General features: G+C 48.2%; 1 protein-coding gene across 1 annotated transcript; it reads right to left on the reverse strand.

Annotated features, from left to right (window-relative positions):
• Positions 1–15,390: 15,390 nt before the first annotated feature.
• On the reverse strand, positions 15,391–86,531 carry SLC34A2 (solute carrier family 34 member 2). The gene is made up of 13 exons (XM_060247293.1): positions 86,458–86,531; positions 68,193–68,298; positions 67,050–67,190; positions 61,241–61,369; positions 51,191–51,334; positions 49,389–49,500; positions 36,896–37,091; positions 33,002–33,097; positions 28,974–29,094; positions 26,965–27,132; positions 25,740–25,856; positions 24,424–24,548; positions 15,391–15,979 (listed from the first exon to the last, which is right to left on the reverse strand). The coding sequence occupies exons 2-13, from the start codon at positions 68,293–68,295 to the stop codon at positions 15,419–15,421; spliced, it is 2,013 nt and encodes a 670-aa protein (XP_060103276.1). The 5' UTR covers positions 68,296–68,298; positions 86,458–86,531; the 3' UTR covers positions 15,391–15,418.
• Positions 86,532–123,001: the final 36,470 nt, after the last annotated feature.

The following is a 123,001-nucleotide window of genomic DNA, read 5'->3' on the forward strand; positions in this document are numbered from 1 at the left end:
ATCCCCAGGTCCCAGTGGGGGATCTAGGGTTGCCAATCCACAGGTGGGGGCAGGGGATCCCCTGGTTTGGAGGCCCTCCCCCTGCTTCAGGGTCGTCAGAAAGCGGGGGGAGGGGAGGGAAATGTCTGCTGGGAACTCTGTTATTCCCTATGGAGATTTATTCCCATAGAAAATCATAGAGAATTGATCCGCGGGTATCTGGGGCTCTGGGGGGGGCTGTTCTTTGGGGTAGAGGCACCAATTTTTCAGTATAGCATCTAGTGCCTCTCCCCAAAATACCCACCAAGTTTCAAAAAGATTGGACCAGGGGGTCAAATTCTATGAGCCCCAAAAGAAGGTGCCCTTATCCTTCATTATTTCCTAGTGAAGGAAGGAATTGAAAAGGTGTGCCGTCCCTTTAAATGTGATGGCCAGAACTCCCTTTGGAGTTCAATTATGCTTGTCACAGCCTTGATCTTGGCTCCACCCCTAATGTCTCCTGGCTCCACCCCCAAAGTCTCCTGGCTCCACCCCCAAAGTCCCCAGATATTTCTTGAATTGGACTTGGCAACCCTAGGGGGATCCCTCGTTTTTACAGGCTTCTCCTGGCCCCCCACAATCACCATGTAGTTTTAGAGCTCCTGCAGGTCCCTTTTTAAAATATGTGCCTTAAAGGCTGAGCAGGAAGCAGGAAACAGGAAGGGCTTCGAAGAACGGCCCCTCCCTTTGTTTTGCTTTCGTTTTCAGATCAAGTCAAGTTCTGCAGGAACAAGACCCAGTAAGTATGTGTGTGTGTGAGAGAGGGAGGGGCCAAGGGATTCCCTGGTATGGAGGCCCTCCCCCCACTTTAGAAAGCGTGGGTGGGGGAGGGATATGTCTACTGGGCACTCTATTATTCCCTATGGAGAACGATTCCCATAGGGAATAATGGGGAATTGATCCGCGGGTATTGGGGGCTCTGTGGGGGGCTGTGTTTTGAGGTAGAGCACCAAATATTTTAGTATAGCATCTAGTGCCTCTCCCCAAAATACCTCCGAAGTTTCAAAACGATTGGACCAGGACCAATTCTATGAGCCCAAAAAGATGGTGCCCCTATCCTTCATTATTTCCTATGGAAGAAAGGAATTTTAAAAGGTGTGCTGACCCTTTAAATGTGATGGCCAGAACTCCCTTGTTGTTCAATTATGCTTGTCACACCCTTGTTCCTGTCTCCACCCCCAAAGTCTCCTGGCTCCGCCCCCAAAGTCCCCAGACATTTCTTGAATTGGACTTGGCAACCCTAGTAGGAGCTCACAGGAGTGCAGCTCCTGAACCTTTCTGAGGGTTCCCCCTCCTCCTCCCCACCAACCGTGTCCACTGAATAGTAGGTGCAGCTGCATAACAATCCGTGGATTAGGAGAGCGGGCAGCCAGCCACCAGGGGCTTTGCCACGCCCCCAGCAGCCCTCAACCCCTGGAGAAGCCCGTGTCCCTTTCCCCCACTTTTTATGTGATTTTGGGTGGCGGGTGGCTTGCTGGCCTTTTGACTGGGGGGGGGCATCCAAGGAGAGCCCCAGGTGAGCGAGGTCTGCTTTGGCTGGCTGGATCTCTAGCCAGCCCAAGCAGGCCTCGCTCACCCGGGGCTCTCCTTTCTTGCGTTGGGTTGCTTTTGGCTGGTGGGGGGGCAGGGTTGGCATCTGCTAACGAGTTATGCTAATGAGCTCCACCACCTGTTTTTCTACAAAACGACCCCTGCCCCTGAATAACAAACTAATCCCAACTGAGGTGGAGTTGAAGGGAAGAGATCAATTTATGCCTACTTTGGAGTAGTAGGTACCAATCCTATATAAATGCTCCTCTGCTCCTGGGAGATCTGGTGTGGATGGATGAGGTCATGCGCCACCATGCTGCTGGTGATGCCTTGTATTAGGCAAAAGGAATTTTTCATGAAATGTACTTCTCTCGCTTTGCTTTGTACACAATAGTAAATTATTTTCTATGGGTATAAATTGTTATTTTTCCCTGCCAGTTTCTTGTAATAAGTCAACTTTTCACCCCAAAGCTTGCTGGGGGGACAAATAATGGAGCCAGCACAAAAAGTCCAATAGAAAGAGAAGGAGAAACCAAACATAAGAGCGTCAATCCTATTGAGCAATTTAAATGCTGTGGGGGCACACAAACACCCAAGACGGAGAGAGACCCAGATTGTGGGGTGCGGGGAAATGCCATAAATGTGCCAACTTGAACAACTTTGCACCCAGATGTCTCTCCAGATCAAGCCCAAATCCAGACTGCACATGGTGAATATGGGGAATGATAGTGAATGTGAACATGATGTTTTGGATAGCAGATCATGTGATAAATGCATTACAGGAAAACCCAGCAAAGCACCAAAAATGTTAGTATGTGGTAGGCTTGCCAATTCCCAGGTCCCAGTGGGGGATCCCCGGTTTTGCAGGCTCCTTCCCTCCCCCAATCAGCTGGCCGGTGGGCGAAGTCCCACCCTGACAGCCGCCATGTGCCTTTCCACTTCAGAACACTAGAAGAAGCTTGGAAAGGCTTGCTTTTCAGACGGTGTGTGTGCCTTTAAATCTGTAGGGGCCAGGCTGAATGTGGGCGGGGTGATCTGGCAGAACAACATGGCTGCTCCCAGTGAGCTGTAAAGCTGTAGCAGTCCAGACTCTCCGTATGTTTTACAGTCTTTTCAGAAGTCTTTTGCACAGTAAAGGATAAACTAGAACCTTTGGCTCCCTGTGTTAGTCTGAAGAACTTGGAACCTCAGGAACTCGTGAGTAAATTGCCCCAGTGAAACCACACAAGCGTGGGATTGCAGATTGTTTATTTTGGCCTCTCTCTCTCTCTCTCTCTCTCTCTCTCCCCCCCCCCCCCTCTCTCTGAGAGAGAGAGTACATGGGATGTGCAACTGCTTGGGGGTGAGGAAATGAAGACTGTGCTCCGGGGAACTGCACTGCTGTATTTTTACTTAATTTATTTTAGGGAACGTGAAAGTCTCCTGGCTCCACCCCCCAAAGTCCCCAGATATTTTCTAAGATAGACTTGGCAACCCAAGGATGTGGCCATGAGTCTGGGGGATAAAATGACACATTCTGGGGGATAAGATTCTGGTCCAAGTGGCAAAATGATCCCAAGGCACCTAAAGAATCCCAGAATTCCCCTGGAAGAAGCCAACTAGTTGATAACTATGTATAATCACACTACACTGAAGCCAGTTGGAAAATGTAAACTCAAAATTACCAACCCAAGAACAGGCAGTTTGTGGTTGTACAAGATCAGACAGCGATTCCACTGTTAAGCAGTACAGCAGAACAAGCCATGAATCTGATAAAAGTACAATCCCACGACATATTAAAAGTGGACAATGGACTGACAGCAGATTCAAGAGGACAAAGAACAAGCAGATTCAAGAGGACAAGGCATCTAGAAAGAATACAAAGGGAATTCAGTGATGCGTACAAGAGAAAAAGACAACTTGGGGGCCGTTGTAAATAGAGATTGACAGTAACGTGAAGCCCGTTAAGTTTTCAAAGAGAAAAGTACCGGCTGTTCTTGTACAAACTCAGGAGGATAAACTGCATTGTTTATAGAGGCAGAGAATAACCCAACTAGTAGAAAGAAGAACAGATTAGGTAAGCGGTATGGGGGTGATGAGGAAGCCATCTGGTAAATTAAGGATATGCAGCATATATACAAAGCAGTTTGAACAAAGCACTTTAAAAGAAGCCATGTCCCCCTATCCACTACGGAGGACATCTTGCCAGATTGGTCAAACGCATGACCAAGCCTCATTTTGGGCAGGAACTCACAGGAGTGGGGCTCCAGAAGTTGTAATTTTTATTATGCTCTTTCTTTCTTAAGCCCCTCCCCCCCAAAAATTTCTTGCGTCTGGCCTCCATTGTCCAAATCCCTGTGAGAATTTTGCTGAACGCTAAAATTTGACAAACTTCCTCATATTTTTTCCCCTCACAAAAAATGGGAAAAGAACCAAAACATCTCAAGCAGACAGATGAAAATCTCGCTCATGCCCCCGTGGCCACATAGGAGAAAGTAATTTTAAAAGTATGATGGGAGTAAGGTTTTATTATTTATTTGTTTGTTTGTTTTATTACATTTGTATCCCGCCCTCCCCCTGACAGGCTCAGGGCGCTAACAACATGGTGCCAATTAAAATCATTAAACATCTCATATAATGTGTACAATTTAAAACAATCCTTCCAGTTTCCGTTTCATTCCCTAGAGTCCAAGATGGCATGGTTAGTTCTTATTGAGCTCTACATGTAATGATGTTAGGTGTTGTTTAGCACTCTATATTTATGGTGGGATGGGTTCAAATGCCAATGCTGTGGGATGGTGGAACAGTGATCACCTCCTCATTAGATGTTAAATGCCAGCCTAAACAATTCTGTCTTGCAGGCCCTGTGGAATTGTGGCAAGTCCTGCAAGACCCTGATGTTTTCGGGGAGGGCGTTCCACAGGGCAGGGGCTGCCACCGAAAAGGCTCTAGATCTAGTGGTAGACAGCTGAGATTCTTTTGGCCCAGGGATCATGAGGAGTTTTTGTGAACTTGATCTAAGTGCTCTGGCTCATATGGGGAAAGGGGGTCTCGGAGGTAGGCAGGTCCCAGGCTGTATAGGGCTTTAAAGGTCATCACCAGCACCTTGAAGCGAACCCAGAACGCCACAGGCAACCGGTGCAACGATTCCAGTGCAGGTTGAATGTGCTCCCATAAATTATGTAAATGATGACAATTATAATTCAAGAAGCATTTGCAGGTAGGTGCTGAGCTGATATAATTTAGCACACCTTCCGGTGACGTCAGGGGTGTGTGGCATATGCAAACGAGTTATGCTAATGAGCTCCGGCCCCTCCTTTTCTACAAAACGACCCCTGGGCGTGACTCTTTTCGGTTTGTGATGTCAAAAACCGGCTTCTGAAGGACTGAGTACCATCTTGGGGAAGGTGCCATTGCCTGAGAATGCTGAGGGGTATTTCAGAACAGACTGGTCCATAGGCTTCCCAATCCCCAGGTCCCAGCAAGGGATCCCCTAGTTTTACAGGCTTCTCCCCGCCCCCAGCCAGCTGCCCGGTGGGGGCAAGCCCCGCCCCCACAGTCACCTTGTATCTCTAGAGCTCCGGCAGGTTTAGAAACCTGCAAACAGGTCCGTTTTAAAAATGTGTGCCTTTAAAGTTGAGCAGGAAACAGGAAGTGCTTCACGGGGAAGGGTCAGCAGCAGTTCCATCAGAGCACAGACCCTTCGTTTGTTTTGCTTTCGTTTTCAGAGCAAATAAAGTTGTGGAGGAACTAGATTCAGTAAGTGTGTGTGTGAGAGAGGGGGAGGGGGCGGGGGCAGGGGATTTCCCGGTTGGGAGGTCCTTCCCCCGCTTTAGAAAGCGGTGGGGGGGGAGGGAAATGTCTACTGGGCACTTTATTATTCCCTATGGAGAACGATTCCTATAGGGAATAATGGGGAATTGATCTGTGGGTATCTGGGGCTCAGGGTGGGGGATGTTCTTTGAGGTAGAGGCACCAAATTTGTAGCATAGCATCTGATGCCTTTCCTCAAAACACCCTCCAAGTTTCAAAAGGATTGGACCAAGGGGGCCAATTCTATGAGCCCCCAAAGAAGGTGCCCCTGTCCTTTGTTATTTCTAATTTTATTTATTTATTTAGTGGACTTATATCCCGCCCTTCTCACCGAAGTGTCTCAGGGCGGCTCACAGCATAGTGATTCATACAATTCGATTTAAAACATTTACAAATAATGGAGGGAAGGCATTGAAAGGTGTACGAATCCTTTAAATGTGATGGCCAGAACTCCCTTCTTTCTCTACCTCCTCTGTCCCATGCATCATCTTGTAAACCTCTATCATGTCACCCCTCGGTCAGTGTTTCTCCAAGCTAAAGAGCCCCAAGCATTTTTACCTTTCTTCATACATCAGGTGGCAGCTCTATTTGACTGTAAACTCAGATGGATGACCAATCCTTGAACTGTGGAGATTTCATAAACTGCTCTTGTTCCTGTGGCAGAATGCCAGATTCGTGTCTGTTTACCATAGTAATTATCTCAGAGCACCTGAGACACTCCGTGGTTAGAAACACTAGCCAAATCACTCGTTATGGGAAATAGTTCTTTCATCCTTTGTAATAAAGATCATTTTCAGATGGAAACTGGGTACAGAGTACTCGTGTTTTCTACTAGTTCAATGCCTGACAGGGCAAGGACGGCTCTTGAATGCCCAGACCGCAGCTGAAATAAATAACCTGGGTTCAGTTTTCTCCCTTATGATCGCAAGAGAAGCCATGGTGGATCAGACCAATGGCCCATCCAGTCCAACACTCTGTGTCCCATAAGAACATAAGAGAAGCCATGTTGGATCAGGCCAGTGGCCCCTCCAGTCCAACACTCTGTGTCACATAAGAACATAAGAGAAGCCATGTTGGATCAGGTCAATGGCCCATCCAGTCCAACACTCTGTGTCACATAAGAGAAGCCATGTTGGATCAGGCCAGTGGCCCATCCAGTCCAACACTGTGTCACATAAGAACATAAGAGAAGCCATGTTGGATCAGGTCAATGGCCCATCCAGTCCAACACTCTGTGTACGAAAGAGTGTTCAAAATTTCCTCCCCACTTCACCTAGTGCAAGGGTGGCTAAACTTGCTTAAGACAAGAGCCACATAGAATAAACATCAGATGTGTGAGAGTCGCAAGACATGAATGTCAGATGCTTGAGAGCAGCAGTCATTTTGTAGAAAAACAGGTGGTGGAGCTCATCCAGGGATTGTTATGCAGCTGCACCTACTATTCAATGGACAAGGAGGTGGAACTCTCAGAAGGAGGTGGAACTCTCAGAAAGGCTCAGGAGCTGTGCTCCTGTGAGCTCCCGCTGAATCTGAGGCCTGCTTGAGAGGAAGGAAGGAAGGAAAATAGATGGGGAGGGAGGAAGAGGTGGAAAGAAAGCAACTTTAACTTCAAATGCATTCTCCAAGCTGCCGTTTGGCTTGGAGAAGTGCTTTAAAGAGACGAATGCTTTCTCCAAGCTGGCCAATGAGGCAGTGGGGCTTCAGGAGCCACACTATGTGTGTGAAAGAGCCACATGTGGCCCTAGGGTTGCCAAGTCCAATTCAAGAAATATCTGGGGACTTTGAGGGTGGAGCCAGGAGACATTAGGGGTGGAGCCAAGATCAAGGCTGTGACAAGCATAATTGAACTCCAAAGGGAGTTGCGGCCCTCACATTTAAAGGGACGGCACACCTTTTCAATGCCTTCCTTCCATAGGAAATAATGAAGGATAGGGGCACCTTCTTTTGGGGCTTATAGAATTGGACCCCCTGGTTCAATCGTTTTGAAGCTTGGGGGGTATTTTGGGGAGAGGCACTAGATGCTATACTGAAAATTTGGTGCCTCTACCCCCCAAAAACAGCCCCTCCCAGAGCCCCAGATACCCGTGGATCAATTCTCCCTGATTTTCTATGGGAATAAATCTCCATAGGGAATAACAGAGTTCCCAGCAGACATTTCCCTCCCCTCCCCCCGCTTTCTGACGACCCTGAAGCGGGGGGAGGGTCTCCAAACCAGGGGATCCCCTGCCCCCACCTGGGGATTGGCAACCCTATGTGGCTCCCAAGCTACAGTCTGACCTAGTGAAACCCAGACTTCATTGACAAAGATTTCACATTTTATTAACGATTCATTTTCTTCCTTTATTCCCTGCATGGGGAGTCTAGGGAAATGATCTGATTCATCATTAGCGAGTAGATTGTGGGTTTCCTTCCATGCTGTCCTATGGAATGTCAGGCCTGCTTAATCCAGCAGGTCACCCGGAAGGCCACTGTATGTAATGTGTGAGCCAGTTCCATTTGCAAGAAATGCAGACAAAATGCAGATAGGAATGCTAGAGCAAATTAGGGTTGCCATTCTGGTGATCTCCCAGAATTACAACCGCTCTCTGGAGTGCAGAGATCACTTCCTCTGAAGAAAACGACTTCTTTGGCAGGTGGACTGTATGCCATTCCAGCCCTCTGAGGCCCCTCCCCTCCCCAGACCCCACCCTCCCCAGGTTCCAGTTTGGTGGAGGAGAGCAAGTTCGGCGTAGTGGTTAAGTGTGTGGAGTGGACTCCTATCTGGGAAAACTGGGTTTAATTCCCCACTCCTCCACTTGCAGCTGCTGGAATGGCCTTAGGTTAGCCATGGTTCTCACAGAGCTGTCCTTGAAAGGGCAGCTTCTGGGAGAGCTCTCTCTCAGCCCCACCCACCTCACAGGGTGTCTGTTGTGGGGGGAGAAGACATTGGAGATTGTAAGCCGCTCCGAGTCTCGGATTCAGAGAGAACGGCAGGGTATAAATCTGCAATGCTTCTTCTTCTCCACCCCCAAATCTCCAGGAATTTCACAACCTTACTGTAACATAGGGTTGCCAAGTCCAATTCAAGAAATATCTGGGGACTTTGGGGATGGAGCCAGGAGACATTAGGGGTGGAGCCAAGATCAAGGCTGTGACAAGCATAATTGAACTCCAAAGGGAGTTCTCGCCCTCACATTTAAAGGGACGGCACACCTTTTCAATTCCTTCCTTCCATAGGAAATCATGAAGGATAGGGGCACCTTCTTTTGGGGCTCATAGAATTGGACCCCCTGGTCCAATCTGTTTGAAACTTGGAGGGTATTTTGAGGAGAGGCATTAGATGCTATACTGAAAATTTGGTGCCTCTACCACAAAAACAGCCCCCCCAGAGCCCCAGATACCTGCGGATCAATTCTCCATGATTTTCTATGGGAATAAATCTCCATAGGAAATAATAGAGTTCCCAGCAGACATTTCCCTCCCCCTCCCCGCTTTCTGATGACCCTGAAGTGGGGGGAGGGCCTCCAAACCGGGGGATCCCCTGCCCCCACCTGGGGATTGGCAACCCTACTGTAACATGTGCACTAGTGCCAGGAGACTGGGAATGTCCATAAATGAACTGCGGTCACCCTTTGTGAGAACGCAGAAGTGATCCTCACAATCAAATCAGCCATCTAATCTTTCCTTTTTATGGGGCCTATAGACACCCCACATAACCTCTGCTGTGTTATCAAATACTATTTCCCACTGAAAATTCTCAAAACACAATTGCGTGACTCTTGGCCTTCTGAGGGCAAATTTACACTCATAAGAAATAGGCCGTCGATGATATATTCTAGAAATTGCCATAATAAACACAGGCTGTTGGACCCCGTCAGTGACGTCAAATTGTAGATATTAAATCTGGGAAACAGCTTTGCCAGCGGTTTCTTAATTACTTCTTAATTGAAGTAATAAAAAGAAGACAAAAAGATAAACACATACAGCCTATAGTTTCAGTCCCCCTCTCTGGTGATGATTACTAGAGGGCACTGCTCAGGCCCGAGCCCACCTGAAGTTCTGAAGCAGGGGTGGCCAAACTGTGGCTCGGGAACCACATGTGGCTCTTTCACACATATTATGTGGCTCTCGAAGCCCCCGCCACCCAGCTTGGAGAAGGCATGACTCTTGTGACGTTACTTCTCCGAGCTGAACCAGCCAGTGGCTTGGAGAATGCATGTAAAGTTGCTTTCTTTGCACCTCTCCCTCCCTCCTCCCCTCCATCTGTTTTCCTTCCTTCCAGTTTGGTGTAGTGGTGAAGTGTGCAGACTCTTATTTGGGAGAACCAGGTTTGATTCCCCACTCCTGCACCTGCTGGAATGACCTTGAGTCAGCCACAGCTCTTGTAGGAGTTGTCCTTGAAAGGGAAGCGTCTGTGAAAGTTCTCTCAGCCTCACCTACCTCACAGGGTGTCTGTTGTGGGGGCGGGGGGGGGGGGGTAAGGTAAAGGAGATTGTGAGCCACTCTGAGATTTTGAATGAAAAGGAAAGGTCCCCTGTGCAAGCACCAGTCATTTCCAACTCTGGGGTGACGTTGCTTTCACAACGTTTTCACGGAAGACTTTTTATGGGATGGTTTGCCATTGCCTTCCCCAGTCATCTACGCTTTCCCTCCAGCAAGCTGGGTACTCATTTTAGCGACCTCGGAAGGATGGAAGGATGAGTCAACCTCGAGTCGGCTCGAGGTTGAAAACCCAACTTCTACCGGGGATCGAACTCAGGTCGTGAGCAGAGCTTAGGACTGCCGTACCGCAGCTTTAACACTCTGCGCCGCGGGCTCTTTTTGAGTGGAGGGCAGGATATAAATCCAATGTCTTATTATTATTATTACTACATTGTAATATATAATGAAATAATGATACAACTCATGGCCCGGTTGCTAACAGGCCACGAACCAGTACCGGTCCATGGGCCTGGGGTTGAGGACCCTAGGGTGGCCAGACCGTCCCGGTCTCCCGGGACTTTCCCGGTTCTGGCCCCCACTTCCCGGCTCCCGGGCTGGCTATACCGGGACCATTAGAAGTCCCGGTATAGCCAGCGGGGAGCCGGTGGGCCGCGCGCGCGGGCGGGGAAGGCGGGGAGTGAGGGAGCCAGCGTCCCTGCGCGTGCGCATGGCGGTGTGCGCACGCGCAGGGACGCTGGCTCCCTCACTCGCCGCCTTCCCCGCCCGCGCGCGGGGCCCGGCGGCGGTGGCGGAGGCCGGGGAGGCCGCGGAGAGGCTGGCGCTGGTCCCTGGAGGGCCTCCAGAGGCCAGCGGAGGCCGCGGAGAGGCCGGCGCTGGTCCCTGGAGGCCCTCCAGAGACCAGCGCCGGCCTCTCCGCCGCCTCCCCGTCCTCCGCAGCCACCGCCAGCCCCGCCAGCAGCACCAGCCGCCCGGAGGAGAGGCCGCCACCCGCCCTGGAACAAGGTAAGCAGGGGGGGGGCGAAAGCGGGGGGGCGGCTGGCAGGAGGAGGCCCTCCAGAGACCAGCGCCGGCCTCTCCGCCGCCTCCCCGTCCTCCGCAGCCGCCACCAGCCCCGCCAGCAGCACCAGCCGCCCGGAGGAGAGGCCGCCACCCGCCCTGGAACAAGGTAAGCAGGGGGGGCCGAAAGCGGGTGGGGCGGCTGGCGGGAGGGGGCGGCCGGCCTTCCTTCCTTCCCTCCCTCCTTCCCTCCTTCCTCCCTCCCTCCTCCCTTCGTTTCTTCCTTCCCTCCTTCCCTCCCTCCCTTCCTTCCCTCCCTCCTTCCCTCCCTCCTTCCTTCCTTCCCTCCCTCCTCCCTTCCTTCCTTTCCTCCCTTCCCTCCTCCCTTCCCTCCTCCCTTCCCTCCTTCCTTCCCTCCCTCCTCCCTTCCTTTCTTCCTTCCCTCCCTCCTTCCTTTCTTCCTTCCTTCCCTCCTCCCTTCCTTCCTTCCCTCCTTCCTCCCTCCTTCCTTTCTTCCTTCCTTCCTTCCCTCCCTTCCCTCCCTCCTTCCTTTCTTCCTCCCTTCCCTCCCTCCTCCCTTTCTTCCTTCCCTCCCTCCTTCCTTCCTTCCCTCCTTCCTTCCCTCCCTCCTTCCCTCCCTCCTCCCTTCCTTCCTTTCTTCCTTCCCTCCTTCCCTCCCTCCCTTCCCTCCTTCCTTCCTTCCCTCCTTCCTCCCTCCCTCCTTCCTTCCTTCCTTTCTTCCTTCCTTCCCTCCCTCCTCCCTTCCTTCCCTCCCTCCCTCCTTCCTTCCTTCCTTCCTTCCCTCCCTCCCTCTGGCCACCCCTGGAGTAGAGAATACTGACTTTGGTGGACCCAAGCACTGATTCAGTGTAAGGGAGCTTTGTGTTTGTGACTGGACTAGACAATACTGACTTTGGTGGACCCAAGCACTGATTCAGTGTAAGGGAGCTTTGTGTTTGTGTCTTCTGGTGCAATTTTGTTCTCAGATCCTGTATTTACTTCATCAGTATATGGGATAAGGCACTTTCTCAACTGTGCTGCATAATGCAGCCTATTTATTTTGTCCTGTTTGCTCTGTTGGCTCTATCTGCGCCACCTTCATCACTTTCGGGGTGTGGATCCCCCAGTGGGGTGGTCTCCCGACTCCCTCCGCCGGCTGTTTCTGATAGCCCTGCGCCCCCGGCGCAGCGGCACGCTGAAGCAGCCTGTCGGTCACTTCCGGGTTCCTGTCCTGCATCTCGACCTGTGTTATTAGTGACAGGCTGCTTCGGCGTGCTGCTGCGCCGGCCCCCTGGGTCTCACAACGATGGGACCGATGCCACAGGGACGGGCTCGAAACACTCTATAACCCCTCAAAAGAACAGCAGTCTAGCTCGCTTCCCCCGAGCCCTGCCGCCATAAGCCTCAAGGGGGCTCATTTTGCGGCATCTCCCGGCGGGAGGGTGGCACCCGCACGGGACACATATCAAATGAAAGAGAGGGCGCAGGGCTATCAGAAACAGCCGGCGGAGGGAGGCGGGAGACCACCCCACTGGGGGATCCACACCCCGAAAGTGATGAAGGTGGCGCAGATAGAGCCAACAGAGCAAACAGGACAAAATAAATAGGCTGCATTATGCAGCACAGTCTCACTGGAATCTCACTGGAATCTGACTGGCTTCTCAGCGTGGAACCCGTTCTCTCTAGTCTTCTCACTTTGAAAAAAGTAAAAAAAAGAGTTTTATTTAACTTTATTTCCCCCTTTCCCTCTCTATAAATAATCTTGGTGTTTCCGGCGGTGATATTTGGGGGATTTTTGGGGACATCACAGGAAGTGCTGTGAAGTCACTTCCTGTTTCCGGCAGTGACATTTGGGGAAAATGATGTCATTTTGGGGAAATGATGTCACAGGAAGTGATGTCACTTCCTGCTTCCGGCAGGTGGCGCAGGGGAAATGATGTCACAGGAAGTGATGTCACTTCCTGTTTCCGGCGGGTGGTGCGGGGGAAATGATGTCACAGGAAGTGATGTCACTTCCTGTTTCCAGTGGTGGCATGACATCACCGGAAGTGCCATCACCGGAAGCGATGTCACTTCCTGTTTCCGCGCGCGCACCACCCCTACCTCCCCCCCCCCAAGGTGTCCCTGGCTGGCCTTCAGACATTATGGCCACCCTAGGACCCTTGCCTCTCAGACAGTGTCGTCCATACAGTGAGGAAACCATTGTAACGTTTTCTGGTAAGTCTCAAGGACAGAAACCAAATATCGCTCAAAACATATTTTATGGACACGATGAACACATGATGTAAATACAAACACAATCATCCATTGAAAGTTTTCCCTCAGAACTAACAAGAACACACAATAGGTTAGTTGCAAATCTATATACAAACACTCATTACATCTTCCGGGGCCCGGTTTGCTTTAAGCTACTTCCAAAGCTGTACAGGAGGCAGCATACGGTAAGGCCCTTTGATTTCTTTCTTTTTGGCTTGAATTTATTATCAAACTAAACAAGACAGAAAACTGCTGTGCGTTTTTTAAAAGTTTGTCTGGAAAAGCTGCATATTTCACCTGTAGATTCTTACTATTGCTTGCATGCATTTTTACTATTTAGTAAATATCTACTCTATTTAGTAAAAAAACTTTTTTTTTTTTACTATTTAGTAAAAATCCAGAATTCATATAGTGGTGCTTGAAGTTCAATGAATTCACCCCCTCACAATGGAGAGAAAAGGAAGAATCGGGGTGCCATTTTAGGAATCTTCCCCACCCCATCTTTCAAACCAAATCACTACCTATAGCTGTACTTGTTATGATGAGGTATTCAAAAGTGTTAACCAACTTTTAAAAATCGCCTTTTGGGAGGATCTATAACTTTTCTACATGAATCTTCCCTGCCCCCGAAATTCTTCCTTTCCAACAAGCTGGCACCTAAGGTTGCCAACTTCCAGGTAATACCTGGAAACCTCCCAATATTACAGTTGATCTCCAGAGAAGCAAGGTCAGTTCCCCTGGAGAAAATGGCTGCTTTAGAGGGTGGAGTCCCCAGATATTTCTTGCATTGGACTTGGCAACCCTATTCCGAACCCAGAGCTGGCCCCCCTATCAGCAGCCTGTCCGCTGTGATATGCAACAACCCAGTTACTTAACAGCCGGGTCTTGGGTTCACTCTTTCTAACATCAGCTCTTGAACAATTTAGGCTTTGGAAAGCCAAGTGCTCTAGAAAAATAAATACAACTTTTATCTTTAAGACACAAATTACAGCGACCGGGATGCTAAATATATATACAATAGAAATAAAAATTAATTTTTGTCTCTCTTTTTTTTGATATTACAAAAATTGTTTCAGTAGATTCCTTCCTGCAATATTGCACCCTCAAAAGTATGGGCATGTTCACTGGGCCTGACGGGCCGGATTTGATGTTCTGATGAGTGCAATCAGAGCATTTTGCAGAAAGCACCTTTGGTCATCTTTGGCCTTGACATTCGTTTCCACGATATACTGAAGCTTGCCCCCTCTTCCCACTGCATTTTTATATTCTGTCCACATTGGGTCTAGAAAGAAGTTTGGTGTAGTGGTTAAGGGTGAGGACTCTTATCTGCGAGAACCGGGTTTGATTCCTCACTCCTCCACTTGCAGCTGCTGGCATGGCCTTGAGTCAGCCATAGCTTTCCCAGAGTTGTCCTTAAAAGGGCAGCTGCTGGGAGAGCCCTCTCAGTCCCACCCACTTCACAGGGTGTCTGTTGTGGGGGGAGAAGATACAGGAGATTGTAAGCCGCTCTGAGTCTCTGATGCAGAGAGAAGGGCAGGGTATAAATCTGCAGTCTTCTTCAAATAAAAATAGGGGATTGGGGAGGGGGGGAGTTTCAGTAAAGATTCTTGTTACAGAAAAATGTGCTATAAGGTCACTTCAGAATTTGGTTAGGACACAGGCCCTACCTCTTGGAAAATCTCTGATCTGAGGGGCTGCCATTTCCATAGGTCTTGTTATAGCCTTCCTGCACTAATCTTATAGGAAATCCAAGTTCCCTTTGAGCGGCTGCATACCACTAGCAGACCGTGGTCGTGTACATTCATAGTAAACGTGGCACCTGGCAGAAGCAGCTGAGTTTTGTGGCACTCCTAATCAAGAGCAGGAAAACCTGTAAGCCTGGCTATCTCACAGAGGCAGGCCTACCCTCCAGTTAGGGATACCAGCCTTCAGGGGGGACCTGGGGATCCCCCGGAATTACATTTCACCTCCAGACTACAGAGATCAGTTCCCCTGGAGAAAATGGCTGCTTTGGAGGGTGGACTCTGCGGCACTGTACCCCACTGAGCTCCTTGTGCTCCCCAGGCTCCACCCCCAAACCTCCACTTTTCTAACCTACCTCAACCTCCATACCCTGCCCACGGTTGGGGGTGGGTGGGGAACTGGCAACACTACTTCTAGTATTAGCCTGCTCCTTGGTTAGGCAGATCAGAGGAAACTACAGAAGGCATCTGGGACTGCATGGATACTAACCTGGGCTTGCACTCTTGCCAAAAAGGTTGGCTGTCGCCCGCCGGTGTCGAATATTCTGTTCACCGAATGCAAAAACCTGCCGTACCTTTTGTACATTTTCTCCCCACCTCTTACGTTTCCCCCCCTCCTGTGTTTGTCCTTAGGTTCTCAGCCCTTAAGATGCAACCTCCTGCTACAAAGCTGTGATACTAAAGTCCATCTGCTTAGTTTTATCTGCCGAAAGGTTGTTCTCTTCATCGGCTAACGAAACTGGGTTGTCGTGTCCTTCCAGGGCTTTGGCCGGCTTTTCTTCCGTCGCTGGGTCGGCGTCCTGGCCTTGACAACGCGTGCAGCGGCAGCAGTGCCTCCTGAAAGCAGACGCCACGGAAGTGAGGACGTTATCCCAAGGCCTCAAGGAGTGCATCCATTCGGGGAGGAAGTCCCAGCTCCGGAGCACCTGAGGCAGCAAGCGTGGCTGTTTGGCTTGCAAAACGTTGATAATGACGACCACGACCAAAAGAGCCAAGAGTGGGACGCAGACGCCCACCAGGTAGGGCCAGCCGGCCATTGAGAGGCCGAAGACAAGTAATGGGATGAGGAGGAAGCAGAGGAGAAGGTAAAAAATGGCAAACCATCTGTACTTGGCTGTTACGTCCCCCAGGCCTTTGGCCAAGCAGATGGGGAGGCGCATGAAAGGGATCGGGTACCAAAGGACAATCCCCGAGATGTTGAAGAAGAAGTGGCAGAGAGCAATCTGGAAGCAAAGCAGAATACAAAAGAAAGACCGCCGTCAATTTTTTTTTTTCTCAATCCACACGAGACTTTCAATACGATGACCTGTGATTTTAAATGTTCAGATACCCTTTTTCCCTCGTTGGACCGTCACCTATAGATCCCTACCTCTTACGTTCCCCCCCCCTCCTCTGTTTGTCCTTAGGTTCTCAGCCCTTAAGATGCAACCTCCTGCTACAAAGCTGTGATACCAAAGTCCATCTGCTTAGTTTTATCTGCCGAAAGGTTGTTCTCTTCATCAGCTAATGAAACTGGATTGTCGTACCCTTCCAGGTATTGATCTACTTCTACGACTGGGTTACCCTGGCCTGGGTGGTGGGGGGCAGGCTAGTCTGATCTCGTCAGATCTCAAAGAACCAGTCTGGTGTAGTGGTTAAGTGCATGGATTCTTTGGGGGGTGTGGCCTAATAGGCAAAGGAGCTCCTGCTAGAATCCCACCCCTGTGTATGTGTATGTGTGTGTGTGGGGGGGGGGTGCCACGCATTGCAGGGGTTTGGGCATGCCCCCCTCACAGGAGCACAAAAACTGACCGGTATCCCCTCCTGAGCCCCCGTTACCGCCAGCTGGGTCCAACTCCCAAAGCAGTGTTACAAGAGCAGCACTTGGGCTTAAATGGTGATTCCGGGAGGGGATGGGTGTACTCGGGCAACAAAATACCCTGAACTGCCCCTGGATCCCAGCATTTTACCGTGTTTGACCTTTAGCATGAGAGCTATTCAATCAGTACCAAGTGCAGGTCAGCGATCCAGATTATCTCACCATTATTTCCTCTATCAGCAATTGTTGAGATACGTTTATGATTCTCTACCGGGCAGCTACTGCAAATATTGCAGTGGTCTGGTAACGAAGAGATCTGTCTTAGTCAACATTATGCAGCTTTTATTCTGATCATATTGCCTTCTCGTTGTATCGGCCGCTTGAACTTAGCCTGTCTGAATCTGATCCTAGGATAATGGCAGAGATGTGTAGTTATAGGTTTTTGTCTCGGGGAGGGGATTTAAAGGGTTAAGCAGTTTGTGAATATTTGACTGCACTTGGTGTATATTGTTTTTTTTTTTTTAAAAATAATTATAAAAAGGAAATGCAAAAAAAGAAGAAGAAGGCACCATCGATCTAAGCAGTGATTCTAATGCTTTTGAGTTCTTTCCATCTTATTTGAACACAAATACCTCTACTATTATTCCTGGCATAAACATCACGCCATCTTTAGCACAACTGAGATAGTAGCACCACTAAATTATACTGCTTTGGAGTGTTTTTAGTTTATTTAATGTTTAATTGTGAATTGTATGTAACTGCCTTATCCTGTTTTATTGTTACATCGTGGCTTACGCCGTGTCCTGTAAGCCGCCCTGAGCCTGCCTTGGCGGGGAGGGCGGGGTGTAAATAAAAATTTATTATCATTAATTTGTTATTAAATGTCATTTTGTTTTATTTTAACAGGAATAAAATGTTTTTATCTGTGGAATGCAAAAAAAAAAAAAAGACTAGCAAAGCTGTATTATAGATTCAGAGGAGTAGCCATGTTAGTGTGAAGTCCTAGAACAAAGGGCGTTTTCCCACTCACCTTACTCCGGAGCGACGTCCCTCTTCACCACGCAGCGTCTGCGCGGATTTTGCACCAACTGCTCCGCAGAACCCGGAAGAGCCGCAAAGTCCCGCGGCTTTTGCGTCGCAAATGTAAACTGGTTTTTGGCGGTTTACATTTGCGACGCAAAAGGTCAGGAACGTCTTGGTTCCTCGGAGCAGCCTCGGAGCAGTTGGTGGGAAATCCGTGCAGACGCTGCGCAGTGAAGAGGGACGTTGCTCCGAGGTAAGCTCGGTGGGAAAACGGCGAAAGTTTTTGTCTGGGGCACCTTTAATACAACATTTCTGAAAAGGCGTGCCTGCACACAAAAGCTTATACCCGGAATAAAACTTTGTTGGTATTAAAACTGCCACTGGACTCAAACTTTGCTCTTAATCCATACTACGTCAGGCATTAAAATATGGCCACGGTGCTTTTTTTTTTGCAGGAAAAAGCCCAGCAGGAACTCATTTGCATGTCAGGCCACACCCTGTGACAATACCATTATGTCAGGCAATGTTAATCTACCTGAATTTAAGATGCTTATTAAACCTTAGTAGCCATGTTGAATCAATGTTACTAACTCTATAGAATGCTATGCGCATCCAAGTATAAAGTGACTCAGTGTACCGTTTGAACTCGCTTTGCAATTACTAACAAATGTAGGAATGTGTTCCTTTGAAGATAACATGCCTCCAGGGACAAGATGCCAGCGAGTCCCAGGAAGAAAGAACACAGGAAAACGATAAGGGAAGGTTACCGTGTGAATCTTCACATTTGGATTCCCCGTTGTTTAGAAGAGCAGCTTTTGTTCGGGAAACCTTTGATGTAGTATCTTTAAGTATGCTCTGCAACATTATTTGGTATCAGTCCCAATTTCCCTTTCGTTCAATGCATGTGGATTATCAAATAAAGCCTAACTTTGTATCATTTCATGGTCTGGTCGCTTTGAGATCTAATTGCCTGACACATTGTTTCATGCGGGACTTTTTTTGTCGAAAAAGGCCAGCAGGAACTGTTTGCATACTAAGCGACACCCCCCGACGCCAAGCCTGAAACTGCGTTCCTGTGCATTCCTGCTCAAAAAAAGCCCTGAATATGGCTAATATAAACCCCCCAAATAGAACTTTTCTTAGGGTACAAAACAGACAGCAGTGTACTAACACATTAATTTACTGTTTGCGCCTATGTGAACGACATGCGGCATCAGCCAAACTGGACTTTGCCCATCTCAAGGTACCCAGGGACAATAAAACATCTACTGTGACTATTGTTTTCCCCACAAGTGACAATAACTCCATGCCTTATTCGGTAAAGCCATAATGCTAATTATGTAGGAGATTTGATTACTTTTTTAAAAATTTACCTTTAATCTGGAAAGGCAAACAACCCTCAAGACAGGCTAAGGGCACAATGTAAAAGCGATGCCAATGAAGATCTTTCCTTTGCGGAGTGGGGTCATGTTTTATAAACTGTGAGGGCTATGTGACTCCCACATATTGCTAAATGCCAAGACAGGAATTGCTGTTAATGCTAAAAGTCAGCATGCTATGTTAGGAGCAATGTTCCCTCTAAGCTGCTGAGTTTTGTGAGCAAAAATTCTACTTTGTGAGCTAGTGGTATTAAAGTTGTGAGCTACTAGGTACATAAATTATTGTGCTCCGGGGCCATTTTTCCTGAACTAAGACAAAAATGTGTGAAGCTAAAAATCTGTGAGCTAGCTCACGCTAACTCAGCTTAGATGGAACACTGGTTAGGAGCTCAGTTTTCTGAGACTTTGGGCAAGGTACAGTTATCTGTTGGTTTAATAGTTATTCCATCTCCAATGGGTAGGGACCCCCAACTTTCTTTACTCTATGGACACCTTTGGAATTCTGAAAAAAAGATTATGGTTGCCAGATCCTACCTTTGCGCTGTGGGATTTGGGGGGTGTTCTTGGAGGGGGGATTCGGGGAGCGTTCTTGGAAGGAAGTGATGTCACCACATCAGGGATGTGGCGTGGTGATGCTCCGCTTTTGGAGCAAATCTCAACGGTAAAATTGCCCCCCAAATCATAGAGTTTAATCCAAAAAGCAGAGCGTCACAACACACAGTGTCCCCAATATGATGGCATCACTTCTGCGTGACATCATCGTATTGGGGATGTCCCCACGCAACATTGCTGTATGAAGGCAGGGACCCCTCACCCTGGGGAATGGGACCCCTAAACAGGTTGGTCAGGGGTGGAATTCTAGCAGGAGCTCCTTTGCATATTAGGCCACACCTCCCTGATGTAGCCAGTTCTCCTGGAGCTTACAATAGGCTTTGTAAGAAGAGCCTTGTAAGCTCGTGGAGGATTGGCTACATCAGGGGGTGTGGTCTAATATGCAAAAGAGCTCCTGCTAGAATTAAACCCCTGAGGATGCCAGAGCTTTTTTTAAAAGCAGGAATGCAGTTCTGGATGCCTTGGTGTCAGGAGATGCGGTCTAATATGCAAATGAGTTCCCATGCTCTTTAACTTGTTCATAAATGATTTAGAGTTGGGAGTGAGCAGTGAAGTGGCCAAGTTTGCGGATGACACTAAATTGTTCAGGGTGGTGAGAACCAGAGAGGATTGTGAGGAACTCCAAAGGGATCTGTTGAGGCTGGGTGAGTGGGCGTCAACTTGGCAGATGAGGTTCAATGTGGCCAAGTGCAAAGTAATGCACATTGGGGCCAAGAATCCCAGCTACAAATACAAGTTGATGGGGTGTGAACTGGCAGAGACTGACCAAGAGAAAGATCTTGGGGTCATGGTAGATAACTCACTGAAAATGTCAAGACAATGTGCGATTGCAATAAAAAAGGCCAACTCCATGCTGGGAATTATTAGGAAGGGAATTGAAAACAAATCAGCCAGTATTATAATGCCCCTGTATAAATCGATGGTGCGGTCTCATTTGTAATACTGTGTGCAGTTCTGGTCGCCGCACCTCAAAAAGGGATATTATAGCATTGGAGAAAGTCCAGAAAAGGGCAACTAGAATGATTAAAGGGCTGGAACACTTTCCCTATGAAGAAAGGCTGAAACGCTTGGGACTCTTTAGCTTGGAGAAACGTCGACTGCGGGGTGACATGATAGAGGTTTACAAGATAACGCATGGGATGGAGAAAGTAGAGAAGGAGGTACTTTTCTCCCTTTCTCACAATACAAGAACTTGTGGTCATTCGATGAAATTGCTGAGCAGACAGGTTAAAACGGATAAAAGGAAGTACTTCTTCACCCAAAGGGTGATTAACATGTGGAATTCACTGCCACGGGAGGTGGTGGCGGCCACAAGCATGGCCACCTTCAAGAGGGGTTTAGATAAAAATACGGAGCAGAGGTCCATCAGTGGCTATTAGCCACAGTGTGTGTGTGTGTGTGTGTGTGTATATAATTTTTTTTGGGCCACTGTGTGACACAGAGTGTTGGACTGGATGGGCCATTGGCCTGATCCAACATGGCTTCTCTTATGTTCTTATGTACTGGGCTTTTTCTGCAAAAAAAAAAGAACCCTGGTGGATGCAACCACATAAAAACTGCCATGGGAGACAGAGAACACACACACACAAAGTCTGAATGCAGGGGGTAAGACGGATAATTTAAAAAACCACATTGGGAGAGAGAATAAAATCAACACTGTGGGAGCAGCTGCCACGGAAACAATGTCATTTTAATCTGCACAGCCAACTGAAATCTCCAGTGGTCAATCAGAAGCTGTCCTGGGTAAGAATCTCACCCACTTCCTGAAAACACTTGGTGGGCACCACCAGGTAAGATGCTGGCAGGCACCACGGCTCCCACAGGCAGGGCTAACCCATCCATTAGGTCAGGGGTGGCTTAAGAGCCACATATGGCTCTTTCATACATATTGCGTGGCTCTCAAAGCCCCCATCGGCCAGCTTGGAGAAGGCATTTCTCTTTCTAAATCACTTCTCCAAGCCAAGCCAGCTGGTGGCTTGGAGAATGCATTTAAAGTTGCTTTCTTTCCACCTCTCTTTCCCTCACTCATCTATTTTCTTTCCTTCCTTCCTTCCTTCCTTCCTTCCTTCCTTCCTTCCTTCCTTCCTTCCTTCCTTCCTTCCTTCCTTCCTTCCTTCCTTCCTTCCTTCCTTCCTTCCTTCCTTCCTTCCTTCCGGCTCAAGCATCTGACATTCATGTTTTGTGGCTCTCTTAATCAACTTTTAGGGGCCCACAAATATGTTTTAATTTCTTTTAAAACCATAAGGGGGGGGGGAATGAATTTTAGGGTTGAAGAAAATGTTTTAATTTTTTTTTTCTAACATCAGAAAAAAATGAAATTTGAGGGCCCACAAAAATCTAACGATTTTTGCCTAAAACAGCAAATAAAAGTTGAAGTATTTAAAGTTGTATCAAAAATAATTTTTAATATTGATTTTACTATGTTGGGCGGGGCCCATGAAGGCAAATGTTCCGAGGGCCCACAAAAGTCATAATGAGGCCCTGCTCCCAAATACCACATTGGGAGTCTCTGCCAGAGGCCAACCCAAGAATTGGCCCCACTGGCGGACCTCCTGATGGCCCCTGGTTCTTTGGCCACTGTGTGACACAGAGTGTTGGACCCAATGGGCCATTGGCCTGATCCAACATGGCTTCTCTTAGGTTCTTACGTTCTTAACTGTTTTGTGATCGTTTTGGTATTTGTGACCGCATGGCACAAGGGGAGCTCTCTAAGGTCAGACTGCTGGATGGAAATATTCTCAATAACCTACTGAGATAAAGAAAATGCACATTATGACTAAATTATCTTTGAGGCAGTATATAATAAAAATAGGGTTGCCAATCTCCAGGTGGGGGCAGGGGATCCCCCGGTTTGGAGATCCTCTCCCCACTTCAGGGTCATCTGGAAGCGGGGAGAGGGGAGGGAAATGTCTGCTGGGCACTCCAGTATTCCCCACGGAGACCGATTCTCATAGGATATAATGGAGAATTGATCTGCGGTGTATCGGGCTCAGGCGGGGAGGCTGTTCTTTTGAGATACAGGCATCAAGTTTTCAGCATAGCATCCAGAACCTCTCCCCAAGCTTCAAAATGATTGGACCATGAGGTCCAATTCTATGAGCCCCCCAGCAAGGTGCCCCTTTCCTTCATTATTTCCAACGGAGGGAAGGCATTTAAAAGGTGTGCGGTCCCTTTAAATACGATGGCCAGAACTCCCTTCGGAGTTCAATTGTGTTTGTCACAACCTTGCTCCTGGTTCCATCCCAATGTTACCTGGCTCCACCCCCAAAGTCTCCTGGCTCCACCCCCAATGTCTCCTGGCTCCACCCCCAAAGTCTCCTGATTCCATCCCAATGTCACCTGGCTCCACCCCCCAAAGTCTCCTGGCTCCACCCCCAAAGTCTCCTGGCTCCACCCCCAATGTCACCTGGCTCCACCCCAAAGTCTCCTGGCTCCACCCCAATGTCTCCTGGTTCCACCCCCAAAGTCCCCTGGCTCCACCCCCAATGTCACCTGGCTCCACCCCAAAGTCTCCTAGCTCCACCCCCAAAGTCTCCTGGCTCCACCCCCAATGTCACCTGGCTCCACCCCGAAGTCTCCTGGCTCCACCCCAATGTTTCCTGGTTCCACCCCCAAGTCTCCTGGCTCCACCCCCAGTGTCATCTGGCTCCACTCCAAAGTCTCCTGGCTCCACCCCCAATGTCTCCTGGTTCCACCCCCAAAGTCTCCTGGCTCCACCCCCAATGTCACCTGGCTCCACCCCCAATGTCACCTGGCTCCACCCCATGGCTCCTGGTTCTACCCCCCAAGTCTCCTGGCTCCACACCCAATGTCATCTGGCTCCACCCCCAAAGTCTCCTGGCTCCACCCCCAATGTCACCTGGCTCTACCCCAAAGTCTCCTGGCTCCACCCCCAATGTCACCTGGCTCCACCTCAAAGTCTCCTGGCTCCACCCCCAAAGTCTCCTGGCTCCACCCCCAATGTCACCTGGCTCCACCCCCAAAGTCTCCTGGCTCCACCCCAATGTCTCCTGGTTCTACCCCCAAAGTCTCCTGGCTTCACCCCCAATGTCACCTGGCTCCACCCCAAAGTCTCCTGGCTGCACCCCAATGTCTCCTGGTTCCACCCCCCAAGTCTCCTGGCTCCACCCCCAATGTCATCTGGCTCCACCCCAAAGTCTCCTGGCTCCACCCCCAATGTCTCCTGGTTCCACCCCCAAAGTATCCTGGCTCCACCCCCAATGTCACCTGGCTCCACCCCAAATTCTCCTGGCTCCACCCCCAAAGTCTCCTGGCTCCACCCCCAATGTCACCTGGCTTCACCCAAAGTCTCCTGGCTCCACCCCCAATGTCACCTGGCTCCACCCCCAAAGTCTCCTGGCCCCACCCCCAATGTCTCCTGGCTCCAGGCCCAAAGTCTCCTGATTCCATCCCAATGTCACCTGGCTCCACCCCCAAAGTATCCTGGCTCCACCCCAAAGTCTCCTGGCTCCACCCCAAATGTCACCTGGCTCCACCCCAAAGTCTCCCGGCTCCACCCCAAAGTCTCCCGGCTCCACCCCCAATGTCTCCTGGTTCCACCCCCAAAGTATCTTGGCTCCACTCTCAATGTCACCTGGCTCCACCCCTAAAGTCTCCTGGCTCCACCCCCAATGTCACCTGGCTCCACCCCCAAAGTCTCCTGGCTCCACCCTCAAAGTCTCCTGGCTCCACCCCCAATGTCACCTGGCTCCACCTCCAAATTCTCCTGGCTCCACCCCCAAAGTCTCCCGGTTCCGTCCCAATGTCACCTGGCTCCACCCCCAAAGTCCCAAATATTTCTTGAATCGGACCAGGCAATCCTACATAAAAATCAGCTATGACTATGAATACTAACCTGTAAGGAATACTTTAATGTGCTTCCTGGACTGGCCAAAGCAGCCAGAATCGCTGTCGTGGTGGTGCCGAGGTTGGATCCCAGCGTGAGGGGGTAGGCACGCTCAATGCTGATAACACCAATCCCTGATAAGGACAATGAAAGGAAGGGGGAATACCCACATCATCATCACCACCACCAATTTAGTGGTTTAGAGCAGCAACTCTCAGACCTTATGACCAAGAAGTAAGCCAGGCTGCAAGGCCAGGGGGGAGGAGAAAGCCTTTATAAGCCCTCTTTTTCAGCCATATTTTTTCTAGCAGGAGCTCCTCCTCCTATTAGGCCACGCCCCCTGATGTAGCCAATCCTCCAAGAGCTTGGTGGGCTCTTCGTACAGGGCCTACTGTAAGCTCCAGGAAGATTGGCTACATCAGGGGGGGCGTGGCCTAATATGCAGAGGAGCTCCTGCTAGAAAAAGAGCCCACGTATGGATTCATAGCTTACATAGTCATGGAACCTATTGGTCCAAATTATCATGGGGTGCGTGTAAAACTACGACACAGTTAATTTACAGAGTGACACCAGACTAACATAAGCTATTAAATAAAAACCAAACCTGACTCCACTCCCACTGAAAGGAAAGGTCCCCTGTGCAAGCACCAGTCGTTTCCGACCCTGGCGTGACGTTGCTTTCACAATGTTTTCATGGCAGACTTCTTACGGGGTGGTTTGCCATTGCCTTCCCCAGTCAGCTACACTTTACCCCCAGCAAGCTGAGGGCTCATATACCGACCTCGGAAGGATGGAAGGCTGAGTCAACCTGAGCTGGCTACCTGAACCAGCTTCCGCTGGGATCGAACTCAGGTCGTGAGCAGAGGGCTCCGACTGCAGTACTGCAGCTTTACCACTCTGAGCCCGGACATACAAGACCTCATTTTGAAGAAAATGCTGAGTTGAGCTCCATATGTTTAGGAAAAAGGAAAGGTCCCCTGTGCAAGCACCAGTCATTTTCAACTCTGGGGTGACGTTGCTTTCACACCGTTTTCATGGCAGACCTTTTTACGGAGTGGTTTGCCATTGCCTTCCCCGGTCATTACACTTTCCCCCCAGCAAGCTGGGTCCTCACTTGACCGACCTCGGAAGGATGGAAGGCTGAGTCAACCTCGAGCCGGCTACCTGAAAACCCAGCTTCCGCCGGGGATCGAACTCAGGTCGTGAGCAGAGTTTAGGACTGCAGTACTGCAGCATTATCACTCTGCACCACTGAAAACCAGCAGCCAAAAGCCCAGCCAAGTGAAAAAGATTTCATAAAGTTCTTGCATGAAAAGAAAACTTACCAACGAGTGGAGTAATTGCCGAGGTGAAGACGGAACTGCTCTGAACGATAAAGGTCATGCCCGCTCCCACTAACATAGCCAGGTATCCCGTGAGCCAAGAAAATGGAAATGGGAAATCTGGAAAACAGAAGCAAGGCAGGCCTTGTCAGTGGAATCAATCAGGACGTTCAGTTGTAAAGAATGCGGGGAGTTAGTATCTTTGCTGCCAGGGTGAGACACGGGAATAGCAACCTATGTTGTGGGCAGGCACTCCACTTGGAGGGAGGGAGGGAGGGAGGGATAAGCTCACCTGATGGTCCCACATTTTATTTAGAGTATTCACCCCCCAAGCCTTCCGGAATTACATGTATACAGGAGTTGTTTTGCAGAAAAATAGGTGGTGGAGCTCATTAGCATTAGCACCACCACCCCAGTCAAAAGCAACTTGATGTAAGAAAGGAGAGCCCCGGGCAAGTGAGGCCTGCTTGGACTGGCTATAGATCCAGCCAGCCCAAGCAGGCCTCGCTTGCCTGGGGCTCTCCTGGGCCACCCCCCCCCCCAGTCAAAAGGCCAGCAAACCACCCACCACCCAAAAATCACATAACAAGTGGAGAAAGGTGGTGTGGGCTTCTCCAGCGGTTCATGAGGGCTGCTGGGGGCGTGGCGAAGCCCCTGGTGGCTGGCTGGCTGCCCGCTCTCCTAATCTAGGGATTGTTATGCAGCTGCATCCACTATTCAATGGACAAGGTAGGTAGGTAGGTAGGTAGGTGAGTAGGAGGAAGGGGAACCCTCAGCAAGGTTCAGGAGCTGTGCTCCAGTTAGCTCCTCCTGAATATAAGGCCTGCATGTATATATACCCATCAAGCATTGCTTTTATTTAATTTATTTCATTATCGTCATCCCTTTTATTGGCATACTCAGGCATAATATGAAATGAGGACAGACAAAATACACAGTCCAAGATTAAGAACAATAAGCTAATAGAATTTATAGCGAAACGTGCTCCACGTAGATTTTAATGGGCTTCTCCAGAAATTTACTAACAGCCCTTGGGACGATTTATTTATTTTTAAATGGCAATACAGAAGTATGGATGAGAAGCACAATCCATTGGGTATGGCTCTGTCCAGCTCGCCTTCTTCTTTTGCGGCAATCCAGCTTGGAGACGTTCAAGGTAAACTGCAGGAATTTCCAATTTTTGTTTGGTTGGGGTTTTCTACACTGGGGGGAGGGGATAAATATTTACCCGTGTTGAGCGTCTTCTTGATGACACTTGCCACTTGTCCTCGGAGCACGGAATTCAGCAACTTAACGATCAGCACCAAACAAGTGCACAGTACAAGCAAGGATAACGCGAGCAGGATGACGCCCACAGCAGAATCGTGAAGGGTTGTTCCTGCGAAAATGTGATTACCTAGGGAGGAGGTGAATTAACCGAGTATTAAAAATAATTATGGCTCGTTCATATACCGCGGGCGAGAAAAGTGGTTATTTGCATTTGGTTTCATTTTCCCAGATCCTAGCCCCGGCCAATTGTTATAATTTTGGTCTTCCATCCTCACGTATTAGAAGAGCTTGCTGTCTGCAATCGTCTCAAGATGCACAGTCACCATTTTGGGTAAATAAGGCAGCATGTATATTTTTCCAGCTTTAGGACACACGGAACTCATATCACACATACCAAAGCCAGAGAATGCGCATTGCTGGGTTCACACAAAATGGCAGCCATGTATATCGAGAGCAGCGTGTGTACAGCAATTTCCTCTTACGTGTGCTTGGATTGTCAAAACTGAACAGGACGCCTCTCTTATATGTACCCAGGAGCAGTGTTCCTTCTCAGCTGAGTTAATGTGAGCTAGCTTACAGTTTTTTTTAGCCTACAGCTCACACATTTTTGTCTTACCTCAGGAAAAATAGCCCCAGAGGAAACTCATTGATGCAGGAGCCCACAACTTGAACGCCCGTAGCTCACAAAGTAGAATTTTTGCTCACAAGGCACAACAGCTTTGAGGGAACATTGCCCAGGAAGTGCTCAAATGTTGTTGCCCCCATGAACTGCCATCAAATACCTCTTCACTAAGGTGAGTCTCCACAGGGAAGAGAGGTTGCCGAAAATCTATTTTCTATCTACGCATTCAAAATACACCAACACCGCTCTTCCTTGGAGGTTGCTGATTCCTACAACAGACTCATCCACCCACCCGCCCACACACACACACCCACACACTCAAATGCAAACTACAAAACTTTTAAAAGTTAGAATCAGAAGGCAGCAGCGATATGAACGCAGTAACATTTTATGTAGCCCTCGGTATTTGTTTTTAAACTCTGTCTGATAGATGTATCACTGCTGTGAAGCCATCTTTTCAAAAGTTCGGGTTTTCCCACATTCTCATTTTCCTCACTAGTGTGTTCCTGTTGATCTGGGGGCATTTTCTCTTCTGCATGAGTTTTGTTCCCTTTAACGGTTAATATTACAGCACTTTATGCATCGCATGAAAACCTACAGTTTAAATCTTCAGGGAGATATGCCAGACATAACCGGTGGTGTAATATTGAATTGACCACTAGAGGGAGTAAAGCAAGTGCAGAACAGAACACCACCACCTCTAAAGAAACAGGAACTTATAGGCAAGGTAAATGAGAATGCAGAAAAGCATAGCTAGGTCTCAGATTCAGCAGAAGCTCACAGCAGCACAGTTTCTGAACCTTTCTGAGTGTTCCCTCTCTTCCTTCCCACCTACCTACCTTGTCCATTGAATAGTAGGTGCAGCTTCATAACAGTCCCTGGGTTAGGAGAGCAGCCAGCCAGCCAGCCACCAGGGGCTTTGCCATGCCCCCAGAAACCCTCATTAACACCTGGAGAAGCCCACACCACCCTTCCTTACGTGATTTTGGGCAGCGGGTGGCTTGCTGGCCTTTTGACTGGGGGGTGGGAGGCAGCCCAGGAGAGCCCCAGGCAAGTGAGGCCTGCTTGGGCTGGCTGGATCTCTAGCCAGCACATGCATCGGGTTGCTTTTGGCTGGTGGTGGGGGTGGCATATGCTAATGAGCTATACCAATGAGCTCCACTACCTATTTTGCTACGAAATGACCACTCAGCACAGCAATATTTATTTAATGGTGAACCGTCCGAAAGGTTCGGGAGCTGTGCTCCTGTGAGCTCCTGCTGAATTTAAGGCCTGTAATTGGGCTCTGGAAATGCAATTTGGACCGATAAATCCTTCGAAGCGCACGAAGTGGCATCCTTCCTTACATTTTGTACTATACTCTGCGTTGGAAGAATTTTTGAGAGTCCAGGTTGAGTTTCCGTCAATCCAGCAAAGATCCGGAGATGTGCAGTTCTCAGGCAAAGGGGCGGCAGTGTTCTCTGCAATCTAGACACCAACGTATAAAGCAGGACAATGGAATCAACCGCCTGGTTTGCAGTTTTCCTGCAGTTTAAAGCCCTACAGCAAAAGGCCTGTTGCTGCGATGAAAATTATGAACCCTTCAGTATGCTCAACTTTCCCCCCTTGCCCGACATCATCACAGACATGCTGGTAACAGGGGTCATAAATACCGCACAATTTTTGTGGGTTGTAACAATGAATGTACATAGAGAACTTCAGTCATAATTGCACACGTGCTAATCTGTATCCAAATATTTGAGCCCTTTGGCGCAGAGTTGTAAAGCTGCAGTGTTGCAGTCCAAGCTCTGCTCACGACCCGAGTTTGTTTTAACCAATTTATTGATAGCATATGGTTACAGAACTTAATTTCCCTTCGTTGCTTCAATACTAACCCATATGACTTTTCAATCCCCCCTCCCTCCAATATAGACTTCCCCGAGGTTATAGATTCTAATTCAATACTAAAGATACATCTGACTAATCAAAATTCGTTATATAAATATTTTCCCCCCCTTCTTGCTTCTTCGTTTCCCCCCCCCATTATTACTAAAAAATTGTCCAATGTCTTCTTACATTCGACTCTTTCTCTATATATTCTTTAAACTTCCTCCACTCTTTTTTAAATATCTCCAAATCATAGTCTCTTAATGTTCTAGTTAATTTATCCATTTCACTCCACGATAGAACTTTCATAGTCCAATCCCATTTATCCGGTATTTTTTCTTGCTTCCAAAGCTGCGCATACAATGTCCTAGCAGCTGATAGCAGGTACCAAATTAGAGTCCTATCTTCCTTTGGATATTTTTCTAATTGTAATCCAAGCAAAAATGTCTCTGCAATTTTCTTAAAATCGTAACCCAATATTTTGGAGATTTCTTGTTGTATCATCTTCCAATACTCTTTCGCAGATCTTACTAAAGAACTGAAAGTGAGTAAAGGAACAAGGCAAGGATGTCCGTTGTCACCACTGTTGTTTATAATGACCCTGGAAATATTGTTACAACAAATTCAAAAAGATGAAGAAATAGAAGGTTTAAAAATTAGAAGATTCTCTTATAAATGCTCATGACCTGAGTTTGATCCCGGCGGAAGCTGGGTTCAGGTAGCCGGCTCCAGGTTGACTCAGCCTTCCATCCTTCCGAGGTGGGTCAAATGACTACCCAGCTAGCTGGGGGAAGAAGTGTAGATGACTGGGGAAGGCGATGGCAAGCCCCCCCGTAAAAAGTCTGCCGCGAAAATGTCGCGATGCGACGTCACCCCAGAGTCAGAAATGATTGGTGCTTGCACAGAAGACTACCTGTTTTTTGCCTTTATCCAAATAACAGCACATAGAACAGAGAGTATATGGTTTAGGCACCTAAAAGCTAGCTCAAGAAGTTTCTGATCTGTGCAGATGATATGTATACAACACAAAGAATGTGGAAGTAATGGAGAGAAACACAAGAAAAACTCTGTGTGCCTTCCATGTGTGGATAGTTGAATATAAACCAGTATTATGAAAATCCAAACAATGAATCTCTATCTCAGGAGAGAGAATCCCTAGTAAGAACATAAGAAGAGTCCTGCTGAAGCAGAGCAGTGGTCCATCTAGTCCAGCATCCTGTCTCACACAGTAGCCAACCAGTTCCTCTGGAGGGCCAACAACAGGACAGAGAGGCTGAGGCCTTCCCCCGATGTTGCCTCCTGGCTCTGGGATTCTGAGGCTTACAGACTCTGAACGTCGAGGTTCCCCTCAGTCACCATGACCAGTAGCGGCTGACAGACTTATATCTTCCATTAATCTATCTACGCCGTACTGCGGTCTGAACTCTCTGCTCACGACCTGAGATCGATTCCGGCGGAAGCTGGATTCAGGTAGCCGGCTCGAGGTTGACTCAGCCTTCCATCCTTCCGAGGTCGGTAAAATGAGTCCCCAGCTTGCTGGGGGGAAAGCGTAGATGACTGGGGAAGGCAATGGCAAACCACCTCGTAACAAAAAGTCTGCCGTGAAAACGTTGTGAAAGCAACGTCACCCCAGAGTCGGAAATAACTGTTGCTTGCACAGGGGACCTTTCCTTTCCCCTTTTAAAGCTGTCTGTGCGTGTGGCCATCATGATATCCTTTGGTGGCAAATTCCACATTTTAATCATTCTCTGTGTAAAGTTGTATATTGAAGGGGTCCCCAACCCCCAGCGTGCAGACTGGTCCTGGTCATTGGCCTATCAGAAACTGGGCCGCGCAGCCTCACCACACACACACACCCCACCGTGGCACGGCGCAGCCTGGCTCCTCCCCCCCTCGCGGCGCTTCCTCCTCCCTCTGTTTCTACAATTTTGAGGCCGGGGAAGGGGCAGTGAGGTGCCTCCAGGGCTCTTTAAAGGCCAACAACACCCCCTGCTGATCAGCTGATTGGCAGGGAAAACTGCGGTGGCGGCAGCGGGCAACGCAGGAAGGAAGTGGGGAGGAGGCAACGGCGGTGCCACTTTTTCAGCAGGTTGCCTGCCGCTGCTGCCGCAGTTTTCCCCGCTGATCAGCGGGGTAGGGGGCATCAGCCTTTAGAGAGCTCCGGAGGTGCTTCACCGCCCCTTCTCTGACCTTAAAATTGTAAAAACGGAGGGAGGAGGAGGCGCCATGAGGGGAGTCAGGGGGGACGCCAAATTCGGTGCCCCCACCTTGCCATCCCTGGGGCCGTGGTGGGTGGGCCGGCCCTAGAATCATAGAATCATAGAGTTGAAAGGGACTTCCAGGGTCCTCTAGTCCAACCCCCTGCACAATGCAGGAACCTCACAAACCCCTCCCCCTAAATTCACAGGATCCTCATTGCTGTCAGATGGCCATCTACCCTCTGTTGAAAAACCTCCAAGGAAGGAGAGCCCACCACCTCCCAAGGAAGCCTGTTCCACTGAGGAACCGCTCTAAACTCACAAACACCTTCCCCTAAATTCACGGAATCTTCATTGCTGTCAGATGGCCATCTGGCCTCTGTTGAAAAACCTCCAAGGAAGGAGAGCCCACCACCTCCCGAGGAAGCCTGTTCCACTCAGGAACCGCTCTAACGGTCAGGAAGTTGTTCCTGATGTTGAGCCGGAAACTCTTCTTTGGTGCTAAAGACTGTAAGCTCTTGGAGGAGTGGCTATGTTGGGGGGGGGGTGTAGCTTAATATGCAAAGCAGTTCCTGCTTCAAAAGAAGCCTTGTGTACTTCAAATGAAATGCAGGGACAAGGAGCTGGGTATCTTCTGCAACTCACTCCCCAAGTCATAGAATCATAGAGTTGGAAGGGATCTCCAGGGTCATTTAGTCCAACCCCTGCACAATGCAGAAAACTCACAAACCCCTCCCCCTTAGTTCACAGGATCTTCATTGCTGTCAGATGGCCATCTAGCCTCTGTTGAAAAGCCTCCAAGGAAGGCGAGCCCACCACCTCCCGAGAAAGCCTGTTCCACTGAGGAACCGCTCTAAACTCACAAACTCCTCCCCCTAAATTCACAGGATCTTCATCGCTGTCAGATGGCCACCTAGCCTCTGTTTTAAAACCTCCAAGGAAGGAGAGCCTGTTCCACTGAGGAACCGCTCTAACGGTCAAGAAGTTCTTCCTAATGTTGAGCCGTAAACTCTTCTTTGGTGCTAAAGAAGATTGGGAACCACTGGTCTATTGTTCAGTACTAGACCAAATTTGTTTTCGAAATGTCCAGATTTGTGTAGGTAAAGCACTTATACGATCCTGTAAATCACTGTATATTTAATGTAAAAAAAGCCAATCTGGGTTTCCACGAGGCTGTAAAAATCGTAGTTTCTATCCATTTGGAGCTGAACAAGATTAGTTAGCGAAAGGAAACAAGAAGGTCATTTCATAATAACTGTAATAATAACTATATCCTCTCTGCTTAAATGGCATCATAATATAGTCCTCACCGGGCTAGTTTGGGGATCGCACCAAGTTTTCACGAGGCTTCTGTTGCTTGCCGATTCATCGCCTGTAGCGATTGCACTGATCACTGCTTTATCAAGCTGCAAGAAAAAGCAAACCAAACAGAAAAGAGAGTTTGGTGCCTTTGTTCTAAGGAGCCTGCAGTCGATCTCTTTATCACTTTCTTGCAATGGGACCGGAAGTGGGGTAGCAGGTCAGCAGGAACCCAGATCTGGATACAAAACCAGCATTTGGGACCCAAATAACTAGGAACGCCAACACGTTTCAGATCCCTGATATCCAGATCTGAAAAATACCAGCAGGGGTCATTTTGTAGAAAAACAGGAGGTAGAGGCCCATTAGCATAACTCATTAGCATATGCCACCACCACCCCCAGCCAAGAGCAACCTGATGCAAGAAAGGAGAGCCCCGGATGAGTGAGGCCTGTTTGGGCTGGCTAGAGATCCAGCCAGCCCAAGCAGGCCTTAGAAACAAAATCATAACGTTGGAAGGGTCTTCCAGGGTCATCTAGTCCAACCCCTAGAACAATGCAGGAAACTCACAAACACCTCCCCCTAAATTCACAGGATCCTCATTGCTGTCAGATGGCCATCTAGCCTCCATTTAAAACCTCCAAGGAAGGAGAGCCCACCATCTCCCAAGGAAGCCTGTTCCACTGAGGAATCGCTCTAACGGTCAGGAAGTTCTTCCTAATGTTGAGTCGGAAACTCTTTTAACTTAATTTCAACCCGTTGGTTCTGGTCCAACCTTCTGGAGCCACAGAAAACAATTCCACACTATCCTTTAGATGACAGCCCTTGAAGATGGTGATCATATCACCTCTCAGCCGCCTCCTCTCCAGGCTAAACATCCCCAGCTCCTTCAACCTTTCCTCATAGGACTTTGTCTCCAGACCCCTCACCATCTTCATCGCCCTCCTTGCTTACCTGGGGCTCTCCTGGGCCACCCCCCTTTAGTCCAAAGGCCAGCAAGCCACCCAGCACCAAAAGTCACATAAGAAGTGGGGAAAGGGTGGCGCAGGCTTCTCCAGGGGTTAATGAGGGCTACTGGGGAGGGGTGTGTGGCAAATATGCTTCCCAATCCCCAGGTCCCAGCAGGGGATTCCCCAGTTTTATAGGCTTCCCCCTGCCCCCAGCCAGCTGGCCGGAGGGGGAAGCCCTGCCCCCACAGCCACCATGCAGCTTTAGATCTTGGGCAGGTTTAGAAACCTGCAAACAGGTCCATTTCAAAATGTGTGTGTGCCTTTAAATTTGAGCAGGAAGTACTTCATGGGAAGGGTCAGCAACACAGTCCCTCGGTTTGTTTTGCTTTCGTTTCAGAGCAACTAAGAATGTGTGTGTGTGTGTGTGTGTGTGTGAGAGAGAGAGAGAGAGAGAGAGAGAGAGAGAGAGAGCACCGTAGCCCGTTCTTTTCAGATGTTGTTGTGGAGGAACCAGACCCAGTAAGTGTGTGTGTGAGAGAGAGAGGGGATTGCCAATCCTCAGGTTTGGAGGCCCCCCCCCTCGCTTTAGGGTCATCAGAAAGCGACCGGGGGAGGGGGGAATGTCTACTGGGCAATTATTCCCTATGGAGAATGATTCCCATAGGGAATAATGGGGAATTGATCTGTGGGTATCAGGGGCTCTGGGGAGCTGTTTTTTTTAGCTAGAGGCACCAAAAGTCCAGTATAGCATCTAGTGCCTCTCCCCAAAATACCCCCCAAAAAAGTTTCAAAAAGATTGGACCAGGGGGTCTAATTCTATGAGCCCCAAAAGAAGGTGCCCCTATCCTTCATTATTTCCTATGGAAGGAAGGCATTTAAAAAGGTGTGCTGTCCCTTTAAATGTGATGGCCAGAACTTCCCTTGGAGTTCTATTATGCTTGTCACATGCTTGTTCCTGGCTCCGCCCCCAATGTCTCCTGGCTCCACCCCCAAAGTCCCCAGATATTTCTTGAATTGGACTTGGCAAGCCTAGTGGCAAAGCCCCCGGTGGCTGGCTGCCTGCCTGCTCTCCTAGGTAGGTGGGGCGGAAGAGGGGGAGCTGTCAGAAAGGTTCAGGAGCTGTGCTCCTGTGAGCTCCTGCTGAATCTGAGGCCTGAATACCAATATTCTTTGCGGTGCACATCCCTTTCCCTGTGCCGCACCGCCATCCAGAATTCTGGTTAATCAGGATTCTTTGCATCCCCACCACAGAAATGACAAGTGGCATCCTAGAAGCTGAATGACGCAGTGGAATGGCACAGTCTGCAGTTGAGCGGAATGGAACGGCGCACTGGATGAAAACCAGTTCATCAGCCTTATGGCACTAGGCAATTAACCTCCATGTAATTGAGGTTGAGTCTGCTTAACATGTGAGATAACCAGCATCGGAACAAAGTGAGGGATTGTTTATGTTCCCTTTTCTCCAGGTAAGATGAAATACATTATCCTATGGCGTTGTGTGTGGGATAACCAGGAATCATAGACTCATAGAGTTGGAAGGGGTCTCCAGGGTCATCTAGTCCACCCCCTGCACAAACACCTCCCCCTAAATTCACAGGATCTTCATTGCTGTCAGATGGTCATATAGCCTCTGTTTAAAAGCCTCCAAGGAAGGAGAGCCCACCACCTCCCGAGGAAGCCTGTTCCACTGAGGAACCGCTCTAACGGTCAGGAAGTTCTTCCTAATGTTGAGCCGGAAACTCTTTTGATTTAATTTCAACCCATTGGTTCTGGTCCAACCTTCCGGGGCCACAGAAAATTCCACACCCTCCTCTATATGACAGCCCTTCAAGTGCTTGAAGATGGTGATCGTATCACCTCTCAGCTGCCTCCTCTCCAAGTCCTCATAGGACTTGGTCTCCAGACCCCTCACCATCTTTGTCGCCCTCTTCTGGACCTACTCCAGCTTGTCTATATCCTTCTTAAAATTTGGTGCCCCAAATCCTAGGATTCGCAAGATCCTAGGATTATCTGGCAGCCTGAAGCTCTAGCTCAGGGGTGGCCCAACTTGCTTAACCTAAATAAACGTCAAATGTTTGAGAGCCACAAGATGTGAACAAATATCACACACGCATCTTCATGAAAACTCTTAATACTTTCTTTGCATAGAAAGTTAAAATATATAACCCCAGTTTCAGCAATATGTCAGACCCCAGAGTCAAGGAACACGCAGATGGGTACTTCAGACGTTTATTCCAAGCATCTTAAGGTAATACAAGACGTTGCTGAAACTGGGATGCCAGCCCAGAGGCACCACCTATATACCCTCAGTGGGCCATTACTATTTCAAGCAAAGCACAGCAAAAAGCGGTGGGCACATTCGGCGGGCATTCTATGTCTCCCTTCCCCCCTCTACTCCACTTGAGGTGCGTATCTCATATTTCCTCTGGTCTCCTCCAGCACGACCTTGGTTACCATGCTAACAGGCAGCAGAGATAACTATTGGGGATGCGCCGTCTAGCAAAAGCGAAAGTAATATAGAGCAAAGCAGCAATTGTGTGTTTCAGAATGCAGACTGTCTCACTCAACACTTACGAATACTCACGGTCATTCCAGAACAATAGCAAGTTGTTGTATGGCAAGAGGATACAGATTGGGGTCGACTCTTGACAACTATCCGCCCCGGGGCTGCAGCAAGGACCGGCGTTTTTGCGCAGCAACAGAAACTGGTTTTTAGCGGTTTCTGCTGCGCGAAAACGCCGATCCTTGCTGCAGCCCCGGGGCGGATAGTGGAAAATCAGAAGGAAGCTGCACTGAGAAGACGAATGTGAGAGTGGCGTAAGGTGAGTGTGGAATCGGTCTGGGGCTTTGGAGAAGAGGAACCTCTACTCTCATTGGAGGCTTAACAGTTCTAGGTAGAGCTGAGAACCCAGAGATAGTCTGGCAGCCAACAGCTTGCTGGAAAAAGGTGCCTACCTGGATGATCAGTTTCGTGAGAGGATCGGTGATGACTTTCAGCAGCTCCGGGGCACTTTCTCCACTTTCCAGATGAAAGGACTCAACAATGACACTCGTAAGGCGATACAGGTAACCTGAGGCAACTTCAATGGGCAGGAGCACGAACACCGAGAGCCAGTTAAAGAAATCATGAACTGTTGCCCCAGCAAAAGCCCTGCAGAGAAACCAAGATGAGCCAAAATGGTAAATCTATGGCAGGAGGGCAAAAATGTTTCAGTAAATGGATAAATTAAAAAAGGCAGTCCCCTGTGCAAGCACCAGTCATTTCCGACTCTGGGGTGATGTCACATCATGACATTTTCTTTTTCTTTTCTTTTTTTTGAGGGAAAAAATAATTTATTGATTATAAATTCTTCAAATACATTACATTACATCCGTATGCCATACATCCTGTTATTGTTTCCTGTTTCATAATCCAGTTACAAATATAGAAACAAAAACAATAAAATACGAAATCCACAAAATTATTAAAACAGAGAGCAAAGGTAGATTACCGTATTTTTCGCACCATAAGACGCACTTCCCCCCCCCCAAAAAAAGTGGGGGGAAAGTGTGTGCGTCTTATGGAGCGAAGGTACGTACCTTCCTCTGGGGGGGGGCGATCCGCTGCCTCCGCCTCTGATCCCGGCGCTTCCCCCGCGCCTGCCTGCCTGGCTCCAGCTCTGATGCTTACAGCAAGCGCCAGGATCGCTCCCTCCGCCCTCCGATCCCAGCGCTTGCTTTAAGCATCAGAGCTGAAGCCAGGCAGACAGGCACGGAGAAAGCACGCTGCCCCCTCCACAGCCGGCGCTCGCGAAGCGCTGGGTTTGCGGAGGGGGCGGGTGCTTCCTCCGTGCCTGTCTGCCTGGCTTCAGCTGATGCTTAAAGCAAGCACTGGGATCGGAGGGCGGAGGGAGCGATCCTGGCGCTTGCTGTAAGCATCAGCTGAAGCCAGGCAGACAGGCACAGAGAAAGCACCCGCCCCCTCCACAAACCCAGCGCTTTGCGAGCACCGGCTGTGGAGGGGGTGGCATGCTTCCCCCGCGCCTGCGTGCCTGGCTGGGAGACAAGCAGCGAGATCGCTCCCTGCAAATGCTGGGTTTGCGGTGGGGGCGGAGGGAGTGATCTCGCTGCTTGTCTCCCAGCCAGGTGCCTGCATCTAATGGTCCGGAGTGTCTAATGGACTGAAAAATACGGTATTTCCTAAATTCCTACAATTCTTCGCATTCTTACAATCCGTCCATTCCTTTTTCTTATATTCATCCTCTATTAGTCACTTCTTACAACTTTTAACCCTTTACTTGCTTTTCTCATCGTTGACTCTATTTTGTATCCAATCATACATCACAATATTTTCATGGCAGACTTTTTACGGGGTGGTTTGCCATTGCCTTCCCCAGTCATCTACACTTTCCCCCCAGCAAGCTGGGGACTCATTTTACCGACCTCGGAAGGATGGAAGGCTGAGTCAACCTTGAGCCAGCTATCTGAACCCAAATTCTGCCAGGATCGAACTCAGGTCATGAGCAGAGAGCTTCGACTCCAGTACTGCAGCTTTTCCATTCTGGATAAACGACACTTCTTCTAATAAAAAGCAGGCCTCATCTTGTGCAGGAGCTCAGAGGAGTAGCGTTCCGGAACCTTTAGATTTGATTGTGCTCTTTCTTTCTTACCCTTCCTCCCCCTGCAAATACTTGCTTCTGGACTCCCTTGTTCAAACCCCCTGTAAAAATTTTGCTGAACTCTTAAGATTTGACAAACTTTCAAATATTTTCCCCCACAAAAAAAATGGGAAAAATGACCAAAACATACAAAGCAGACAGATGAAAATCTTCCTCATGCTACTGTGGCCACGTAGCAGAAAGTAAATTAAAAGTATGATGGGAATAAGGCTTCATGATGATGATTCTAACTGAAGAAGCATTTTAAGGTAGATGCTGATACGATATAATGGAGTACACCTTCTGGTGATGTCAGGGGGTGTGTGGTATATGCAAGTGAGTTGTGCTAATGAGCGCCAGCACCTCTTTTCTATAAAATGACCCCTGATAAAAAGGAAGTATCCTAGCATAAGTCAAACTAGGGTTGCCAAGTCCAATTCAAGAAATATCTGGGGACTTTGGGGGTGGAGCCAGGAGACTTTGGAGGTGGAGCCAGGAGACATTAGGGGTGGAGCCAAGATCAAGGCTGTGACAAGCATAATTGAACTCCAAAGGGAGTTCTGGCCCTCACATTTAAAGGGACGGCACACCTTTTCAATTCCTTCCTTCCATAGGAAATAATGAAGGATAGGGGCACCTTCTTTTGGGGCTCATAGAATTGGACCCCCTGGTCCAAACTTTTTGAAACTTGGGGGGTATTTTGGGGAGAGGCACTAGATGCTATACTGAAAATTTGGTGCCTCTAACCCAAAAAAACAGCCCCCCCAGAGCCCAGGATACCCGCAGATCAATTCTCCACGATTTTCTATGGGAATAAATCTCCATAGGGAATAATAGAGTCCCCAGCTGACATTTCCGTCCCCTCCCCCCGCTTTCTGACGACCCTGAAGCGGGGGGAGGGGCTCCAAACCGGGGGATCCCCTGCCCCCAGCTGGGGATTGGCAACCCTAGTCCATGACCATGGCTGGCAACCAGTTAGAGTCGGGGGCGGGGGGCGGTGCAGGGACGTGGGGGAGGTCACGTCAGCATGACTGTGGTACACCATTTCCCTCTAGAAATCATCAGAACATCTACAGTTAAAAGAAGTTTCCAGAAATTCCTGCAGCAGGCTGATGTCAGTTCTGGGTTTCCCTCAGAAACGGTATAATGAAGTTGTGCTGATGGCAATTTTTAAATGTATTTTTCTTGTGTCTGCTGATAGAGCGACATTGGGAGTTGCCAGCCATGGGGGTTGGCCAGGCAACCTTCGTTGAGGTAACATTAAAGAAAGTTGGAGAGCAGGAACTCTTTCTTCCCAGTGCTCAGACTTATAACCAGGGCTTTTTTGTAGCAGGAACTCCTTTGCATATTAGGCCACACCCTCCTGATGTAGCCAATCTTCCAAGAGCTTACAGCAGGCCCTGGAAGAAGAGCCCTCCAAGCTCTTGGAGGATTGGCTACAGAATGTGGCCTAATATGCAAAGGAGTTCCTGCTATTAAAAAAAGCCCTGCAGTTATAACATCATTAGGGTTTGTAGAATCTTTCGGGCTCAAGTGCCGTGTTCTACTGGAGAAAGTTTTCCTTCCAGACGTTTCGTTCTCAGCTGCGGAGAACATCCTCAGTGGCGTTGCAGCCGGAGCAGCCTATTTCTAGGCTGGAGGGGGTGTGGTGAAAGGGCAATAGGTTTGTGGATGGGCACATGGGCACATCCACAAACCTATTGCCCTTTCACCACACCCCCTGCAGCCTAGAAATAGCAGCTCTCCAGCAGCCCTGGCCCCACTCAATGCACAGCAGCCAAGAAGGTCAGAGCGCCTGCTCCGGCTGCAACACCACTGAGGATGTTCTCCGCAGCTGAGAACGAAACGTCTGGAAGGAAAACTTTCTCCAGTAGAACACGGCACTTGAGCCCGAAAGATTCTACAAACCCTAATGATGTTACCAGCCGTGAAAACCTGAAATCTCAGTTATAACATACCTTTGGACTTTAGCTTCATAGCCATTTTTACAGTTGTCCAAGAGAAAGATTATTCTGTTTCCTCAGATAGTTGCAGGTGGGCAGACATATTGGCCTGAAGCAGCTGGATAAAGTTTGAGTTCAGTGGCACCTCTAAGACCAACAAAATTTTATTCAAGCATGCTTGAATAGTCCATGCGCATGCTTATTCCGATTCAATTAAACGGAAACACTAATTTACTGCTCACCCTCTACCTATATGAGGGGTGGCCAAACTGTGGCTCGGGAGCCACATGTGGCTCTTTCACACACATGGTGTTGCTCTCAAAGCCCCCACCACCCCATTTGGCTAGCTTGGAGAAGGCATTTGTCTCTTTAAATCACTTCTCTGAGCCAAGGCAGCCTGGTGGCTTGGAGAATGCAGTTAAAGTTGCTTTCTCTCCATCTCTCCCTCCTCTTTCCCCCATCTTCCTTCCTTCCCTCAAAAGCCTGACTTTCATGTCTTGCAGTTCTCAAGCACCTGACGTTTATTCTATGTGGCTCTTACATTAATCAAGTATGGCCACCCCTGAACCTATATGCATGTAATGGACATTTTCATTTCATTATGTCTGAAGAAGTGTGCTTGTGTACAAAGCTGAATAAATTTCGTGCACAAGCACACTACCTTGAACAAGGTAGTACACAAGGTATATTGTGTTGTACACAAGCAATATACCTTGAATAAATTTTGTACACAAGCACTAGGCTTCCCAACCCTCCCGCCCTGGTGGGGGACCCCAGGATTTCCACCCTCTTCCCCCGCTCCCCAAAAAAACGGAAGCAGGGGGAGGGGGGAACGGGGGAGCATGGTGAACCGCCCGGTCCTGGAGCGGGCGAGGCCGCCACGTCGCTGCCGCCCCCTCCCCGCCCACCGCAGCTGCTCCTCCGAGATGGGCCCAGGCTGAGCCCATCTCGGAGGAGCAGGCAAAACCAGAGAAGGGGAGGGCGAGGCAGGCCAGGAGCATGGCGAGCCGCGAATCCGGGCCCTTCTAGGACCCGGACTTGCGGCTCACCACACCCCCAGCCCGCCTCCACACACCCCCATCCGGTTCCACCCCAGAGGCGGAGCGGACGAGGCCGCCGCGCTGCTGCCGCCTCTTCTCCGCTCGCTGTGGCTGCTCCTCCGAGATGGGCTCAGGCTGAGCCCATCTCGGAGGAGCAGCCACGGCGAGCGGAGAAGAGGCGGCAGCCGCGGGGCGGCTCGCCACGCTCCCCGGCGCCGTTTCCCCCCCTCCCCCCTAGCTCCACCCCAGTGTCTCCTGGCTCCACCCCCAAAGTCCCCAGATATTTCTGGGGTTGGACTTGGCAACCCTAACAAGCACACTACCTTGAATAAAACCTTGAATCAAACTTTGTTCTTATCTTTCCTCAGATCACTTATATAGAGACAATTCTCAGGCTTTCTTCTGGAGGAGACAAACTTTCATCTCTCCATTTTAACGGAAATAACTCTGTATATGTATAAAATGTAACTATACGTTACAAAGTCCTTGTCCCCCCCCCCCCCCCGCCCTCCATCGTGCATCCACCCCGGTCCTGTTGCCCAGACATGTTCTGGGAATTCCATGCTTGAAACTTCATCCCCAGGCGCTGGAGGGCTCTCTTCTTCCCCAATGTGCCCATTGTCCTGACATGAATTAGACCATTCATGCCGAGAAATTAAGTTCTGAGCAAATCACTCCCTGGGCACATCTGATCCTCAGAATGGGGGGGAACATGTGGAGGCAACAAGAACTTTATAACGTATAAATAGCCTCCGAGTGATAGGACTGCCAGCTCCAATCAGAGAAACTCTTGGAGATTGGGGGTGTGTGATGTGGAGGGGGGGATTAGGGGAAATATTTCATCTAGAATCTGTGCCAGGCCACAGAGTTCGTCCTCCGAAGCTGCCATTTTCTCTGGGGGAACTGATAGTTGTCGTTTGGAGATCAGTTGTAATTACAAGAGAATTTCAGGGCCCGTCTGGAGGCTGGCAACATAGTTATTGAGTACAGTGAGAATACAATAGAAGAGGAAAAATGCTTCCCAGCTGAAGCGGAAATTGAAAGAGAAAAGAATCAGAAAGTGAGCACGTCTCCCACACGCACTACATAGGGTTGCCAATCCCCAGGTTGGGGGAGGGGATCCCCCGGTTTGGAGGCCCTCCCCCCCCCGCTTCAGGGTCGTCAGAAAGCGGGGGGGAGGGGAGGAAAATGTCTGCTGGGAACTCTGTTATCCCCTATGGAGATTTATTCCCATAGAAAATAATGGAAAATTGATCCGTGGGTATCTGGGGCTCTGGAGGGGGCTGTTTTTTGAGGTAGAGGCACCAAATTTTCAGTACAGCATCTAGCGCCTCTCCCCAAAATATCCTCCAAGTTTCAAAATGATTGGACCAGGGGGTCCAATTCTATGAGCCCCAAAAGAAGGTGCCCCTATCCTTCATTATCTCCTATGGAAGGAAGGCCTTGAAAAGGTGTGCCATCCCTTTAAATGTGATGGCCAGAACTCCCTTTGGAGTTCAATGATGCTTGTCACAGCCTTGATCTTGGCTCCACCCCTAATGTCTCCTGGCTCCACCCCCAAAAGTCTCCTGGCTCCACCCCCAAATTCTTAAATGGAGACTTGATCCGCAGGTATCTGGGGCTCTGGGGGGTGGTGGTGGTATTTTTTGAGGTAAAATAACCACATTTCCAGTATAGTATCCAGTGTCTCTCCCCAAAATACCCTCTAAGTTTCAAAAAAATTGGACCAGGAGGTCCAATTCTATGAGTCCCTAAAGAAGGCACCCATATCCTTCATTATTTCCTGTGTAAGGAAGGCATTTAAAAGTGTGTGGTCCCTTTAAATGTGATGGCCAGAACTCCCTTTGGAGTTCAACCGTGCTTGTCACACCCTTGCTCCTGGATCCACCCCCCAAAGTCTCCTGGCTCCACCCCCAGAGTCCCCAGATATTGCTTGAATTGGACTTGGCAACCCTATCCCACACACACACGCCCTGTGACCCCCAGCTCAATGCCCAGAAGATGGCAAAAAAAAAAAATGCTTCCTAGCCCCCAAGTTGCAATCAGCAGTTCCTTGGGCATGTAAGGAAGGGCCACGAGAACTAAGCACCAATGCAACCATTCCCACCCTCCTTCTCACGATCTGCCTAATTCACAGAAACAGCATTGCTGTCAGATGGCCATCTATTCTAGCCTCACCTGACAGAGCAATGGCTCATAGAATGCAACCCTGCCCAGAAAAGACACCTATCGGCACGATCTGCTCTAGGACCTTTCCCATGTTCCTATTGCTTGGGGGAGCGGTTTCTGTTCCACACATTTTGCTCCCTCTAGTGGCCAATTCGATATTACATCGTTTTATGTCTGGCACAGGTTGTCAGTTCAATGCCGGTTGGTCAACCATTCCGTGCTGCCTTGTTCCCTTCGCTTGGCCTTCTCCCTCTCCTGCCTCCTATATTAATGCTTCATGGCCCTGAAGCAGAGAGGCAGAGAATATCCAGAGACTTAACAAATGACTCTCCTTATTTCCAAACACAGTTAATGGTTCTGTTAAGGCTAGTTCTAAGGTCAAATTGGTGGGCAGCCCTGCCACTCACTGCAGAATGATGTTAAAGATTACTTTTAAAAAGTCAAGCTAGCTACCTAAGTATAAGAAACATGGCCTCACATCATCCACACTATTCTGCCTAGCCAACACAAACGTCAAGGAGGGAAATATTCTCTCTTCTTAATGTAGCCTAAATTACCTGGGCCAAGTAAAGGAATTGAACTTGCTGTCAAAGAGTTTCAATGTTCACTTTGTGAATTTTATTCATGAGAGCCAGTTTGGTGTAGTGGTTAAGTGTGTGGACTCTTATCTGGGCGAACCGGGTTTGATTCCCCACTCCTCCACTTGCACCTGCTGGAATGGCCTTGGGTCAGCCATAGCCCTGGAAGAGGTTGTCCTTGAAAGGGCAGCTGCTGTAAGAGTTCTCTTAGCCCCACCCACCTCACAGGGTGTCTGTTGTAGGGGAGGAAGGGAAAGGAGATTGTGAGCCGCTCTGAGACTCTTCGGAGTGGAGGGCGGGATATAAATCCAATATCTTCATTTACCTCACAGGGTGTCTGTTGTGGGGGAGGAAGGGAAAGGAGATTGTGAGCCGCTCTGAGACTCTTCGGAGTGGAGGGCGGGATATAAATCCAATATCTTCATTTACCTCACAGGGTGTCTGTTGTGGGGGAGGAGGAAGGGAAAGGAGATTGTGAGCCGCTCTGAGACTCTTTGGAGTGGAGGACGGGATATAAATCCAATATCTTCATTTACCTCACAGGGTGTCTGTTGTGGGGGAGGAAGGGAAAGGAGATTGTGAGCCGCTCTGAGACTCTTCGGAGTGGAGGGCAGGATATAAATCCAATATCTTCATTTACCTCACAGGGTGTCTGTTGTGGGGGAGGAAGGGAAAGGAGATTGTGAGCCGCTCTGAGACTCTTCGGAGTGGAGGGCGGGATATAAATCCAATATCTTCATTTACCTCACAGGGTGTCTGTTGTGGGGGAGGAAGGGAAAGGAGATTGTGAGCCGCTCTGAGACTCTTCGGAGTGGAGGGCGGGATATAAATCCAATATCTTCATTTACCTCACAGGGTGTCTGTTGTGGGGGAGGAGGAAGGGAAAGGAGATTGTGAGCCGCTCTGAGACTCTTTGGAGTGGAGGGCGGGATATAAATCCAATATCTTCATTTACCTCACAGGGTGTCTGTTGTGGGGGAGGAAGGGAAAGGAGATTGTGAGCCGCTCTGAGACTCTTCGGAGTGGAGGGCAGGATATAAATCCAATATCTTCATTTACCTCACAGGGTGTCTGTTGTGGGGGAGGAAGGGAAAGGAGATTGTGAGCCGCTCTGAGACTCTTCGGAGTGGAGGGCGGGATATAAATCCAATATCTTCATTTACCTCACAGGGTGTCTGTTGTGGGGGAGGAAGGGAAAGGAGATTATGAGCCGCTCTGAGACTCTTCGGAGTGGAGGGCGGGATATAAATCCAATATCTTCATCTACCTCACAGGGTGTCTGTTGTGGGGGAGGAAGGGAAAGGAGATTGTGAGCCGCTCTGAGACTCTTCGGAGTGGAGGGCGGGATATAAATCCAATATCTTCATCTACCTCACAGGGTGTCTGTTGTGGGGGAGGAAGGGAAAGGAGATTGTGAGCCGCTCTGAGACTCTTCGGAGTGGAGGGCGGGCGGGATATAAATCCAATATCTTCATTTACCTCACAGGGTGTCTGTTGTGGGGGGGAGGAAGGGAAAGGAGATTGTGAGCTGCTCTGAGACTCTTTGGAGTGGAGGGCGGGATATAAATCCAATATCTTCATTTACCTCAAAGGGTGTCTGTTGTGGGGGAGGAAGGGAAAGGAGATTGTGAGCCGCTCTGAGACTCTTCAGAGTGGAGGGCGGGATATAAATCCAATATCTAATCTAATCTAATCCTTGCAGAATGGCAGATTTTATTTTCCAGCAAGGAGATCAGTACTGATGAATTATAAACAAAAGCCGGTATTGTACGGGGATAGATTGGGGAGTGCAAGATTGATGGTCCTAACCAGCCATGAAGAAGAAGACGACGACCACAGATTTATACTCCGCCCTTCTCTCTGAATCAGAGTCTCAGAGCGGCTTACAATCTCCTTTATCTTCTTCTTCCATAACAGACACCCTGTGGGGTGGGTGGGGCTGAGAGGGCTCTGACAGAAACTGCCCTTTCAAGGACAGCTCTGTGAGAGCTATGGCTAACCCAAGGCCATTCCAGTGGGGAATCAAATCTGGTTCTCCCAGATAAGAGTCCACGCACTTAACCACTACACCAAACTAGCATTATGCAAATTTGTGGCTCCTCTAATGAAATGCTCTACCTTACCATGATTACCATGATTATTTATAATAGGGACTGTACAAAGTGTTATCAAAAACAGGGAATGTCTATTATGTAAGTCTTCCAGTCCCAGGTCACACCGCAACAAGTCGCATAGAAACAGAGAACATCAACAACATGTTGCTACACCAATGAGGGCAACACAATTATGCTGACCCACAAACAATCTAGGTCAACCAGAGTTCACTCATCTCAACAGGCTTGCTGGGAAGTTTCTCCTCCACTGAAGCAACATGTTGTGTCTGATGAAGCTGGAGAGAGAAGAGTGTTTCATCCGACAGGTAAAACACCTTCTCACCTTCCAGCCTGCATTTGTAACATCGCACTGACATATCTGATAGAATCTGCCTAAAGCAGGGGTGGCCAACGGTAGTTCTCCAGATGTTTTTTGCCTACAACTCCCATCAGCCCCAGCCAGCATGGCCAATGGCTGCGGCTGATGGGAGCTGTAGGCAAAAAACATCTGGAGAGCTACCTTTGGCCACCCCTGGCCTAAAGGAAACGTACATGGAAAAGGAAAGGAAAGGAAAGGTCCCCTGTGAGAGCACCAGTCGTTTCCGACTGTGGGGTGATGTTGCTTTCACAACGTTTTCACGGCAGACTTTTTTACAGAGTGGTTTGCCATTGCCTTCCTCAGTCATCTCCACTCCCCCACCCAGCAAGCTGGGGACTCATTTTACCAACCTCGGAAGGATGGAAAGCTGAGTCAACCTCGAGCCGGCTACCTGAACCCAGCTTCCGCCGGGATCGAACTCAGGTCGTGAGCAGAGCTTAGGACTGCAGAACTGCAGCTTTACCACTCTGCACCACATTTACCTTGATGCTATTTGATGGAGAATTCCAATGTTCAACGTTGAGGAATTCTGAGCAGGTGCTTCCTTATCTCATGAGAATCACATGTTGAGCCCAAATTTTTCCAGCTGAATTCATGTTGATTCCCCACTAGCCTTACGCCGCTCTCATGCTCCTCTTCTCTGCAGGGCTTCCGTCTGATTTCACATTATCTGCCCTGGGGCTGCAACTCGCTCTGCCTTTTTCGTGCGGCAAACAAAATCTGGTTTTTAGAGGACCTTGTTTGCTGCGCGAAAGAGGCGAAGCGAGTTGCAACCCCGGGGCACATAGTGTGAATTTCAACAGAAGCCCTGCGGAGAAGAGGAGAGTGAGAGCTGCGTAAGGCTAGTGGGGAATCGGTCTCAAAAATGACCTGAACCAGAATGACCTGAACATAGCAAGAGCCATGTTATAAGAACCCAAATTTCTGGGAAATGTGAAACTACATTTCCTAGGGGTTTTGATGCCCCCAATGCTGGCCCAGGAAGAAAAGAGGCATGGTGCTGCCCAATCTCATCAGATCTCAGAATCTAAGCAGGGTCAGTACTTGGATGAGAGACCACCAAGGAAGACTCTATAGAGGAAATCATCCTACCTTGCTATAGTTGCCATAAGTCAGTTGTGACTTGATGGCACATGCAAATGCAGGCTTGCCAATCCCCAGGTCCCAGCGGGGGATCTCCCAGTTTGGCAGGCTCTTTCCCACCCCCAGTCAGCTGGCCGCCCCAACAGCCTCCATATGCCTTCCGACCTCAGAAGGCTTAAGAAGACACTGGGAACAGCTTGCTTCTAGAAAGGTGCGTGTGTGCCTTTAAATCCTTGAGTGTAGCTGAATGGGGGCGGGGTGAGCCTGCAGAACAACGTGCCTGTTGGAAGGGAAGGAGCTCAGAACCGTTGTTTGTTTTACAGTCCCTTAAGAAGCCATTAAGATAGTAACCTCTGGTCTCCCTGTGTTAGTCTGACAAACTGGATTGAGTACAGAGCTGTAAACAACTCCCATGGTGAGTAAATTGCCCCAATGAGACCGCAAAGTGTGTGCTTCGAAACTGTGTTTATTTTGGTTGCTCTGTGTGTGTGTGAGAGAGAGAGAGGAAGTGGAAGTGCTGGGGCATGAGGAAATGGACTGTATTCACAGGAACGGCATTGCTTTATTTTTATTTATTTTAGGGAATGGCAAAGTCTCCCAGCTCCACTCCCAAAGTCCCCAGGTATTTTCTGAGATAGACTTGGCAATCCTATGCAAATGTAATGCAGGACCAATCTGTACCAAGCCCCAATTAGCTTTTTTTTTGGGAAAACAAATTCTAAATCAGATCTGGAACGCTCCCCACGCCCTGCTTATCTGACAAAAGCAACCATAACCTCTAGATACGATGAGCGCTTACTACTTCCTGCAGCTAAAGCCACACTCTTGCCACATCAGTTTGCCAGCCCAAGGTATATTCTATATTGCAAAAGTGAGAGTTATAAGACATGTTCCCAGTTCATGCAAGGCGCCAGTGGAACCTAGTGGGCCCCATTGTGATCTGAATAAAACTTTGTTGGTTTTGGAGACACCCCTGGACTCAAACGTTGTTTTGTCGTTATACTTATGTTGTGTATTTCTGTGGAAACATAGAGTTTTAGAATTTTTTTTTTTAAATCTGTGATTATATGGATTGCTAGCCCTTTGTGCATTTATGCAACACACTCTTATAGATGAATATTATGATGAACAGTCTTTACAGACTTCTTTGGTGCTCTTTTTCTTTCTATAAAGCAAAGGTAAAGGTAGTCCCCTGTGCAAGCACCAGTCGTTTCCAACTCTGGGGTGATGTCACATCACAACGTTTTCACGGCAGACTTTTTACGGGGCGGTTTGCCATTGCCTTCCCCAGTCATCTACACTTTCCCCCCCAGCAAGCTGGGTCCTCATTTTACTGACCTCGGAAGGATGGGAGGCTGAGTCAACCTGGAGCTGGCTACCTGAACCCCGCTTCTGCCGGGATCGAACTCAGGTCATGAGCAGAGAGCTCGGACTGCAGTACTGCAGCTTTACCGCTCTTTCCATAGTGTCCCTATTATTCCTGCTATTCTTTTGCTTTCCGCAGCTTCAGGCTAAAGCAAGGGTACCTTCTGAATTCATTCCGATCTCCAGCTTGCATGAGCGCCACAACCGTGTTGGTGACCGAGGTTCCAATATTGGCTCCCATGATGATTGGAATTGCGAGCTGAACTTCCAGTACTGCAAAGGAAGAAATAGTTAACAGGAGTCGGACAGCCTCAGCAAAGTCGGGGGGGGGGGGGCAATGCAGCGAGCACGCTCTGAGCGTGCCCGCTGCCTTCAGGGCTTTGCAAAGGCCTCCTGAGGCTTGAGCGGCCTCTGCAAAGTCGGGGGGGGGGGTGCATGACAGTGACATCATCATGATGATGTCATCGGCACCCGCACGTTTTGTGCGCGAAAATTTAGCCATGGGGGCAGAGGAGTCTGGGGCGCTGGAGGCTCTAGCACCGGGCCTGCGCATGAGTTCTTGAGCGCTTAACTTGTTGTTGGGGGGAAAGAGCAGTCAGGCTTCTGATAGGCTTGCCAATCCCCAGCTCCCAGCGGGGGTTCTCCTGCTTTCCCAGGCTCCTTCCCGCCCCCACAGCCACCATGTGACTTTCCACCTCCAGAGGCTTCAGTCTCCGATTGGAAAGGCTTCCTCTTGGGATGGTGTGCCTGTGTTACTTTGAAGAAGTTGGCTGTAACTCATGAGTAGAGAGGCCATTCCTTTGCTTCAGTCGCCAGAAACGGCGGGGCGGGGGGAGGAAAATGTATGCTGGGCACTTCATTATTCCCTATGTGGAGATCGAGTCTCACAGGGTATAATGGAGAATTGATCTGGAGGTATCGGGGGCTCTGGGGGGCTGTTTTTTGAGGTAGAGGCACCAAAACTTCAGTATAGCATCTAGTGCCTCTCCCCAAAATACCCCCCAAGTTTCAAAACGGTTGGACCGGGGGGTCCAATTCTATGAGCCCCAAAAGAAGGTGCCCCTATCCTTCATTATTTCCTATGCAAGGAAGGCATTTTAAAAGGTGTGATGGCCAGAACTCCCTTGGAGTTCAATTATGCTTGTCACACCCTTGTTCCTGGCTCCGCCCCCAATGTCTCCTGGCTCCACCCCCAAAGTCCCCAGATATTTCTTGAATTGGACTTGGCAACCCTAGCTTCTGAGGTGCCCTGCGCCAAGCTACCTCACAGACAAGATTGCGCCAAGCTACCTCACAGACAAGATAGGGCCGCCTCGCCCGGGAGCATGTGGAGCCTACGGGGAGGCTATTTTTGAGCTGGCCCTATTCAGGACGCCTCCCATCCGCCCCAAAATGCCTGTCAGTTATCAGCCATGGTAACTTATTTTAGGAAGACATAGCCTAGCAAGATTGTTTAAAAATTCTTCCAAGAGTTTGTCCTGACACTGAGATGGAGTAAGCCAAGGAAAGGAAAGGTCCCCTGTGCAAGCACCAGTCGTCTCCGACTCTGGGGTGACGTTGCTTTCATAATGTTTTCATGGCAGACTTTTTACAGGGTGATTTGCCACTGCCTTCCCCAGCACTTTCCCCCCAGCAAGCTGGAGACTCATTTGACCGACCTCGGAAGGATGGAAGGCTGAGTCAACCCCGAGCTGAAAACCCAGCTTCCACTGGGGATCGAACTCAGGTCGTGAGCAGAGCTTAGGACTGCAGTACTGCGGCTTTAACACTCTTCTGCACCAATGTCGCTAACGTTTCACACTGACGCTAGAGTGATGGCATAATTAGTTTCCAATATTTTGCACCTCCTAGTTTATCGTGCGCCATTTCAGACACGGACTGAAAGTGCTTTCCCGGTACCCCAAATTTTTGCTTGTGCAACGTTCGCAGTGACTTATACAAACCCCTTGTAGGACTAACTTACGGGAGGAGGCCACCATGCTGACGATGATGGAGGAGGAGGTGCTAGAGCTCTGGACCATGACCGTCACCAGAACACCGATCACGAGGCCCGCAACAGGGTTGGATAACACGGAATTATCTTTGAAAATGTCTCCTGCAGCTTTGCCTACCAAAAGAAAATGCCTCCATAAATACAAGACGGTAATATCAGGAAGAATCATAGGGTTGGAAAGGACCTCCAGGGCCATCTAGTCCAACCCCCTGCACAATGCAGGAAACCCACAAATACCTCCCCCTAAATTCACAGGATCCTCATCGCTGTCAGATGACCATCTAGCCGCTGTTGAAAAACCTCCAAGGAAGGAGAGCCCACCACCTCCCGAGGAAGCCTGAGGAATCACTCTAACGGCCAGGAAGTTCTTCATAAGGTTGAGATCGAAACTCTTTGATTTAATTTCCACCCACTGGTTCTGGTCCTACCTTCTAGGGCCACAGAAATAATTCCACACCATCCTCTATATGAGAGCCCTTCAAGAACTTGAAGATGGTGATCATATCACCTCTCAGCTGTTTCCTTTCCAGGCTAAACATGCCTTTCCTCATAGGACTTGGTCTCCAGACCCCTCACCATTTTTGTCGCCCTCTTCTGGACCTGTTCCAGCTTGTCTATATCCTTCTTAAAATGTGGTGCCCAAAATTGAACACAATACTCCAGGTGAGGTCTTACCAGAGCAGAGTAAAGTGATAACATCACATCACGTGATGTGGACACTATACTTTTGTTGATATAGCCCAAAATTGCATTTGCCTTTTTAGCTGCCGCATCACACTGTTGACTCACGTTCAGTGTATGGTCCACTAAGACCCCTAGATCCTTTTTGCACATACTACTTCTAAGGCAAGTCTCCCACATCCTATAACCAGAGCCAGTTCCAAATTCTCCACGCCACTCTTGTTACTTTCTGTTACAGTTTTGCCTTTTACAGATGTGTTACAGTTGTGTCTCCTGGAAGCCTATACGGGGTCCACTCAGGCCCATAGCCATGGGGAGGGGGGAGGAGCGGGGGGCTAGGTCCTTCCATCCTAACCCCCTTCCAACTATATGGCCCCTCCATTGCTCTCCACGTTCCCCCTCTCCCCGCCGCTCTCGCGGCCCCACTCTCTCTGCCACTACTGTTTTGGTGGCCCCCAATCTGCCCACCACTCTGTCGACCCCCGCTGCCAGCGTGCCAGCGAACAGGCTGAGAGCGCCGGAAAACCGACAGAGAAGCCACCGGCCTCAGCACTGCTTTTCCCGCTGGTCGGCGGCCAGGGGGGCCTCTTTGAAAGAGCCCGGAAAGCTGGCCCTTTACCGGTGGGAGGGAGGGAGAGGCGCCGTGGAGGAGGGCAGGGGCTGATGGGGCGGTGGGGAGATTGGAGGCCGTCAAAGCGGCGGCAGCGAGAGTGGGGGCCGCCAGAGAGGGGGGCCCCTCCATCTAAATTTTTTTCCCTGCCCCCCCCCCCAAATTTCCTGGCTACGGCCCTGGGTCCACTGTATTGTGTGAACAAGAATGACGTGTTTCTTCACCATGCATGTATAGCTCTAGTGTGCTTGAACTGACCACTGGGTTGATCCCGGTAGGCAGCCGTGTTGGTCTGAAGCAATAGAATAAAGCAGTAGACAAGTGCACCTTTAAGCCCAACTAGGTTTTATTTAGAATGTAAGCTTTCATATGCTCTTAAGCAGACTTCGTCAGACAAAATGGGAATGGCAAGCAGCAATTCTTAACATAAGTGGGCAGTGTGGAATCATGGGAATGTTTTTAGCAGATTCAAAGAATCACAAATTGGGGTCTGTGTTTGTTAGTGTTTGAACAAAGCAGGGCTGAAACAACACTGGAGGGCGATAAAAAGCAGACTGCTGTTGTAGGTGCGAAGTGCCATACATCTAGGTAACATTCTAGGTAACATAAATCTAGGTAACCTGACCACTGGGTTTTTCAGGGTTTGTATTCGCACTGATCCAGTATGCATTGTGTATGCACGGTAACTATGAGCATTTCCCCTGTTCATCACATTGGTCCTGGGGAAAGGGTTGACAAAGAGACATTTTTTTCTCCCTCTCCCAAAATACCAGAGCTCAAAGGCATCCTATGAAATTGATGGGTAGTAGATTCAGGATGGGCAAAACAAAAGACTACTTGTCACAGAGAGTGATTAAAATGTGGGATTCGCTGCCGGAAGATGTGACGGCTACAAGAACAGGTTTAAAAGGAAATTAGACAGATTCATGGAGGATAAGTCTATCAGTGGCTACTTGCCTGGGGATTAAAGGTAACCTTTACATCCAGTGGCAGTCAACCTCTGAATCCCAGAACCAGGAAGCAACATAAAGGGAAGGTGGTCTCAGTCTCTATGCCCTGCTGTTGCCCATCCAGAGGAACTCACTGGTCACTGTGTAAGGCAGGGGTTGCCAAACTGTAGCTCAGGAGCCACATGTGGCTCTTTCACACATATTGTGTGGCTCTCGAAGCCCCAACTGCCCCATTGGCTGGCTTAGAGAAGGCATTTAAAGTTGCTTTATTTCCACCTCTCCCTCCCACATCTATTTTCCTTCCTTCCTTCCTTCCTTCCTTCCTTCCTTCCTTCCTTCCTTCCTTCTTTCCTTCCTTCCTTCCTTCTTCCCTTCCTTCCTTCCTCCCCCCTTCCTTCTTTCCTCCCTTTCTTTCTTCCTTCCTTCCTTCCTCCCTTCCTTCTTTCCTCCCTCCCTCCCTTCCTTCCTCCCTTCCTTCTTTCCTCCCTTCCTTCCTTCCTTCTTCCCTTCCTCCCTTCCTTCCTTTCTTCTTTCCTCTCTCCCTTCCTTCTTTCCTCCCTCCCTCCCTTCCTTCCTTCCTCCTTTCCTCCCTCCCTCCCTTCTTTCCTCCCTTCCTTTCTTTCTTCCTTCCTCCCTTCCTTCTTTCCTCCCTTCCTCCCTCCCTTCCTTCCTCGCTTCCTTCCTTCTTTCCTCCCTTCCTTCCTCCCTTCTTTCCTCCCTTCCTTCCTCCCTTCCTTCCTCCCTTCTTTCCTCCCTTCCTTCCTTCCTTCTTTCCTCCCTCCCTCCCTCCCTCCCTCCCTTCCTTCCTTCCTTTCTCCCTTCCGTCTTGCGGCTCTCAAACACCTGATGTTCATGCCTTGCAGCTCTCAAGCATCTGACGTTCATTCCATGTGGCTCTGATGTTAAGGAAGTTTGGCCACCCCTAGCGTAAGACATGAAGCCGGACTACCAACATATGAAAATCTTGATTTGTGTGTGGCACGGGTTATTCATGCGTCGTTAACAATAGTCAGGGAGCTGGCAGTGGTAGATGCAGGATTGTCAAACCTGATTAATCAATGGTCAATATTCAAGCCACTAGATAACTGGCAAGCAATAAGAGCACTGCCTTTGTTGAATTTCACCCTTGAGGGATGTGAGCAGGGGTGGAATTCTAGCAGGAGCTCCTTTGCATATTAGGCCATACACCCCTGATGTAGCCAATCCCCTTGGAGCTTACAAGGCTCTTTTTTGTAAGCTCTTGGAGGATTGGCTACATCAGAGGGGGTGTGGCCTAATATGCAAAGGAACTCCTGCTAGAATTCCACCCTTGGTTGTGAGGATAAAACTGGGACAATACCCTGTATGCTGTCCTGAGAGCCTTGGTTGCAAGGCAAGTTAAGCATCTGATGCGTCCATAAATATGTGCTTGGAACCCAGGACCCCAAATACAACAACCATGTGCTCAATTATCGCAGGTGAAACAGTTTCACGGTCAGTGGGGTTTTTCACCTTTACCTGCAAATCACACTTTTAAGACATCAAAAGGACTTTGTTAAGAGGTAACAAAGTCAACCATTCTTCGCTGCTTGTTAATGTTTCTTCTTCGCAAGGTTAAAAAATAATGGCTCAGTGACAATGAATAACTTTAGGGATACCGGTAACAATCACAATGGCAGCTCCCCTGAGTTAAATAGATTTCCTTGGCATCTGTCCTGTAGAACCGAAACCAGGAGTCTGGCACTATTGATTCACTTGGCATGGACACAATGAGTTTTTAAAGACAAGTCGTTTATACGAAAAAGGGTGGAAACAGTGGACCAGTCTGTCTATCAGGCCTCAGATTCAGCAGGAGCTCACAGGAGCTCAGCTGCTGAACCTTTCTGAGGGTTCCCCCTCTTCCTCCCCAACTACCTTGTCCATTGAATAGGAGGTGCAGCTGCATAACAATCCCTGGATTAGGAGAGTGGGCAGCCAGCCAGCCACCAGGGGCTTTGCCACGCCCCCGGCAGCCCTCGTTAACCCCGGAGAAGCCCACGCCACCCCTTCTCCACTTCTTATGTGATTCCAGGTGGCGGGTGGCTTGCTCACCTTTTGAGTGTGGAGGGGGGGGGAGTGGCCCAGGAGAGCCCCAGGTGAGTGAGGCCTGTTTAGGCTGGCTGGATCTCCAGCCAGCTCAAGCAGGCCTCGTTCGCCCGGGGCTCTCCTTTCTCGGGTTGCTTTTGGCTGGTGGGGGGCAGCGTATGCTAATATGCTAATGCCTCGCTTGCCTGGGGCTCTCCTTTCTAGCATAGGGTTGCTATTGGCTGGTGGAGGGGGGGGGGCGGCATATGCTAATAAGTTGTGCTAATGAACCCCACCACCTATTTTTCTACAAAACGACCCCTGCTGTCTATCAAATGTATTTATTGAAATGGGTTCCTTCTAAAAGGTTAGATCCAGCACAATTACTTGCAGGGTTCGTGGCAGGGTTCCCTTTGTTTTGGGCTCTCCCTGCTCGCTGGTGGCCGTTTCTGACTCTGGGAAAATTTATTCCCAAGGCTGCAGAACCCATGTGCAGCCACTAGGGTTGCCAAGTCCAATTCAAGAAATATCTGGGGCCTTTGGGGGTGGAGCCAGAAGACATTAGGGGTGGAGCCAAGATCAAGGCTGTGACAAGCATAATTGAACTCCAAAGGGAGTTCTGGCCATCACATTTAAAGGGACAGCACACCTTTTCAATGCCTTCTTTCCATAGGAAATAATGAAGGATAGGGGTACCTTCTTTTGGGGCTCATAGAATTGGACCCCCTGCTCCAATCGTTTTGAAACTTGGGGGATGTTTTAAGGAGAGGCACTAGATGTTGTACTGAAAATGTGGTGCCTCTACCTCAAAAAACAGCCCCCCCCAGAGCCCCAGATACCCACGGATCAATTCTCCATGATTTTCTATGGGAATAAATCTCCATAGGGAATAACAGAGTTCCCAGCAGACATTTCCCTCCCCTCCCCCCGCTTTCTGACGACCCTGAAGCGGGGGGAGGGCCTCCAAACTGGGGGATCCCCTGCCCCCACCTGGGGATTGGCAACCCTAGCAGCCACTGAAATCTGGAAACCATTGCGGAGAGGGAGCAAAACCACTCCTTCCTGCCTCTTCTGCAGGGTTGCCATCTCTGGGTTGAGATATTCCTGGAGATGGGAGGCGGAGCCTGGGGAATGCAGGGTTTGGGGAGGGGAGGGGCCTCAGCAGGGTATAACTGCCACAGCGTCCACCCTCCAAAGCAGCCATTTTCTTCAGGGGAACTGATCTTGGCCGCCTGGAGATCACTTGTAGTAGCGGGGGATCTCCAGGTGTCCCCCAGAGGTTGGCAACCCTACATCTTCTGTCAGCTGATAGCTGCACTCAGGGGTGGAATTCTAGCAGGAGCTCCTTTGCATCTTAGGCCACAGCCCACTTGATGTAGCCAATCCTCCAAGAGCTTACCAAAAAGAGCCCTGTAAGCTCTTGGAGGATTGGCTACATCAGGGGGTGTGGCCTAATATGCAAAGGAGCTCCTGCGAGAATTCCACCCCTGGCTGCAGTCCTGCAAGAGGAAGAGGGGACTTGAGGAACACTGAGATGTACTAATAATATTTACAGATTTAGGAGGCCAAGCAGGAAATGCCAGAGATGATTGCCTCATGAAGCTTGTTTTTGACATTGACAGTCAGGACACTAAATTTTCTTAACCAGGAAAAGACCAGATGACATGATGAGATTTATTGCGGGCACAATAGAGTGGTTTCTCAGTGGAAGAAGAAGAAGATTATATTGGATTTATATCCCGCCCTCCACTCCGAAGAGTCTCAGAGCGGCTCACTCTGACCCTAACCCTAACCCTTTACCTTCCTCCCCCACAATAGACACCCTGTGAGGTAGATGAAGATATTGGATTTATATCCCGCCCTCCACTCCGAAGAGTCTCAGAGCGGCTCACAATCTCCTTTACCTTCCCCCCTCCACAACAGACACCCTGTGAGGTAGATGAAGATATTGGATTTATATCCCGCCCTCCACTCCGAAGAGTCTCAGAGCGGCTCACAATCTCCTTTCCCTTCCTCCCCCACAACAGACACCCTGTGAGGTAGATGAAGATTTTGGATTTATCCCGCCCTCCACTCCGAAGAGTCTCAGAGCGGCTCACAATCTCCTTTCCCTTCCTCCCCCACAACAGACACCCTGTGAGGTGGGTGGAGCTGAGAGGGCTCTCACAGCAGCTGCCCTTTCAAGGACAACCTCTGCCAGAGCTATGGCTGACCCAAGGCCATGCTAGCAGGTGCAAGTGGAGGAGTGGGGAATCAAACCCGGTTCTCCCAGATAAGAGTCAGCACACTTAACCACTACACCAAACTGGCTCTCCTCTGGAGATGGCAGCCTCTCTTTCTTCGGAAGTTCTTAGCAGAGACTCAGCGGCCGTCTGACAGCAGTGCTGATTCTACGACTCACTGTAAACTTAGGCAGATCATAAGGAGGAGGGCAGGAAAGGATGAGCCCCGGGGCCGTGTTGTAGAAAAATAGGTGGTGGAGCTCATTACCGCCACTCATTAGCATATGCCACCGCCCCTCCCCCCCAGCCAAAAGCAACCCAATGCAAAAAAGGAGACCCTGGGCGAGTGAAGCCTGCTTGGGCTGCCTAGAGATCCATCCAGCCCAAGCAGGCCTCGTTCACCTGGGGCTCTCCTGGGCCGCCTCCCCCCACAGTCAAAAGGCCAGGAAGCCACCCGCCACCCAAAATCACATATAGGGTTGCCAAGTCCAATTCAAGAAATATCTGGGGACTTTGGGGGTGGAGCAAGGAGACTTTGGGGGGTGGAGCCAGGAGACATTGGGGGTGGAGCCAGGAACAAGGGTGTGACAAGCATAATTAAACTCCAAAGGGAGTTCTGGCCATCACATTTAAAGAGACAGCATACCTTTTTTAAATGCCTTCCTTCCATAGGAAATAATGAAGGTTAGGGGCACCTTCTTTTGGGGGCTCATAGAATTGGACCCCATGGTCCAATCGTTTTGAAACTTGGGGGGTACTTTGGGGAGAGGCACTAGATACTATACTAAAAATGTGGTGCCTCTACCTCAAAAAACAGCTCCCCCGGAGCCCCCGAAACCTCCAGATCAATTCCCCATTATACCCTATGAGAATCGATCTCCATATAGGGAATAATGAAGTGCTCAGCAGACATTTTCCTCTCCCACCCCTGTTTCTGGTGACTCTAAAGCGAGGGATTGGCCTCTCTACTCACGAGTTGCTGCCAACTTCTTCCAAGTAGCACAGACACCCCATCCCGAGAGGAAGTCTCCAGAGGGGGAAACGCACATGGGGGCTGTGGAGGCGGGGCTTCCTCCCCCCCTCCCCCCCGCTGGCCAGCTAACTGGGGGCGGGAAGGAGCCTGGGAAAGTGGAAGAATCCCCGCTGGGACCTGGGTATTGACAAGCCTAATCACATAAGAAATGGGGAAAGGGTGGGCTTCTCTAGGTGTTAATGAGGGCTGCTGGGGGTGTGGCAAAGCCCCTGGTGGCTGGCTGGCTGGCTGCCCGCTCTCCTAATCCAGGGATTGTTATGCAGCTGCACCTACTATTCCATGGACAAGGGAGGTGGGAAGGAAGAGGGGGAACCCTCAGAAAGGTTCAGGAGCTGCACTCCTGTGAACTCCTGCTGAATATCTGAGGCCTGGATGAGCCAGTGATTGACTTTTGGGGACCTTTCTTACATGCCCAGGGAAATGCTGATTGCCAGTGTGGGGTCAGGAAGGAATTTTCCTCCAGGCCAGTTTGACCCTGAAGGGGTTTTTTTTTGCCTTCCTCTGGGCATAGAGTAGGGGTTACCAAGGGGTGGGGTAAGGTGAGGAAACAGGTAACTGTGAATTCCTTGCATTGTGCAAGAGGTTGGACTAGATGACCCTTAGGGGTACCTTACAGGTCCGTGTTTCTACGTTTCACTAAGTTTTGAGATGCATTAGCAACTTTCACGATTCCCGAATAGTGTACCAACAAGCCTGTGAAAATATTAAGAACTACCCTAAATGCCGATATTCACCAAATTTCTGGTCTTCACCAGAAGCACATTTTGGGCTCCGAGGAGCAGGAAACTGTTTCACAAGGAAAGATTATAGGACAGAACATCCACTGATCATCATCTTGTCATATGTACACATCTAAATACAAATATACACACACCCCAGTCGTCTCCGCTTCCTGCTTAATCTATCAAGGGAGGTAAACTTGTAACCTTCAAAATCTCAAGGGACAATACATTTGGCAAATGTTTATGGGGCAATAGGACATTCTATTGTCTTCGGTTCCAGTGACTCGTGTGTGTCCCAACAGAGGCATTTCCATGCATGGCTGGCAATAGGGTTGCCAATCATCAGGTGGGGGCAGGGGATCCCCCGGTTTGGAGACCCTCCCCCCGCTTCAGGCTCATCAAAAAGCGGGGGGGAGGGGAGGGAAATGTCTGCTGGGAACTCTGTTATTCCCTATGGAGATTTATTCCCATAGAAAATCATGGAGAATTAATCCACAGGTATCTGGGGCTCTGGGGGGGCTGTTTTTTGGAGTAGAAACACCAAATTTTCAGTATAGCATCTAGTGCCTCTCCCCAAAATACCCCCCAAGTTTCAAAAAGATTGGACCAGGGGGTCCAATTCTATGAGCCCCCCCAAAAAAAGTGTCCCTATCCTTCATTATTTCCTATGGAAGGAATTGAAAAGGTGTGCCATCCCTTTAAATGTGATGGCCAGAACTCCCTTTGGAGTTCAATTATGCTTGTCACAGCCTTGATCTTGGCTCCACCCCTAATGTCTCCTGGCTGCACTCCCAAAGTCTCCTTGCTCCACCCCCAAAGTCCCCAGATATTTCTTGAATTGGACTTGGCAACCCTAGCTGGCAACCAAAACAAAAATAAACTTCCAAAATCAAATGAGCCTGCTAATCTCTAAAGTCAACACTGTTCTGAAATACTGGAAAACCAAAAACCTCGTGGCAAAAAATAGGGAGGCGGGGGAGGACTTCTCTTTACACGGATATCTATCTCAAGTGGTTCCTTTTTGGGTGTGATGCTCAGGGATTATTTTGTTGAAAAATAGGTCTCCTTAGCTGTGCCTCCCCACAGCCAAAAGGCCAGCAAGCCACCCTCTGCCCAAAACCACATAAGAAGTGATGTAAGGGTGGTGTGGGCTTCTCCAGAGATCCAGCCAGCCCAAGCAGGCCTTGCTCACCTGGGGCTCTTTTGCCCCGTCCCCCCGCCATCAAAAGGCCAGCAAGCCATTCAAAATCACCTAAGAAGTGGAGAAAGGGTTGTGTGGGCTTCTCCAGGGGTTAATGAGGGCTGCTGGGGGCGTGGCAAAGCCCCTGGTGGCTGGCTGGCTGCCCGCTCTCCTAATCCAGGAATTGTTATGCAGCTGCACCTACTATTCAATGGACAAGGTAAGTGGGGAGAAGGAAGGGGGCTGTCAGAAAGGTTCAAGTGCTGCCCTCCCATGAGCTCCTGCTGAATTCAAGGCCTGAAGATGCTTAATTCAACAGGATTCATTTTATAGGATCTAAAGCAAGGCTTTTTTTGTAGCAGGAACTCCTTTGCGTACTAGACCATGATGTAGCCATTCCTCTAAGAGTTTACAGGGCTCTTAGTACGGGGCCTACTGTAAGCTCCAGGAGGATTGGCTACATCGGGGGGGCATGGCCTAATATGCAAAGGAGTTCCTGCTACAAAAAAGAAAGCCCTGCTCGAAAGACATTAAAATGTCGCCAAATAATCTATTTCATTCTTGCCATTGTTTGCATACCTCCTACTAACTGGAAGGCTGAGCTGAGGACATCCAAGGAGCAGACGAAAAAGTAGAGGAGTCCAAGCAAGAGAATAAACTTCCCTATGCCTTTTAACACACACAGCACTTTGCCTTTCCCATCCAGTTCTGCAAAAGAAAAAAAAAAGCATAGAAGAAGTTTATGTAGATAAAGAGCAAGGAATCTGAGGCTTCGTTTTCTGCAGCACAACAGCTCACAGTTAAGTCTGCGAAGTCAAGGCCGGCTTGTGAGCTCTGTGGATGATAAACCAGAAGGAATGTTCTTGTTAATAAAAGTTAGGTGTAGCCAAAAGAACCTTATGAAGGTTTTAGAAGCCCAATAAGAAACAAAAAAAATCCCGGTTGAGCTAACCTTTTTCAAATAATCTGGTACATGGAAATTGGAACAAATAAGAGGGAAAAAATGGGGACAATATAAGGGGAAAATAATGGAAATTGGAAAAATATAAGACAATACTTAATGGGATTTATTTTTCTCACTCATGGAACTCCTAGCAGTCTGGCCAGGAAGGTTATTTCAGTAACTTAATTATCGTTACTGCACTCTGATGATAATTGGAACACAGGGCAGTTTTTGTAGCTGGAACTCCTTTGCATATTAGGCCACACACCTCTGATGTAGCCAATCCTCCAAGAGCTTACGGGGCTCTTAGTACAGGGCCTACTGTAAGCTCCAGGAGAACTGACTACATCAGGGAGGTGTGGCCTAATATGCAAAGGAGTTCCTGTTACCCAAAAAAGCCCTGATTGGAAGGTTAAGTAATAGTTGCCCATCTTTCCCCTACAATGTTCTTATAATGGAAAGAAACAGAAGGGGTGGGGCTGACATGAGAGGGGCCGTGGCTCAAAGCAGGGTTGCCAAGTCCAATTCAAGAAATATCTGGGGACTTTGGGGGTGGGGCCAGGAGACATTGGGGCGGAGTCAGGAACAAGGGTGTGACAAGCATAATTGAATTCTAAGGGAGTTCTGGCCATCACATTTAAAGGGACAGCACATCTTTTTAAATGTCTTCCTTCCATAGGAAATAATGAAGGATAGGGGCACCTTCTTTTAGGGCTCATAGAATTGGACCCTCTGGTCCAATTGTTTTGGGGGTACTTTGGGGGGTACTTTGGGGAGAGGCACTAGATGCTATACTGAAAATTCAGTGCCTCTACCTAAAAAAACAGCTTCCCCAGAGCCCCTGAAACCTCCAGATCAATTCCCCATTATACCCTATGAGAATCGATCTCCACATAGGGAATAATGAAGTGCTCAGCAGACGTCCTCCTCCCCCCCCGCCCCCCCCATTTCTGGCGACTCTGAAGTGAGTCACGAGTTGCAGCCAGTACATGTCAAAAGCAAAAGCCTACTCACGAGTTGCAGCCAACTTCTTCAAAGTAACACAGACACCATCCCAAGAGGAAGCCTTTCTAAGCGGAGACTGGAGCCTCCGGAGGGGGTAAGTCACATGGTGGCTTTGGGGGCGGGGCTTCCCCCACCGGCCAGTTGACTGCGGGCGGGAAGGAGCCTGGGAAAGCAGAAGAACCCCCGCTGGGACCTGGGGATTGGCAAGCCTAGCTCAGAGGTATAGCATCTGCTTGGCATGCAAAGAGTCCCAGGTTCAGTTCCCGGCATCTCCAGGTGGAAGGCTCAGGTCGAAGGTCATGCACAAGGCTTCTCTGAATAAAACCTTAGAGAGCTGCTGCTCGTCTGAGTAGACAATACAGACCTAGACAAACCAATGGTCCAATTAGGCTTCCCAATCCCCAGGTCCCAGCGGGGGATCCCCTGTTTTTACAGGCTTCTCCTCACCCCCAGCCAGCTAGCCGGCGGGGGAAGCCTTGCCCCCCCCCCCCCCCAATCACCATGTAGTTTTAGAGTTCCTGCAGGTCCGTTTTTAAATTATGTGCCTTTAAGGCTGAGCAGGAAGCAAGAAACAGGAAGGGCTTCGGAGAACCGCCCCTCCCTTTGTTTTGCTTTCGTTTTCAGATCAAGTAAAGTTCTGCAGGAACAAGACCCAGTAAGTATTTGTGTTGAGAGAGAGGGAGGGGGCAGGGGATTCCCTGGTTTGGAGGCTCTCCCCCCACTTTAGAAAGTGTGAGGGGGGGGGAAGGGAAAGGTTTACTGGGCACTATTATTCCCTATGGAGAACGATTCCCATAGGGAATAATGGGGAATTGATCTGCGGGTATTGGGGGCCCTGGGGGGGCTATGTTTTGAGGTAGAGGCACCAAATTTTTAGTTTAGCATCTAGTGCCTCTCCCCAAAATACCCCCCAAGTTTCAAAACGATTGGACCAGGGAGTCCAATTCTATGAGCCTCAAAAGATGGTGCCCCTATCCCTCATTATTTCCTATGGAAGAAAGGCATTTAAAAAGATGTGCCGTCCCTTTAAATGTGATGGTCAGAACTCCCTTGGAGTTCAATCATACTTGTCACACCCTTGTTCCTGGCTCCACCCCCAATGTCTCCTGGCTCCACCCCCAATGTCTCCTGGCTCCACCCCCAAAGTCTCCTGGCTCCACCCCCAAAGTCCCCAGATATTTCTTGAATTGGACTTGGCATCCCTAGGTCCAACCAGCGTAAGGCAGCTTCACGTGTTCACAACATGACCCTGATTTGAATGGTTGCACAGGATAATTGGTGTGAGAGACAGACTGTTTTGGGGCAAATGGCCTCTCCTTATTTCCAAAGCAAGTCGTTCCAGCCAAGACAATAGCTTATTGATGGCTTCACCCGCAGCCTAGACAAACTGGAGTTCTTTTAAGATGTATCAAAGTCAGGGGTGGAATTCTAGCAGGAGCTCCTTTGCATATTAGGCCACACACCCCTGATGTAGCCAATCCTCCAAGAGCTTACAAGGCTCTTTTTTGTAAGCTCTTGGAGGATGGGCTACATCAGGGGGTGTAGCCCAATATGCAAAGGAGTGCCTGCTAGAATTCCACCCCTTTTGGGGGCTTGGATGCCACTAGTAAAATCCATATTCTGAGATCTCTAGTCTGCAAAACCAGCCGATGATGGAGAAGCCAGCCAGAGGGTCGACCTGCGTTGGCATAACGGTCAGGCCTACAGACGCTCCTGGTGTTGCCTAGAGGCACCTTTAGGATACTCCTGGTGTTATCCAGAGGGAGTTTTATTCTGGGCATAAGCTTTCATGTGCATGCACAATTCTTCAGATCTGTGGTATCTGCACACGAGTGCATGCACACGAAAGCTTATATCCAGAATAAAACTTTGTTGGTGTAAAAGGTGACCTCAACCATATACAAGAGATGTCCAGAGGTTGTTTGCCGTTGCCTTCCTCATCATAGAACCCCTGACTTCTTTGGTGGTCTCCCACCTAATCCCCCACCTTGGCCGACCCTTCTTAGCTCCCAAGCTCTGACAATATTAGACCAATCGGTAGGGTTGCTGTGTCCGACTCAAGAAATACCTGGGGACTCCGGGGTATAATGTAACAACACCCGACACTAGGCTTTTTTAAAAGAATTAAATAGTACAGTATCACGTCTGCAAGTTCTGCCCACTCGGTCCCAGACGGAGACCCTGGGTTCTTTATTACTCTGTTTCAATGTTATTTCTTCAGTGGTACAAGCTTCAATCAATTTTTATCGGACGCGATCCAATCTTGTTCAATCAAAGCATCAATCTTTCGACATTTATTTCCAATTCCTTTTTATAATATAATTCATGTACAGATTATTTTTGTGTATGGACTCAAGCCTCATGTATCATCAAATGCATTGAAAGATTGATGCTTTGATTGAATACGATTGGATCGCGTCTGATAAAAATTGATTGAAGCTTGTACCACTGAAGAAATAACATTGAAACGGAGTAATAAAGAACCCAGGGTCTCCGTCTGGGAGCGAGCGGGCAGAACTTGCAGACAACGTGATACTGTATTATTTAATTCTTCAGAAAAGCCTAGTGTCGGGTGTTGTTACATTGTATGGTTTTGTATACTTTCACTCCATTTTGTACATTAGACTCCGGGGGTATAGCCAGGAGACTTTGGGGGAGGAGCCAGGAGCAAGGATGTGACAAGCATGACTGAACTCCAAAGGGAGTTCTGGCCATCACATTTAAAGGGACCGCATGCCTTTTAAATGCCTTCCTTTCATTTGGAAATAATGAAGGATAGGGGCTCCTTCTTCTGGGGCTAATAGAATTGGACCCCCTGGTCCAATCTTTTTGAAACTTGGGTGGTATTTTCGGAAGAGGCGCTGGATACTATGCTGAAAATGTGCCTTTAGCATGGATGATTGCGATTTATTGCATTTCATTTACAGTTTACTTGTGGTTCTAAGGTTATAGGTATAGTAGTGTGGCTGACTGTTAATGAATAAAGATTTCAAATCAATTAGTCTACTACATTATTTCTCCTCTCAGAATATTGCACTGGAATAAAAACCTCCATATACATATGTTATGTATTGTGTTTTACAGGGTTCTTGTTGCCTGAACTTGAGATAGGCACTCCTTGCAAATCAGGATCCTGAAGCCTGGAAGAACTGGTCAATCAGGATGCTAGGCATGTAACAACTTGTAACAAAGATGCAAATGAAGGATTCTGGAGTGAGCTAATAGGAGTAACTGTCGCCTGCTAGGGGGTGTGTGGTTAACCATGACCAGATTGTATATAGTGGCAATTTTGCCTGTGTTCCTCTGTGATCGTTTCTTCCTGCAATAAAGTGTTCTTGGTTGATTCTGAGCTGGCTGAACTCACTTCATTTCACATTGACAAAAAGTTCTCTTGCTTACTTTTCTGGAGACCCCCCTCTTCACAGCTAATTTTCCTTCCTCTGGGACCAGTTGGGATAACAGTTTGGGGAGCAGGTCTCCTATACAAATACTAATCATTGCTCCGTCCTTGCTTAGCATGTTTTTATTTCTATTTTTATTCTATCGTATTTAATCATTTGTTGTAAGTAATACATTCTTCTTACTGTGTTGTTCTTAACAGCATAACCATGAGTCTTAGCAAGAAAAAAAGGTAAAGGAAAGATCCCTTGTGCAAGCACCAGTCGTTTCCGACTCTGCGGTGACGTTGCTTTCACGTTTTCATGGCAGACTTTTTACAGGGTGGTTTGCCATTGCCTTCCCCAGTCATCTACACTTTCCCCCCAGCAAGCTGGGGACTCATTTGACCGACCTCGGAAGGATGGAAGGCTGAGTCAACCTGGAGCCGGCTACCTGAACCAGCTTCCACTGGGATCGAACTCAGATCGTAAGCAGAGGGCTCCGACTGCAGTACTGCAGCTTTACCACTCTGCGCCACGGGGCAGACTGTAAATAGAGTAAACAGAAAATTAACATTTAGGACTTATTGCCAATTATGTGGGTCATGGTTTTTGTTAATTCTGCACTTATGATATTATCTAGTCCGGATGTGGCTTGTTTAATGTTTCTGTAAGGTTTTTAATGTTGGAATAGGGAGGGACGGTGGCTCGGTGGTAGAGCATCTGCTTGGGAAGCAGAAGGTCCCAGGTTCAATCCCCGGCATCTCCAAAAAAGGGTCCAGGCAAATAGGTGTGAAAAACCTCCGCTTGAGACCCTGGAGAGCCGCTGCCAGTCTGAGAAGACAATACTGACTTTGATGGACTAAAGGTCTGATTCAGTATAAGGCAGCTTCATGTGTTCATATGTAAGCCGCCCAGAGCCCGCTTGCGGGATACAGCGAGATATAAATCAAAACATTAAATTAAAAATTAACATGTGGGAAGCAGAAGAAATAAAATGGGGATTAGCAAGGGATGGAACGATGAATGCAGTTCGACCACTTCCATAATGCTCGGTTCTTACCTGACCACTTGACTCCGGTGTCCTGGAGCACCGGCATATCCCACGGGTCCACTTCATCTTTGAGGTCTTGGTCAGCCGTCAAGGCAATAGTGGAGTATGCAGGCAAAAGTTCCATCTGGTTCCCTAAAGAAACTGCCCCACCTGAGGAGCAAAATCAAACGTTAATGCAATTACTGTATCTGTCCTCGTGTGGAATGGTATGAAGACAGAAACCGAACAGTCCAACTCAAACCCTTTCGTGTGCTGGTGACGTCCCCAGGGCCACTCTTCGTTTGAATCAAGGGGAGGTAAAAATTTATTATTTATTTCATTCTCACGCATTCCTGAGCAAGCGGAGGAACTAATTTCACATATGTTCGTGGCAGCTAAATTTGCAATTGCCCTGGTTTGGAAGCAACAAACTCCTCCCTTGAGACAGGCACGGTGGCTGAAACTATGGGATTATTTTGTCTTAGATAAGCTCACCCATGACTTAGATCCTCGTTGCTCCTCCCAGACCGCTTCCTTGGACTTTGTGTGTAAATGGCGTCCCTTTATTGATAAAGTCTCAAAAGACAGCAGAAACCCTAATGACTCACACCATGCTATATTAATGTCATGCTAACTACTGTTGTAATTAGTTTTTTTAATGGTTAACATCGTATGTATCCACTTCCTCACTATATATTGGTATATGCTATGCATCTGCTGATGTACTGCCACCTTTGTACCTTGAACTTTATACCAATAAAGCTTTTCTATTAAAAAAAAAAAATTATTTCATTCGATTTATATCCCGCCCTATCCCACCGAAGCGGGCTCAGGGCGGCTCACAACACAGAATTCTAACAATAAACACAAAAATTAAAATACATTAATAATTTACGCAATAAAATAAACACAATTGTCAGCGTGCTATGCTACAGTCTTCCTTAAAATTCAGATATTCAGGTATTCAGATATACAGATGCACAGTTGTATGCCAACCGGAAGGGGACTGTCTTACAGGCCCCGCGGAACTGCCCAAGGTTCCGCAGGGCCCTCACCTCCTCCGGCAGCTGGTTCCACCAGCAAGGGGCTGTGATCGAAAAAGTCCAAAAATACATTACTCTGGCTGGATCATGGCAACAGCGTACAGAGGAGCAACGATTGTTATTGTCTTACCTTTTGGATTTTTCTCCTCTTTGGGGGGCATAATTTGATTTTGTTGGAAACAGGGTTCTTTGATATACTTATTGGCCTCCTCGAGTTCAGGCCACGGAGCCATCCTCTGAAATGAAAAAAGAGAGAGGTGGTTTGGGCAAGGGTCAACAAAAAAGGCCTTTTAAGTATTTCCATGCACAGGAGAAAGAGAACTAAGTAAAAAAAAAGGAGAGAGAGGGAATAATCCCTGTAATTAAATGCATTTTCTGTAATAAAGCATCTTTGGAACTTATTGCCAAAGAAGATATTTTCAAGCAGAAATTTCCTCGATCCCATTTTTAGAATACCAGCCTGGGAAAGGATTATTTTAATGTAGAAGGCCTCTCTTTCAATGGCGATGAAATTGGAAGAGATATTCCATGATCATCATCATCATCTACAAAAACCTACAATGATCACAAACTCATGACATGATTTTGAAAAACAAAAACAAAAAACCCACAGATTTTTGCTTAAATGCAATTGATAACTTGCATAACGTACCATATTTCATCAAAACTTTTTACCATTCAAAAGAAATGTATTATCATTAAATAAATGTCATTTAATTTTGCTATCCGTTCTTGAATTTTTGGGATCTCCTTCAACTTTTGTTACCTTGTGTACACAAATCTTGCTGCCATAATCCAATTTAGGAAGATAAATTGTAGATTATTCAGAATTAAACCAACATACTTTCAAACTTTCAGGAGTTTGGAGAATTCTGCTATCTAGATGGTATATAAATATTTTCTTTAAAAGTTCAAACGTACAGAAAATGATAAGCCTCAAGTTACAAACCTCCTCTGTTACTTCATGTCCTAAAATTTGTCCCATTTCTAAATAAATTTAAAAGTTTCTATAAATACAGCACTCATAATCATACCATAAAGGGGGTTTTGGGGGGGGGGGGTGTTTTTGAAGTTGCATCAATAAACTTTTCAAATGATTTTTCTGCAAGACATTTTACATGGAAGCGTCTGATTTAAAAATACTGAAACCATTATATTTGAACAGCGCTTTTTCTACATATATTATCAAATTGTTCTGCTTTATCAAACACCAATCCAAATCTACTAACTGAAGATTTTAATTATCTTAGCTTCTCACTGCAGAAGACAGATATATCTGAAGAATTTTTTTCTTATAACTATCTTATACTGTCATCAAATTATCTATTATTATATTGTCATTCCTAATACTATCAACTTTCTCCACTCACAGTTTGCTAGTTAGGCTTGTGAGCTAAGAACTTATTAACTTTTATTCTGTAATTTAAAAAACCTCTGATGCACAGATGCTAGATTATTGTTTATTTTCTCCATCTTTGATTCTGGCAACGCTTTTGTCACCTTCTTTATATCTTTATATGTTTGAGAACTATGAACTTTTAAAGCTTCACCTCATTCAGCTTTAGTTGTTCCAAGTGATCCTGTCTCTCTTTATCACTTTTCCTCCTTAAGATATGTTGTGGCACTTAGTAAAGCTGAAGAAGGCTTTATCAGTCCTTAGCGAGGAAATTTCAGAGTTATTAATTAAAAGAAAAAATCCTATAGATCAGCTTGCAACTTACTCTTAATTGCTAAATTAGACAATAAATTATTATCTAGATCAGGGACATCGAACTCATTTGTTATGAAGGCCAGATCTGACATAAATGAGACCTTGTTTGTCAGAACTTGTAACTTTCCTATGTGCCTTTAGCCAAACTGACTCCATGCTGTAACTCGATACTAACACACTGTGCCAGGCTTCAAGCCACTAACACAAATTCCTTAACATTTCAAACAGACTGTGATCAGTGAAGGGTGGCAGATAACCCCTAGTCAACATCTGCAGGTGTCCTTTGAAGCCAGGCCGGCCAGGCCTTCTCAGCAGGGATCCATCCTCCCTACTGATAACAGACTCTGGGAAACAGACAGTTGTCTTCAGCCGTGTGAAAGATCGTTTTATTATGGTTGCTACAACCGCATAAAATGTAACTAATGCTAGTCCTTGGCATCAGTGTTATCCTGTACCTTCAGCTCTGTAGTTCTCAATAAACGCCTATACTTTTGAAACAAAGTCTTGGGCCTCGTTTGGAGTTCTTCCAGTTCTGACATTGTTGGGCCGGGCCATGTGTGTGCCTATTGAAGATTAGGTTGCAGAGAGATAAACTTTATAAAGGACTCAGACAAACACAATTATATATATATAATTGTATTTCTCCCATGGAATCCAGAGAACTGGGCAAAGGAAACTATGGCTCTTTCCTCCTTTCTCCAGGGGACTTGGGGGCAGGGAGCCTCAGCCAATAGAAGGAAGAGAGGCTCGGCTCAGTAGCTCTGCTGTGCAATTGAGAAAGCCTGGGAAAACCAGCTGTGCCTTCCCCGCTTTCCTCCCCAAGGGAGGAGCCTCAACCAATGGAGAAAATAGAGGTTTTGCTCTGTAGCTCCCGTGCAATTGAGCAAGCCTTGCAGAGCAAGCTGTTATGCAGAAGGAAGCAAGAAAGAGAGAGAAGGAAGCAGATGATAACCAGTTGCTTGGGGGCCTGATTTGGCCCCTTAACCGCATGTTTGACACCCCTGATCTAGATGCCATGTCAGATGCTTTCTTACATTAAATATTAACTTAAGTGCTATAGGTGCATGATCTACATATGATGTTGGCTCAGCCATGGAACTGTCAATTAATCTTGAGAGTCATTTTTGTACTAAAAATAGATCAATTGAAATACAAGAACTGTGAATTACCAAATATAAGATGTAACTCTTGGTTCTAGGATTCAATGTGTGCCATATATCTATTACATTAAATTGTCTGAATAATTACTTCATTAGATTTGGTAAAATCTTGCCACAGCCAATATGTTTTCTGGCAGCTCTATCTAAAATGTTACTCTTCATTGCAGTGAAGTCGTCCTCAATAAACACTTCTCCCTCAACAAAGGATGTGAGAGCTTCATACTTAAAAAAAAAAAACTTTTTTTTTTCATTTCAAGCATAAATGTTAACTAAAATTGCCTTGTTTTTTTGATATTTTTCTTTATACACAGATCTCTACCAGAAGAATCAACTGAAGCAGCAATTATTTTGAAACCATCACAGTTAATGAAGAAGAAGAAGAAGATATTGAATTTATATCCCGCCCTCCACTCCAAAGAGTCTCAGAGTGGCTCACAATCTCCTTTACCTTCCTCCCCCACAACAGACACCCTGTGAGGTAGATGAAGATATTGGATTTATATCCCGCCCTCCACTCCGAAGAGTCTCAGAGCGGCTCACAATCTCCTTGACCTCCCTTCCCCACAACAGACACCCTGTGAGGTGGGTGGGGCTGAGAGGGCTCTCACAGCAGCTGCCCTTTCAGGGACAACCTCTGCCAGAGCTATGGCTGACCCAAGGCTATTCCAGCAGCCGCACGTGGAGGAGTGGGGAATCAAACCCGGTTCTCCCAGATAAGAGTCCACGCACTTAACCACTACACTAAACTGGCTCTCCTTTGCTTTTAACAAGGTCAGATGCAACAAATAATTTTCCTAATTTAGAACACTGTAGCGGATTAATTTGATTATATTTCATATGAGTCTTCACAAACAAAAATTATATTTGCCTTTCCCTTAACTAGTGTATGAAAATCCCTGTGTCTCCTTAGAACAGGGATGTCAAACACATTTGTTATAAGAGCCAGATTTTACATAAATGAGACCTTGCTGAGCCAGGCTGTGTGTGTCATAAAATGTAATGCCTGGTAGTGTAGATACAAACTTTATAAAGGCCACAGACAAACACAATTAAAGATTTTTTTAAAAAAAACCTTAAAACATGTTTAAAAGATTAGCACTCTTGCAATATTTTGGTTGTTTAACAGTCTCTGATAACTGATACCTCTAGTCCTGAATTATTGCATCAAAATCTGGAGACAATGTCTGTGCTGTAGCAATCTTGAGTATGCTGTTCAGGTGTTTTTCAGGTGTATATCTGTAAGTTGCAAACCTACTTTTGATATATTGGCACTCATTGCAGAAATCTCGTCACCAATGCTTTAAGCCTAAGACCTGGAGGAAAACATGAAATGGCTAAGCATTGTGAGCTTTTGTAAATAAGTTGCTTCTTGTTCTGATCAGCCAATGGAGAAAGTAGAGGCTTTGCTGTGTAGGTTAATTGAGCAAGCCTGGCAAAGCAAGCTGTGACACAGAAGGAGGGAGTTGTTTTTGAGTTTCCTGCATTGTGCAGGGGGTTGGACTAGGTGACCCTGGAGGTCCCCTCCAACTCTGTGGTTCTGTGATTCTAGAAGGAAGCAGACGACAGTGCTCATGGGCCTGATAGGAGCCCTCCAGAGACCTGATCTGGCCCATAGGCCACATGTTTGACTCCCCTGCTTTAGAAGCCTGTTTATATTGACTGGGGAAAAATGCTTTATTTGGTTAATTTTAAACTTTAGATAGTTTAAACTTCACAATTAGTTACTTAACCTTGTGACCTAACTTCTGCTTTATTGTATCTTCTACCTCATCAACAATGTTAAATTTCTGATTGGTGGCTTGCAGGGCTTCTTTTGTAGAAAAAGCCTGCAGGAACTCATTTACATATTAGGCCACACCCCCTGATGTCACCATTGTTTTGCTCATAGAATTGGACCCCTTGGTCCAATCTTTTTGAAACTTGGAGGGTGTTTTGAAGAGAGCTACTGGATATTATGCTGAAAATTTGGTGCCCTTGCCTCAAAAAACAGACCCCTAGAGCTCCAGAGCCCCACCGATCAATTCTCCAGTCTCTATAGGGCATAATGGAGTGCTCAGCAGACATTTCCCTCCCCCCTCCACCACTTTCTGATAACCTTGAGGGGGGCCTCCACACCGGGGTATCCCCTGCCCATACCTGGGGATTGGCAACCCTAGCAGACTACTATTCAAATGAAACAATTCTATCATCATGTCACAGTGTGATTTCTGAATTCACTGTAAGCTCTTTGAATTCTCACTTGTTCAAAGAGATCCAACTCAGAGTCTCTCACGGTGCAAACTCAGGAGCACTTTCCTTTGAATAGACCTTAGTACAATTCAGAGTAGATCTGTTTAGGATTGCTCTCTCTATAGCCCACAAGATCATCACCTTCTTGGTGTTCTGCAGGCCCTCTTAATTCTAATGAGGCCCTTCTGAGTTTATTATCCAGCTCCTCTGTTTTAATCTTCTAATTCTAAAACCCTGTAATCATTCTGATAGGAAAAATGGCTTCATTAATTGTACATTTGGAGTCAAGCTTCTCAACTTTAGCCTTTAATTGATTAATTACTATTTGTTGATCTTTAACTTCACTCAAGTTCCTCTCTTCTGTTTTCTTCTCATTAATTTCTAAGCATTTATCTGGAAACTCAAGTTTCTTTCCAAAGGTTTCAGTGACAACAGCTTCAAAATCCTTCAGTTTGCTAATAAGTAGTTCCGTCAGATCAAGCCTCAGATCGCAAAGCATGGAGACACACCATCCACCAGGCTGTCTCTTCCTTTGAGAACGCACGCATAGCTGGTCTTGAGGACAAAAGGAGACTGAGGAAGAATCGCACTGCTACAGCACCAACCCTAAATCAGACTTTTCCCTGCAGCCACTGTGGCCAGACCTGCCTGTCCCGCATTGGTCTTGTCAGCCACCAACGAGCCTGCAGCAGACGGGGACTATTGCACCTTTCTTAAATCTTCGTTCGCGAAGCCAAGCCGAGAGAGAGTTCCGTAAGATCTTTCAGGGAGAAAGGAATATCCATAAGCGACCCACTAGCCTCAGCCATGACACTATACATCTCCTACTTACTTTACCAGTTAGATACCCCTTTTGTAAATTAAAAGGTAGTGTGCAAGCACCAATCATTTCCGACTTTGGGGTGACGTTTTCACAGCAGACTTTTTACAGGGTGGTTTGCCATTGCCTTCTCCAAAAGGTAAAGGTAGTCCCCTATGCTAGCACCAGTTGTTTCCGACTCTAGGGTGACGACGTATCACGATGTTTTCATGGCAGACTTTTTTTACAGGGTGGTTTGCCCTTGCCTTCCCCCGTCATCTACACTTTCCCCCCAGCAAGCTGGTACTCATTTTACCAACCTCAGAAGGATGGAAGGCTGAGTCAACCTTGAGCCGGCTACCTGAACCCAGCTTCCGCCGGGATCGAACTCAGGTCGTGAGCAGAGCTTAGGACTGCAGCACTGCATCTTTACCACTCTGTGTGACGGGGCTCCTTTTTGTAAATTACACAATCACAATAACAAATGTAATGTAGTTAGTGTATGGCTTCTATAGAAATTTCTGTTTTTCAACACCAGCCACAGGTGACAAAGGATGCTTATGGCCAAATTTTGAAAAGTCATCAAGCAAAACTGGTTTTGCAATTGAGCAGCAGTTGAGTTTGTTGGTTGTGCTGGTTTGCGATGGAATGTTGAGAACTGACTTTTATATACATGAATGCTATAATAAATCATTTGGCATTTAGGACAGATTTTTAGGGGAAAGGAGGGAGAAGAAGCAGGCAAATGAAAGGTCTGTTCAAGCCTTGATTCGTAGTGTCTGCAAGTACTTGGAAAGAATGTGCTCGTATGGACGTCTGTTAACTGAGGTAATAAGTAGTTGCATTTGAAAGTCTTGGCCTTTCTTTTCTGTAGCAATCACCTCCCAATTTCACATCCATTTTCATTTGTTGTTCCCCTGTAATTTTAATGTTTCCAAACTGGGTTGCTTTGCAATGTTTCCCTTCAAGAACGACTTGCTCTTTTCCTTTCTTTTTTCATTTATGGGCTGTCATGGATGGCAAGCTAGACACAATGTTCTGCAGTTACACACAGCTGAGTAGCTGATTCCTTCTTTTGTATTATGCCTAGTGAGGGGCAAAAAACGAGTCTTAGAAGCCAGAGAACCCTGACACTGAGTCACTGAGTCAATGAGACATCTAGAACTGCTAAACCTAGCCAGCTTGGGCAAGATCTAGCCCAATGTAGGCACTAAGCGAAGGGTGTCAAACATGCGGCCCATGGGCTGGATCAGCCCCTTGCAGGGCTCCTATCAGGCCCACAAGCAACTCACTGTCGTCTGTTTCCTTCTTCCTCTCTTGCTTCCTTCTGCATCACAGTTTGCTTTGCCAGGCTTGCTCAGTCAAGCTACAGAGCAAAGCCTCTGTTTTCTCCATCGGCTGACCAGCCCATGAAGCGACGTATGTACAAAAGCTCCAATGCCCAATGATCTCATATTTCCCTCTGGGTCTTAGGCTCAAAGCATTGACCATGAGATTGGTCAGTCAATGAATGTCAGTCAATCAGAATGTCAGTCAATCAAAAGTAGGCTTGCAACTTACAGATGCACACCTGAACAGCACACGCAAGATTGCTACAGCACAGACGTCTCCAGATTTTGACGCAATCATTCAGAATGAGAGGTGTCATCAGAGATAAATAAACAAAATATTGCAAGAGTGCTAATCTTATAAGCACGTCTTTTTTAAAAAAATCGTTGTGTTTGCCTGTGTCCTTTATGAAGTCTCTGTCTCTGCTACCTGGCATTACATTTTATGACACACGCGGCCTCATTTATGCCAGATCCGGCCCTCATAACAAATGAGTTCAACACCCCTGCACTAAACAGTTCAAGCCTAAGAAGAGTCAACATTAGGAAGAACTTCCTGACCGTTAGAGCGGTTCCTCAGTGGAGCAGGCTTCCTCGAGAGGTGGTGGGCTCTCTTTCCTTGGAGGTTTCTAACAGAGGCTAGGTGGCCATCTGACAGCAAAGAAGATCCTGTGAATTTAGGGGGAGGGGTTTGTGAGTTTCCTGCATCGTGCAGGGGATTGGACTAGATGACCCTAGAGGTCCCTTCAAACTCTAGGATTCTATGATTTAAAGTTGCTTTCTTTCTACCTCTCTCTTCCCCCATTTATTTCCAGTCTGGTGTAGTGGTTAAGTTTGCAGATTCTTATCTGGGAGAACCGGGTATGATTCCCCACTCCACTTGCACCTGCTGGAATGGCCTTGGGTTAGCCATAGCTCTTGTAGAAGTTGTCCTTGAAAGGGGAGCTGCTGTGAGAACCCTCTCAGCCCCACCCACCTCACAGGGTATCTGTTGTGGGGGAAGAAGATAAAGGAGATTGTAAGCTGCTCTGAGTCTCTGATTCAGAGAGAAGGGTGGGGTATAAATCTGCAGTCTTCCTTCCTTCCTTCTCAAATATCTGACATTCACATTTCACAGCTTTCAAATATCTGATGTTTCTTCTATGTGGCTCTTATGTTAAGCAAGTTTAGCCAGCTCTGGTCTAGACAGTGGGGGAAACCTCACAGCAGGATATGATTCCATAAAAAATTATAAGCAAGGCAGTTGGGGAAAGGGGCACAAATAGAGTCGCCAGGTCCACCCGGCCACCAATGAAGAATGGGGAGGGGGGGAGGGTTGCTAACTAGGGCCGCCAAGTCCCCTGCACCAGCAATCTTGTGTGCAGCCACTCTAGGCATTTCCAGGAAAACTCTATGGTTTTCCTGGATGCTCTAGCCATTTGGGAGGTAAAAACTCTATGGTACCATAGAGTTTTCTCTCTCAAATGGCTAGAGCGTCTGGGAAAACTATAGAGTTTTCCCAGAAAATGCCTAAAGTGGCTGCCGTGTGATGTCGCTGGCACAATGACATCACTTCCGGGTGACATCATCGTGCCGGCGATGCAGCGGGAAGTTCCCCCCACTGACCCAATGTGGGCCGGCAGCTTGGGAAACTCCTGGGCGGGGGAACCCCCATCTGGACCGGGGGCTTGCCAGCCCTATTGCTAGCTCCAAGTTGGGAAACTCTTCTGTCAGTTCCACAGCTCACTTGGCTAGGCCACAGAGCCTGCCATTGACCATCCCAGGGCACCTCGCAGAGGAGGGTGAGGGTAGCTGCCACTGTCCCCCCAGTCCTGGAAGGAGGGATGGAATTAAATAGGGTGGCGCAGGGTTCCCCCATAGTTTCATAGCTCTTGTAGGAGCTGTATTTACTAACCTTGGTGTCAAGGCAAAGAGAGGTGCATAAGGATGCAAATAGCGGTCAGTGATTTTATACAGTACATGTGTTTCCTTCTCCCATTGGTGCCAAAAAAACAATTTCCTAACCTTTCTCTATGCTGGTCTTATAGGGACTGTTATCCCCGGCTTTTTTTTTTAAAGTCTCCTTCTAGCATAGTCATGTTGTGAAGTGCATACATCTGTATTTGATCTTCTGTGCAAAGGAAGTATTTTGAGTTTTAATAAAGACGAGAATGTGATGTTTGTTCTCGTCTTGCGGCTTTCAAACAGCGGACATTTATTCTATGTGGCTCTTATGTCAAAGCAAGCTGGGCCAGCCCTGCTCTTTAGTTTTTAAATGTACATTAATTATCCCATTGAAATTTAAATGCGTTTAACTTCAGCTCAATAAGTACCATTGCTTAATGGCATGTATAAACAGGTGTCGGGAGCCAATTCCCAGTCCTGAGGCCCAGCCTCACTCCTGAAAGGAGCGGGAGAAAGTATACAGAGAGCCAGTCTGAAGAAGGAAGAGGACAATGTTCCCTCTAAGCTGCAGAGTCTTGTGAGCAGAAATTCTACTTTGTGAGCAAGTGGTATTAAGGTTGTGAGCTCCTGCATAAATTAGTGTGCTCCTTCCTGAGCTAAGACAACTAGGGTAGCCAAGTCCAATTTAAGAAATATCTGGGGACTTTGGGGGGGGGGGGGAGCCAGGAGACTTTGGGGGTGGAGCCAAGATCAAGGCTGTGACAAGCACAATTGAACTCCAAAGGGAGTTCTGGCCATCACATTTAAAGGGACAGCACACCTTTTCAACGCCTTCCTTCCATAGGAAATTAGTAAGGATAGGGGCACCTTCTTTTGGGGCTCATAGAATTGGACCCCCTGGTCCAATCGTTTTGAAACTTGGGGGATATTTTGGGGAGAGGCACTAGATGCTGTACTGAAAATTTGGTGCCTCTACCTCAAAAAACAGCCCCCCCCCAGAGCCCCAGATACCCGCAGATCAATTCTCCATTATTTTCTATGGGAATAAATTTCCATAGGGAATAACAGAGTTCCCAGCAGACACTTCCCTCCCCTCCCCCAGCTTTCTGATGACCCTGAAGCCGGGGGAGGGCCTCCAAACTGGGGGATCCCCTGCCCCCACCTGGGGATTGGCAGCCGTAAAGACAACTATGCGTGAGCTGGAGGCCATCAAGTCTCCGCCAACTTTTGGCAACCCTGGTCTTAAAGGTGCCACTGGACTCCTAACTTTGTTCTGCTGCTTCAGACCAACACAGCTGTCCACTTGGATCCCTCTAAACTGAGTAAGAGTGAGCATGTCTCCCTCATTTGGTAGGCTAGTCTGTGCAGGTCTGAGAGCCAGGGCTGTAGCCATCCAAGAGCTGTTGTCCCCCTGACAAGTTTGCAGGAAGAACCGGGTTTGATTCCCCACTCCTCCACTTGCAGCTGCCCCAGGCACCTCACAGGGTATCTGTTGTGGGGGAAGGAGATAAAGGAGATAGTAGGCCGCTCTGAGACTCTGTCCTTGAAAGGGCAGCTGCTGTGAGAGCTCTCTCAGCCCCACCCATCTCACAAGGTGTCTGTTGTGGGGAAGGAGATAAAGGAGATAGTAGGCTGCTCTGAGACTCTGTCCTTGAAAGGGCAGCTGCTGTGAGAGCTCTCTCAGCCCCACCCATCTCACAAGGTGTCTGTTGTGGGGAAGGAGATAAAGGAGATAGTAGGCCACTCTGAGACTCTGTCCTTGAAAGGGCAGCTGCTGTGAGAGCTCTCTCAGCCCCACGCACCTCACAGGGTGTCTGTTGTGGGGGAAGGAGATAAAGGAGATAGTAGGCCGCTCTGAGACTCTGTCCTTGAAAGGGCAGCCTGCTGTGAGAGCTCTCTCAGCCCACCCATCTTACAAGGTGTCTGTTGTGGGGAAGGAGATAAAGGAGATAGTAGGCCGCTCTGAGACTCCGTCCTTGAAAGGACAGCTGCTGTGAGAGCTCTCTCAGCTCCACCCATCTCACAAGGTGTCTGTTGTGGGGAAGGAGATAAAGGAGATTGTAAGCCGCTCTGAGACTCTGATTCAAAGAGAAGGGCGGGGTATAAATCTACTGTCTTCTTCTGCTGCTGTTGAGCACAGGGGAACTGCTGCATCCCCCTCCCGCACTGGACTTTAGAAGTATGCAGGTGAACTAATCTCCCACCAGGTTCTAGGCAGCTGCAGAATTGGTAGTGAAGCCGTGGTGTCCCTTGGTTAACCTTTGATAACACTTTGAGCCTTTTCTCAGATACCTTCTCCCCCCACTCCCCCGGTTAGGCTGTCCCACTGGAAGATTTGGGGATGGAATTTGAGGAGGACAGGATGCTCAGTGGGGTACAGTGCCCCAGAGTTCGCCCTCCAAAGCATCCATTTCCTTCAGGGGAACTGATCTCTGTAGTCTGGAGATGAGCTGGAATTCCAGGGGATTCCCAGGTCCCAATTGAAGGCTTGCATCCCTACACAAAGGATGTTGTAGGCCCAGAAATGGAGCAGGGAGGAGGTAAAGAGAGGTTAGGAATGAGGAAAGTAACTACGAAGAACTCCATGAGGCGTGTCCAGCTCACGATGCTAGGAACCATTCCTTGGCTAGATACGGACCAGCATTTCCGCGGGCGAAAGGGTTTTTCACCTATACAGCATGATTTTTTCCCCACCTCTATCTTTCCCTGGCAGCCTGAAATACCCACCAAAATTCTGTTCTTGGGGGGAAATCCTACGTTCCCTCCCCACCCAAAGAAGATTTCAGGAGTATTTTGGTTACCGTGGGACGGGGGAGGCGAGAATGTAATGCTTTGTAGGTAGAAATGCTCACAGCTACAGAAGCGCTAGTCTGGATCCAGCTCTTCTTTATATGCTTCAGAAATACTTACAGGCAGGGGTCGTTTAGAAGAAAAAGAGGTGCTGGAGCTCATTAGCTCAGCTCATTAGCGCAACTTATTTGCATATGACACGCACCTGTGACATCACCGGAAGGGGCACCACATTTGCAGTATAGCATCCAGTGGCTCTCCCCAAAATGCTTCCTAAGTTTCAAAAGATTGGAACAGGGGGTCCAATTCTATGAGCCCCCAAAGAAGGTGCCCCTATCCTTCGTTATATCCTATGGAAGGAAGGCATTTAACAAGTGTGCGGTCCCTTGAAATGTGATGGCCAAAACTCCCTTTGGAGTTCAATTATGCTTGTCACACCCTTGGTCCTGGCTCCACCCCCATGTCTCCTGGCTCCACCCCCAAAGTCTCCTGGCTCCACCTCCAAAGTCCCCAGATATTTCTTGAATTGGACTTGGCAACCCTACCTGACGGTTAGAGCCGTTGCTCAGTGAAACAGGCTTCCTCGGCAGGTGGTGGGCTTTCCTTCCTTGGAGGTTTTTAGACAGCGGCTAGATGGCCCTCTGACAGCAATGAAGATCCTGTGAATTTGGGGAAGGTATTTGTGGGTTTCCTGCATTGTGCAGGGGGTTGGACAAGATGACCCTGAAGGTCCCTTCCAACTCTATGATTCTATGGATGGGCCATCGGCCTGATCCAACATGGCTTCTCTTGTGTTCTTACGTTCAGTATCTGAACATAAATCTTGGATTTGCTAGTACAGGCATGACATTTTAAAATGGTTACTCACTCATACTCCTGAGACTTGAAAAAGTATTCCTAAGGCAATGATACTCAACTCAGTGACTCAGGAGCCATGTGTGGTTCTTCGACATGCCACCTATGGCTCTTGAGAGTACCGTTCCCCACAGCACCCCTTTCATGCTCCAAGAAAATGGGCAACTTCTTTAGAAACCGGGATCATCTCATCTTTCCTGTGAGTCCAAGACTGAACTAACGGTTTTATTTAAAAAAAAAAAACACCACAACTTCCTCATGATGATGGCATCAAGATTGTGGAGATGTCGGGGTTCTTTGTGGGGCAGTCTGCTATGGCATGAAGCAAACCTGTAAGACAAAACTACCTGTGAGGAGAAAACTTAGCAGAGGGAGGTTCTAACACCAGGAATGGCCAACCCGTGGCTCAGGAGCCACATGTGGCTCTTTCACACGTATTATGTGGCTCTTGAAGCCCCCACTGCCCTGTCAGCAGGCTCAGAAAAGGCATTTGTCTCTCTTTAAATAACTTCGCCAAGCCAGCTGGCGGCTTGGGAAATGCATTTAAAGTTAAAGTTGCTTTCTTTCCACTTCTCCCTCTTCCCTCCCCATCTATTTTCCTCCCTCCCTTCCTGTTTTGTGGCTCTCGAACACCTGACGTTCATGTCTTGCGGCTCTCAAGCATCTGACATTCGTTCGATGAGGCTCTTACATTAAGCAAGTTTAGCCACTTCTGGTCTAAGACTCTCCTCCTGAAGAACCACAGTCAAAGCGGAAGGGCTTTGGCCTTCCTTCCCCGTTATCCTGACCTAAAACAATTGGGGGAGGAGGAATATTCAGCCCTTAGGGAAACCTATGGGGATTTTTTTTGGGGGGGGGGGCGGTTGCTGTCAAGTCACAGCTGACATATGGCAACCTCATAAGATTTTTCAAGGCAAGAGATTCAGAGGTGGTTTGCCCTTGCCTGCCTCTGCATAGAGGCCCTTGTATTCCTTGGTGGTCTGATCTCCCATCCACGTACGAGCCAGGACGGACCTTGCTACACTTCTGAGATCTGAAAAGATCAGGTAATCTGGGCTCTCCAGGTCAGGGTAAAGACCTTGGCATTTTTAGCTGCCAAGCCGCAGCTGACTTAGGACAACCCCATGGAGAGAAGGGAGAGCTTGCTTTGCCAGGCTCTCTCAATTGCACTATAATCAACAAAAAGGGATCACAGTTAATAAGACGGGCAATGAAAGAAACAAATATGTGATGTGCTGGGTAACAATATTTAATAAAACCATTTAAAACCCTTTGTAAGTTATCTTTTAATACTGCATATTATAACAGAGGTCCATTCTCACTTTCCAATATTACAAGAAAAGTCCTATGAACACCCGGATGTAGGCTCTGGGGATTGGCAACCCTACTGGGGCACCTCCGAGGCGCCTCCCTGGGATGGCTCGGAAGCACTCAGAAAGTGCCTGCGGAGGGGCAGACAGGGTGAACATATGAACATATGAAGCTGCCTTATACTGAATCAGACCCTGGGTCCATCAAAGTCAGTATTGTCTTCTCAGACTGGCAGCGGCTCTCCAGGGTCTCAAGCTGAGGTTTTTCACACCTATTTGCCTGGACCCTTTTTGGAGATGCCAGGGATTGAACCTGGGACCTTCTGCTTCCCAAGCAGATGCTCTACCACTGAGCCACCGTCCCTCCCCAACGTGAGGATGCTTCAGCGCTCTGGGTGTTCCCCCGGGGTGCCCTTGGCTTGTCCCTGTCCTGCGGGCCATCTGGACACTCCAGGGCACCCCAGTTTCCGCCGGCTCACTTCTGGGTTGGCATGCTGCCACCCTGAAGCGGCGGTTTGGACTCAGCCTTGTTGTCTCATAATGTGACCAAAAGTACAATAGCCTTAGGGTCGTCATTCTAGCTTCTAGGGAGAATGCAGGCTTGATTTGATCTAGAAGTAGGGTTGCCAATCCCCAGGTGGGGGCAGGGGATCCCCCGGTTTGGAGGCCCTCCCCCTGCTTCAGGGTCGTCAGAAAGCGGGGGGAGGGGAGGGAAATGTCTGCTGGGAACTCTGTTATTCCCTATGGAGATTTATTCCCATAGAAAATCATGGAAAATTGATCCACGGGTATCTGGGGCTCTGGGAGGGCTGTTTTTTGGATTAGGGGCACCAAATTTTCAGTATAGCATCAAGTGCCTCTCCCCAAAATACCCCCCAAGTTTCAAAAGTTTGGACCAGGGGGTCCAATTCTATGAGCCCCAAAAGAAGGTGCCCTTATCCTTCATTAGTTCGGAAGGAAGGAAGGAAGGAAGGAAGGAAGGAAGGAAGGAAGGAAGGAAGGAAGGAAGGAAGGAAGGAAGGAAGGAAGGAAGGAAGGAATTGAAAAGGTGTGCTGTCCCTTTAAATGTGATGGCCAGAACACCCTTTGGAGTTCAATAATGCTTGTCTCAGCCTTGATCTTGGCTCCACCCCTAATGTCTCCTGGCTCCACCTCCAAAGTCTCCTGGCTCCACCCCCAAAGTCCCCAGATATTTCTTGAATTGGATTTGGCAACCCTATCTAGAAGCCACTTATTTGTCTGTTTTGGTGGTACAAAAAAGTGGTAAAACTCTCCTTTAACACCGCATTTCAAACTCTCTTCCTGTCAGCTTTCTGCCGTACATGGTAATAGGGACACTGTGGCATGAATAATCTTGATCTTGCAACACATCCTGACACTTAACACAATAATAATGATTGTCATCATCAGATTCAGCAGGAGCTCACAGGAGCAGAGCTCCTGAATCTTTCTGAGAGTTCCCCCTCTTCCTCCCCAACTACCTTGTCCATTGAATAGGAGGTGCAGCTGCATAACAATCCCTGATTAGGAGAGCGGGCAGCCAGCCAGCCACCAGGGGCTTGGCCACACCCCCAGCAGCCCTCATTAACCCCTGGAGAAGCCCACGCCACCCTTTCCCCACTTCTTATGTGATTTTGGGCAGCAGGTGGCTTGCTGGCCTTTTGACAGGGGGTGGGGGGGTGGGGAACCAGGAGAGCCCCAGGTGAGCGAGGCCTGCTTGGGCTAGCTGGATCTCTACCCAGCTCAAGCAGGCCTCGTTTGCCTGGGTCTCTCCTTTCTTGCATCGGGTTGCTTTTGGCGGGTGGGGTCATATTAGGGTTGCCAATCGCCAGGTGGGGGCAGGGGATCCCCCAGTTTGGAGGCCCTCCCCCCGCTTCAGGGTCATCAGAAAGTGGGGGGAGGGGAGGGTAATGTCTGCTGGGAACTCTGTTATTCCTTATGGAGATTTATTCCCATAGAAAATAATGGAGAATTGATCCGCAGGTGTCTGGGGCTCTGGGGGGGCTGTTTTTTGAGGTAGAGGCACCAAATTTTCAGTATAGCATCTAGTGCCTCTCCCCAAAATACCCCCCAAGTTTCAAAAAGATTGGACCAGGAGGTCCAATTCTATGAGCCCCAAAAGAAGATGCCCCAATCCTTCATTATTTCCTATGGTAGGAAGGAATTGAAAAGGTGTGCCGTCCCTTTAAATGTGATGGCCAGAACTCCCTTTGGAGTTCAATGATGCTTGTCACAGCCTTGCTCTTGGCTCCACCCCCAAAGTCTCCTGGCTCCACCCCCAAAATCCCCAGATATTTCTTAAATTGGACTTGGCAACCCTAGGTCATATGCTAATGAGCTCCACCACCTATTTTTCTACAAAATGACCCACCACCATCACCATCATCATCTCACTGAGCACCCCCACCCAAGAAATCTGAATAAATATAATAAAGATTTGGTAACTCCAAGCCCACACTATAGAGATGACTGTGCCAAATCGGCGTTGTTCAATGAAGAGCTTTCTGTCAAATGAGACAAGAACTCAGCAGTCCCTCTGCTGTAGCAGCAGAGTTAAGAACTCTCGAGTTAAGAACTCTCTTGCAGCAAAATGTCCCTTGGCTACAAAGCGGCCGCTCACTGTCTTTCCCCCGTGGCTTATTCATCCAGGCACTCCTAACGATGTCCCAGGTGCAAGGATATTGAGCATGACAGAACAAGCTGTAATTGTAAGGAAGGGCTTGTGCCAATTTAAGTTGGCCGGGACGAGTTTTTCTTGCTCCAGTGACACCACCGGGAATACCTGTTGGGCAAACTGTGGTTTCAATGCAAACGCGTGACATCTGTAATCTCTCATGCAAAACAAGGGAAATACTCAAAAGCAAAATACTGATCTCGACATCTCTTGACTGCATCGCTGAAGAAGGACTCTGCCGAGCTCTGAAGCCTACTCATTCTCGCTAGCAGATAAAGATCTAACTAAAAGGTGTCTGCTTGCCCTTCTTATCTTCTAGGGCCACACAAACCGTAAGAGAACATAAGAGAAGCCATGTTGGATCAGGCCAATGGCCCATCCAGTCCAACACTCTGTGTCACACAATGGCCACAAAACCCAAGTGCCACCAGGAGGTCCATCAGTGGGGCTGGAAGCCCTCCCATTGTGCCCCCCCCCCAAAAGCACAAGAATACAGAGCATCACTGTCCCAGACAGAGAGTTCCAACAATACGCTGTGGCTAAGAGCCACTGATGGACCTCTGCTCCATATGCTTATCCGATCCCCTCTTGAAGCTATCTATGCTTGTAGCCGCCGCCACCTCCTGTGGCAGTGAATTCACATGTTAATCACCCTTTGGGTGAAGAAGGACTTCCTTTTATCCATTCTTACCCAGCTGCTCAGCAATTTCATTGATTGCCCTTGAGTTCTCGTATTGTGAGAAAAAGGAAAAAAAGTACTTCTTTCTCTGTCTTCTGTATCCTGTGCATAGTCTTGTAAGCCTCTATCATATCACCCCGCAGTGCTCGAAACAAAATGCACAGCATAGACAAACCCAAGAGTGAATCCCCAAGGAAGAAAACATAACGACTACTTCCAAAAAATGTATCTGATATCAGCAGATTTCTGGCTAATGACAAATTCAGCTAAGGCTCCTAGACTGTGCAACCTTAACAAACTCTTTCCTGGGCGTGTAGCCCATTGAAAGACCTCAGCAGGATTCCAAGTAGACCTGTTGAGGATTACTCTTAGATCCATGTAAACGTTTTAATCTCAGTGCATCAAAGCAAACTGGCCGCAGAATTTTTTTTAAAAAGAATGAATAGTATGCAAATGCAATTAGAGGTATATTCTGGCTACACCCGTCTTGAAGGACCAAGAAATCATTGACCTAAACCATTTCCCTCTCCTAATAATTTAAATCAAACCCATTGTCTTAGAGAACGCTTACTATCGATTCTTTCATCGTGCATATTCTGCTTTGCCCTGCTCTGTCCTATGTTGTCCTGTGTCTGGAAAAACTTATTATAAAACTGTTTAAATGGAAAGGTGTGAGCCACTTTTGGAAACAAGTGCTAGAAAAGCGGGCTAAAGATAATTTCAAATAAGTCAGCGGAACAAAATGATAAGAAACCTCCCCCCCAACACACACACACTTGGAAATCAGACCTGTTTCAGCGGCCACTGGGTTTACACTATTCCAGGTTACACTTCATTTTAAAAAGTCTGCAGTATACTGTACAAACTCTAACTCGGAGCGAGAGATCCTTGCTTCAGATAAGCAATTGGAAGAGAATACGACAAATATACGAGAGCAAGCATGGGAAAGTTGGCGATCGGATTTCCTTTCACTCACCTGCAGCTTCCTTCCCAGACAATGCAGGATTCAAGCAGGTACCCAGCCCGGAGCTACAATATATATAGAGAGAGCCACCTCTCAAGGCTCACATTCCAATTTCACGTTGTCAAGGTACAGCCTACTCACGTCTTTAGCAATCCCAAGCAGTTTCTGCGGGGAGAACGGTCAGGTCAGGAGCTGCTAATGCTTTCCAAAGACAAACACTCCGAAAGCCTCGCATGTCTATTAACTGGGAAACCTGCCCCATCAGCAATAGAATCTTCATTGGCCCGCACCAGTGAATGATACCTGTCTTGCTGATTTGCTGGGCCCTTGGGTTAGCCTTTCTCTGAAGGTTTCCCCCTCCCTAAACCTAGTTCAAACTTCCCTAGGGAAACGTTCATTCATTTCTTGCTAATCTTTGTAGAAGGCAATTAAGGGGAACAGATAAAAACTCAACCCTAGATACCAAAACTCGTTCAGAATCCTTTTAAGAACAAAAGGATGATGGGTTGGGGGTTTTGGGGGGGTTGTTCCTTTTGGACAGTTAAAGCATTGACTTCTGCTGCGGCTGTAGTGGCTATGCCTTTCTGTTTTAAAAAATCCAAAATGTAAGATACATTCTCGGCAATGCTATCCTGAACGACAAGGAACAGAATGTCACCAAAAAACCTAAAGGTGAGAAAGGTCGTAATATTGATTCGTATTTGAGAGGCAGCCAAAATATGTATTATCTCAGTCATAAGAACATACAGGCTTTGGTTGTAGAAAAAGCCCACAGGAACTCATTTGTATATTAGGCCACACCCCCTGATGCCACCATTGTTTCACACAGGGCTTTTTCTTCAAAAAAAGCCCAGCAGGAACTCATTTGCATATTACGCCACAGCCGCTGATGCCAAGCCACCTGGAACTGCATTCCTGTGCGTTCCTGCTCAAAAACAAGCCTGAGAACATAAGAGAAGCCATGTTGGATCAGGCAATGGCCCATTCCAGTCCAACATTCTGGGTCACACAGTGGCCAAAACCCAGGTGCCATCGAGAGGTCCACCAGCTGCGCCAGAACTCCAGACACCCTCCACAGTTGCCTCCCAGGCACCAAGAAGACAAAGCATCACTGCCCCTGCCAGAGTGTTCCATTTATACCTTGTGGCTAAGAGCCACTGATGGACTTCTGCTTCGTATTTTATGCACTCTCCTCTTGGTCATCTATGCTTTTAGCACCACCACTTCCTGCGGCGGTGAATTCCACAAGTTAATTACTCTTGGGTGTGAAGAAGTACTTCCTTTTATCTATTCTAATCCTACTACTCATTAATATCATTTGAGTGCCCACGAGTTCTCATTTGCTTATTATTTGAATTTATGTTCCACTCTCCCTAGAATGGAAAGACAGGATGAAAAGTACTTCTCGCTCTGCCTTCTCTGTCTCTTGCATAATTCTGCAAACCTCTGTCATGTCACTCCTCAGTTCTCATTTCTCCAAGCTAAAGAGCCCTAACCTCTTTAACTTTTCTTTGTAGGGAACGTATTCCAACCCCCTAATCATTTTAGTTGTCCAGTTTCGTGGGCTACTGCAGAAGGGAAAGCAGCACGGTATAGCCGGGGCTGGACTATCAAACTAGGTGATTGTCTAGGGGGCCGGCCTTCTGAGGGTGCCAAATTGGGCACCCCCACGTGTCATGGTGACATTATAAGTACAAGGGGAATCCACGACATTAGCCGTGCCTAGGGTGCCACTATAGGGCTGGCCCTGGGTATAACCTGATCTCACCAGATCTCAGAAGCTAAGCGGAGCGGGCACTTGGATGGAAGACCACCGAAGAAGGCTCTGCTGCACATTTGCCTTGAAAGCTCTGCTTGGGGTTGCAATAAGTCAGCTACGACTTAGTGGCACTTTTAGGGTTGCCAGTCCCCAGCAGGGGGCAGGAGATCCCCTCTTCAGGGTCATCAGAAAGCAGGGAGAGGAGGAAATGTCTGCTGGGCACTCCATGATTCCCTCTGGGTGTCAAACTCATTTGTTATGAGGGACCCATCTGACATAAACGGGACCTCATCGGGCCAGGCTTCATGTGTCATACAAACTTTATAAAAGATACAAACTTTATAAAAGAGACAAAAAAAACAAAGATTTTGTTTAAAAAGCTAAATAAAACATGCTTAAGAGCCAGTTTGGTGTGGTGGTTAAGTGTGCAGACTCTTATCTGGGAGAACTGGGTTTGATTCCCCCTCCTCCACTTGCACCTCCTGGAATGGCCTTGGGTCAGTCATAGCTCTGGCAGAGGTTGTCCTTGAAAGGGCAGCTGCTGTGAGAGCCCTCTCAGCTCACCCACCTCACAGGGTCCCTGTTGTGGGGGAGGAAGGTAAAGGAGATTGTGAGCTGCTCTGAGATTCGGAATGGAGGGCGGGATATAAATCCAATATCTTCTTCTTAAATGTATTAGCACTCTTGCAATATTGTGGTCAGTATCAAAGGAAGCTCTCCCTACAAACCCCCCCCCCCCACATCCTCCCCAAGAGAGAAGTCTCAGCCAATGCGGAAATAGAGGCTTTGTTCTGTAGCTTCTGTGCAACTGAGAAATCCTGCAAAGCCAGCTGTGAGACAGAAAGAAGCAAGAGAGAGGGAGAAAGAAGCAGACTTGCTCACAGGCCTGATAAGAGCCCTCCGGGGGGGCCTGATCCAGCCCTCAGGCCACGTGTTTGTATCGAAATTTGTATCGAAAACCAAATTGTTTTCACCTGTTTAATGCTTTTAATGTAAATGTTTTTATTGTAAGCTATGTATTGTGAGTCATCCTGAGCCTGCTTCGGCGGGAGGGCGGGATAATAAATCCAATTAAATAAATAAATGTTTGACACCCTTGCCCTATGGAAACCGATTCCCATAGAATATAATGAAGTATTGACCTGTTGAGAACATAAGAACATAAGAGAAGCATGTTGGATCAGGCCAATGGCCCATCCAGTCCAACATTCTGTATCACACAGTGGCCAATATATATATATATATACACACACACACACTGCGGCTAATAGCCACTGATGGACCTCTGCTCCATATTTTTATCCAATCCCCTCTTGAAGCTGGCTATGCTTGTAGCCGCCACCACCTCCACATGTTAATCACCCTTTGGGTGAAGGACTTCCTTTTATCCATTTTAACCTGACTGCTCAGCAATTTCATCGAATGCCCACGAGTTCTTGAATTGTGAGAAAGGGAGAAAAGGACTTCTTTCTCTGCTTTCTCCATCCCATGCATAATCTTGTAAACCTCTATCGTGTCACCCCGCAGTCGACGTTTCTCCAATCTAAAGAGCCCCAAGCGTTTTAACCTTTCTTCATAGGGAAAGTGTTCCAAACCTTTAATCATTCTAGTTGTCCTTTTCTGGACTTTTTCCAATGCTATAATATCCTTTTTGAGGTGCGGTGACCAGAATTGTACACAGTACTCCAAATGAGACCGCACCATCAATTTATACAGGGGCATTATGATACTGGCTGATTCGTTTTCAATTCCCTTTCTAATAATTCCCAGCATGGCGTTGGCCTTTTTTATTGCAATCGCACACTGTCTTGACATTTCAGTGAGTTATCTACCACGACCCCAAGATCTCTCTCTTGGTCAGTCTCTGCCAGTTCACAACCCATCAGCTTGTATTTGTAGCTGGGATTCTTGGCCCCAATGTGCATTACTTTGCACTTGGCTACATTGAACCTCATCTGCCACGTTGATGCCCATACACTCAGCCTCAACAGATCACTTTGTAGTGCCTCACAATCCTCTCTGGTTCTCACCACCCTGAACAATTTAGTGTCATCTGCAAACTTGTGGGTATCTGGGGCTCTGTGGGGGGCTGTATTTTGAGGCTGAGGCACCAAATTTTCAGCATAACATCTGGGGCCTCTCCTCAAGACCCCCCCCCCCCAAGTTTCAAAAAGATTGGACCAGGGGTCCAATGCTATGAGCCCTAAAATAAGATACTCCTATCCTTTAAGAGTCGGACTCGACTGTGTGACTGAACAACAGAAACCCTTCATTATTCCAAAAGGAGGGAAGGCATTTAAAAGGCATGCAGTCCCTTTAAATGCGATGGCCAGAATTCCTTTTGGAGTTCAGTTGTGCTTGTCACACCCTTGCTCCCGGCTCCACACCCAAAGTCTCCTGGCTCCACCCCCAATGTTTCCTGGCTCCACCCCCAAAGTCCCCAGATATTTCTTGAGTCAGACCTGGCAGCCCTAGGCCCTCTGCACACATCCTAGAGTTGCCAAGTCCAATTCAAGAAATATCTGGGGACTTTGGGGGTGGAGCCAGGAGACTTTGGGGGTGGGGCCAGGAGACATGGGGGTGGAGCCAGGAGCAAGAGTGTGAAAAGGATAATTGAACTCCAAGGGAGTTCTGGCCATCATATTTAAAGAGACAGCAAACCTTTTAAAATGCCTTCTTTCCATAGAAAATAATGAAGGATAGGGGCACCTTCTTTGGGGGCTCATAGAATTGGACCCCCTGGTCCAATCATTTTGAAACTTGGCGGGTCTTTTGGGGAGAGGCACTAGATGCTATACTGAAAATTTGGCACCTCTATCTCAAAAAACAGGCCCCCCAAAGCCCCCAATACCCGCAGATCAATTCCCCATTATTCCCTATGGGAATTGTTCATGGAGGTGCATGATGGCTGTGGGAGTGGGGCTTCCCCCGCTGGCCAGCTGGCTGGGGGAGGGGGGAAGCCTGTAAAACCAGGGGATCCCCCGCTGGGAGCTGGGGGTTGGGAAGCCTAACACATCCCCATGTGCGCTGTCGAGGAAGCTGCTCTGGAGCGTTGTTGTGCTGTGTACAGAATTCCCTGGCAAGTCGCCATTAGAGCGCAGCTTCATTTGATGACCTCCAGGGGTGGGATTCTAGCAGGAGCTCCTTTGCATATTAGGCCACACACCCCTGATGTAGCAAATCCTCCAAGAGCTTACAAAAAAGAGCCCTGTTTGGTGTAGTGGTGAAGTGCGCGGATTCTATGGCCTTGGGTCAGCCATAGCTCTGGCAGAGGTTGTCTTTGAAAGGGCAGCGTCTGTGACAGTTGTCTCAGCCCCACCCACCTCACAGGGTGTCTGTTGTGGGGGAGGAAGGTCAAGGAGATTGTGAGCCGCTCTGAGACTCTTCGGAGTGGAGGATATAAATCCAATAAGTTCATCTACCTTACAGGGTGCCTGTTGTGGGAGAGGAAGGTAAAGGAGATTGTAAGCTGCTCTGACACTCTTCGGAGTTAGGGTTGCCAAGTCCAATTCAAGAAATATCTGGGGACTTTGGGGGTGGAGCCAGGAGACATTGGGGCGGAGCCAGGAACAAGGGTGTGACAAGCATAATTGAACTCCAAGGGAGTTGTGGCCATCACATTTAAAGGGACAGCACACTTTTTAAAATGTCTTCCTTCCATAGGAAATAATGGATAGGGGCACCTTCTTTTGGGGCTCATAGAATTTGATCCCCTGGTCCAATCATTTTGAAACTTGGGGGGTACTTTGGGAAGAGGCACTAGATATTATACTGAAAATTTGGTGCCTCTACCTCCAAAAACAGCTCCCCCAGAGCCCCCGAACCTCCAGATCAATTCCCAATTATACCCTATGAGAATCAATCTTCACATAGGGAATAATGAAGTGCTCAGCAGACATTTCCCACCCCTCCCCCCATCCCTTTTCTGGCAACTCTGAAGTGAAGGATTGGCCTCTCTATTCACGAGTTGCAGCCAACTTCTTCCAAGTAACACAGACACCCCATCTCAAGAGGAAGCCTTTCCAATCGGAGACTGGAGCCTCCGGAGGGGGAAAGTCACATGGTGGCTTTGGGGGCAGGACTTCCCCCCGCCGGCCAGCTGACTCGGGGCAGGAAGGAGCCTGGGAAAGCGGAAGAACCCCCGCTGGGACCTGAGGATTGGCAAGCCAATTCAGAGTGGAGGGCGGGATATAAATCCAATACCATCATCTTATCATCATCTGTAAGCTCTTGGAGGATTGGCTACATCAGGGGTGTGTGGCCTAACATGCAAAGGAGCCCCTGCCAGAATCCCACCCCTGATTACATCACTGCCTTGGATGCCATCTTTGCCCACATGCGACAGATGCATCCTGGGAGAATGAGCACCTTTTCCCTTATTAGTGGGGCTGAGGGAGACCACGCCTAAGGAAGACTCTCTTCCTCTGCATGCATTACAAGCAGTTGTTTCAATTACCTAACCAATGGGAGCCCAGGATCTCTGCGACAATGGTGCAAACATTTTTAAACGTAATTATGTCTGTTTATTTACTGCCGTTGTTTTCCCTGCCTTAGCCCTAGGGCTCTGGGTAAGTTGTGACGTATGTTTCCCCCATTTTCCCGTAATAGCAATTCTGTGAGGTCAGTGGGTTTGGAGGTAGTGGCCGCTTCACTGAACTTCAAAGCCGAGAAAGGCATTTGGAACTCAGTGCCTCATATTCAATAACCGGTGCAAAAATCTGGACTTGATTTCCAATTGCAGAAATGTAATTTGAGGAAATTGAGCATATGCACATATGAAGGTGCCTTCTACTGAAACAGACCCTCAGTCCATCAAAGCCAGTCTTGTCTACTCGGACTGGCAGTGGCTCTCCAGGGTCTCAAGCTGAGGTTTTTCACGCCTGCCTGCCTGGACGCTTTTTAGTTGGAGATGCTGGGGATAGAACCTGGGACCTTCTGCTTACCAAGCAGATGCTCTACCACTGAGCCACTGGGCCTCCCCTAATTAAATGCTTTCTCCACACAGCAGGGTTATTAAGGAAGGAAGGAAGGAAGGAAGGAAGGAAGGAAGGAAGGAAGGAGGGAGGGAGGGAAGAAGGAAGGAAGGAAGGAAGGAAGGAAGGAAGGAAGGAAGGAAGGAAGGAAGGAAGGAAGGAAGGAAGGAAGGAAGGAAGGAAGGAAGGAAGGAGGGAGGGAGGGAGGGAGGGAGGGAAGAAGGAAGGAAGGAAGGAAGGAAGGAAGGAAGGAAGGAAGGAAGGAAGGAAGGAAGGAGGGAGGGAAGGAAGGAAGGAAGGAAGGAAGGAAGGGAAGAAGGAAGGAAGGGAGGGAGGGAGGAAGGAAGGGAGGAAGGAAGGAAGGAAGGGAAGAAGGAAGGAAGGGAGGGAGGAAGGAAGGGAGGAAGGGAGGGAAGAAGGAGGGAGGGAAGAAGAAGGAAGGAAGGAAGGAAGGAAGGGAGGGAGGGAGGGAGGGAGGAAAGAAGGAAGGAAGGAAGGAAGGAAGGAAGGAAGGAAGGAAGGAAGGAAGGAAGGAAGGAAGGAAGGAAGGAAGGAAGGGAAGAAGGAAGGGAGGGAAGAAGGAAGGGAGGGAGGGAGGGAAGAAGGAAGGAAGGAGCTTTCATGTGTTCTTCCGATACCTGAAGAAGATATCTGAAGAAGTGACCAGTGACTCCTGAAAGCTCATAAAAATGGTAAAGGTAGTCCCCTGTGCAAGCACTGGGTCATTACCAACCCATGGGGCGACATCACAACAGGCCGTTTTCTTGGCAGACTTTTTAGGGGGTGGTTTGCCATTGCCTTCCCCAGTCACTTTAACTCCAGCAAAGTTGGATACTCATTTTACCAACCTCAGAAGAATGGAAGGCTGAGTCAACCTTGAGCTGGCTATCTGAAACCCGCTTCTGCCAGGATCGAACTCAGGTCGTGAGCAGAGAGCTCGGACTGCAGTATCACTCTGCGCCACCGGGCTCCTCATCAAACTCCTTTCCTGCAGCCACAAACTTTGCTGGTCTTCAAGGTGCTCTGGACCCTTTTCTATAACCCCTGGAACTTACTCTTTGAGGCGATCCTACAGCCACAAAATTCAGGGGCTGGATCCTATGATATGCTTCCACCAAAACAAGACTTTCTTCAACAAAGAAAGGCTTCCTCTGGCGGAAACGCTCCCTCCATCAGAAGTCAATGTTCGCTGGGGTAAAATCTTTCTCCGTTGAAAGGATACTTAGTGGAAGAATCCAAGGATCCAACTTCATTGAAGGAAATCATAGGATCCAACCCTAAATGACTTAAAAACAGGATTAGAAAAAATAATGAATAGGTCCATCGATGACTATTAATGAATCTCTGTATTTAGAATAGTGTACGATTGATGGCATAAAAAGAGATAAAAACATGAGATCTAAAGACACACCACTACAATTTTTCAAAAAAACACATTTTGCACAAACAAGAAAATGGAATATGTCACAAATTGACATAATTGAAGTGACATGCACAGTTGTTCCAAATATAATAGAAGCTGTTGGAATTATTAAAAATCAAGAAACAACACAGCTATCTATACGTACACACAACTGAACAAATAGGAGAATGGGCTGTTTTATCTTTAACAGTTGCACAGAAGATGAATCTCTGCTAGAGGCAGGTCTTTGCAGCAGAGAACTGCAAGGATTTCGAAATCTTTTTGTAGCAGGAACTCCTTTGCATATTTGGCCACCCCATCCTGATGTAGCCAATCTTCATGGAGCTTACAGCAGGCCCTGTACGAAGAGTCCTGTAAGCTCCAGGAGGATTGGCTACATCAGGAGTGTGTGTCCTAATATGCAAAGGAGTTCCTGCTACAAAAAAAGCCCTGAAAAAAGAAATTGCTAAAATTACCACTAAATAACTATTAAAGGTACGGGAATCTCATCCTTCATTCTATCCGGCTAATCTATCCAGTTCCTCCAATCTTCCATCCGGTATAGGAGTCAGGGACGGACAGTTTCTGTTGTAGGTAACCTGGATTCTGTGTCATGATCTTTGTTGCAAATGAATGGAAGGATGGGGAAACGTAAAAGATAGGGGGAAAGATCAAGAAGGAGCTGTGGGTGGGGCAGCCCCTTTGGGGGCAGGAAGGACTGTGAAAATATCTCTGACGGTCAAATGACCTCCACTCATGTCATCTGTACCAATCACCCAGAAACAGAATTCTGCTAGTTTCAAGGGGGCGGAAACATTGTACAAAATACTTCAGCCATTTGTTTTGGAAATGAATCGCAAAACAATGCCTTATTCATCACATGCCAAGTAAGTGAAGTTCTTGGGACACACTTTCTATCAGTTTCCTGTAAACCCACCGGGATGGTTTAGAGTTGGGAGTGAGCAGTGAAGTGGCCAAGTTTGCGGATGACACTAAATTGTTCAGGGTGGTGAGAACCAGAGAGGATTGTGAGGAACTCCAAAGGGACCTGTTGAGGCTGGAGGAGTGGGCATCAACGTGGCAGATGAGGTTCAATGTGGCCAAGTGCAAAGTAATGCACGTTGGGGCCAAGAATCCCAGCTACAAATACAAGTTGATGTGGTGTGAACTGGCAGAGGCTGACCAAGAGAAAGTTCTTGGGGTCGTGGTAGATAACTCACTGAAAATGTCAAGACAGTGTGTGTTTGCAATAAAAAAGGCCCTCGCCATGCTGGGAATTATTAGGAAGGGAATTGAAAACAAATCAGCCAGTATCATAATGCCCCTGTATAAATCGATGGTGCGGTCTCATTTGGAGTACTGTGTGCAGTTCTGGTCGCCGCACCTCAAAAAGGGTATTATAGCATTGGAGAAAGTCCAGAAAAGGGCAACTAGAATGATTAAAGGGCTGGAACACTTTCCCTATGAAGAAAGGTTGAAATGCTTGGGACTCTTTAGCTTGGAGAAACGTCAACAGCGGGGTGACATGATAGAGGTTTACAAGATAATGCATGGGATGGAGAAAGTAGAGAAAGAGGTACTTTTCTCCCTTTCTCACAATACAAGAACTCATGGGCATTCAATGAAATTGCTGAGCAGACAGGTTAAAACGGATAAAATGAAGTACTTCTTCACCCAAAGGGTGATTAACATGTGGAATTCACTGCCACAGGAGGTGGTGGTGGCCACAAGCATGGCCACCTTCAAGAGGGGTTTAGATAAAAATATGGAGCAGAGGTCCATCAGTGGCTATTAGCCACAGTGTGTGTGTGTGTGTGTGTGTGTGTGTGTATAATTTTTTTGGCCGCTGTGTGACACAGTGTGTTGGACTGGATGGGCCATTGGCCTGATCCAACATGGCTTCTCTTATGTTCTTATGATGCATGTATGCTGGTCCAGATGCAATATAGATGAGGGGGGGGATGGTCTATTCAGATAACTAGCAACTTCCTTTTGGAGGAACATTTCATCAACAACTGAAGGAGAGTAAGGTCTCTTGTAGGACCTACAAAGTTCTCCAGTTGGCATTGGCTAAACCTGTACTTTCTCTTTTTCACTGACATGATAAAGCCAAATCTCATAGGTGTTAATCTCTCCAGATCTCAGAGGACTGTCTTCACCACCACCCATCTTGCAGTGGCTTCAAGAAATGGAAGGTAATTTGTGAGTCCCCCAGGAGAAGGAGAAAGAGAAGAAGAAGATGATGATGATATTGGATTTATATCCTGCCCTTCACTCTGAATTTTGGAGTCTCAGAGCGATCACAATCTCCTTTCTCTCCTGCACAACAAACACTCTGTGAGGCAGGTGAGGCTGAGAGAGCTCTCCCAGAAGCTGCCCTTTCAAGGACAACTCTGTGAGAGCTATGGCTGACCAAGGCCATTCCAGTAGCTGCAAGTGAAGGAATGGGGAATCAAACCCGGTTCTCCCAGATAAGTCCATGCACTTAACCACTGCACCAAACTGGAGGGGATCTAGATTGCTCACCCTGGTTGGGCAAGTCCTGGAGTTTTAGGGGTGGAACCCAAGAAGAAAAGGGTTTGGAGAGGAGTGGGACTTTATCCAGGTGTAATGCCGTAGAGCCTAATCTCAAGGGGAACTGATCTCTGTAGCCTGGGGATCCATGTTAATTTTGGGAGATCTCCAGCCCCCACCTAGAAGTTGGCAGGCCCAGGGGGATCCCCTGCCCCCAGCCAGTGTTCCCTGGGAGAAAAATAATATTTAAAAAATGGCCACCAGCCAACAGTGTGACATCCAGGGGTGGAATTCTAGCAGGAGCTCATTTGCATATTATGCCACACACCCCTGATGTAGCCAGTCCTCCAAGAGCTGACAAGGCTCTTTTTGGTAGAATTTCACCCCTGGTGACATCACTTCTGGGAAAACTCAAACATGACTTCACACTTCTCTGGGAACTGACTGAAACACTATAGTAAAACCATAGCATTTTAGGTGATTCCTAGAGAGGTTTTATCATAGAATTTCAGTCAATTCCTAGGGAGGTGTGATATCACTTCTGGACTTTCCCAGAAGAGATGTCATGCCGTGGGCCAACGTTCCCCATGGTTCTCGTTCTCCCCAGTCTCATGCTGGTGTCAGCACGGGCCTGGAAACCCTATGGATAGGTAAGCGAAGAATTAACAACTAGGCTGCTCTGGCAGAATAGGGATTTGAACCCACGACTTCCAGATCCTACTTGGACACTCTAATCATTATACCATGCTGAGTTGGATAGTCTAATGGGAGTCAACAACTTGAATTGTGTAAGGCAAGATTTCTACCCATGCTGCTAATGCAAGTCACTCTGAGGGAGGCAAGTGAGTGGGTGTGTGAGAGAGTACTTTGCCTCTTTCTCAGTTCTGTAGAGGTGACTCAGCAAATGAGCCAATGGAGCAAGTCCTTCAGCCTGTGCCGTTCAAAAAGATGCCTCTCTATATATATCTAATCCCCAACTGTGCCCCCTATGTGTGGATGCTTATTTCCGTAGATAGGGGGCACATGGAATAGAATCATAACATTGGAAGGGACCTCCAGGGTCATCTAGTCCAACCCCCTGCACAATGCAGGGACTTCACAGTACCTCCTCCCCAACAAGGGCTGCCAAGTTCCCACCGGGGATCCCCCAGTTTGCAAGGGCCCAACCTGTCTACACAGCAGGCCGCCGGGGAGATCCCCACCCCCAAACAGCCCTGTCGCCACGCAATGTGCCCTGCCTGTTGACATCACCCGGAAGTGATGTCATCACACCGGGCACATCACACCAAAGAAACTCTAGGATTCATAGTAAAACTCTATGGTATTGTAGAGTTTTTACTGCAAATCTTAGAGTGCTGCTCCAGGGAAGCTCTAGGATTCATGGTAAAACTCTATGATACCATAGAGTTTTACTACAAATCCTAGAGAGTCCACGGCACCAGGTGCCCAGTGCAATGGCATCACTTCCAAGTGACATCAAACCATGCGCAAGAGAAGAGTCCCCCACCAAAGCAGTGGCAGGACTTGGCAACCCTACCCCGTGATTCCCACTCCATGTCCTATGAGAAAAAAACCTCCAGGATCCCTTGCCAAACTGGCCTGGAGAAAAATTGCTGACTAACCCCTAAGTGGCAATCACCATTTCCCTGGGCGTGTAAGAAAGGGCCATGAGAACTAAGCACTGATGCAACTCTTCCTGCCTTCCTTTTCATGATCTGCCTAATTCCTCGGCCTCCACAAAACTGGAAGGAAGTTTCTCAAGCCTCCGTGGATGGGAAGACTCAAGCTTCTGCTCCCCAATTAGGGTTGCCAAGTCCAATTCAAGAAATATCTGGGGACTTTGGGGGTGGAGCCAAGATCAAGGCTGTGACAAGCATAATTGAACTCCAAAGGGAGTTCTGGCCATCACATTTAAAGGTACAGCACACCTTTTCAATGCCTTCCTTTCATAGGAAATAATGCATAGGGGCACCTTCTTTTGGGGCTCATAGAATTGGACCCCCTGGTCCAATCTTTTTGAAACTTGGTGGGTATTTTGGGGAGAGGCACTAGATGCTATACTGAAAATTTGGGGCCTCCACCCCAAAAAACAGCTCCCCCAGAGCCCAGATACCCGCGGATCAATTATCCATGATTTTCTATGGAATAAATCTCCATAGGGAATAACAGAGTTCCCAGCAGACATTTCCCTCCCCTCCCCCCCGCTTTCTGACGATCCTGAAGCGGGGGGAGGGCCTCCAAACTGGGGGATCCCCTGCCCCCACCTGGGGGTTGGCAACCCTATCCCCAATATAGGAAGAGGTGGGTGCGAGCAGTTGGGGTTTCCCTACTCAGAGGGATAAAGAGATTTTTCTGCACACTTGGGTGACCCCCTAGATTTGCAGAAAAATCTGAATACTTAAGAAAATACATTGCAGGGGGGGGTTAATTCCCCTCCCCCCCCCTAATAAAAATTGTTGTCTGCACATGCGCAGATAACACACCTTACCACTGAGGGTCGGACTGCCGTTGGCACTGTGGAACTGGCCCAGGGAGGGTTGCCAACTCAAAGTTGGGCAATTCCTGGAGATTTTGGGTGTGGGGCCCGGGCTGGGTTTGGGGAAGGGAGGGGCCTCTGCAGGGTATAGCGTAGGGTTGCCAATCCCGAGGTGGGGACAGGGGATCCCCCGGTTTGGAGACCCTCCCCCCCCCGCTTCAGGGTCATGAGAAAGCGGGGGGAGGGGAGGGAAATGTCTGCTGGGAACTCTATTATTCCCTTTGGAGATTTATTCCCATAGAAAATCATGGAGAATTGATCTGCGGGTATCTGGGACTCTGGGGGGGGCTGTCTTTTGGGGTAGATGCACCAAATTTTCAGTATAGCATCTAGTGCCTCTCCCCAAAATACCCCCCCCCCCCCAAGTTTCACAAAGATTGGACCAGGGGGTTCAATTCTATGAGCCCCAAAAGAAGGTGCCCCTATCCTTCATTTCTTATGGAAGGAAGGAATTGAAAAGGTGTGCTGTCCCTTTAAATGTGATGGCCAGAACTCTCTTTGGAGTTCAATTATGCTTGTCGCAGCCTTGATCTTGGCTCCACCCCTAATGTATCCTGGCTCCACCCCCAAAGTCTCCTGGCTCCACCCCCAAATTCCCCAGCTATTTCTTGAATTAGACCTGGCAACCCTAGTATAGCGCCATGGAGTTCACCCTCTAAAGCAGCCATTTTCTCCAGGGGAAGTGTCCTCTGTTGTTTGGAAATCGGTTGTAATTCCAGGAGATCTCCAGGCCCCATCTGGAGGCTGGCAGCCCTAGATCCATGCCCTGTTGCAGGTGCAGGGAATGGTGGGAGCCACTCAGGGCCTAGTTGTGGTGGCAAGGAATGCCAGGAGAGCCTTCAGGCCCAGCCGCAGCATCAAGGAACACTGGGAGCCGCTCCAGGCCCAGCTGTGGCAGTGGGGAATGCCGGCAGAGACTCTGGGCCTGGCCTCAGCAGACACCAGAAGCTGCTCCCAACCTGGCCACCACTGCCGGGCTCAAATGTAGGGTCAAGGTGGAGGGGAGAAAGAAGGGGAGATTGGCTTGAGGTGGTGGGGCGGAGACACAACGGGAAAGATGGAGGAATAGACTTGTGGGAGAGAGTAACGTTTCAAATCCCCAGGTGGGGCAGGGATAAAGGTGTAAACCTCCGTGAAAACCAGCCTCTAAATTTATACAAATTATTTACTAGGGCTGTTGTCAGTAAAAATCTCTCAAAATATTCACCAACAGATTCATACAAAATTAAGCATTAAGGAACATCACCCAGTCACCCATAGTCACTAAACAACAAGTAAATGTCCAATTTTCATAGCAAGAGGGTGTAGGTGACCATTCCAACGGTGTAGTCTTCCGCGGAGACCAGAGCTCCAGATGGCTTTCTCTTGTACAGCCTGGCACAAATATGATTCGCTACGCGGTTGTACTGAATCCCACGTTTCGCTTTTGCTTTGACGAGCTCTACACGAATAAATAAACAATAAACCGTACAAAACATACTCAAACGTACATTGTGAAGCAAAACTCGCTTGCATAGACCAATACCTTTCAAAAATTACTTCATTGTCCAACCGCTGTCGCTTGTAACATTTTCCCGTGGTATGGGCCAATTTCCTGAATTGCTTCCGAGTGCTTCTCTTTTTAAAAAAAAACCCCCACAGGTGTATACAATTAATGTTCCTTAAAGATACAGCATTATACACTACAGTTTCTTACTCTCTGGATACAAAATTAATGAAAACGCTTTTACAAAGAGCAAGAAAGATCCCAGTCATTGTTTAGACCCTTACGTGCGAGGGTCTGTGTATGTGTATAATCATTCACTAGTTTTTTCATCGATAAAGGCCTCGTTATTGGCCTCAGTGATCACAATCTTTATATGCCTACGCACCTTATCAGTTGGATCAGTTTACAGGGGTCCATAAAAAATTGAACGCCTTGAAAGTGGCAACAATTACAATTGCTGTAATTTATCCAAAAACCGATAGACTGACGATTTAATCTCTGGCAGATAATGAAAATATTGTAATGAAACCAGAGGACAAGGGTGGAGGAATTGTCATTTTGAACTCTGAGGATTACCTGGTGGAAGTCCAGCGACAACTTTCTGATCATACTTTTTATGAACCCCTGGAACATGATCCAACTGATAAGGTGCGTAGGCTCATAAAGATTGTGATCACTGAGGCCAATAACATGGGTTTAATTGATGATAAAACTAGTGAATGTTTATACAATCAATTTCCAAGAACCCCTGTGTTTTACATCCTGTCCAAAATTCATAAAAGAGGTTTTCCTCCTCCTGGGCGGGCCACTGTTTTTGCCTCAGCATCTGTTTTGGAGCCAGTGAGTCAATATCTCGATTACTTTTTAAAGCCCTTTGTGACTGATATACCCACATATATCAAAGACACTGCAGACTTTATAAATAAGACTGAGGGTCTTAAAGTAACCTCTGAAGCAGTTATGATCTCCTTTGATGTTAATGCCCTATATACTAATATCCCCCATGAGGAGGCAAGGGACGTGATACAGAATGTTCTGGAATCTGGGGTGGACAGGTTTCCACCAACACATTTTCTCATGGAATTACTGGACATTGTACTGGAACACAACATTTTAAAATTTGATGAACAGTTTTACCTCCAAGTTAAGGGGATCTCTATGGGAAGTTCGTTCTCCCTGGATGTGGCATGCCTATTCATGGCAGACTTGGAGAAAAAATATTATTGCAATGCGTTATCCAATCCTTTCTGGTCTTCTATTCTATGGTTTTATAGGTATATTGATGACATAATGGCCATCCTGTCTGATGCTACTTTGGTAGTACCTCTGATTGATTGGATGAATCAGGTGCATCCATCAATAAAATTCAGCTACAAGGCAGATACCCATACTATAGCGTTTTTGGACACATTGGTGTTCAAAAGTGAAAACATATTGGCTGTCAAGCCCTACAAAAAACCTACAGATAAGAGTATGCCTCTACATTTTGATTCCTGTCATCCTGTACATTTGAAAAGAAATCTACTCTGTAGCCAAATGGCTCACGCTAAACGTAATTCAATGAGAATGGTGGACTTTAAGAAAGAACAAGACCGGATTAGTGAACAATTTAGAAGTAGAGGGTACCCTGTCTCTATGATAAAAGCAGCTTGTGACCGTATTAGTAAAGTCCCAAGGTCGGCTATGATCAGTAAGGACCAACGGTCCTTCAACGACGAGTCTAGACTGTTAGGAGGTCTTACATGTGCTTTCCAATATTCTGATTTATCTTATTCTCTTCAAAACATCTTGAAAAAATTCTGGTTCTTGGTTCGGGATCCGCCAGGGTGCCAGAGGTTTCCAAAAATTGGATATAGAAGGACCAAAAATCTGGGAGATACCCCCCTGTTTTTTAACATTAGAATTGAGGGAGTTTGTCCATCCAGAAACAGGCTTTAAGGTTGTTTTAAAGGATACCACCACCTGTGCAACCCGCCAATGTATTTACGTTGTATTATATCCACGTCCAAAAATTTATTTGGGAAGCACAACACGTGCAATTCGTACACGCGTGCTTGAACACAAGTCCCACGTCAAGAACTTGGTAAGTGACGCCCCTCTTGCTGAGAATTTCAGGGACCCTCGGCATGACCCTAATTCTTTAAGATACTTTGTAATAGAGAAATTTCCTGCCAGTTTGCAGGGTTGGGTCGAGACTACAAAATGGTTACTGCAGCGTGAAATGCGTTGGATATTTTTATTGCAGAGCCTCACATCTAAGGGTCTAAATAATGACTGGGATCTTCCTTGCTTTTTGTAAGTGTTTTCATTAATTTTCTATCCAGAGAGTAAAAAACTGCAGTGTATAATGCTGTATCTTTAAGGAACATTAATTGTATACACCTGTGGGTTGTTTTTTTTTTAAGAGAAGCACTCGGAAGCAATTCAGGAAATTGGCCCATACCACTGGAAAATGTTACAAGCGACAGCAGTTGGAATATGAAGTAATTTTTGAAAGGTATTGGTCTATGCAAGTGAGTTTTGCCTCACAATGTACGTTTGAGAATGTTTTGTACGGTTTATTGTTTATTTATTCATGTAGAGCTCGTCAAAGCAAAAGCGAAGCGTGGGATTCAGTACAATCACGTAGCAGAGCCGGATTAACAATTAGGCAAAGTAGGCACTTGCCTATGAGCCCCCATGCCTTTAGGGGTCCCGGGGCCATCTTTCCTCCCACCCCAGTTCCCCCCCGCCCCCCGCGTTTAATTTGCCTCTTCCTCCGTCGGCCCCTTCTCCTCAGCTTGCCTGCCTCGCCTCCTCCCCATCGCTTCCCCTTCGTCCGCCTGCCCCCTCCCTCCCCGTTGCTTCCCTCATTGTTGCTTTGCTGTTCATCCACTTCCCTCTTCATCTGACCCCTCCCCCTTGTTTCCTCCTTTGTCCGCCTGCCCCGCCTCCTCCCCATCTGCCAGCTCAGCCCCAGGGAAACCCATCTCTGGAGTGAGAAGACTGCTTCTGCGCTTGCAAGGCACTTTCGGCTGAGCCAGGCGGGGAGGAAAGGGAAGCCCTTGCAAAACTCCGTCTGGGCACTGGTTGAGTGATGGGCAGCGGGCACAGGACACTCCCACCCTGCCTGAAGCAGAAATCTGAATTGCCTGCAGCAAAAAAAGTGAGAAAGCCAGCCAGGCAAACCAGCTCTGTCAGGCTCACCTGCCCTTCAGCAGCTCCTCAACCCCTCTTCTGCATCTGGCAGCACCAGGACAGCCAACACTTTAACTCCTGGGGAGAGCTGGGGGCTGCTTTTGCTGCAGGCTCAGCCCCGTAGACAGAGATTTCTGGCTGGGCAGGGGGGTGCTGTGGAGGCTTGGCTGCTTTTTCCAGAAGCCAGCTGCCCGGCCCCAGTTCGCTCACTCTCATGCTCTTGAAAGTGGGAAGAGCCTGGGGGGAGCAGCAGCAGCAGCAAAAATGGGGCCGCAGGGAGAGCAGGGGAGGCAGGGAAGAGGCCGGGTAGAGTGGCAGTGGGGAAAATGGGGCCATGGGGAGAGCAGGGGAGGCAGGAAAGAGCCCGGGAAGAGCGGCAGTGGGGAAAATGGGTCAGCGGGGAGGCAGGGAAGTGCCTGGAGAGAGCGGCAGTGGGGAAAATGGGGCCACGGGGAGAGCGGGGAGGCAGGGAAGAGCCCGGGAAGAGTGGCAGTGGGGAAATGGGTCCGTGGGGAGAGCGGGGAGGCAGGGAAGAGCCCGGGAAGAGTGGCAGTGGGGAAAATGGGTCAGCGGGGAGAGCGGGGAGGCAGGGAAGAGCCTGGAGAGAGCGGCAGTGGGGAAATGGGGCCATGGGGAGAGCAGGGGAGGCAGGAAAGAGCCTGGGAAGAGCGGCAGTGGGGAAAATGGGTCAGCGGGGAGAGCGGGGAGGCAGGAAAGAGCCCGGGAAGAGCGGCAGTGGGGAAAATGGGTCAGCGGGGAGAGCGGGGAGGCAGGAAAGAGCCCGGGAAGAGTGGAAGTGGGGAAAATGGGTCAGCGGGGAGAGCGGGGAGGCAGGGAAGAGCCTGGAGAGAGCGGCAGTGGGAAAAATGGGGCCACGGGGAGAGCAGGGGAGGCAGGAAAGAGCCCGGGAAGAGTGGCAGTGGGGAAATGGGTCCGTGGGGAGAGCGGGGAGGCAGGGAAGAGCCTGGGGAGAGCGTCAGTGGGAAAAGTGGGGCCACGGGGAGAGCGGGGAGGCAGGGAAGAGCCCGGGAAGAGTGGCAGTGGGGAAAATGGGTCAGCGGGGAGAGCGGGGAGGCAGGGAAGAGCCCGGGAAGAGTGGCAGTGGGGAAAATGGGTCAGCGGGGAGAGCGGGGAGGCAGGGAAGAGCCCGGGAAGAGTGGCAGTGGGGAAAATGGGTCAGCGGGGAGAGCGGGGAGGCAGGAAAGAGCCCGGGAAGAGTGGCAGTGGGGAAAATGGGTCAGCGGGGAGAGCGGGGAGGCAGGGAAGAGCCTGGAGAGAGCGGCAGTGGGAAAAATGGGGCCACGGGGAGAGCAGGGGAGGCAGGAAAGAGCCCGGGAAGAGTGGCAGTGGGTAAATGGGTCCATGGGGAGAGCGGGGAGGCAGGGAAGAGCCTGGGGAGAGCGTCAGTGGGAAAAATGGGGCCATGGGGAGAGCAGGGAGGCAGGGAAGAGCCTGGGAAGAGTGGCAGTGGGGAAATGGCTCCGTGGGGAGAGCGGGGAGGCAGGGAAGAGCCTGGGGAGAGCGTCAGTGGGAAAAATGGGGCCACAGGGAGAGCGGGGAGGCAGGGAAGAGCCCGGGAAGAGTGGCAGTGGGGAAATGGGTCCGTGCGGAGAGCGGGGAGGCAGGGAAGAGCCTGGAGAGAGCGGCAGTGGGGAAATGGGGCCATGGGGAGAGCAGGGGAGGCAGGGAAGAGCCCGGGAAGAGTGGCAGTGGGGAAAATGGGTCAGCGGGGAGAGCGGGGAGGCAGGGAAGAGCCTGGAGAGAGCGGCAGTGGGGAAATGGGGCCATGGGGAGAACAGGGGAGGCAGGAAAGAGCCTGGGAAGAGCGGCAGTGGGGGAAATGGGTCAGCGGGGAGAGCGGGGAGGCAGGGAAGAGCCTGGAGAGAGCGGCAGTGGGAAAAATGGGGCCACGGGGAGAGCAGGGGAGGCAGGAAAGAGCCCGGGAAGAGTGGCAGTGAGGAAATGGGTCCATGGGGAGAGCGGGGAGGCAGGGAAGAGCCCGGGAAGAGTGGCAGTGGGGAAATGGGTCCGTGGGGAGAGCAGGGGAGGCAGGGAAGAGCCCGGGGAGAGCGTCAGTGGGAAGAATGGGGCCATGGGGAGAGCGGGGAGGCAGGGAAGAGCCCGGGGAGAGTGGCAGTGGGGAAATGGGTCCATGGGGAGAGCGGGGAGGCAGGGAAGAGCCCGGGGAGAGCGGCAGTGGGAAAAATGGGGCCGTGGGGAGAGTGGGGAGGCAGGGAAGAGCCCGGGAAGGGCGGCAGTGGGAAATGGGTCCGTGGGGAGAGTGGGGAGGCAGGGAAGAGCCCGGGAAGGGCGGCAGTGGGGAAATGGGTCCGTGGGGAGAGCGGGGAGGCAGGGAAGAGCCCGGGAAGAGTGGCAGTGGGGAAAATGGGTCAGCGGGGAGAGCGGGGAGGCAGGAAAGAGCCCGGGAAGAGTGGCAATGGGGAAATGGGTCCATGGGGAGAGCGGGGAGGCAGGGAAGAGCCCGGGGAGAGCGGCAGTGGGAAAAATGGGGCCGTGGGGAGGCAGGGAAGAGCCCGGGAAGGGCGGCAGTGGGGAGATGGGTCCGTGGGGAGGCAAGGAAGAGCCCGGGGAGAGCGGCAGTGGGGAAAATGGGGCTGTGGGGAGACCGGGAGCTGGCAGGAACGGGGTGGGAAGAGCCTGGGGAGAGCAGCTGTGTGAAAATGGGGGAATGCCTTTTTAGCCACTGGTGCCTGCCGGCTGCAACAGGGGGCACAGGCAGTGGGGCGGGTGCTCCAACTCGGAGATAATTTGCAAGGGGGGCCCCAAGATTCGACTGTCTAGGGGCCTCCACAGGGTTTAATCCAGCCCTGCTGCGTAGCGAATCATATTTGCGCCAGGCTGTACAAGAGAAAACCATCTGGAGCTCTGGTCTCCGCAAAGACTACACCATTGGAATGGTCACCTACACCCTCTTGCGATGGAAACTGGACATTTACTTGTTGGGTGACTGGGTGATGTTCCTTCATGTTTAATTTTGTATGAATCTGTTGGTGAATATTTTGAGAGATTTTTACTGACAACAGTCCTAGTAAATAATTTGTATAAATTTAGAGACTGGTTTTCACGGAGGTTTACACCTTTATCCCTGCTCTACTATCTGTGTTGTTCTTTTTGGTTGCACAGTCCCCAGGTGGGAGCAGGGGATCCCCCAGTTTGGAGGTCCTCCCCCTGCTTCAGAGTCCGAGGAAATGTCTGCTGGGCACTCCATCATTCCCTGTGGGGCCCAATTCCCATAGGGTATAATGGAGAATTGATCTGCGGGTATCTGGGGCTTGAGTGGGCTGTTTTTTGAGGTAGAGTCGCCACATTTTCAGCATAGCATCTGGTGCCTCTCCTCAAAATACCTGCCAAGTTTCAAAAAGATTTGAACAGGGGGGTCCAATTCTATGAGCCCCCAAAGAAGTTGCCCCTATCCTTCATTATTTCCAGTGGAGGGAAGGCATTCATAAGGTGTGCGGTCCTTTAAATAGAATGGCCAGAACTTCCTTTGGAGTTCAGTCGTGCTTGTCACAACCTTGTTCCTGACTTCCCCCCCTCCCCAATATCTCCTGGCTCCACCCCCAAAGTCCCCAGATATTTCTTGAATTGGACTTGGCAACCCTAGGAGAGAGAAAAAAGGGGGATTGACTTGGAGGGAGAGACAGAGAGAGAGAGAAAGACAGAGGGATTGGAAAGAAAAAGAACATGGGATTGGCTTGGGGAGAGAAAGGAAGCGAAAGATGGAGGGGAAAGGAAGGAAGCCCTTTCCTCGCAAGTTTCTTGTGGGTCTCCGCTTGTTAAAAACCAGTCACTGAGCTGGAGTGTAGTCTATCAAGCACCTAACACAGCCAGGGTTTCCTGAACGCACAAAACTTTTCTTGCTTCAGAGTTCAGTCGTGCTTGTCACAACCTTGAAATGACACGCTCTCGTCCTTGTCTGCCCAAAACAGAGATCGCTCAACAGTGAAAGACTAACAGTAACATCATTTACCTTAAGGTAAACCTATCTTTCAAACTTGCCTGGCATGTTATTTCCCCTTCTTGTACCTGTCAGAAGAATGCAATGAAGTTTAAATAACAGCGCACTTCCTGAAAAGACCCTTTGAGTTCATCTCACTGGGTATAGTTCAGTTAACATAATAATTTCATCAAGAGGAATGCCGTCGAATGCTGATTTGTAATTATTCACAAAACGGTAATTATCTGAAATCTGAACTTCACGTTCCAAGATATCTCCAGACGGCAGGCTTTAGGACTGCCAACCTCTAAAAGGTAAAATCAACCTCTTCTCACCATCCCTGGTCCAGAGGACGTCCAGTTTGCCTTGACCAGGGCCAGGGCCAGGCCTGTAGCTAACCAGGGGCCCACGGGGCCTGGCCCCCTGACAGTTTTGGGTGGCCCCTCACCTTTAAATCACATGGGAGGAGCTTCCAGGATTTCAATCACATGGGAGGGGCATCCAGGAGCAACTGCTGCCCTTCCCATGCCATTTATAGGGCCCAAAAATCAGCTGATCGGTGGGAGTCTAAATTATGCAGGAGGGTTGGCAGGAATAGTCACCAGCCTCCTGCACAATTTAAAGGGCCCCCTCCCCCATGGCCCCCAATGGCCCCCTCCCCCTGCGGCCCCTAGCTACGGGGCTGGCCAGGGCTTTCTTGGCCCTGGCCCCGACCTGGTGGAATCAGCTCGCTATGGAGATTCGGGCCCTACCGGACTTGCTACCATTTCATAGGGCCTGTAAAACTGAGCTATTCCGCCTTTGGTTGAGGCAAGTGGGCCTCCTCACCTTACCGCTCACATCATCTAACAGACCTCCCTGCTATGAAATCTGTGACACCTAGGATACCAATATCTTCATCTAAAAACATGCTGTGCCATCTATGCTGTATATTTTGACTGTCTTTTAATTGCTTTATGGTTTTATTGTAAGATTTTTACTGTTTTATCGTGCTGTGATCCGCCCTGAGCCCATTATGGGGGATTAGGGTTGCCAATCCCCAGGTGGGGGCAGGGGATCCCCCGGTTTTGAGACCCTCCCCCCGCTTCAGGGTCATCAGAAAGCGGGGGGAGGGGAGGGAAATGTCTGCTGGGAACTCTACTATTCCCTATGGAGACTTATTTCCATAGGAAATAATGGAGAATTGATCCGCGGGTATCTGGGGCTCTAGGTGGGCTGTTTTTTTTGAGGCAGAGGTACCAAATTTTCAGTATAGCATCCAGTGTCTCTCCCAAAAATACCCCCCAAGTTTCAAAAAGATTGGACCAGGGGGTCCAATTCTATGAGCCCCAAAAGAAGGTGTCCCTATCCTTCATTATTTCCTATGGAAGGAAGGCATTTAAAAAGGTGTGCAGTCCCTTTAAATGTGATGGCCAGAACTCCCTTTGGAGTTCAATTGCGCTTGTCTCACCCTTGCTCCTGGCTCCACCCCCAAGGGCTCCTGGCTCCACCCCAAAGGTCTCCTGGCTCCACCCCCAAGGTCTCCTGGCTTCACCCCAAAGTCCCCAGATATTTCTTGAATTGGACTTGGCAACCCCATGGGGAATGGTGGACTATAAATCTACTAAATAAAATAAAATAAAGATAATCCCCTGTGCAAGCACGAGTCGTTTCCGACTCTGGGGTGACGTTGCTTTCACAACATTTTCATGGCAGACTTTTTACGGGGTGGTTTGCCATTGCCTTCCCCAGTCATCTATGCTTTCCCCCCAGCAAGCTGGGAACTCATTTTACTGACCTCGGAAAGATGGAAGGATGAGTCAACCTCGAGGCAGCTACCTGAACCCAGCTTCTGCCGGGATAGAACTCAGGTTGTGAGCAGAGCTTGGACTGCACTACTGCAGCTTTACCACTCTGTGCCACGGGGCTTCCTATCAACCTCTAGGGAAGTGGAATTACAATATGAAGAGAGAAGTCGCAAAAAGTTAAAGCAACCACTGACCTGAAAAAGGCTACTGTGACCAAAAATTACTATGCTTAAACAATTGAAACAAATTTTAACAAAACAAGAATAATAGTTTAATAGAACAGGTATAAAGTTAAAAATCTATCGTCCACAATACGCATTTTCATGCAATGTCCAATATGTAGTTTCAGTAATATGGTTCACACTCCAGATTCACAGTAGAAAGTCCATTAATCCCAGGGCTTTTTTGAGCAGAAATGCACAGGGATACAGTTCCAGCTGACTTGGCGTCAGAGGGTGTGGCCTAATATGTAAATGAGTTCCTGTTGGGCTTTTTCTACAAAAAGTCCTCTGTGAAACAATGGTGATGTCAGGGGGTGTGGCCTAATATGCAAATAGGTTCCTGCTGGGCTTTTCTACAAAAAAAGCCCTCTTTAATCTCATGAGTAGCAAAATGTGACGGGACCGTTAACTTTCACGTCCTGTTTCAGTAATTTCTTCAGGCACGGGATTACTGGAAAATTCAAAATGTCAGTGAAGACACAATTTTACACCATTTCAAGGGAACCAAAAGGTCTCCACAATTCTCTATAACCAGCAAAAATGCTCAATTGGCTCTATAACCCGCAAAAACTCTCAACAGGAAGTGAAAGTTAATGGTCCTGTCGCATTTTGCTACCCAGGGGATTAAGCCTTCTTCGGAGCCAGCAAACTGAAGTTTTGAATCATATGAGTTGATCCGTGTTTGAAAAATGTTTACTGTGGGAGATAAAGGCTGAAGAAGGACCACGAACACGAAACCGTGAAGAAGCCTAGGAGTACTGGTTGCCTATCACATACCGGGTCCATTTCAAGCTGCTGGTCCTTACCTTTAAAGCCCTATATGGCCAGGGACCTGCATACCTTTGGGACTGCCTTTCCCCACATGTTCCTCGGAGAACACTTTGGTCAGGGTCACAAAACCTGCTTTCAATCCCTGGCCTTAAAGAGGCCAGGCTCATGATGACCAGAGCCAGGGCTCCATGTTGTAGCTCCATGCTGGTGGAACGAGCTCTCTGAGGAGGTTAGGGCCCTGCGAGAGCTCACACAGTTCCACAGGGCCTGCAAGACGGCGCTCTTCCACCAGGCATTTATTAATTAAGATCACAGGCTACAACAGACTTTGAAACATCTGGACCACCTCTAACATGAACCTAAGATCTGTTTCTATATACAACATCCAGCTGGAACAGCAAAACAGTAAAACCTGATATAAAAACAAATTAGGCAGTACCCGTCTTATCAAAGAGATTGCCATCCAAAGATTATGAACATGAACTTATGAAGCTGCCTTCTACTGAATCAGACCCTCGGTCCATCAAAGTCAGTATTGTCTACTCAGACTGGCAGCGGCTCTCCAGGGTCTCAAGCGGAGGTTTTTCACATCTATTTGCCTGGACCCTTTTAGTTGGAGATGCCGGGGAATGAACCTGGGACCTTCTGCTTACCAAGCAGATGCTCTACCACTGAGTCACCGTCCCTCCCCTTGGTTTGATTTTTATGATTCTATGTTTTTGTGTCTTTTAACGTACTTTTATATTTCATATATATACATGAACACGCAAGCCGACCTGAGCCTGTTCTGGGGGGAGGGCGGGATATAAATCAAACAAAATAAAATAAAGTACGGTCCCATATTCTCTCTTTGGAACATTGCATCCATGTTCACAGTTAATACCAGAGGGTTCCCATCTACATAAACATATAGAGGAAAGAGGAATGGAGTTTTGTTTAAAACAATTTATTAATAGCATATGGTAACAATATCAAATTATATCGTTACTATCCCTAACCCATATGATATTTTTCTAATCCCCCCTCCCTCCTTTACTAGACTTCCGCCAATGTTATATACTTAAATTCACTTATAAAGGTACCCTTAGCCCATCAAAGTTCAATTTTCCCTTTTTCTTAAATTCATTGTTAAAAAATTGCCCAAATGTCTTTCCAAATTCCACTCTTTTTCTATATAGCCTCTAAATTTCTTCCATTCCCTCTTAAACACTTCCAAATCATAGTCTCTTAAAATTCTTGTTAGTTTATCCATCTCACTCCATGATAAAACTTTCACAATCCAGTCCCATTTCTCTGGTATTTTTTCTTGTTTCCATAACTGCGCATATAATGTCCTAGCAGCTGAGAGCAAGTACCAAATTAAAATTCCATCTTCTTTTGGAAATTTTTCCATTTGTAATCCCAATAAAAAAGTCTCTGCTACTTTCTTAAAATCATATCCCAAAATTTGAGATATTTCTTGTATCATCTGCCAAAACTTTTTCGCTTTTCCACAAGTCCACCACATATGATAAAAAGAACCTTCATGTTTCTTACATTTCCAAGGAAAGAGGAATGGACTTGAGGCATTAGCCCGCTAGAAAGTGCATGGACTTTTAAATGGACTCTGTGGGGGCCCTGAGTAAGAACTCTGGATATACTGTGTAAGGCTGCGTCATTAAGGAAAGGAACTGTGTGATTGAATACTGTGCATGTTGTTTGTACTGTGTTAAATAGTGTTTACACACATCAGTGTGATAGTACAATTTTTTTTTCTGGTGCACTGATTGGTTATCTCCAGGGGAGCTGATCTCTGCCAGCTGGAGATCAGTTGTAAAAGCGGGAGATCTCCAGGCCCCACCTGGAGGCTGGCAATCCTAGTGCTACTGAAAAACAGCCAGTGGGACCTGGAACTGTACGTGCGACAAAGAAGCAAGGGTCTTTTTCAGTGACCGGTACCAACGGAATGAACTCCTGTCTTTCAGCACTAAAGACCAAAAGTACATTTTTGAAGTGTTTAAACATTACACACAGTACAAAACTTTCACAGCGCCTGCTTAGGGTTGCCAATCCCCAGGTGGGGGCAGGGGATCCCCCGGTTTGGAGACCCTCCCGCCCCCTTCAGGGTCGTCAGAAAGTGGGGGGAGGGGAGGGAAATGTCTGCTGGGAACTCTGTTATTCCCTATGGAGATTTATTCCCATAGAAAATCATGGAGAATTGATCCGCGGGTAACTGGGGCTCTGGAGGGGGCTGTGTTTTGGGGTAGAGGCACCAAATTTTCAGTACAGCATCTAGTGCCTCTCCCCAAAATACCTCCAAGTTTCAAAAAGATTGGACCAGGGAGTCCAATTCTATGAGCCCCAAAAGAAAGTGCCCCTATCTTCATTATTTCCTATGGAAGGAAGGAATTGAAAAGGTGTGCTGTCCCTTTAAATGTGCCGGCCAGAACTCCCTTGGAGTTCAATTATGCTTGTCACAGCCTTGATCTTGGCTCCACCCCTAAGGTCTCCCGGCTCCACCCCCAAAGTCTCCTGGCTCCACCCCCAAAGTCCCCAGATATTTCTTGAATTGGACTTGGCCACCCTACTTGGCAACGCCTGCTCTTTCTGCCTTTGTTGTAGAACGATGGCTTTCAAAATGAATTCCTGTGGTATTTCAAAGAGAAGCCTCCTCAAAGGAAAAAGGACTGTTAAAAATCAATCTTATTACAAAGACTTGGGAGGGGGAGAGAGTAAGGACCTTGAACTCTGTCCCTCTTCCAGGCTGGTGTCACTTATCTATATCGGTATAAAAGTCTAGGACAAGGTCCTGTCCATTCACCTCAAGTGGATTTTTTTCTCTCTTGACTCTTCTAGATTAGGCAGGCTCCAAGAACAAAACAATTCCCGGCAATCGTGTCTTCGTAAATGACCAACATTACCACTGGAACAATGCAAAAGGGTTTCTGTTTTGTCTTTCGGCGTACGCAGAGAGAAAGCACTGAACGGGGTAAATTAAATACTGGGGGATCATCAGGGCGTCTCTGTAGAAAAAGCCCAGCAGGAACTCAATTGCATATTAGGCCACACCCCCTGACGCCAAGCCAGCTGGAACTGCATTGCTGTGCATTTCTGCTCAAAAAAAGCCTTGTTACTGAAACGACATATTGGACATTGCATAAAATTGCGCATTATGCATTGCGGACGATGGATTTTTAACTTCATACCTGTTCTATTAAATTGTTATTCTTGTTTTGTTAAAATTTGTTAGTAATTTTTGGTCCCGGTAGCCTTTTTCAGGTCAGTGGTTGCTTTAACTTTTTGCGACCTCTCTCTTCGTATTGTAATTCCACTTCCCTAGAGGTTGACATTCCTAAAGCCATCCCAGTAAGAGACGTACTGCCGCAATCAGACTGCGCCTGGCTGGCCGGCAGGAGAGTCTCAGGCTGCCCATGCACTGGGCAGAGCATTCACACAGTTCCTGCGTGTGCACAGCACATCCACGGCACACCCTGGCCATTCAGATGACCCAGAAATGCGCCATGGAAGCACTTCAGCAATTTGCCACCAGGAAGTACCCGGTGGCTATTTACTTGTTCGGTGAGGTGTTGGAAGTTGACGTAGGGAGGGATGCATGGGGTATGGGAGCCAGATGTGCGCATGTGATCGTGCACATTTAATCTGGATGTGGGGGTGGCTATGGTGGGCCAAAATGCCCATCTGGATGCAGCCCTGGTGTTCCAGGAGAAGGGGTCTGGCTCCCAAAATCTGCTCGTAATCCCCGGGCCTAAGGAGGCCCGGTTGAAGTCAACCAGGGATAGGGCCTTCTCAATAACAGCCCCTTGCTGGTGGAACCAGTTACCGGAAGAGGTCAGGGCCCTGCGGGATATTGGACAATTCCGCAGGGCCTGTAAGACAGTCCTCTTCCGGTTGGCCTATAACTGACCGGCACCAAACCACTAAAGTACCAAAAACTGAAGGAAGTGTATGGATTGCATGCTGTTGGACGAACGCACTGTTTTTAATGTTTTTTAATGTTTTAATTTCTTAACTATGTTAATTGTTATTATATTTAAATTTGAACTTTATGTTAGAATCTTTGTATTGTGAGCCGCCCTGAGCCCGCCTTGGTGGGGTAGGGCGGGATATAAATAAATAAATAAATAAATAAATAAGAGCGTACCAGCCTTCTGGAAATCAAAATTTGAGAATACCCAAAGAAAGTATACTGGAGGGTCTGGGTAAACACTGGAACAAAAGACTCTCAGCATGGAAGATTTAAGTAACTTGGCCAAGGAATATCAATCAATTAGGTTTTGTTTTTTAAACGCTGAGCAACGCGTATCCAGCTGGTGTGGTCTGGAGATGGGTGTCGGCCTGGTTTCTCTTTCTGTCCACGCTTGTTCTCCATCTTTAAGCTGATTTCCATTGGCATAGGAGAAATTCAGTTTGGAATAAAAAAGCATTCTAAAAGGAACTCTGAAGATCTTAAGAAAGTCTCATTAGCCTGAAACATAAGAACTAAAGTCTGTGCATGTACGGGTTTACCACAGAAATTTCAACCCCTGATTTGACCTGACCTTTCCCTTCTATGTTAAGTATGTTCGATTTCCCTTCTATTTCAAAATGCCTCGAGTGCCATTTAAGATGTTTCAGTTTAAAGCGGTCTTCCGATCCTTCCCTTAGGTTCCTGGGCTGAGCCAACAGCCAAAATATCATATTGTAACAGGGTGGGCACAGCCAGATTCCCATAGGGTATAATGGAGAATTTATCCATGGGTATCTGGGGCTCGGAGGCGCTGTTTTTTTGATGTAGAGGCACCAACTTTGCAGCAAAGCATCCAGTGCCTCTCCTCAAAGCACCCCCCCCCCCAAGTTTCAAAAGGATTGGACCAGAGGGTCCAGTTCTATGAGCCTCAAAAGAAGGTGCCCCATCCTTCATCATTTCCAATGGAGGGAAGGCATTTAAAAGGCGTGCAATCCCTTTAAATGTGATGGCCAGAACTCTCTTAAGAGTTCAGTCATGATTGTCACACCCTTGCTCCTGGCTCCACCCCCAATGACTCCTGGCTCCACACCCAAAGTCTTCAAATATTTCTTAAATCAGACCTGGCAGCCCTAATATACAGTCACACCGTTTGAGCAATCATACTAGCAACACTTTTTAAATATCATATACTTTTTCAGCACGGCTGGAAATATGAACTACTTTTCAACACGGCTGCCCACCTGGATCTATTTTTCCAGCACAAGTGTAGGAGGCAAAGTATTCATCCGGATGTATGACCTTGAAAAGGGTCCCGTTTGAGAAACGGAAACCTAAATGCTAACTTCCGTTGAAACTGGTATTTTTGTTTTGAAAACCTAAAGGCCACAACTGTGACAAGACACCAAGGTATGGAAAATCGTTCATAGGCTGTTATGACAGGCAAACGTGTCGGAAAATTTTTATAGAGATGAGCTGCGCTGTCCTTGAAACCTTAACTCGGGTGCACCTTGGTCGCTATTTTACAAGTATTCCGAAGCAATCCTGATAGAAAATCTGACTTTGATTTTTCTAAATAAGGAACATTTATTGGGCTTGTTATCAAGTTTTTCCTCAACTACAGTGTGGAAGATTATCCATTAGATTGTTCCATTGGATGGATTTTTTAAAACTGGAGAACTGAATCTTGACCCTTGAGTTCAGGTAGCCGGCTCAAAGTTGACTCAGCCTTCCATCCTTCTGAGGTTGGTAAAATGAGTACTCAGCTTGCTGGGGGGGGGGGGAGTGGAGATGACTGGGGGAGGCAATGGCAAACCACTCTGTATAAAGTCTGCCATGAAAACGTCATGATGCGATGTCACCCCAGAGTCGGAAACGACTGTTGCTTGCACAGGGGACTACCTTTACTTTTTAAAAAACCATTTAGGGGCCCTTCATTAGCCTCTGCGGCTCCGTGGCGCAGAGTGGTAAAGCAGTGGTACTGCAGTACTGTGGTCTGAACTCTCTGCTCACGACCTGAGTTCGATTCCGGCGGAAGCTGGATTCAAGTATATATAGCATTAGAGAAGGTGCATTAGAGAAGGTGCAGAGAAGGGCAACTAGAATGATTAAAGGGCTGGAGCACTTTCCCTATGAAGAAAGGTTGAAACGCTTGGGACTCTTTAGCTTGGAGAAACGTCGACTGCGGGGTGACATGATAGAGGTTTACAAGATAATGCATGGAATGGAGAAAGTAGAGAAAGAAGTCCTTTTCTCCCTTTCTCACCATACAAGAACTCGTGGGCATTCGATGAAATTGCTGAGCAGACAGGTTAAAACGGATAAAAGGAAGTACTTCTTCACCCAAAGGGTGATTAACATGTGGAATTCACTGCCACAGGAGGTGGTGGCGGCCACAAGTATGGCCACCTTCAAGAGGGGTTTAGATAAAAATATGGAGCACAGGTCCATCAGTGGCTATTAGCCACAGTGTATGTGTGTATATAACATTTTTTGCCACTGTGTGACACAGAGGGTTGGACTTGATGGGCCGTTGGCCTGATCCAACATGGTTTCTCTTATGTTCTTATGTTCTTAAGTAGCCGGCCCAAGGTTGACTCAGCCTTCCATCCTTCCGAGGTCGGTAAAATGAGTCCCCAGCTTGCTCGGGGGGAAGTGTAAAAGACTGGGGAAGGCAATAGCAAACCACCCTGCAAAAAAAAGTTTGCCGTGAAAACATTGTGAAAGCAACGTCACCCCAGAGTCGGAAATGACTGGTGCTTGCACAGGGGACCTTTCCTTTCCACTAGCCTCTATCCTTTGTACAATCATAAAACTACAATGAGAACCCACTTAACTTCACTTGACCTGATGTGTTTTGACCCAGACTGGTCTTCTTCAGAGGTCAGAAAAGTAAGTACACATATCGGCTCATAATACAGAATACAATTGTTATGTATGTGGACTCAAGTGAAGACTTTGGGTGTTCCTGCCTGGCTAGCGTTGCCAAGTCCAATTTAAGAAATATCTGGGGACTTTGGGGGTGGAGCCAGGAGTCTTTGGGGGTGGAGCCAGGAGACATTGGGGGCGGAGCCGAGAGCAAGGCTGTGACAAGCATAATTGAACTTCAAGGGAGTTCTGGCCATCACATTTAAAGGGAATGCACAAATTTTTAAACGCCTTCCTTCCATAGGAAATAATGAAGGATAGGGGCACCTTCTTTTGGGGCTCATAGAATTGGACCCCCTGGTCCAATCTTTTTGAACTTGGGAGGTATTTTGGGGAGAGGCACTAGATGCTATACTGAAAATTTGGTGCCTCTATCTCAAAAAACAGCCCCCCCAGAGCCCCCGATACCCGTGGATCAATTCCCCATCATTCCCTATGGGAATCGTTCATGGTGGTGCATGATGGCTCTGGGGGCGGGGCTTCCCCCGCCGGCCAGCTGGCTGGGGGAGGGGGGAAGCCTGTAAAGCCGGGGGATCCCCCTCTGGGACCTGGGGATTGGGAAGCCTATGGCTGGCTCATTGGAGCCATACGGACTGAGCTTGGGGACTTGGGAACAGTGGGCAGCAGGATCCAAATCCCCTCCGCCCTGCTCCAATCACGAGCCCCCTGCTGGTTTGAATGATCCAATAACGTGCTTGCGCAGGAACCCAGGGATGTATATAAGTCTGGCCCCGTTGGCCAAGTTCTCAGTCTTGTAGTACAGCCTCCCACTATGCTGCACTTAATAAAGAGCTTGTTATCACTACAACCTGGACTCATCCATGCATCGAACCCACTATATAACAAGAATAAAACAATCGAACCATGCTGGACCACAAGGAAATTTAATGAAGCGACAAAGGCTTAAAGATATTCTTGAGGCCTCTTATTCTACAGCCTTTTGTCCTAATCAAGGGCATACATATTGTATCCTGCGTCTTATTGTACGTCTCACCACATGGTCCAGAATAAGGGTTGCCAATCCCAGGTGGGGGCAGGGGATCCCCCGCTTTGGAGGCCCTCCCCCCGCTTCAGGGTCATCAGAAAGCGGGGGGAGGGGAGGGAAATGTCTGCTGGGCACCCCATTATTCCCTATGGAGATTTATTCCCATAGAAAATAATGGAGAATTGATCCGTGGGTGTCAGGGGCTCTCGGGGAGCTGTTTTTTGTGGTAGAGGCACCAGTTTTCAGTTTAGCATCTAGCGCCTCTCCTCAAAGTACCCTCCAAGTTCAAAAAGGTTGGACCACGGGGTCCAATTCTAGGAGCCCCCAAAGAAGGTGCCCCTATCCTTCATGATTTCCTGTGGAAGGAAGGCATTTCAAAGGTGCACGGTCCCTTTCAACGTGCTGGCCAGAACTCCCTTTGGAGTTCAATTGTGCTTGTCACAGCCTTGCTCCTGGCTACAGCCCCGAAGTCTCCTGGCTTCACCCCCAAAGTCCCCAGATATTTCTTGAATTGGACCTGGCGACCCTATCTGGATCAAGGTTGGTGTGGGGTCCGAGCCTATGTGCCGAGTTACGTGTGACCCTTTAATTGCATATGAACCTTTTAGGTTTCTTACGACAGTTGTGGATTGTACCCCTTCAGGAGTGAGACGGAGTTGCTCTCCGACCAGGTTTCCCTACCAGATTTCAAAACGGAGTTGCGTGCTCTCCGACCAGGTTTCCCTACCAGATTTCAAAACGAACCTCGCTGCCTGCAGAAAACCGCCAGAGAGCAAGAATGTATCCAGAGGTGCCAACCTCCAAGTGGAGTCGAAAGATTTCCTGGCATTTCAATTGCTCTCCAAGCAACAGCAGCTCATTCCCCTGGGGGGAATGGCTCTTTTGGAGGGGTCACTCTAGGGCAGGGATGTCAAACTCATTTGTTATGAGGGCCAGATTGGATATAAATGAGACCTTGTTGGGCTGGGCCATGTCGGGCCGGGCCACGTGTGTACCTGTTTAAGATTAGGTAGCAAAGATATAAATGCTTAAAACATTAGCACTCATTGGTCTTAAAGGTGCTTTCTTTGTATTTCTCCCATGGGGTCCAGGGAACTGGGCAAAGGAAGCTCTGGCTCTTTTCTTCCTTCCCCGGGGGACCAGGAGGGGGAGGAGCCTCAGCCAATGGAGAAAATAGAGGCTTTGCTCTGTAACTCTTGTGCGATTGAGCAAACCTTGTAAAGCAAGCTAAGATGCAGAAGGAGGCAAAAGAGAGGGAGAAGGAAGCAGACGACAGCCAGTTGTTCGGGGGCTCGATAAGAGCCCTGCGGGGGCCTGATTCATCCCCCGGGCCACATGTTTGACACCCCTGCTCTAGGGCATTGTACTTCCTTGACGACCCTGTCCTTCACAACCCCCCCTTAGGCTCCGCCTCCCAAATCTCCAGGTATTCCCCCACCCAGAGCTGGCAACTCTACCTTTGATCCTGACATATTAGCTTTTTATATGTAGGGATTTAAAAAACAGCATTCATGTATGCAACCTACCCTACCCAACTGCCATCCAAAGTGCCACACTCCATGGAGAGTGTTACCGTAAGATCTGGCACAATGGGGCTGCGTTCTTAGATGCACAGTGGGATTGATCTTTGTGCAAAACTAAGCCGGCCCTTTCTAAATCTGAATACTTAAACATTGCTCATTTTGAGCAGCAGGAGAAGAAAGATATTTCAAAGCATATATTAATTACAGAGCTAAAAAAAGGTAAAGGTAGTCCCCTGTGCAAGCACCAGTCATTTCCGACTCCGGGGTGACGTCGCATCACGACGTTTTCACAGCAGACTCTTTACGGGGTGGTTTGCCATCGCCTTCCCCGGTCCTCTACACTTTCCGAGCTAGTTTCCCCCCAAATATGGCCTGAGTGAATAAAAGGTGCCAAAAGAGAAACCAAACTTGCCTGGGTATCTTTGCCAGGGACCCTGTAGAGGCGCTCTCAGTGGCTTGCACCCCTTCTGCCAGGAAATCCAAAGAGATAAGTTTCCAGATGCTTTCAAACACCGAGGATCGGCTTGATCCTTCAAAGATCAAAGCATAGATAACAGCGGTTTACCCTGAAGTGGGGCAAAATGCCAGATGCGTCCCATAAGTAGGGGAGTAGAAAAGATGTAACTATTACACTTACTGGGTGTTTTCACACAGCGGCTGTTTGCAAGTGGGTTTGGCTATTCTTACACCGTAAAAATCCAGTTGCAACACAAGTTTTGTGTGTGGGAACGCAGCCATTAAGAGCAGGTAGGGCTAGGGTTCCAGCTCTGTGTTGGGAAAGATCTGGAGAATTGGGGGTGGATCCTGGGCTTGGGCACCTCAAAAAGGATATTATAGCATTGGAGAAAGTCCAGAAAAGGGCAACTAGAATGATTAAAGGTTTGGAACACTTTCCCTATGAAGAAAGGTTAAAACGCTTGGGACTCTTTAGCTTGGAGAAACGTCGACTGCGGGGTGACATAGAGGTTTACAAAATTATGCGTGGGATGGAGAAAGTAGAGAAAGAAGTCCTTTTCTCCCTTTCTCACAATACAAGAACTCGTGGGCATTCAATGAAATTGCTGAGCAGTCAGGTTAGAACGGATAAAAGGAAGTTCTTCTTCACCAAAAGGGTGATTAACATGTGGAATTCACTGCCACAGGAAGTGGCGGTGGCTACAAGCATAGCCAGGTTCAAGAGGGGGTTAGATAAAAATATGGAGCAGAGGTCCATCAGTGGCTATTAGCCACAGTGTGTGTGTGTGTATATATATATATAATTTTTTTGGCCACTGTGTGACACAGAGTGTTGGACTGGATGGGCCATTGGCCTGATCCAACAGAGCTTCTCTTATGTTCTTAAGTGACACAGAGTGTTGGACTGGATTGGCCATTGGCCTGATCCAGCATGGCTTCTCTTATGTTCTTCTGTGACAGAGTGTTGGACTGGATGGGCCACTGGACCAGAACCAACGAGTTGAAATTAAATCAAAAGAGTTTATGGCTCAGCATTAGGAAGAACTTCCTGACCATTAGAGCGGTTCCTCAATGGAACAGGCTTCCTCGGGAGATGGTGGGCTCTCCTTCCTTGGAGGTTTTTAAATAGAGGCTAGGTGGCCATCTGACAGCGATGAAGATCCTGTGAATTTAGGGGCAGGTATTTGTGAGTTTCCTGCATTGTGCAGGGGGTTGGACTAGATGACCCTGGAGGTCCCTTCCAACTCTATGATTCTATGATTCTAAGCACAAAGCTTCCATGATTACCAGCCTCAATCAAATGCCATTGATTTTCTGGAAGAGACTTGTATTGTTGTGGTGTTCACACCCTTGTATCTGAAATGGATTTTTGAAGCTTGAAGAAGCAATAGTGAAACAAGGCATTAGTACATCCTTGTTGCAATGACTGGACTGTTGGCTGCCTTATGAATTATGAATTTAAAGTTGGACTAAACGTGACATCAATCTTCTTCAGGATATCATCAGACTTTTTGGCTAAGAATGCAGCATTGGACTGTTCTAAAGTTGGACTTTATATTCTATGGTTGTTTGGTGATGTTCCGATTTATATAATTTTTTGCATTGATTTTGCTTATGGTCTGGTTCACAATATAGTACTTTTAATAATATTGTTATTTGTGGCATTTGATTGAGGCTGAAAGCTTTGTGCTTATTATTTTGCTACCTATTACTGTGATTCTCTTGTGTGGTTGCTTAATCCCCAGGTGGGAGCAGGTGAACCTCTGGTTTGGATGCCCTCCCCGCAACTGCTTCAGGGTCATCAGAAAGCAGGGGAAGGGAAGGGATATGTCTGCTAGGCACTCCATTATTCCCTATGGAGACTGATTCCCATAGAGTATAATGGAGAATTGTTCCTGGGTTATCTGGGGCTCGGGGGGAAGGGCTGTTTTTTTAGGTAGAAGTACCCAATTTTCAGCATAGCATCCATTGCCTCTCCTCAAAACACCCTCCACGTTTCGAAAGGATTGGACCAAGGAGTCCAATTCTGTGAGCCCCCAAAGAAGGTGTCGCTATCCTTCATTATTTCCAGTGGAGGGAAGTCATTGAAAGGTGTGCTGCCCCTTTAAGTGTGATGGCCAGAACTCCCTTTGGAGTT

The sequence above is a fragment of the Heteronotia binoei genome, chromosome 9, assembly GCF_032191835.1.
Source record: "Heteronotia binoei isolate CCM8104 ecotype False Entrance Well chromosome 9, APGP_CSIRO_Hbin_v1, whole genome shotgun sequence".
NCBI lineage: Eukaryota > Metazoa > Chordata > Lepidosauria > Squamata > Gekkonidae > Heteronotia > Heteronotia binoei.

Coding starts and splice junctions, on each gene's coding strand:
- SLC34A2 (XM_060247293.1), bottom strand. CDS start 68,295: ATGGCTCCGTGGCCTGAACTCGAGGAGGCCAATAAGTATATCAAAGAA. Junction 33,098..36,895: donor TCACGAAACTGATCATCCAG/GTAGGCACCTTT, acceptor TTTTTCTTGCAG/CTTGATAAAGCAGTGATCAG. Junction 27,133..28,973: donor CGCAGAGTATAGTACAAAAT/GTAAGGAAGGAT, acceptor CCTCCTCCCTAG/GTAATCACATTTTCGCAGGA.